General features: G+C 38.7%; 4 protein-coding genes and 1 long non-coding RNA gene across 12 annotated transcripts; 4 read left to right on the top strand and 1 right to left on the bottom strand.

Annotated features, from left to right (window-relative positions):
* Positions 1–917: 917 nt before the first annotated feature.
* On the bottom strand, positions 918–24,431 carry SEPSECS (Sep (O-phosphoserine) tRNA:Sec (selenocysteine) tRNA synthase). 4 transcript variants are annotated; one of them, XM_031588436.2, is made up of 11 exons: positions 24,188–24,431; positions 23,322–23,476; positions 21,662–21,780; positions 21,419–21,577; positions 20,242–20,395; positions 16,658–16,760; positions 14,461–14,590; positions 14,239–14,330; positions 6,652–6,745; positions 5,887–5,977; positions 918–3,811 (listed from the first exon to the last, which is right to left on the bottom strand). In XM_031588436.2, exons 1-11 carry the CDS (start codon positions 24,299–24,301, stop codon positions 3,553–3,555), a joined length of 1,470 nt encoding a protein of 489 aa, XP_031444296.1. In that variant the 5' UTR covers positions 24,302–24,431; the 3' UTR covers positions 918–3,552. The 4 variants fall into 4 exon arrangements, with proteins under 4 accessions (XP_031444296.1, XP_089995717.1, XP_089995716.1 ...); XM_090139591.1 differs by lacking the exon at positions 24,188–24,431 and adding an exon at positions 23,856–24,099; XM_090139590.1 differs by lacking the exon at positions 24,188–24,431 and adding an exon at positions 23,880–24,099.
* On the top strand, positions 21,568–22,792 carry LOC149918263 (uncharacterized). The gene is made up of 3 exons (XR_016466203.1): positions 21,568–21,591; positions 21,965–22,101; positions 22,287–22,792. It is a non-coding gene; the product is annotated as an uncharacterized LOC149918263 (long non-coding RNA).
* A 238-nt stretch (positions 24,432–24,669) lies between the features above and the next one.
* Positions 24,670–43,980, top strand: PI4K2B (phosphatidylinositol 4-kinase type 2 beta). Of its 5 annotated transcripts, none has more exons than XM_090139595.1 (11): positions 24,670–24,830; positions 25,719–25,808; positions 30,016–30,173; positions 34,484–34,684; positions 35,260–35,391; positions 36,706–36,859; positions 37,769–37,836; positions 38,095–38,194; positions 39,148–39,281; positions 40,017–40,076; positions 42,261–43,979. In XM_090139595.1, the coding sequence occupies exons 2-11, from the start codon at positions 25,781–25,783 to the stop codon at positions 42,432–42,434; spliced, it is 1,209 nt and encodes a 402-aa protein (XP_089995721.1). In that variant the 5' UTR covers positions 24,670–24,830; positions 25,719–25,780; the 3' UTR covers positions 42,435–43,979. The 5 variants fall into 5 exon arrangements, with proteins under 5 accessions (XP_089995721.1, XP_089995720.1, XP_089995722.1 ...); XM_090139594.1 differs by having other exon boundaries at positions 24,670–25,173; XM_090139596.1 differs by lacking the exons at positions 24,670–24,830; positions 25,719–25,808 and adding an exon at positions 26,611–27,093 and having other exon boundaries at positions 42,261–43,978.
* Positions 43,981–44,837: 857 nt separating this feature from the next.
* Positions 44,838–55,600, top strand: ZCCHC4 (zinc finger CCHC-type containing 4). The gene is made up of 13 exons (XM_031588438.2): positions 44,838–45,115; positions 45,249–45,367; positions 46,306–46,388; positions 47,033–47,308; positions 47,724–47,804; positions 48,106–48,178; positions 49,623–49,773; positions 50,227–50,327; positions 51,471–51,592; positions 52,231–52,306; positions 52,823–52,874; positions 53,637–53,781; positions 55,371–55,600. Exons 1-13 carry the CDS (start codon positions 45,025–45,027, stop codon positions 55,513–55,515), a joined length of 1,515 nt encoding a protein of 504 aa, XP_031444298.2. The 5' UTR covers positions 44,838–45,024; the 3' UTR covers positions 55,516–55,600.
* Positions 55,601–55,677: 77 nt separating this feature from the next.
* On the top strand, positions 55,678–72,372 carry ANAPC4 (anaphase promoting complex subunit 4). The gene is made up of 28 exons (XM_031588437.2): positions 55,678–55,903; positions 57,216–57,321; positions 57,925–58,057; positions 59,207–59,281; positions 59,415–59,441; positions 59,777–59,821; positions 60,945–61,029; positions 61,416–61,526; positions 62,097–62,180; positions 62,413–62,499; positions 63,192–63,256; positions 63,353–63,395; positions 63,498–63,574; positions 63,976–64,076; positions 64,156–64,207; positions 64,475–64,530; positions 64,823–64,869; positions 65,768–65,824; positions 66,000–66,056; positions 66,680–66,773; positions 67,054–67,151; positions 67,663–67,724; positions 67,809–67,847; positions 67,942–68,043; positions 69,326–69,403; positions 70,292–70,462; positions 70,951–71,074; positions 71,483–72,372. Exons 1-28 carry the CDS (start codon positions 55,685–55,687, stop codon positions 71,696–71,698), a joined length of 2,511 nt encoding a protein of 836 aa, XP_031444297.2. The 5' UTR covers positions 55,678–55,684; the 3' UTR covers positions 71,699–72,372.
* The last annotated feature ends 28,609 nt before the right edge of the window (positions 72,373–100,981 follow it).

The raw sequence follows: 100,981 nt of genomic DNA, 5'->3' as shown, positions 1-100,981 counted from the left end.
GATGTAACATCAGAGGGAAAGAAAAGCATCTCAGAACAATTACAGGCACCTTAGGAGGCACAAGTCTTCAGTGACTCAAACTGCAGCAGTGTGAAGGATTCCTGCCCACCCACACACCCTGCTCTGGTACAAAAGGTTACGATCTTCAGAAGCAGGTATCTGCATCTGTGTGTTCTGCATAAGTACAACAGGAAACGTGCTTGCTTCTCAGGCACAGTTTTTCATACCCTTAGTGCTCACTTTAACACACCTCAGTTTCAGCAGTTGTTCCAGCACTGTATGAATTGTGGCAGTAGCCAAACAGACGAATGGCTTTGCTGCCCCTGCTACAGGGCAGTAACTTCTGGCAGAGCAACAAACCAGTAGCAAGAATAGTAACCTCCTACATTTCTGGATGTTAAATTCTTCTGGAAAATTTCACATGCTTGCTTCTTGTTTCACCGCTGATAACTACATGCTGTGACCTACAATGAGAGAGACAGGACGCTTTGCAAATAGTTGAGATGCAGCCTTAGTAACTGGGCATCACAGTGTTTTATTAAGGATTCCTGCTACATAACCCCAAGTGTTATCTAAAGCCCATGCTGTCTTCCTATATGTCTCAATAGTGCTGTGGCTGCTGGAGATGACATGTTGGCTCTGGCAGGTCCCTGAGGTTCGTAGAACCCTTCAGTGTCACGTGCATATATAGAGGCCAGGAAAAAGGATGCACAATTAATTTTTTGAGCCAAGAAACTTCTTACTTCATTGTGCAATCTCAGAAAGACCTTCACAGAAAGCAAATATCTCTAATACATTTGTTTTACTCTTCATATTTTGACAAAGCAACGCCCAAGGTATTGCCATCTTTCAGCAGTGCTGCTGTTAGTGGCTGAGATCTGCCACAGACATGAAATCTTCCTGCATCTATTACATAAAGAAAATGAAGACTCAATAGCTGTGTGTTCCAGTATTATTTTATTATCTCATTATAGACATTGGTGAATAGAGAATAAGTGGCTTATGTTCCTCCTTGAAAATACAAAGTTTATCTACTGAATCTCCTGTTTCAAGTATGTCATAAATAACCATTTCTTCTCCATTTATTTAAATTTACATATCACTATGACAACATTATATTGTGCTTCTGTCTCTAAAAACTCAGTATGCATTACAACTTAACACGCTTAAAGGAACAAAGCAAGGAAATAAAACTGTGAACTGCTACAAGAACATACCAAAGTAACATAACACTAATACTTAGTTCAAGAGATCATACTTCACAATGGGCACAATTTTCAAAGTATTTCAAACTGTGTGGCTTCAGGTGGCATCACTAAGACCTGTGAGAAGCCTTAGTGACACAAATGTAAAAAAAACCTGTAACCAAAAGTCTCATCTTAAAATGTTTTTCAATTAGAAAAATACAATGTTTAAAAGCACAGCATCAGAATGAAACACTTTAATTCTTTCCCTGGATACTTGTTCAGAGAGATGTGTTGAAATTTTTATGTTTGATTTCAAATGGAAAACATTTTGAAGACAGGAGAAACACTATCTGAGAAAGCGGTTCAATCTAGAGTGGAAGAGAGTGAATTATTTGCAGCAGACAATTTATTACAAGAACATAAAAGGTAGAGGTCTTTTCCTCTCAGAAAAGGCAATTGCTGCTTTCTTGTTTTCAGTTTCAGGATACTGCTTATCAAATCCTTATTGTAGCTACTCCCACATACCACCCTAAGCTCTCATAACAATAATTCTAATATTTGTAGTCTGTAACTAACTAATTAAATCACTAACTTATGCTCATTCAAGCATAAGACAACCATATCCCAGAACAGGAAGATAGGTATCACTAAGTCCCTGTGGTTTTCACTGGCTGCTCCAATATGCAGAGTGCAGGGTGAGCTGCCCAGCTCTGTCTCCCAAGGCTGAACGAGAGCTTCACTGACTGGAAAAACTGTGGTATAACATTATCTCAGAGCAGAACAAAACAAAATTTACATCTAGTTATGGCCACAATGACTCAGTGGTCAAGTTGCATTACCTTTCTCTTAAGACATGCTGGTACAGCAAATAACAACTGTGACTCCTGAGAGCCATCCCTTCCACAAGCTTTAATGGGCCTGAAGTATAACTGTAGCAATACAATGTAGGAGCAGCAGTTCAATTCAGGCTAAAGATACAATGAACTTCACTAAGTGATGCCACCTCGATGTGATCAGCATACAATAGTTCCACACATTAACATCACCTCTTGTATCAACTCATTTGAGTACAGCAGAGGGACAATTCTTTCAAAAGCACTATCTATACTGATAAGGCAATTTCCAGAGGGCTCTGAGGATACATGTCTCAGATCCCACAAAACAAAGTAACAAGAATGTTTCCTGACATTAAGAACTCATTAACTGCCGCGTCCCAAGGATTACTACATTACAAACAAAGCAAAATGTCTTTGAATGCTAAGCTCACTTTGAACAGTGAATGACATAAAAATCTACATACAGTGTGTTAATTGCATTTAAGAATAATTAACAAAAAATTTTGTAACCTACAGCGCTGTCATTCCAGTGATATGGAACCTTTGTTTCAGGAACAGGCTCTGAATCCATTGTTTCATTAATGAATTCAAGTCAGTAACTGCACACAGACAACAGTGCCGATGGCAGGAGAAGGTTCAGAAGTGGATGCCTATAACTTTTAAAAACACCGGGTTAAAAATGCCAGAACATCCTCTGGTCTGACTGGATCTTGAAACTGCTGCAGTCATCCCACAAAGCATTCTACCTTTTGAGTGGATCTCTGACCTGACTGCTCTATCCATGATCAACTATCAAAGAAGAGATGAAGCTTATAAAGAGAACAAATCTCACTCCACTCCACAGCCCCACATTTTCATCACTGCACTCCCTCAAAATTCCTTCAGGTTGCTGAACTATGCAAACGTTTCCAAGAGCTGAGTACTGACAGGATATTAGGTATTCTAAGTTCTTTGCCACTGAGGGCTGCTTTGTTCTAGGCAGCTCATAAGAGGTAAGAGCGCCTAAAAAGACCACTATTCCAACTCCACAATTTCTTCATTCAGTTTCAACATTTCTATATAAATCTTTGGAAATAAAAGAAAAATGGAAAGTAAGCTGAGTAAAAGCAAGACATTTTGAGAGCAGTAAAACATTTCTTGTTGGTTGTATACCTAGACCTAAAAGGAAATTCAATCACTGCTACAGAAGATCTTGTTAATCAAAATGTGCTTAAATATTCTGTGACCTGATGAACACCAGCCCCAACAGTCACCCACAGACTGACAGGTCAGCTGAAGGCTTTTATGAATGTAGAGCTTTACTTTGGCATATTAAGTACATTTACGTGGTGCAAAATGCTTATGACTGACTTTCCAGTAAGAGAGAATAGGAGGAAATCACCTATTTCCTTTAAACCTAAATTTCACCCCAAAATTTTTTGGTGGTGTTTTTTTTTTCAGATCAGGACCAAATTTTCTGCACTTCAGATTCAGTGCTAGCCCAATACAAACCTGACATACTTCAAACAGAAGTGCATCTTCCTGTGTTACTATGTCTGTACCTTCTGGTCTTCAAGTTGTTCTGTGCCTGTGTTAGAAGTACATATTTCATTCACACTTTTTTCTTTCCCTTTTCTGGAAGCCTTCAAACACTTGTCCAGTCTTTTTAGGAAGATGTCTACGTCTTGCTTTTTAATTCCAATAGCTGATGCAGCATTGAGGTAAGCACAGGAGTAGTCATTTGCATGTGACATAAAGCCTTTGAAAGTGTAGTTATTCACTGTTTGCACAGACCCACGGGGAACAACCCTGAAATAAACAGAATTGTGATTCAGTTACAAGATGCCTTAAATATTTTTATGTGATACACTACAATACACATATTTACACAAATTCCTATGCAGTGCAATACCTGCTAAATAAATTCCTGTAGGTGGGCTTGGAATGGGTATCCTCCAAGTTAGTGCTTAAGTACTGCAATGACTGACAGTAGTTAGCAGATCCTCAATTAGATAAAGTCAGTGGGCACAGGTGAATATTCACTCCCCTCCTCAGACAAATTTTCATCTTTGCTGCTGGCATTTATGAGCTCCTCAGCATGACATGAAAGACATCTGCAGCCAACTCTTCTATTCCATAACAAGACCTAACTATCAGACATACTGTCTCTCCTCAGACAGCCTCATGACCCCAAGCTCTCTGCAGACACCATGCTGGGAGCAGGCTTAGGGCACACATCTGCTCAGCATTGTGTTCTGCAGCCCAAAGCTTCTGGGTTCAAGTGCTTCACAGGGCTCAGCCTTCCAAGTAGCTGGAACTACATGTGCACCACTGTGTATCATCCTTTCATGACATATTTTCCCAAACCAGGTCAATAATCTTTACTGCCTTCTGCCTCTTCTTTCAGTCTTCTTCCTCAAATCAGGATCCCAATTTCCTCACATGCATACCTTGGTACCACAGCTCCCCTTTCCCTCATCTTATGATGATAATCTTATCTTTATTCTCTTCTCAATCGGATGGTGTTCAGCACTGCTTTTACCTCTTCCTCATAGGAAGAACCACTACCTACAACACACTATTCTTCAGCATTTCTGGTACACATTCATTCCCTGATAAACCACAACCTTAATCTACCACCTTCCTTCATAAAGGAACAATTCACCTAATGGCTACAGTTATAGCTTACACAAAGCAATTAACACCAATCAACTGATAATTTGTTATCCCTGCAGAGACAATCCCTACAGTTCATGTAAGAAACTGTATTCAGACAAATACCACTATAACTGCCATATCCTTTCTGTGCCCAAGTGCTCAAATCTCAGGTTATGGCAAAGCCTGTGTATGAGCAATGCAGAGAGCTGCTATTGCCACCACTGCCATGTAATTCAAGGCTGATGTTTAAAATCTGTTGAAGTGCCATATCAAACAGTATATGTACTGCAAAAGAATTGCTTGCATATAAAAGGAAAAATCTGAAACCTTTGTATGAGACAAAGAGTTGGAGAGCCTTAACTTTTCAAATATGGAATCTCAGCTAGTGATGACTTAAACTGCAGGACATGCCAAGGTTGGAAAAGGTGAATTAAAAAGAGCATCTAACTACAAAATATACAAATTTACTGCCATTTCTCTGTGCAGGAAGTGGAATAATCCAAGCTAATGAAGCATACCTTCCGATGTGGAAACAATCAGCATTGATACAGAAAATCACATTAAGACTATGGCAGAAGCTAGCATGGAAGCAGTAATATTCATATTAAGGAATTCTCCCAAAACAAATTTTAAATCATTCTCTTCTTCTAAAAGGTTTAAGCCAAAATCATTACAAATGATTTGGTTTATGTTTCCATGTACCAGCATCACTAAGAATAAATTCAGCTCAGACTGGCTCAAGTTGTAGAATTTTTCTTTTAAATATTGCTAGTTCCAGAAAGTAGGATTTTCTTTCATATGACAGAAAGCTAAGCAGAGTATTAAAAGCTTATTCCCCTGACATCCAGCGCAACCATATTTGTGCTGCAATAAACAAAACAAAGATCTTCTCTAAGCAGCTTACAACCTAACTGTAAGATCAGACAACAGCTGGAAACTAAATGAAACCAAGGGGTTCTAGGAAATAATGACACTAAATTAAATGGGAATAGATTATCTATTTAGTACACCAAAGCTAAAAGAGAAGGCCTTGTTGCTAACTCAGGCAGGTAGACACACTATTAGTAGATAATATTGAGGAAGAAAGGTATAATGCTTTTGGACTTGTAATTGCCAGACTGAAGTCTGTAATCATGAGACAACTGGTAGAAAGTAAATATTGTATTATATATTTTATGAAATCTTAATACAACTCCCCAGAATTTTTAAATTCATAGCATTCTCACCTCGCTCCTGAAACTTGTCTTGTAAAAAGCATAGATCCAAGCTGGGTAACAGCAGCATCATTATTTTCATCTAGATTCTTCAGTGACATGGCTGAAGTAACAAAAAGTCATATTAAAACTACTATGAAGCTTCTTTTTGCCCCCACCCTCCAAAAAAAAAAAAGAGAGAAAAAGAAAAGCATCACAGTGGATAAGGTGTCTTCCAACAATAAAAACCTGTCCAAGGATTTGTGCTCAGATACAAAAGAAAAATAAACATAAATGTTTCACCAATTCTAGTTTTCCACAAACCGGCATGGATTACTTCCTTGGTTGGGCTGCATGTAAGGCAGAGATCCTGCACAAGGGTGTAACATTACTTTGGTGTTCAGCATGGTTATTTTGATTAGAACAAATATCCTGAGTAGGAATTCCATAATCTCTTTTACAACAATATAAGACGATGCGTAAAGTAATTATATCCTAATTTATTTTAAAACCTATTTATTTATAAAGTAACATGCTAACATCTTCCGCCTGCCTTGACTACAATAATTGATTATGTTGCACAGGAGCAATTTTGCAAAAAGGGCCTGAGTCACAACCCTACTACTCTGCTTTTATAGCAGGTTATCTTATTGGGTTCAATGGTTTCATCTTGGCTTTATAATAATTTAATGGAGTGCAGTGTGCAATGCCTAATGTATAGCAAATGTATATATAAGTGCATTATGAATGCACAGCATATTAGAATTTCTTTTTAAAGATTTAAAACCCCATAATTACCTAAGGATATGGGATTATGTGGTGTATCCAGCAGTCTCTCATTGTGGATATCCGCCAACTTCTTCAACTCACTTGAAAGATAGGAAAACATTTCCTGGAAGAAAAAAAAAAAGAAAGAAAGGACACAATATTTTTGTTATTGGCTATCAAACACAGAAAATACTACCTCCTTCACAAAACTTTTAAGTCTCTATTACATCCTTTATAAGTGCACCAAATAAGTTGGACAGATACTTCTCTGAAATCCATCTATAAAGGAACAGCTCCATTTCCTTAACTTTGTTCTTCCCCTCAGGATGGTGGAGAGCTCTCTATCTGATCTAATATACGTGCCTGGGAGGTCAGCCATTCTCTCTGTGGAACTGAAACCCAGAGGAGTAAAATCTTGAAGAGATTACCACTCTACAGAAGGTCCTCTCCTATATTAGTATCCCGTTGAAGAAGTTGACCTTTACCCACTCCTGCAAGAGCTCCCCCTCACTCCAGTCCCACGAGCCAGAGAATGAACCAAGGCAAATGGCCAACTGCTGTATTATTTTCTATTAATACGTTTCAGACTAAAACAATCACTTTTTGTTACCACTTATACAATCACGGCTACCACTGGTTCATAGTCCTCTCTTTCCGTACAAGAAAGGCAGCAGGTTTTTTTTGAAGAGAAAGCTATGAGTACACATGGCTGCATTTTGTTTCATATAATATATATTCTACTGCCACTCCTCTTCCTATCACCCATCTCTCCTGTACAAGCCTCCTAAAATAACAGAGGTATCTGAATTCCTGATGCCACTTAATTAGATTCCATGCTAATTGTGAAAGTGTTGTGAAACTGGAGTTCATAAATGTTCTGGCTAAGATGCAACTCACACATTAAAGCCTGCTTCTCTTCTTCACCTCCGCTTCATTTCTGTGACAATCTATGATAGCTGCTCATAGTCCTCCTCAGTTCATTATCTTCCTCATCACGTATCAGCTCAAAATACAACACAGTACGAATAAACACCATTCTCCTTATTGTACTCTTTGGCTGCTTTTCTGTCCTTTTTAATGCTTAGTTTCTCATAAGTACTAGCAAAAAGATGCAGATACTGGGTATTCTTTTTTAAAAATACTGAACACCAGCTTTTTCCTCTTTCTGATTGTGCTGTTCATCTACTTCAATGTGACTGCCTGTTTCAGCATCCTCATCAATTTCTGGACCTGACAAGTGATTTTTCATTCCTTAAATAGAGTTGTCTCTCCTGTTTGCAGACCAGTATCCTGCTCTGACCCGCACTTTCTGACAGGTACAAATTATAGCTTGTGATCAAAATTATGCTCTTAAACAGAGCCTCCCACAGGTCTTATGAAACCAAATGAGTTAGTTTCATAGCAGCTAAGTTAGAAGAATGTTACAGCTGTTTAAGCCAGTGAGCTCAGCCTCACTTTATGAGCAAACAAATGACCACCACTCCTGACCTGTGCTTCCTAATACCTTGGGATGAATTCTGCCAGAGAGAAAAAGTAGGATGCTGCTGTACAAACAAATTAGGCTATAGATTCATCATCAACAAGAGCATACAGCTGCTGTAATACTCGGAACAACAACAACAAAAAATATGGGAGGCTTCTGTGATTCTTTATCAGAACTCAAAATGTGTGAAGAATCATTTGTATTTTGCAGAGGCATTCTGAAATGAAATGATTTAGTGGTTTCAATCCATCAGTTTATTTACAGTTCACTCGCAGAAGTTGAAAAACATTTACTCAAATATTCAAACACATCTCCCTTCCTCCTAGTCCATCACCGAATATAAACACATTACTCATGTGTTATTTGCTTTCCACAATGAGCATCATTAATATGTTTAGCCATTAGATCAGTACTTTTTGTAATCCAATTCGTAAATTAATCTGTGCTCCCTCTGCTGGCTATTTACTTTTATAGCTGAAGCAAAATATTACAAAACTATACATTAACCCTGCTTACTGTGGAGGTATTATCTATGAAACTAGTTCTGAGAAAAACTTCTCTTGGAACAGGAAGAAATTCCCAAGTAATTCATTTCTGTACATCATGTCTAAGGAATTCTCTCTTGCATCTCTTATAGTATGTATTTATTACCTAAGCACTCCAAGTTGTTACAACCAGTTACCCACTGTACAAACATATTAAATAAAATTAATACCTATGTTACTAGATCAGCCTCCACAAACACAGCAATTTGGCAGAACAGGAGAGAATAGAAAGATGGGGAAAAAAAGAATCCAAATGTACATTTTTATGTGTTTGACTGCACACATTCAAAAACTTATTTTTATGAGCTACTGCATTTTGCATTTTTCCATTGGAAGCCTTTGTGTTATTTTATGGATTGTTACAAAATAGATTAATGGCCTTTCAAAAAAAAAAAAGTATGAAATATGAAATATTCTTGTGAGGTCAAATCTATAACCAACCCCTATTACAAAACATTTCTGTTATGTGGACAATTTATAAGCACCCTAAGCAATTATATACAAATAAGCTCTTACAGAATTGCATTTCTGTGACAGCCAATGAAGTTTTCTCGTTTGGAGCTAACTATTATGCTGAAGTTGCATTGAACAACCCGAGCACTACATGTCAATTATGTTTCATTATTTAATTCTATCTTTCCCCTTTAAAACTTACCAAACAACAGAACTTCACAGCCCCTTTGTGCCCCATACACACTGACAACTCTCATACGCTGTACCTGAGTCTGATTTGGCCTCATCTTAAGATACTTTGCTGCTGTTGCAGTAGTTGTTCACGATGGAACTGTCAGAGCTCCTCTTCTGCTTTATATATCAGACAGAGTAGCTGCATCTTATGTGCAACCTGATCAGACCCTAGGCACACCATTTCAGGAACACAACAAAAGGCTGCACTGCTGAGCATGGAGCCCCATTATCAGAAGGCTTACTTCCTGAAATGCAGCCAAATAACATCAGAGAAACTGCATGTGTACATCTAGAATACTTACATATACGACATAGCCTCATATATAGATTCTCCTGCATTGCAACACCAAGAATTTTGTTCTGAATTCATAATACAGTGGAAACTTTTAAAGATGTATGAAATTGATGACAGAACGCTGAAATCTTTGTAACAACTATAATGGACAACCATTAACAGTATGAAATTCAGCAAAGGAAAATGCTGGGTTCTGAACTTGGGAGTAACACTTGTCACAAGTACAGACTGGGAAATGAATGAACAGAAGGCAGCTCTGCAAAAAGGGATCTTGGGGGTGCTGGCCAAATGGGCAAACAGCATTTGAGGGTGCATTAAGCACAGCCAGAAAAGTAAAACCAGTATTTCAACAAACAGTAAAAATTAAACAATTTCCTCCCACTAGTTGTGGTTTTAAATAATTTAGACTCAGATTCACACTCTTTAGGGACATAAGAATGACTCCAGTTAATCACTCTCAAAAGGATGCAGACAGCTGAATACAGCTATAAAAAGCTCCATCACATCTCACTTCAGAAAATCAGAATTATTTTGACCATTAGTTTGTTAAGGAAAGACTGCTGACAGATGTAATTGCTTCAAACAAAATGAAGCTATTACCTTTCCACTAATACCAGTATACTAACTAGTTAATCTGAGTTAACAGGACAGTTACCTGCACACTGGAAAACTATTAACAAATATTAAACCTGTCACAGAATGTAGGTTCCCTGCTTTCCATCAGTTCTGATGTGATCATTAACTGAAGTCTGCTGCTTATGATACTATGCAGTGCAGTCACTGTAATTGCTACATATGTCCTGGACAAAGAAACACATAATGCAAATAGAGTGTTTTAAGACCTAGCAATACAGAATATGGGACACAACATAAACAGGACTGAGAAAATCAAAGGAGTCAATTCAAAAGCTTAACTTTTACATAATAATGAGCTCTTCAAAAGCAACAGTATTAACAAATTTGAGTATAGACCTGTTGCCATTATCTGTGTTACAAGAAGACCTAGAATCCCTTACTGAAACCAGAAAAACACTTTTAAAAATATAACATATGCATTAAAAAATAATACTGAGAACCTAGCACAAGTGAGAAAAACTACCTTCAATCCTTTCTTTGTTATGCTATCACATATAGTTGCGTTTATCAGACAGTATGCGTGTGTTACTCCCTTGCTCTTCAGTCCTCAGACTCACTGCACCCTTTTTACTCTCTCATATCAGAGCATACAACCTCATACTCGATGAATGCCATCCTCTCAGAAAACATCATTCCATATACACGTTCCTCTCTCTCCTACAATCTCCTTCCTATATTAAACAGTATCCCCCTGCAGAAGAAAAATGGGACAGATGCAGCAGGGGACACAAAGAGAAACTGTCACTGTGCCACTTCAAACAGTCAACTCAGAAGGTTTTAATCTGCTCACAAGGAACTGAATCAGCAATGGAATTCACCCAGTAGAAAGCTGTGTCTTCTGCATCCCCTACAGCCTCTGCACCCATTGGAACTGACTCAGCTTCCCTGACAGAGCTGCCCAAACATCATGCAGCTACCCAGGCCTGAGGCAGCAGGGCATGTCCAAGTTTTCTGTTAGGGTCTGGGACGCCTGTGGGAGGTGCCAAAAGAGAAGAACATTCAGATTTGCTGCTCCAGTTAGGTGCACAAAAGACTATGGGGCCCAGTGGGATTCATCCCAAGGTACTGAAAAAAACTTGCAAATTATTTTTCAATATTTTTGGGAAATATTTTTTCAATATTTTTGGGAATCTAAGGAAACTGGATGCTGGCAAATATTGTTCCAATTTTCAAGAAGGGCAAGAAAGACGACCCTGGTAATTACAGGCCTGTCAGTCTCACTTCAGTGCCTGGTAAAATTATGGAGAAGATCATAATGGGAGTTATTGAAACACACACGAATGACTGCAGCCATTGGTCACAGCCAACACAAGTTCAAAAGAGGAAGGTCCTGTTTAACAAACTTAATTTCCTTTTATGACAAGGTTATCCATCCAGTTGACCAAGAAAAGCCATCTGATGTGATCTTTTTGGATTTCAGCAGAAATTTCTATTCTGTGTTTCACAGCATTCTTCTGGACAAAATGTACAGCATGCAGCTAGACAAATACATGGCACAATGAGTGAACAGCAGACTAATGGGCCGAACTCAAAGATTTAGAGTATATGGGGTTACTGAAGGCTGGAGGCCAATTACTAGTAGGGTACCTCAGAGCTCCATCTATGGGCCAGTTCAGTGTTTTTTATAAATTACCTGTGTGCAAGATTCTAATGCACACTAAGTTTACAGACAGTACTAAATTAGGAGGAGCTGTTGATGTCCCCAATTGCAGAAAGGTCTTCTGAGAGATCTTGACTGACTAGAGGGTTGGGCAATCACCAACCATACAAAATTAGTCAACAGCAAGTGCTCAATTCTGCAGCTGGAATTCTGGATACATGTACTGTCAGGGAAATATGAGGCTTGAGAGCAGCCATGTATGCCTGGAAGTTCTGGTTGACTGCAAACTGAGTATGAGTCAACAGTGTATCATGGGGTGCATCAGTTCCAGCACTGACAACTGGGAAAAGGAAGAGATTGTCCCACTCTGCTCTGCACTGGTGCAGGTTCAACATCAAGCACTGAGTGCAGGTTTGCACACCATGATACAACAAAGATGTAAAACTATCAAAGAGGGTCCAAAGGAGGGAAAAAAAGATGGTGAAAGGTATAGAGGGCAAATTATGACGAGCAGCTGAGATAATGCAGTTTGTTCAGCCTAAAGGAAACTGACAGGAGGCCTCGAGACATCCTACAGTTTCCTCATGATGGGAGTGAAGTGGCAGTACTAATCTCTCTCTGGTGACAGTGACAGGATCTAAGGGAACAGCATACAGCTGTGTCAGGGGAGGGCCAAGTTGGATATTAGGAAAAGGTTACTCATCAGAGGGTGGTGAGCATGGAACAGACTCTTCGTAGCAGTGGTAACAGCAGCTGGAATTCAAGGAATGTTTGGACAATGTTCTCAGACATAGGGCTTGAATCTGAGGTGGTCCTGTGCAGAGCCAGGAGTTGGACCCAAAGATCCTTGTGGGTCCCTTCTAATTCAGGATATTCTACGACTAGCTCTTTCCCTTGGTTGTGCGAGATTAACCTCTTCTCAGTGATATTCTGTTTTTTCTGGCCTGAACTCAAATAACCTGAAATAACACTAGTGAATAAGTGTAAAAAGAGAAAGAAATACTGGAAGTTTTTTATAGCTGACTTCGTGACTAGGTATAACTGAACCGATACAGAAAGGAGTACTCAGTGTCAACCTATAAATAGCTCCTGCTGAGAGCCTAATAGCTCTGCCTCTGCCTTCACAGAGCACAGGCAATAAACCATCATTATTACATTTTTACAATTCAGGAACAAACACATTTAAGCAAAAAAAGGTTTCTATTTCTACAGCAAATCCAATAAAAGAAACATATTTATGCCATATATAAGCCTATGTTTATAGAGTATACTCACACTTGAAATAAAACAGACCTGAAATTGTAAAAATGTAATGCTTTATTCACTTCAGAATTCTACTTCCAAGAAAATGATATGATTTAAAATATTATACAGCTATTCATTAAGACAGTTTACTTACAAATAACTTATTATTAATAATGTGGCAACATTTATACTGCTCATTACATATCTGATGCAAGTGTAAGTCTAACATCAAAATCAGCTTTGCAAAAAACATGATAAATTCACTTGAAGTTTTTCTGGAGACGAGAAGAAGATGGGAAAAATATATACATTTGTTTTAAATGAAGATACAAACGCACATATTGTGATAGTACACTGGTTCAGAACAAACCATTAGAAACTACATTCCACTATTGGTAAAAGTGCAACTGCTTTCAGTATTTCACAAGCCATGTTTTCACATATCTTGCACAGACCACAACATATCCTTTGAAAGTCAACCCTGTTGTTCTTCTCATATTCTAGCCACTCCTATGGGACCTCAATTCCAGTACAGAATTTCCGCATGCCAGTACAAGGAACTAGAAACAAGTCATGGCACACAGATTATCATCCTGCTCAGATATCAGAAGCAGCAGCAAGCTGCCAGCAGGAGACAAATGAAACATATTTCCTAAATAAATTAATGTATGTAACAAATCATGCATGATTTAAAACTATTAACTTACAGTACTTCATCTACAACTTTTCATTACCTAAAACATTCTATAAAAAGAATTCTCTCTGTTAAAGCTTATAGATAGCAAAAGCAAGCCTTTTAGTATGTCCAGAACTGAAGTTGACTCAAGATGTACAGGTTCCAATTTTAGAACACTTGAATATTTTGAAAACTCAGTTATATCCAACACAGAACATGCATGGGAGAGGCAGAGAAGAAACCTAGCTCTGTATGTAGATGGATGCCTTAAATGACAATCTTTTAATCTTTTTGTAGCCAAGAACAGTACCCATAACTTATCAGAAGCTGTGATTTTCTTGAGAACGCGTACACAGCATTTAACACTACCATAGCACACTACACGAAGCAGTTTTGCAACAACACTTTAAGAGCTGAATTCAAGAAAACGCTGCTTCCCAAAAAGCTTACCTTTCTCTCTTTCAGTAACTGTTTGTAGCCACTGGCACCTAGAGACAGAAGTGTAATGAGGACATCTAAAGAAGGAGATGCAGAAGCTCTTCCTGAAAAAGCAAAACAAAAGGTACAGATTACGTTTCTGAAACAACAAACAAAAATTATATGAAAGAAAGTTGATAATCAAGTTTTCTACACTTATTTTGCAAGGACGGAATCTATTTGTGAGCCACTTACCTGGATACATTTTGCTGATCTCCTGAATGAAGGACTCATTGAAGCCAGCAATGATAGCACCACCTACTGGAACCATAAAGTTTTTGTCCAAGCTCTGAACAAAAGCATCTATTCTGCCTACTCGAGCACCCTTTATCAAAAGGAATAAAAAAATCCACAGCACATATTAGGAAAAAACATGGGAAAGCATCTTAATTACCCGTAATCCAGCAATAAAATAAATGTAATTCCTAAAACTCTCTCAGATATTTTATTTGTGATGAATTTTAAATCACAGTATTTCCTTTGCTTACATTACTTACCATTTTTTGCTGTCTGCTAACACACTATCTTCAGCAACCTTAATTTGCTATGATTTAAAATGTTGTTTTTAGTGTCTCCAAAAGTGTAGCTCATTTGCAGCAACTATCAAAAAAATTCTCTTGGAATTGAATGGGAATTACAGAGTTAATGCTGTACAACTCAAAACGTCACAGATTCTGGCAGTAAATGGCTACAGGTTAATGTCTCATCAGAAAACAAAAATATCTTTTTTGACATATACATATAATCTGCATCAAAACAAATGGACTGTGACAGCATTCCTTCATATAATGCTGCCTGCAAAATTAAGATTCAGATAACTTCCTCAAAGACTTTCCCTCTTCCTGGAAAACAAAATGCCCCTAACATTTAGGCAATAAGATATCCTTAAAGAAAAAAAAGAAACCAACAAAAATGGTAGATTCTACAGTGCAACTTCAGTTTTCGGAATACAGTATCAATGATGAAGCAATTAAGATGCAATTAAGAAGCATGCATCATAACAGAAGCTGGAAAGTATATTAATGATCATACATATTAAAGAGTATGTACATACATAAGTACTTTGTATTAAAATCAATAAAACAGAGCTAACATCTATGGCAAAAAGAGTGAAAAAGGCAGATAAAACTAAAACACAGTAATTGCTATGTTTTAGTATGTTAGTGCATGGGGGGACAGGTATACATTTGATTTCATTAGTAACTACTTCCACTACTTCCTGCACGTTTTCTGTCAGAGAAAAGAAATTCTTGTAAATAAATGACAGCTCAAATGTATACATTCCCAGAACCAAAAAAGAGAAAACAAAACCCAAACCACTCACCAAGAAGCAAGGGAAAAACACAGAAACATGAACAAGTTCTATCTGTGGCTTTGCAGTCTGAGAAAATCATCATCAGATATGACATCATATGCAGCAAAACTCAGCAATCCCATAGCCTCTTTCATGTTAGAATTTCACTACAATTAAGCAAGCTAAATGCAGTACACATGTATCACCACAAATCAAACATATACAATGTTTTATTTCACACACCATTGCAACTTCTGTCACATTCCTTCAGTCTCTCAAGATAAATTTAGAAATGCTAACAAGATCCAGCTGTTCTTCACTTATTTAATAACAGTGTCTTCTTAATCAGAAAAAAAAAAATATCAGCATATGCATAATAGTTCAGGATTCCCTGGATCCTGTTAAAATACATAAGCAACAGGGAGAACAGAGAAATAGCAAAGAAACATTGCATGAATTTGCAATGAGCAAAAATGCAGGCATTGTACGCTTTGTGGCTGATTTTAGGTATTAAACAATTTGCTCTGCAAAAACAGCACGAAGAAACTGAACTTGTCTTGAATACAACATTGAATTCAACAGTTTTTTCAGGTGTTGTCTGTGCCAACAATACAGACAAGTGACAACATTTACAAAGTGCTGCTGTACCACCTTGTGCCTTCAAGATTGTGCCAAACATTTGATTTTGAGAATTTAGACATTGAATAGAACTTGAAAATCAGTCACTCATCCTGTTGAAGCCTTACTTCCTATTCAAGTACAACCAATTATTTAATGATTGTAGATCATTATGTTAATAATGTTATGAAATATTTTAAGAAAGATTAATAAGGATATCTTTCCATTATAAAAGACACCTGAACATAAACGAAGCCTAAACAAACTTGATTACACAAAAAGCCAGTAATAGAAACAACAAACATTTTAAGTATTACTTCCTTCTGCTCTGTATTCTCAGAAAGTAGTCCAACTATAGGATATGTGTGGGATTAATTTCCAAGCTGTGACACATGATAAAACTTGCCAGCATTATCTATGATTAGAGGTCTTCTCATGCTTGTTAAGAATATATATATATTTGAAATGCACAGTTCCTACCTGCTGGATAAGATGCATACATTTTGAAGATTGAACTCCATATGCATTGTTGACAATATGGGGAATGTCATAATTAGCACAAATTATAGCCAATTCCTCCAGCCTATGAGCATAAAATTGTAATTTAGAGAAATACTAATCACTGTAATCCATGTTATCAATCAGACCATTAAAAGACTGAAAGGTCTACAAGAAGGTCAGAATGAGAAAATAAACTTTCTTGTTTACTGCCTCGTGGCAGCAGCAATCACCTTTAGCAACAAAGGTTAAGAAGAAAATTTTATTAACTTTTATATGTTTTACAAATGGTTGAACTAGGCTGAGATTTTCCATGCTTCGCTGAAAGTTTTGCCTAGAACCCAGTACACAGATCTCAAATCATTGTTTCAGATATTTTGCTATTTCAGTGATAATTAACAGAATTGCAGCTACTCATACATTTTCCTTTTCTTTTAGCATTCAATCTGAAAAGAGTTTGATGGAAGTTTCAAGATGTGTTTGAGGAAATGAGAACTTCATAAAAGAGGAAGCCTTTACAGGTTTCTATCTTTTTTTCCCCTAAGGACCAGTACTTCAGCTCTTTGGCTGAAATCTCACTTGCATACTTCAGCTCAACTGAGCAACAGAAAAAAAATTCTTCAAAATGGATGGATACCCTTAAAACGATACCCTTGAATGGGTAGCCTTAAAATGACTGGATGTGGAGATCAAAACATTAAAACTTTCTTTAACTATTTACTCAAGAAAAAAAAAGAAAAAATTTCATCTGCCTTTAGAAATTCCTGGAATTACAGAAAGGCCAATTTGGATTATTTCTCAGTGAAACTAGGATTTAATTGAATGCAAAGGTCATCTCTATTGAGGGACTGCAGCTTTTTAAGCACATATGTAGTTAGTAATCTTTTCAAAGCACTCCAATCATGCTCTTATTTTTTAATAGCTTGATTTCTTGTGAATATCTTTTAGAAAGAAAATCTGTTTCAAAAATAAAGTAATACTTAATAATTTGAAGTGATTATAAAGATTGTTTTTAAAAAAGCACCAGAAAAATCCAAGTCTTCCAATGCATTTTTCCCCTGTCTATTTTTGTGCAGCCTCTCACTGTAATTTACTGACATCCATATAAAATGTGACAAGAGTAGGAAAACACTTCCCAAGAGGTGACATTCTTTTGTATTCTATTTCTGTTATATTGCCTTGTGTTCTTTTGTAATGCAAAACTCAGCTACAAACCTCAGATTGAATTTTCTGAACCTCAATCCCTAGGAAAACAACAACATCACAGTACTATTCCTAAAGAAATTAAATGTAAAGCACAAGTTTGGCTAGGTAACGCTCACAGTATAATGCACGCATTCATCTTCGACAGTCAAGATACTCAGCACGAACTGCATGTCCAGTAATTTTTCCCATTTACCAACATCCTGAATCCTGAGTGAACAGGAAACATTACACCAAAGTTTTTTGCCTTTTGATTTGCTGGTCTTGCTCACTCAGACTCATTCCTCACCTTCCAACAAGACTCAAATAAAATAGTTTCCATTCTTTTATGTTGTTTTTTTTTTTTTCCAAGTGCAGGTAGAGAAATTCCCAATCTAGAAACAGAGGGTTCACTACTCTGTATGGTTAATCATCCTTCTCACCTGCTGAGTCCCAGCAAAGCAATATGCTAGCTGCTACAGATCCAGAAAACAGAAAAAGCACTTTTTCTACAAGTATTTCATTGAATAATTAGATCCATGTTACAATAAAGGATGGGAGTGCTACAGTTTGAAAAGAATAAGTGATTCTGCATGGGAAGCAAACAATGAAGCACACTGCTTGTATGCTTCTAAAGCTTAAATTAAACCACTAAGAGCAGCTAGTCATATCAGAAAAATAAAGCACAAAAGCAAGTTTGGTTACTACTCAAGTTCCCAAAAGTGACAAATAGAGAAATATTTTGCCATTTATGCTATGTCCTTTCTTTCTCTCCTGCTTGTGAAAGTTCATAAAAAACAACAACTTTGGTCTTTTTTCTAATACTAATGAAAGGACGAAGTAGAGAATTCTATTAAGCTCATTAATTAACCAAAAAGTCACCTTTTGCCTTCGGTTCTCTTTTAAATACAATGCTTCTAGAGACAGCTTGTAGCAAGGGGGGTAGAAGACAGAAAACTGAAGTCTCTCTAATAAGGGCATTTATGCAGTAGTACATTATATCAATAAAGTCTCATAATACTTCAAAGGAGCGACAGGTCTTATCCTAATCATTCAACAATCCTAACTCACTTAAAATTTTAAAACATCACCATCACAACTAAACAAAGCCTTAACAATGTAAATTGTTTAAAAGACATATAAAAATTGTATCCTCCAGAAATGCTTTATTCTCCTTCCTGTAGGAAGATGGATGTTACAGCCTTCAGTAGTTGACAGTATCCTTTAAATAGAAAGTGCATTCAAATTCTCTTATATCTGTGGTATATCATAACACAGTGCCACTACCTAATATTTCATCTCTTAGTTGCAGAGAACAAAACAATTGCATGTCAAAAAGAGGAGGCAGATAAGGAGAAGATTCATTTACCAAAGCTATAAAATAGACCATTCAATTTTGATAGCTTTGATTTAAGCTAGCCAATAAATTTGGAACTCAACTTCAAACAACATTCTGACAGAATTATTTGCTTTTAGCTTCCCTCTAGCAACTGGGCTAAATCTATGATAAATACTGTTTTTCAAATATTTTAGAACTAATTTACGTGTAGAAATAATGTCTCAAATATTCTGTTTCTCATCTCTTAATTGCAGTGCTCATCTCTGCTTCAGCAAGTGCTTGAACTGATACATTTGCAGCAACTACAGAAGCTTTGTCATATGGACACAGAAAGAAAGAATGCAAGGTACTTTAGGTTTCTTTTAATGGTGATTTAACAGCTGGAAATTTTAAGTTGTAGCATCAGGCAATCAGGCTATAAGTGTAAATGTTCGAACCCAAATACATGACAGTAGAGCAAATCTTATGTTATACTCACATAGCACTGCTCTACACGCTTTCAAGGGTTTCCCTACATCAGTACATCTTTAGTAACACTACGGACATCAGCATAACACAGGAAAGAGCAACTCAAGCAATGATTTTAAATGTTGCCAATAGGTTATTTTTCTTAGCAGTTGTATTAGCCTAGGAAAATTGATCATTGGCTAGAAGAGAAGAGTAGAAAAGGTAAGATGAATATTAACATTTGGCATTAGCTATGGAACTATACTTTCTGGACCATGTTTCTGTGAGATTCTACTCTTACTACTTCCACAAAATCCCATGAGAAACCGCTGTCAAAGCGGCATTAATTTTAGCCAAAGTGACCATTATTAACCTCATTCATAAGAGAGAAAGAAGACCCTCTCAATTATTCTCATTTTCCTAACACATTTTTTGGAAACATTCGGAGCATTGTCTCACAACATGCCATCACCCTTAAACACATGGATTGAAGCATCTTCACTAGGTGCACTTCACTTAATGGCAGTAACTGAGAATTCAAAACATGTAGATTTTTTCACTGACAACAAATAATGTATTTCTTATGAAGTCTACTTACCTATCAGGTACCCTTGGAGCAAAGCAAGATGTTGTAGAATGCACACAAAGAATATTTTCAGCACCAAGAGTTTTGACTTTAGCCTCCACTGCTTCAATATCTGTCCGTAGCTCATCGCCCTCTAATACATTCTCTATCACCACAGGCTCAAAACCTAACCAACAAAAACAAGATCCAAATGTACATCAACAAATCTCCAACCAATTGCTTTTCATTTCTACCATAAACCCTAAAAATGTATATTTTTTCTTTTAACAGATGATTTCAGACTTAGTTTAATAATATAGACATATTAGCACAGAATTACCTCTGTTTAGATGTTTTTACCCAATGAATCTTTTATGCCAAAAACCAGAATCATAGTATGGCTTGGTTTGGAAGGGAACTCAAAGATCACCGAGTTCCAACACTCCTACTACAGGCAGGGCTGTCAACCACTAAATCAGAGGGCACCAGAACAGCTGGCCTTGAAATGAAATGTTTCCTAGGAACTAGGACAAGAATCTATGCCACCACTTGCCCAGGTATGATCATTTTTCAGCTAATGCACATATCCCTTACTTGCCATTTCCTTGATTCCATGGGTCTGTCTGCAAGAGGGGACAGCTTTGGAGCAGTGATGGACTTCTATCCTTAGTTTACTTACAGTGTGGTATTTCTTTTGAGAAGGAAATAAGGTTTGATCTAAGAAAGGCACCAAACTTATTTACTGACTGAGCACTGACATACCAAGATTAAAAACAAATGGGGCAGCTAACACTTGCCATGTTCCAAAATAAAACACCATGGCAGTCAGCTTGTCACCTTCTGATCCCAATTTCAAAAACACTTTTTATTTTTTGAATAAATTTTAAAGAGGGATTTGAACCATGAACCAAAGATTGACATCATTCTCAGGAAAGCAAATTAGGCATCTAACTGAAAAATGAACTCTACTTAGTATTGTGCTCTTTGCTAAGAAACCACAATACTATATACATATCCCTACTTCAGCATACTCCCACATTCTATATGGCAATAGGAAAACACATCTGATTTTGTGTTAGAAATCAAATGTGTAGAAATAAAGCACTTACAACTACTATATATTAGGCCTTTTTCGGATACGATTCCAAATATATAAATTTAACTCTGAAAGATAAAAAGCACACCATGTAACCAATCATCCCCCTGTTACCTGCAGTTATCATCGATTTAAAGCAAGATTTCTGGTCTATACGTGGCCAAATGATGTATTTTGCCTTTGGTCTCTTGTGCCGCAATGTTAAAAAACACAGAGTTAGACTCATGCCAGTTGCCATAGGAACCACAAAGCAACTGGTCACCGTCCGGACACCTGCACATGAAAAAGTAAGTCAGAAATTAACATGAAGAACACAAGACATTTTGCCATAAAAGAGATTTTCAGATGTACACCTACCAGCCTGCTTTATAATATCTAGAACAACTGAATTAGTAAGCTTGTTCAAAAGGCTAGATCCTGCAGCTTTAGGCTGGACTGCAGAAATATCTCCTGATCTTCCAATTCCATGGATCAACCTGAACGAAAAAGGTTGAAAACACACATCAAGATTTGTCATGCTGCAAAGCAATAATTCTTGCTACTGGAAAGAATTTAATTTGATAAACAATTGTGGAAAATCCAATGCACTCTCATGAACTCCACTGCAACCAACTACGTATATTAGAATGAAATTGTTTTCTTTTTTGTTTTGAACAATAGACAAACAATATTCCATAAAGCAAATAAAAAACTTGAAGACGACCCAATACAGCAACAGCTTGAGTACCTGCCAGGCTTACTTTTAAGTGTACCCCAGCAATGTGTCGATGACTATTGAATTAGCATTATAAATGCAGGTATGTCCAGACATGTAAATCCAAAGAACAAAAGTCAGTTGCCTACAGCGGAGCATAGCATAGATACTGGTTCAGAACCACCTCCTGCTACCTTCCCCAGTCCCAAAGCTACTAGGCAAAACATTTCAGCAATCAGTGCATGGATGGAAGCCTCTAAATTTTTTCTTGTTCTTGCTGACTCTCAGGTGAAGGTAAGATGCCAGGTGACAGAGCTACCTCAGATCAACAGCAGCTAAATGACAGCCCAGGCTCACTCTGGCCAGAAGCTGTGCATGCCCTCTCCAGCAACACCAGCAACTACTTGGGCACTCTACCCAGTGCAACTCTCTGCCTTCCACACCTCGCAAATCTGAGACTAGAGAGCAGAACAGAAAACAGAAAGTCCAAACTGATGTGTTATTGGTTTTCTTCATTAATTTTTCATGGTACTTAAGGCTTCTGAAAGATATTAAGCCTAAGTAGTTCATTTTTCATATGGTAAAGCTCACTAAAATTCTCGTCTCTAATATGCTTTTGTGCTATTATTTCAAGGAGAAATATCCCAACAAATTTCACTGTTTCATTCACATTGGATGAAACCGCAAAGCCACTCAGCACAGAACACTGTGCAAGAAAGAAAAAAAAAGTTTATCTTCATACTGACATTAATGCAGAGCCTCTGGAGTTATAGCTTCCAAAGTAAGGTCTTTGAGCCATTAATAGCTCCTTTTGTCTTTATAATTCAGCTCACTTCATATAAAATAAATTTTATATAGACTGAGTTTTTACACGCATATCAACTTTCCACATTGTAAACATAGCAATGAATATAAAAAATACAAATAGCCGTTCACTGGGGATGTTCAACACTTTACAACTACAATACTTGGTAGTTTTGATTGATACACTGATAAAAAACTGTACAGTATTAAAAAAAGCAAGTAATGCATGGATTATTTTAAAACTCAAAGACTTCTCCTTGCTTGCAGTCAATTTGGCATCTTAGGCTTGTACTAGTTTTACAGGACATACAGCCAGCAAAACACTTTTGTTACATTCAAGACTGCCCAATGAGTTATTAATGAAAACTTAATACAGAAAATTAGATCGCTTCAATATTGCATCATTCTTTTTTTCTCAAACGCTATCCAGGTCTCGGATAACAATTCACAATTAACATGAGCACTTCAAAATCATCAATAATAAAACAGAATAATTCAAATAGTCAATCAAACTTGTACCTATAGTGCCTTCGGGCAACAAGTCCTGATGCCACTCTGCCTTCCCTCTCTCCCACACCGCAGTTGCCCAGAAAGTTATTGCTGTCCATTATGGCAAGTTCATGAAGGAAGAGTTCAATGGTGCTTTCATCCCATCCATCTTCAGGGCACTTTCCCTTCATATATAGAATATAGAAAGATAATTTATAAACTTGGGAATTAAGAACAAACACATGACTTGTTTGACTAATGCAGCTCTTGAATGCTGAACACCAAGAGAAGTTAAATAATGATTTTGCCATACATCCAATGCAATTCCGCTGGCGTACCTTGACATTAAGTCAGAGTACTTCTCACTTTCAAGAGTTCTGTAAGGCATACTCCAAGCCACTGCAGCACGCAGGAGTTGTTCACAACATGTGACACTGTGGATTACACGATGCATTCTCAACACACAAGTGTAATGCTACAGAAACTCAGCGGGTAAAACTGGGTGCAGAGAACCGGGATATTACAGAATCCAAAACATTCTGAGTAGGAACAGCTGCAACACACCTTCACACCTGCACGTTTTATTACCCGATACGTCAGGAAGCTGCGGGCAGATTCATCAGCAACCGCAACAGACGCGCTCCTTCGTGCGCTCTGCCCCACGAACCGTGCTCAGCTCCGCCCACCGCGAAGCAGATCCCCGACGAAAGCCGCCCGAAGCGCACACAGCACCGCCACTGCCGCTCGGCGGGTCAGAGGTTGCTTAACTCGTGACAACAGAAGGAACCCGACCGCAGCGGGGTACGAAGGGCGGCACCGAGCAGAGCAGCGGAGATCCCGCAGGGAGGGAGGAGCCGCCGCCCCGCTCTCCGAGCCGCCCCCGCGGGGCCCGTTACCTGCTCCAGCAGCGCCCGGAGGAGCAGCTCGTGCCCGCGGCGGCCCTGCGCCCCCTGGCGCACGTAGGCGGCGGTCACCAGCCGCTCGCTGGACCCGAAGTTCTCCGCGTTCATGGCCGAGGGGCGGCGAGCGCGCCGCGGGCCGCTCTCCTCAGCAAGGGGCCGTGCGTGCGGTACCGCCGTCCGCTTCCCGCCGCGGCCGCGCGGGGCAGGTGCTGCGCGTGCGCCCCGCGGAGTCCCGCCTGCCCGCCCTCACGGAGGCTGCGCGCGGCCTCCGCCCGCCGCCGCGCGGGCCGGGTGAGGGGGCGGCGGGGGGCGGAGGCGGGGCGGCGGGGGGCGGAGGCGGGGCGGCGGGGGGCGGAGGCGGGGCGGCGGGGGGCGGAGGCGGGGCGGCGGGGGGCGGAGGCGGGGCGGCGGGGGGCGGAGGCGGGGCGGCGGGGGGCGGAGGCGGGGCGGTGGTGGCGAGCCCGCCTGTGGCTGCACTGCGGGGACGGCGGGCTAAGCGTGAGCGACGTGTGCCCCCGTTCCGCTGCTCGCTGCTAACGCCTGGTCGGATTTGGCTCTGAGATCTTATCCGATCTTTCTCTCGCGCAGTTTTAAGGCTGAGTAACGTGAGAGCAGCGCACGGCGGCCGGCTCGTTCCGTACGTGTCGCTGGCCTGATGGGATCTGACGGGTGATTTGGCGGAGCAGTCCTGCGCAGCGGCTAGAGCTGTTAGCAAACAGACTGCGGTTAACCCAGTTTTCCACCGCTGTTAACATAAAGGAGCTTTGCAAATCGCTGCGTCCGGGCATCCATCGCTGCCTTTGGGGAAGGCAGAACCGCTCAGCTCGTTACTTCGACGCATCACGAGAGGGCGCTCAGGGGGAGCTGAAAGCGCGCCCTGCTGGGCGGGTTCGGTTCTCTGCCGCGCGTCCGTGATTGGGGGCAGTGCGAGCGTGGGTGTGAGCGGGGGGGGCGCAGTACGGAGAGAATGAGAGACTGAGGTGGGAAACGGATCAAAAGATTGAAAGGTTGAGGGAAATGGGCTTGTTTAGCTTGGAGAAAGCTCCGGGGAGACCTCACTGTGGCCTTCCAGTACTTGAAGAGAGCATACAAACGGGAGGGGGAACGGCTGTTTACGAGGGTGGAAGTGATAGGACAAGGGGGAATGGTTTTAAACTGAGACAGAGGAGGTTTAGGTTAGATATTAGGAGGAAGTTTTTCACACAGAGGGTGGTTGACGCACTGGAACAGGCTGCCCAAGGAGGCTGTGGATGCCCCATCCCTACAGGCATTGAAGGCCAGGCTGGATGTGGCTCTGGGCAGCCTGGTCTGCTGGTTGGCGACCCTGCACACAGCAGGGGGGTTGAAACTCGATGATCGTTGAGGTCCTTTTCAACCCAGGCCATTCTATGAGTCTATAATCAGACTTACTTGCATGCTTTCGTAACTTCAGACCAGGCAGCTAATGGAGAGCATCAGCTACTTGGAATTAAAGTTAATCATTTGCTAGTAACTGTTCTGCGATGTGCATTTTGTTTAATTACAGGCTGAACTGCTTAAAGACTGAAGCAGTGTGAAGGCTTCTGGGGATCAAACCAGGAGCAAGCTATGGAGTTCTTACTGCAGAACACCAAAAGTAAGAACTGATGGTGATCACACACACCACAGCTCACGTGAATGGCTCCCTGAGGCAGAACAAATAGCTCATGTGTTTCTTGTTTTACTTTTTTGGAAGAATTAATGTTCAAATCCTTGAAAAGCCCAAAGACAAACTGCATAGCAGTGTTTTCAGCTCCCAACTAGTGCTAAAGGGAAAGGCACTCAGTGATCTGCTGGGCAAAACGTGAGCCTTCTCCCCTTGAATTCTGACCCATGTGGTTGCTTCAGACAGCAGCTAATCGGTGGTATTGTCTGCACTGAAAATTATATTCTCTGCTATAGCCTTTCTGTAGCTGTTGACTAGGCATAAAAGGCTACTCATTTGGAATCACAATTGTTTGTTCACTTTTTATTAAAAGAAATGGAAACAGAAGTGCACTGTGAGTGGATTTTTATCAGATGTGGCAGATATCAATAGTTACATAAGTAGATGGCATTGGGTTCCAAAGTCCACTGCTGAGAGGTAACCTGAGACAAAGCAAACATACTGCTGCACGGTTTTACTTTGTTAGAAACCAAGCAAAGTCATTTTCTTTCCATGATGCAGGCAGTGTACATAATGAATCATTGTGGTGCGAATAATTATGAGAATAATGAATAATAAAGACACGCAATTACTGTGTGAGCTGAGAACTGACCCTCTCCCAGCACGATCCAGAACCTCAGTTCTGTACACGTGCTCCATGTCTTTCTTCTGTATTTCACCAACGCCTCTGAGCTCTGTGCCAACAAAACCTGTCCCCAGAGAGAGAAATATGGGAGGATGCTTTCTAGTCACGGTGTGATGCACTGTGTTGGGGTTTGGTTGCGTTTCCCTTATTTCTGTTGACTCAAGGATGGCTGTGGGAACATGGAAGTAGTTAGTTTCGGACTGGTTTTATTTGCTATTTTTCTGCTTGCTTGCTTTTGGAAATGACAGTGTGCTGCATAGAACAACATTTCATTAAGTGCAGGGTGGGAGGGAAGCCGGAAAGCGGCCAGGAGACAAACCAGCCTCAGACTTAGAAACTCAGGGTGTTACGGGGATGCTTTGTTTAGTCCCAGCAACGAGAATACTGCGAGCATTGATGTCTGACCGCCCGGAGGAGCAGGGAGCAGTCACGCTGCACGCACGCTGCCCTGCACGGTGTGTGCGCGCAGCACTGACGCAACCGCAGCCTCCCGCCGACAGCCTTCTTCCCCTCCGAAGGACGCAGGGCGGGAGCCGGACCGGGCGAACGGACAGGGCGGCAGCGCGGCGCCCGGAACGCGGCTCCTTTAAGGCAGGTAGCAGCGCAGGGCGGGCCGCCGGCGCCCGGCGCATGCGCGGAGCCGCGACGGGCCCGCCGCCGTAGCGCTGGCACCGAGAGCGCCATGGGCTGCCGCGGGGGCGCCTGAGTCCGCGTTCGCCCGGCGGCGCCTCCTCGCCCCGCGCTCGGCTCCCGGCCGCGGCCGCCTATGGAGTCGGGTTCCGAGGAGCCCGACGAGCAGCTGCTGCTCCTGTCGGAGCCGGCGCTTCAGGCGGGGCCGCCCGCGGGGAGAGCCGCCCCCGGCGGGGCCGTGAGGCTGTGCGGGGAGCCGGGGCCCGAGGAGGAAGAGGAGGGTGAGGAGGACTCGGGGCCCGAGGGGGATGGAGAGGAAGAGCCTCTCCTACGGGCGTCGGGCCGCGGGCGCCGAGCGGGCGCCGCCCGGGATAAGGAGCCCCGCGTCGGCGCAGGTACGGCCGCGGCCGCTGGGCTGGCGCGAGGGGAGCGGCGCGGGGCGCCCGGCGTGTGCCCGGAGGGATGGATGGACGGATGGATGGGCGGACGGACGGACGGATGGATGGACGGCCCCGGCCCGGCCCCGCGCGATGGGTGGGCCGTACCTGGTGGGCCGTACCTGCCGGGCGGGGTGCGCGCGGCTCGCAATGCCCGCTGCTTCCGCCGGCCGCCCGTCCCGCGGGGCGCGCCAGCGGGCGGCGCGGGACGTGCGGGGCTGCCCGAGCTCGTGCGCGTCTCCGTGAGCCTGAGCTGCTGCTCAGCATTGTCCTCGCCGTTCGGTTCTGCTGCGACTTTTTTGGGGTTCGTCGCTTTACACCGTAAAAGTTCTGACTGCACGGCTGCGGGCTGCCGCTGCTTCTTCAGGATTTGGAGCTTTTTTTCGTACGACTTTGAAAGCGGAGTAGGGTTTGCCGATGGAAATCCACGGATTTGTGTCACCAATAAGCGTGTGCTGTTGTAACTATACTTTTTGTCCGAGATGGGCTTTAAAGGAGTCTTTTAAAAAGGCTTTTTTTTTTTTTTCTTCAAGCTTTAAAAAAAGTTCATTTTGCAGGAATAGCTGATTTTACAAACAAACCAAAAACCCACCAATTTGAACAAAACAGGCTATGCGAGTAACTCTCCTTAAGTAGCCATAGGGAGTTTAACCATAGGATACAAATGCAGTCTTGTTTTTTAACCAGTAAATCAGGTGTGTGATGTGAGAGTGCCAATAGGATGTTAGGGTTCTTCTGCTTTATTCCCATGGAGATTGAATGTATTGAGATGGTGCTTTTAGCAAAGCATCATCCTTAATGTTTCTGAGAGGAGACTGGAGCCATGGGTCTCATCTTGCAGGGCAGTAAGAGAGGTGAATGCAGAGACGTCTTTGACATCTGCCCTGAGATTATGTAAGAAAACTTCAGAATTCATCAAGACTCCCCCTACTAATGCTGGCATTAAAATAGGGAAAGTCTTGGGTGAAAGGAGTTAGAGTGCTACACTTACACACAGAATACACCAGTTTAGCTGATGTGATTGTTAACTTGATGGAAGAACAAGTAGAGGTGTGTATTTGGATGACAGTGCTCATGTCCTTGGAGGGACGGTCTCACTGTTGAAGGCTGTGAAGTACTTGGACCCTGTGCAACTTCATTTGGAAAATGCTGACTGTGTGGCTGAGCCCTGATCTCCTGAATGGGAACTTCTGAGGAGAATAGCTCTTAGAGCAGCTGCAGGAAAAACCTTGAACAGTTGTAATTGTACATTCAGAGATGGTACTGAAAATAAGCTGTGTTATGTTTTCACAGAAGAAGAAACCAACTTGGAAAACCCTGCAGTGTTCAACAGATGCTAGTTACAAGTAAAGTGGCTTTCTTTTTTCATGTGGAAGCTGTTGAGAAACTGAAAGGAAACTTCTTACAACTGCTTCTGTCCTTGTTTGCGTCCTGTGTGTTCTTATACACCCACATCATTGCAGTAATAGAAGCCTTTCTGGTAGCTCAGTAGCAACAATCAATAAACCCTACGTTTAAAAAAAAAAAAATTCTCTCGAGCATACAGTATAATGTATTTTTAAAATATAACTGCAAGAGAAATGTACTCAATTACATTCATGTTAGGGAGATGTGATAGAAGATTCCTAAAGGCAGTAAGAATTCTAATGGATTTCGGTCCTGGAGTGAATGCACAGAAGTAAAAGCTGACCTCTGAGAAAGCCAGAATTCTCCAGTTTAAAAACTTACGCCAAGAAATAATGTAAAGTTTTGAAGAGCAATAGAAGTACTAATTCCTGCCAACTGTTTAGCTGCTTTTTTTTTTCATTATTGTTTATTATCTACATAGAACTGATCTCTTGGTCAGTGTGCAGAGAAGTTCTACAGGAGATTTACAGTGCTTTAGTGCATGGCTGATGGCATGCCATACTTGGTTGAGATGTTGATGCTACTTCTCAGGTCTACTTGTAAGACTGAGTTGTGAACAGCATGATTGTGTCTTAGGGACAGGTAATGAATGTGCTAGCCAAGCTGTTAGCAGAATAATGTGGTACCATTCTAATACTCTGTGGGTGATGGACAGTTTGCTTTCAGTTAGCTTTCTCTACTAAGAGGAGCAAAGCCTTAATGGAAGGTATATCTGGATGTTCAATGTACATGTGCATTTTTTTAGTTCTTTTTTCTCCTTTAGGCTTTGTGATGTAAATATTAAAACAATCATTGTAAGATATAAACATTTTGCAGTGCTAGTCCCAAAGTAGTTGTAGGATGTTTTACTTTAAATACATTTTATTAGGTGTGGGTATATCAGTGTGCAAAGTTGCACTGATTCAACAGAGTAGATTCTCCTGCTTGCTGGTAAGTAGGTATTGTCAGGGAGAACTTTTCACTTTTCTATGTATTTACTTATGCTTTTATTCATTCTTACTACAAATTGTGCTTGTTTGCTTATTTTCTTATTTTTCAGGACATACGGGACACACTATTGATATGAATACATTTTTAGATGATCCAGAATTTGCAGAAATTATTATGAGAGCAGAACAAGCTATAGAGTGTGGAGTTTTGCCGGAAAGAATCTCTCAAGGATCCAGTGGGAGTTACTTTGTGAAGGACAGTAAGGGGGTGAGCGAAATGTTTCAAATGCAGAATCTCTAACAATAGCTGGTTTAAAATGAGAATTTCTAATTCTGTTTAAAAAACTTTTAAGCATGCCAAAATCTAAGCAACGCAAGTAAGTATTTAAATTTCTAATGTCCTGTAGCATAAGAGAAGTCCAACTAACTGTTGTTTCTCTATTGCAGTTTTAGCATGTTTTGAATATTCTGCATCAGATAAATATGGAGGAAATAAAAGTATCTGTTTGACAGCTGAGGGAATCTTTTGTGCAGAATCTACCATTTTGTTTTTTGTATGTTTTAACTGATTTCCTTGAAAGAACTCAGCTTCTTGTTTAGTACTGTACTAAAGTGTTCTTTAGCAAGCCGTTTTATTTATTTTTTCTTTCCTTTGTTTATTGTGTTTTATCTACGTTTGGTCTACATGCTCCTGTGGGCAGGCAAGGAGAGTGATACAACCAACCAACCTTTTTGCTTGTACTCAGCTACTGAATCTTAACATGGTTTAAGTTTTAGTTTGTCTTCCTTTTAAAAGTTCCATTTACCATTAATAGAAGAGAAGGGCAACTATTGGTGATCATCAGAGTTTTCTTAAGTCTATTGTGAGAGAGAGAACTTAGTTACAACTTGCTTGAAAAGTAGCACTGGGTTACCGTTTTTATTAAAGGAGACTTTAGGCATAGTTCCTCTTTTTTCTTTAAATCAGAAATACTTTGCTTATGGATCTGTTCCAAAAAGCAGACTCCAGAGCATTTTTAACAAGTGTCAAGAAGATCATTCCCTGTACCTTTTGATTTGTTATATGCAATTTTATTTTAAGCTCAGCCAGCAGTCTTTAACCTTAGGTAGATGTAGGTGTTTGTTAGTTCTGAAGATGCCATTTGAGTTACACTTGGAAACTGTAACACCTAAGTGCCTAGGTTTTCACAATGCGTAAGATGGCTTTTTCCTGCATCTTCAGAAAAGTTATTTCCTCCTTGTTTAGGATTTAATCTTCTTTTTATTTAACCTCTATTTGTATTAGTGGTTGTTACGGAGTATATTCCTGTCTTGCCACTTTTCATAGATATCCAGTTAGTTTTAATGGCAATTTTCTGGTGATAGTGTTTATGCTTTTGAATGAGTGATTTTTCACAATAATTGCCTGCCTTGAATTATGTTGTGATTCTGAACTTATTTTGAAGATGTAAGGTGGCAGAATTACCCATACAAAATCTTCTTAGAACTGCATATGTGGTTCATGCTCCTGTGTTTCAGGAACATTTGCTAGTAGTGAGCTCCTTCATCCTGTTGGAGTAGAGCCAAAGTAGATGGGGAAGGAAGGGAGGGGGATGTCTTTTTTAAACTGGAAGAAAAAAATGTTTTTTTCACTAATCAGTTTGTGTGATTCTTGCTCATACATATAATGCTGTTTACAGAGAGACCCATCTCGAGTTTCATCAGTAATTTTTTACTTTCAAGTCACTTCACTACTTTAGTAGTTTTGTTCTGTGCAGGCTTTCAGCTTGTATGCTTACATGTACATATTCAAACTGAATACAATTTTTAAAGAGATTCTGAAGAAGTAAGGATTATTTCTTTCCGTATGTGCAAAAGGAAAAATTCAGAGCAGCTTTGTGACTTGCTTTCTCCTCCCTGTGTTGGCATACTTAGCATTCTAACTGGTCAGCTTCTGGAATATTTCCTCATGCTAATACCAACCTCTAACGGTAACAAGTCATTTTAGCTAGGTTGTTCTAATCGTTGATTTGATTCTCCCAGGAATTCAAACCTGTCACCTTTGTGCGTTTTATTGATGTAGTTGTTTACTGATACAAAGCAGTTCAGTATGTCAGCATTCTTGATGAAGTGACAAATATTTCTTCATTTACCTACATGCTGTGTAACCAAGGAAGAGTTTATATGCTTCAAATGCAGTCTTCTGCAAGGTGTTTTTGCTACTGGCTAATTGGTCATGTCATTGCAGCCAGTCTAGAAATTAATTTTGATTGGCCTTCTTGGTTGTGTACATATTGAGCCATCTGGTTCTACTCAACATGAGTGGCTCTGCAAAGTTTATCAAGGTTTGAACTTAGGGAAAACTTGAAATTTGTACCTTGACTTGATATTATAGCACAGAAAGGTTCAGGCAAGCAATGGAATGAGCTAAGCTCCTTTTAAAAATGTTGGGTTTGTGGGAAATACCACCTAAAATGTGACTCAGAATGGATAATTAATGACTTGGAATATAAATGTAATGCATCATTACATTTCTGGGAAATGAAAAGCTCGTAACTCTGTTTTGAGGAGGTAGATACATGTGATTCAACAGGAGTAACAATAACTTTTTAAGAATGCTAATATTGTTGGTTGAAGTAGCATGCCAAGCAAATTCCGTTTCCAAAGGGTTTTTTTTCTTTTGTTCTTTAGGAGGCCAATTCCTAATGTGTTCTGTGCGGAGAACATAGTTTTGAATTCCAGACTTTCATGTTACAGAGAATGTTTGTTGTAGGAATAAGGACCTCTTGTGTAGGTCTAAATAGAATTGTAAATGCAATGCACAGTTGCACAGAACTTGCTTGTGATTTGAGCACACCATTAGGACTGGAGATAACAGCGTGCTGAAAACATGGGATAATTTTTGCAACTTCACATCCTATTCCTGTTGATAGTAAACTTGTAGAATGAATGCAAGTAGTAATGTTTTAACTTATTTCTTCTGGTAGTTGGTGTGAGTGAATCAAAGTGGATAGATAAGAGAGGTGTTGTTACTAAAATCTAGTGTGTTGTGTATTGTATTTCCAAATTTAACAGAGTAAGCTCACTGTAATTAGTTTTATCCAAAACAAGACTGAAAGCAGCTAAAAATTCTATCAAACTTAGATCAACTAGTTAGTTCATCTCCATAGACTAGCTGAATTAGCAGTTCCTGGGATGCTGGTAACTAACTACCAGCAAACTGTGTTCTTAGTTTGAAGTGCAAATCATCTATAAGAATTGGAGTGCAACTACAAGCAATTCTTGGCTTATTGAGAGATTACCTTTTTTTTTTTTTTTTTAGTAATGAGTATGAGAAAATATTTTTAAATGATTATGTTCGTTATATATTACATAAGAATTTGATTTACTTAGTTTGGTCATGAGAAAAGGAATAGAAATACTGCATTTCTACAGTATTTTGCTTGAGCTATACAAGAGTCATTACAGGGACCTTGTACATTAGGCTAAATTTTATCACAAACAATGGGAAGGGTATATAATTCAGTGTAACGAAAGTTGTGCAGTTTGAGGTTAACAAATAATAGAATCCTGTTGTAGGAGGCACCTTAAGAAATTATCTCTTTAATCCCTATGTTGTAGAGCAGGATTGTCTTAAAGGATTTGTCATGCTCCTGTGACTAACCTGTTCTTAGCAGCATCCTATTTTGGAAACTGTGCAGCCCAGAAATTTGTTCTGGTCTTAAGCCTACTCTTAAGGTTTAAGAGTTTTTCTTCTCACTTCTTACCTGCTGGGATTTAAGCCTATCATTTCTTGGTTGGTTAACACTAAATCTGTTGTTCCGTGTTTCTTTATAACAACTTATTTAGTTGATTTTGTGCCCTATTTTTTCTTCTTTAGGCTAAACAATCCATGGTTATACCATCTGGGATCTGTGAATTAATAAGGAATATTTACCTTTTTTGCATATTCTCATTTTTTTCCAATTTTCTCTAGTTATTGCACAGATTTCTTGAAGCATAATGTCCAAAAATGGAATAGTACTCTCAGTAATTTTAAGCTTTGGTACAATTATTTATGTGTGTCAGATAGCATCAACTGCTGCTATCAGCTTCATGTCACGGAATCTTCAGTGATAGTGGTGCCATTCATTGCAACTGCCAAGTGCAAGTTTTCATGTTTTCTAACTGAAAGTAATAAAATAGATACAAAAGATAAAATGTAACGCTTGATCATCAGCATTCTGTATATTTTTTCTTTCCTGGAACCATTATGTCTCTATCTGGAATGTCTAGATCAGTAAGTTAACTAGTAGGCTGAAAGTTCTTCTTAAAGTTACTTTTAAAACTACCTGTATTCTAAAATAGTTGCTTCCATTTTGTAGAAGTAATAAGTGTTGGCTGGTTCTGACGTTTTTGTTATGAAGAGAGGTTATTTTGAATTTGTGCCTCTTCTAGAAAAGCATTATATAGCGCGTTTATTTCAAGTGCTATTTTGTTAGGTCTAGATTTATTATATTTTATAGAAAGGGAAATGGTGTAATGCATTAGGATTTAAAATTATTTTGAATATTATTTATTGAAAGTATCCATGCTTTAACTGTATATTATTTATCCTAGAAAACTATTGGAGTGTTCAAACCAAAATCTGAAGAACCTTATGGACATCTAAATCCCAAATGGACCAAATATTTTCACAAGATATGTTGTCCTTGCTGCTTTGGCAGAGGCTGCCTTGTTCCAAATCAGGGCTATCTCTCTGAAGCTGGTGCCTATCTTGTAGATGACAAGCTGGGGCTAGGAGTTGTACCCAAAACTAAGGTAAAAGTTAAAAATTCATGAATTATCAAATGCAAAAAGTACACAGTTACTGATATATCAGAATCTGGCCTGTAATTGTGCTCGCTTTAGCTTTAAATCATTTGCAAACTATATCAAGTCTTAGTGCCTAGTGGTGTAGTGTAGAAACAGTGACTCTGTGGTTCTTTGTTTTAAAGGATGAGTTTGAGAGCTGAATTAAATCTTCGGTGTGTTCTCCATTTAAAATAAATAAAATTTAACCACTTCAGTGTTTAGTATTTTGTACTGTTTTTCTGCATCTAATTTAGCAAGAAGCATAAGAATTGCAAATTCTGATATATTCTATATAGCAGCATGTAAAGATTCTAGTTTGCAAGTATTTCATCACATTTCTCTTTGAGATATCTGAGATAGCAAATATTCATGCTTTCCTGATTTTTTTTCATATTTTTTTTTTCCCCTACTGGAGTTGCCTGATGCTTCATTTTTGCTTTCTTGGCAACTGAGCATAAAACTTACTGTAAATAGATAAATAAATGATGCAGAATGGAGTTGTGCTTTTAACATTTTTAATGATGACATTTTCTTACTTGAAGGTTGTCTGGCTTGTCAGTGAGACTTTTAATTACAGTGCAATAGATCGTGCAAAGTCAAGAGGAAAAAAATATGCTTTAGAGAAAGTGCCAAAAGTTGCTAAAAAATTTAATCGAATTGGACTACCTCCTAAGGTAAGATTGAAGAGAAGATCAATGCATTTCCTTACTCTGGCACAAAAACTTTAATAATAAAAATGTTTTAGATGACTCTAGCAGAAGAAAGACCTTGCTGTTTATTTACAAGTGATCTCTGAATGATGGAAGGTTGATTAAATATAATTGTTTTTAAGCAAAACCTGACCATTCTGTTGCATCTTTCTTTCTCTTAAACTACAGTTACAATGTAGCCACTTTCAGTTTGCAGCTTAGGTTTCTTCTTGAAGAAAATCACATAAAAATTGTATACTTCTTTCTGTTTTTCTCCTTTTCTTAACTATTGTATTCCCTTCATTGCTTGCTGGTTTTTTTTTGTTTGTTTCATGATTGCTTCTCCCTTGCTGTTTTTCTAGTTCTTTCAGATTTTCTAAATCTTTCTCCCTTCTATTTCTTTGTTTTCTTTTTTCAGGTATCTTATTGTCATGCTCATCATCCTACCTTCTTGTGTGCAGTATTCCTCTGTCTGCAACCTCACATCTTTCTTGTTGTAACTGCAGAATCTCATCCATTCTAGTCTTACACTTTTAAAACACAACTTTAGTAATCTACTTCTCAATTCCAGCCATTTAGTTTGATACAATATATGTTATGCAAGCTTGTATCACATATTACATGTTTATTATGTACACCTAAAAGTTCATCTGTATCTCAACATGTGTGCATCTACATACATTTTAATTCTCAAATATAATCTCTCGTTTGAATTTTAATCTTGAGTAACTTTTCTGTTGTCCGCACATACGGAGCCTATTTCATCTGTGTTTTCCTTCCTTGGAGTCTTTTGGGAAATGTATTTCAGTCATTTTCATGCAAAAAGTGTCTTGAAAAAATGACCAGAGATGCTGGTCTCATCAGTGAAACATACAAGCTTTTCAGAGGGGAAGACTTTTTTTTCCTGCTGTAATTTTTGGTGAGTTTTCTATGAACTAATGAACCAAGTATTTCCAACGGAAATAGATGCTATTTCTTCATATCAGATATTGCTCTAACACTGAAGGTTCATTTGTGCTAGTCTGTCTGCCTACTTTTAGTTCTTGGTAAATTCAATGAGTGCTTCAACACACTGAAAATCAGAGCAAAACCAAAAATCCAAATGATATATGAGACTTCTTAGAATTTTCTTAGAGTTCAGACAAACCACTAGAGAAAGAGAAACTACTTAGTCTTGTTTTTATATTTTCTGTTTTTTGCTGGGTGGTTCACAGTATTGCTTTCAGTGTTCTGACCCTTGAAAGGATGTTAGCTAAAGATGTGTGGGTGTATTTGTCGTATGGTTTCTTAATGTTTCAGGTTGGCTCCTTCCAGCTGTTTGTTGAAGGATATAAGGAAGCTGACTACTGGCTCAGGAAGTTTGAAACTGATCCTTTACCTGAGAACACAAGGAAAGAATTTCAGTCACAGTTTGAAAGATTGGTTATCTTAGATTATGTCATCAGAAATACAGGTATCTCGTAGCGTCCTGAAGTATCAGTTAACTTGTGGGAAAAATTGTAAATAACTCTGACTGAAAGTTGCTAGTGAAAACTTTAATGCATTTCAAGTGTTTTACTCACAAATGAAGGCCAGAATGTTGCATTTTAAAGGTTTTAAAGACTGTATATCTCTAGATTCAAACACTAAATATTAGAGAATTACAAAATCCAAGCAATTTTTATTGACGGTTACTTGATATTTTAAAATGACTTGAGAATTTAAAATAAAATACTTATGCCTTAGCTGTGTTAGTAGGCGATTAGTTGTCTCTTCTGCAAAATTAGAAGAAAAGATTGTGAGGTTACAGGAAACATAAAAGCAACTACAACTACCATTCCTTTTATGCTGAGCTGGAGACCAATAACAGCACAGTTTCACCTTGGTGCAAAATACCTTGTATTGATGGTGATCAGGCACTGAACAGTAAGCTGTGAAAAGTCTGTTCTCCTGTGTTCCTCTTTCTTTCACTCGGAGATTGAGATTTTTGTTCTAACTTCTTGTAGGTGATTTGTTTTCTGTAGAATGCAAAGGCAGTTTTATCTAATTGGTTCCTTTGCTGCTTCATCTGAAGTGGGCATTTTTGTTTACTACATTCTATTAGAATGCCACTGCATGAAGATACTTTTTTCTTGATTTTTTTTTTTTCTGTATATACTGTGTATTCAGTCAATAAAGCAGTGGTATATACGGCTTAGTAAAATTTAGTGTTTCCAATAAATCAGTTATCTTAAAGGTTTCATAAAAGGTGTTTTGATTGGCGGGGGAAAGACTGAATGGTTTTGCCTGATATCTTTGGTAAATTCCCAACTTACAGTATTACTTTCTGATTAATTTTGAGTGATACTTTCTTTGTGACATGCATTTTTTTCTTTACTTAAAGACAGAGGTAACGATAACTGGTTAGTGAGGTATGAAAAGCAAGATGATGGACTTAATCTGTCAGATAAGGTAAGAAAATAATATTCTGAAAATGTTCTGATTTCTACAGCCGTTTCTGTGCTCTGTTTATTTTGTATTTTTGGAAGAGCTCCTTTGTTATGGTGGTAGCTTTAAGAATTCTGTGAGCTGCAGTTTCTTTGATAGTCCTTCATGAAATTTAAATTTACTTTAATTAGTGAAACTAAAACCCATATTTAGTATTTCAATGTATGTTATATTTTTGTAAGCACACGGGTGTCGCTAAACTTTGAAATATTCCTTCCATAGGATATTCAATGGACTGTAACTGAAGAATCTACTATTAAAATTGCTGCAATTGACAATGGCTTAGCATTTCCCTTTAAGCATCCTGATGAGTGGAGGGCATGTATGTATTGTATTATTAAATCGTCTTACTTCTGGACAAGTGATTTCTAAATAAGTATTTGCAGTTTGGGTGATAATAAAGTGTAAAACCATCAAGCTAGCACCAAATTCTTTTCTTTTTGCAGTGGCATGTGTGATATAGTCCTTCACTTTTTTTTTTTTTTAACTTAGGACAGTATTAATACATATTCACAAAGAATGATTCTTGCATTTTTTTCTAATCAGTGTTGTCAAAGTGACTTGAGTGCAAGGATATGCAAACTGTTTCAAAACTGTTCTAAGGGCACTGTTGTAAATAAGTAGACAGCCTACATATTATTTTTCCTTGTTTTCAACCTTAGCTTATTTTGTAGAATTTAATATTATGTCCAAGAGGATAAAAAAAAAATTTACATTCCTAATAAATCTAAATTGCTTCTGAGAATCTCTCTGACTACTTATGGTGTGAGGGAAGTGCCTGAAAATTATGTCTGTGAACTGTTAGCCAATTGGGTAATTGTTACAGTTAAGTGTGGGCTAGTTAATAAAAAGCTATTTAATTACCTGCTTATAGCTCTGTGCAGTCCCAAACATCTTGCTACTTGATAGCTACTGTCCCACGTATCTCTTCTGCACTCAGTTCTAGTTCTGTAGCTGTTATTTTATTCCAAAGGAAATTAAATTACTACACAAGGAGTAAGCTGCTTTTGTTTACAGTACTTACTGATTAAACTAAATACTCAAAATATTAAATTCTTAAAATATATGTTGTCACTGATGGAGTTAAAAAAAAAAAACAAAAAAACAAGAAAAAAACATAGCTGTTCTTGTAGCTGCAGTCAGGTGAGTTACATTGAGGTAACACAGTGCTGTGGAAATGCATGCTACTGACTACCTGCAGGAAGGAGCATGCTACTACAACAGTTGTAAACACTTGAAAATTTAATTTTTGCCTGTTGTTTTTTCCTATGTTAGATCCCTTTCATTGGGCTTGGCTTTCTCAAGCACAAGTTCCCTTCTCTCAGGAGACTAGAGACTTGGTTCTTCCTCGCATCTCTGACATGAACTTTGTACAGGATCTTTGTGAAGATCTTTATGAATTATTTAAGGTGAGAGGAATGCTTCTTTGAATTCGGCATTTCTGATATACCTAACTGTTCCATTACAAGTAAAAACTAGTTCTTGTTTTTGATTTTGTACCCTTTTCTATCAAATATTATATATACGTAATTACAGGAAGCTATGTTACTGTTGTGACTAAGTAATCAGCTTATCTGAAAACCTGATTACCTTTATGTATAGTGAAGTTTCACATACTTGGTTAAGTCTAGTTAATTTTTATAAAACAAATCTCTAAATTCTCCATTTAACATGCCTCTGCAGTGTGTATACACTTAAACTGAAGTAGCCCAATGAATCTGGCACTAATAATTGCATCTTTGACTCAGCTGCATTCAAAGTGACTCTGGATTTTCAAATTCTGCAAAAGGACTTAATAAATCTGGAGTGGAAGAATTTCTTTGGCAGAGAAAAAATGAGGGCCCAGTAGTATAACATGATGGTGGTGTTAAGGCTGCCTACCAAGGGTTGAAGTGTTACTTATTGATACGTTCTGCTTTTACCATGTGATGAATTTTGATATTTATGTTGACATAGCTAAATTGTTTGCAGTGACTAGATTTCTTTAAGTCCTTCTGTGACTATGAAAGCTTCCTAGTTTTATTATGATGTTGATAAATATGACCATATTGTGAACTTGATTAATGTGCATACCGAATGCACAGTTGATAACAAAGGGATCATTTCTTATAATAACTTTAATGTTTTATGTTTTCTTAATAAAGACTGATAAAGGATTTGACAAAGCTACTTTTGAAAACCAAATGTCTGTTATGAGGGGGCAGGTAAGACTGCATTTTAATATTATTTGTCACAACTTCTCAGGTGTTTGTGTTTGTATCTGGAAAAAAACAAAGCTCCTATTCAGCTGAAAGATACTTGAAGGCCTTTCCATCTGGGAACACTAAATTGAATTTTAATGGAGGCTTTTTTGAGAGAGATGAGATATACATGATACCTGTATATTCTTTGATATATTAAACAAAATGTTAGAAAATAGTCATAAACTTGGATGGGAAATTTGGTGGGTAATCTAATTATGTTATTAAAATAAATGCAAAATAAAGTTGTATTGATTTTAGAAGGTTAACTTCTTGGAAATACTTCTCACAATAAAGAAATTGGGTAGTAGAATTCCTTTATCCTAGCAGATGTCAGTACCAATGATTAGCAGCGTAATCCAGGCATTTTCAGATTAGGATTTCAGTGATAAATTTAAGTCCTTTCATAGTATTAGAACAAGAGAGGAAATGGTGTCTCTCTCCTTGCTGCTTCAAAATTGGTCTGATATATTGGAAAACATAACTATAAAAATAGATTTAGTTCATTGTATGTAAGCTGGGCATAAACCAGTGATTTGTGAAAACATAAGGGAATTGGGCTAGAGGAAGTAAGACTCCCTTCTGAATACACTGAAACTGACTTGTCTGGCTTTAAACTACCCATGCTGAATTTACAAACGCAGACATCGGCAATTCCTAGCGTGGCTTAGTCTGTTTTTTTTTCCCTGTAACAAGAAGTGCTTTGCGCATGCCTGCAGTTCTGGTTAGTCAAACATAATTCCAGTTACCATTAATTGTTTGCTGGCTAAAAGCCAGAGAACCTTATTCTTTATGAGTTTAAGAGTTTAGTTTTAAGAGCTATTTCTGAAATAGATCTTTGGAGAAGTTTGTGAAGTCACTGGAAATATTCTGAAATATTCATCTATCTTAACAGAGTTAAGTAGTTTAAGTTGTTTTTGTTTGTGCTGAATCAGTCAGCTACAGGGAAACTATTGTTTAACAAAAGAAGATACAGGAAAAATCTAATCTGCATAGCTGAGAGAGACTTAGACACAGATGTCTAATTTAGTGTGATACTAAAAAGGCAGAGTCCAGACCCTCTCGTTCAACTTTTTCTTTGAGGTGGATTTCAGCAGAGGATTTTATTTTTGTCTGTCCCTTTGGAACCATGTAATTACAACAAATGTAATTTTTTTCTCAGGCTTGGATGTGGATAAAAGAAGTATAACAGAGTTATTCCTCAATGTTTGGAAATCCAGGAGCAAGGGATTCTCTTAGCATTGATTTTTAGAGTTGCTTTTGATGTAAAAACTGAAGTATGTTTGAAGGGGATTGTAAAAGAGTGGGAAAACCAGATTGATTACAGAAGATTTTTTTGCAGGATAGCAGAAAAACCCACCACTCTGTAGACGTGTTGTTAAAAATGGATAATCTAGTTGATAAAGATAAGAAATACCAAGAACAACGTATCTTGCATGTGAGGGTATTTATGAGGCTTTAAATCTGAGGCACTGAAAGTATTTAGAAATATATTTTTGTGAAACAGGAAAAAATACCAGAAAGAGTTTTGAGCCCAACATGAACAGTTCTTGAGAGTATAGAGAGTAAAGCAAATGGTTAACGCAGACCTCTGAACTTGGACAATGTCAAGTGGAGTTCCTGTAAGAACCAGTTTGCGGGGAAACCGTGCAACAGTCTTAATCTGCAGGGTTCTTCACCTGGGAAAGCATGCAGCATGAAAGTGTGAAACCCACTGATCTGCTGTTCATTCCACTAGGAAGGAAGGGGTTGTGCAGTAGGGGGGAAAGGGGTTGAGATTACAGCAAATGCAAGTATGTCAGCTAAACTGCATTTGAAAACTTCCCTTAGTTTTCAGTAAAGGAAACATTGAACATAATGCAAGTTATCAGGGTAGGTAAAGAGCACTGAAATCTTGGAAGGAGAACAGCAGACTGTTGGCAGATTTGAGGGCTGAATTTGAATCTTAGCACTGGATTTGGCAATCAAATAGCAGTAGAATGTCATAATGTTATCACGTAAGGTACTTCTACCTTTAGAAGTAGGTTCTTCAACAAATTTTGTAGAAGACTGCCTTATCAAATAAATGGAATGATAGGTATATTTACAATCCTGTTAAGCACAATTTAACTTGTATGCCTGCACCTTACCTGCTTTCTGCTCTTTTAGATACTAAACCTTACTCAGGCGTTAAAGGATGGAAAAAGCCCCATGCAGCTTGTTCAGATGCCACGTGTAATTGTGGAGCGAAGTAGCACTGGAAGTCAGGGCCGAATTGTTCATCTGAGTAACGCATTCACACAGACCTTTCATAGCAGGAAGCCTTTCTTTTCCTCCTGGTAGCAACAAAAATATGTGGGGAAGAGTAAGCTTCTCTAACTTTGGTAAGCTACTTCTGTGTAAAGGCTCTGCAATAACGTACTTCTGCTGTATACCAAGAGCTCCAACTGCCATCACCTCAGAACTTAAATTCTAAAGACTTAAGAAATGTATTTTGAATGTAATAAAAGTTTACAATTTTTGTGTCAAAATCATGAATTCATATGTCAGGGAATGAGAAGAACTTGTCCATACTGTATTTTTATAGGCTGAATTAATGTATTCTGAATAAAACTAAAGGGAAGATGCACAGTTTGCATATGCTGAGAAACTACTTTTGAATACAACAGAAATTGTTTTTGTTTAATATGAATGTGAAAAGCTATAATCTATCGATTTCTTTTTATATGTTCTTAAAAAAAAAAAAGTGGAATGTTTTATTTGATTGTGAAAATGCTTTTCCTTGAAATTTCTGCCTCATGTTTTAAGCTATCAATAGGTTTTCATAGGCTATTTACTTGGGGGGAAAAAAGTCATGCACTTGAGAAAATAAAAATAATAATAATTAAAAAATCCTTGACACACATGTTAATGGAGGGAAGGAAAGATACGCTCGAAGTAGATTTTTGTTGTTGTTATTGCATGTTGGGACCAAAAATAACTAAATAGCTTTTAGTTGAATTACAGCAAAATTCATCCCCAGTAAGTACACACAGTTTCTACTGTCACAAAATGAACTGAGTGTACATTTTGGAGGGTGAAACTTTACCTGTAGCTTTTAGAACTTTTGTATTGAAGTACATGTATGGATAAATGTGGTATTTCTTTGTAGATAGGTTACAACAAAAGAATTGCACAATGGTACAGGTTGGGTTTTTCCTTATAACTGTGTTAATTTGTAGTCACCGAAGTGGTTCTTCACAATTAATGACAGAAGCACTATTAATCACAAAGCTAGTCTGCCTCCTGAATTTCTAACCAAACACACTGTTATTTTTTTGACCGGAAAAAAAAACTTACTGTAATATATAGAGTACAGAGATATATAATTGGACCTTTAACAATGTCATGCTCATTTGCCAATTTTCATTTATGTTTAAGTAATGTGACTTAAGACTTGATAGTCATGCTTCTAGATTTGTAGCTTATGTTATATGATAAATGTTTATTTTCATAACTTTTCAGACAGTGAAGACCAGGAATGGGAGAAAAATTGCTGCTTTTATGAGAGAAACTTTCAGTATTTCAGATATTGCTGTATTTTGTAATTCTAAGCAATACTGCTGAACTCAAATGCTTGTATTTTATATAATTTTGGATGTAAATATTGTTGTAGCATGTCAGCAATTCACATGATTAACTGAAGTGTTTAAGCCTTAAATGTTGAAAAATAAAAGAAATACAGTGCGATGGAGTTCAAAATAAGACTGAAATGACCACCTTTATAAATCTTCCATTATTTGTTTTTATCCAAACAGTTTATTAAAATTTAAAGAAGGTATTTATGTACCAGACCTCCTAATGAAGAAAATAAATGTTAAAGTCTGAAACGCACAGGATTTTGGCTCCAGTATTGTGTTTGTCCTACAGAGAGACTCCTTAATTGTCTTGTTTCATCTGCATAACTCTTTGATACTAAGTGTACTCTCTGTACCTGTTACATGGTGTAACTTTCTTGAAACTGTGAGTACTGAGAAGATGTAACTGGAATGGCACTGCATAGTAAGATTTAATAACGTTGTCTGTTGTTGAGTATGCTTTACCTTCTGTGCTGAAGAGAAATATTTCCGCTTTCCTGGCTGTAGCATCTCACTGCTTTTTCATGGCGAGCATCATGGAGGAAGCTCAGAAGAGAGCTTATTGCTCTACAGCTCCCTGAAAGGTTGTGGTGAGTTGGTGGTCAGCCTCTTCTCCCAGGTAGCAGTGATAGGACAAGAGGAAACGGCCCTCAAGTTGCATCTGGGGCGGTTCAGGTTGGATATTAGGAAAAATTTCTTCTCAGAAGGAGTGGGCAGGCACTGGAGCAGGCTGCCCAGGGAGAGGGTGGAGTTACCGTTGTTGGAAGCCTTGAAGAAAAAGGTTTAGATGTGGGACTTAGGGACATGGGTTAGTGGCAGTATCTGTGGTAGGTGGATGGTTGGACTACCAGATGATCTTAGAGATCTTTTTGAACCTTAATGATTCCATTTGAATTACTATGCCTTAGTGACCAGAATGCTTCTATATGCTCCCTAAACCCTGACAGACTTCTTCAGAGTACTGGTGGTGGTTGGAGAAAACTGAATGTAAAGTAGTACAGGGCTCTTCGAAACACTTTGTAGGCTTTGAAAAACCTCACGTGCAATTTATTCCTTCCTCACAACCATCTCTTCCAATGCCCAGTTTGTAGCAGAAGGTTACAAATTGTATCCTTGTAGCAGAAGGCGTTGGGCAGGTGGTGTGTGCAACCTGTGAGACCTTGGTTAAGGTAAGGAGGAACCATAGTTTATGTGGTGGCAGGAGCACCAGGCAGAGGACAGCTGCAGCGCGTATTCAAGGGAGGAGGTCGTGCCACGGCGCTTGTCCCGTTCCCGCCCCCCTGTGCTTGCGGTGCTGCTGGGAAGGCGGTACCAACATGGCGGCCGGCGCTGAAGGGGCAGCGGGCGCGGGGTCGGGCGGGCTGGCTCTGCTCGGCGCTGTGCCCGGCGCTCCCTGCTGCCCGCACGGTGAGCAGCGCTCGGGCGGGATGGAGGAGCGGGGCCGGCCGGGAGCTCTGAGGGCCGCGAGGGGGGGTGGCCGCGGATCCTGAGGAAGCCCGGGAGGCATGAAGCAGATCTTTAGTGGGCCTCCTGTCGATAGGTCCTGCTCTCCTGTTCGTGAAGACCAGCCAAGGAAAAGAGGAGGGGAGAAGATTCTATGCTTGTTCGGCTTGTAGGGACAGAAAGGATTGTAAATTCTTCCAGTGGGAGGATGAGAAGGTAAGAGAGGGCTGCTTCATGCTGAGGGGGGTGCTAGGGTTTTTTTTTTTTTTTTTTGCTTTTTTTGCTTTTTTTCTTTTACTCTTTAACAGAAAACTGAGAAAGTGTAAATGTTGTTCTGGAAATCTGTGGTAATTGTTCTGTAAGTGCTTTTCTAACTATTCAGGTGGCAGAATGCTTTCTGTGAGGAGAGGATGTTTCAGGTACACCTTTCAAAGTGGGCTGTCTGCACGTTGAGAGAAGTGGTGTTTGTTACTGTGTTACCAAGACACCGCTGAGTTGGGGTTGTGAGTTTTGCCACTATGGTGCAATGCTGAGCAACGGATAGTTTGAGCCTGGGAGGTCATCATCTTCTGCAGTCCAGGCAGAGAAAATTGGGTGGATGTAGCAGACATTGTGCAGTGCCCAGAGAGGGCGGTGGGGGTCAGATCTGTAAGTTTTGTGCCGATGTCTTCTTACTCCTGGCTATGAGACGAGTTTGTTTTGTGGGAGCGAGGACACAGACTCAATAAAGGGCTGGTGTGCATTTAAATAATGGTACATAAGAGTCTTGGGCAATGTTTCTGTCAGTCACGTGGGATAGTTTTTCAGAGGGAATTCTAACAATTGTAGGATCATGTTATCATGCAGTATATCCATTTCTTTGTTTATTGTAAGCGTGTTTTGAGATTTTTTCCTTCTATGTTACATGTGGTAAAGGAACTGAATTCTTACATTTATTTATTTGTTGCTGCATGGTTTGAATTTAGAAAGAGACTTCTGTATAGCTTGCCACTAAACTGCAGTCATGCTTGTTACTCTCAGCCAGGAACCCCAGGAATGTGACAGTTTTCCTGAGCAGAAGCACAAAACCTTTGATGCACTCATTTTGCTTAATCCTGAGATTTGCAACACAGTGATTCCTGCTTTTTAACTTCTTACATGCATAAATTTTACAGGTATCACAAACTAGACTTGCAGCACGTGAAGAATATAATAGAAGTCATCAGCCGCCTTGTACTCACAAACAGAATGTGGAAAGGTATTGTTGCTAAGTGCATTTTCATTAGTAAAAGTCAGTCCTATGTAAGTTCAGAGACTTTGTATGAAGGCACAATGTTTCCGGATTCTTTGGAAAACGAAAGCATGGCAGAGGCATATGGAAAAATAAGAAAAGATTGTCTGTAAAGTGTAAATAGTATTGAACATCTGATTGGAGCATGATGCTTTCAACTCAGGAGCTGTGCCTTTTTATTTTCATAGCCACAGTTTTCCTTATGTTAGTGCTCTTAATGTGTTAACAACAGGACTGTAGCAGTGCAAGTTCAGAAAGTTATTCCTGACTTGCACAGATAGTACAGTAACACTAATTTGTGAGTTGTGTACAAGCAAGCAGTCCTGTATGTTTATAGTTCATATGTTCTTCACTCTGTAATCTAGTTATTTTACAAACTCTCAATGTCCTTGACCATTGCATTACTTAATTGCTTTTAGGGGAGATTTTGAAAGTGTCCTATGAACGTTTTTTAAAAATATTACTTCATTGACATGTAGTTAGTAGGGTTTTGCAAAAGTAGCTTAAACTACTTTGTACTGTGTAAATTTCTTGAAAACATGAAACTCATTTTGTACCTCATTCCATTTCTTTTATAAAAACTTTTTCAAAATTGCCTCTTATATTTATAGGTACAAGAATTTTGTTCTGTTGCCTTTATCAAAGAGGAGGTTTTGTCAGGAATGCCAGCAATTGCTATTGCCAGATGAATGGGAAAAACACTTGAGTCATCAGTTCCTGTGTGATATCTCCACTGCCCAGTTAAGAAGTCCCAGTCAACTTTTGTATCCACTAGAAAATAAAAAAACAAATGCACAGTATTTATTTGCAGACAGAAGTTGCCAGTTTCTACTGGATCTTATTATTTCACTAGGATTCAGACGAGTGCTATCTGTTGGAACACCTAGGTACGTATAATAAGAGGTTCACTATGCTTTAATTGGTTGGCAGTATCCAGGCACTTAGTGGGAACATGCTTTGAGCTCACAAGACACACAAGAAGACTGTAGCTGCACTGTAGTTAAATTCCCTCTCACCCACCTATCTGGTTTTTAAATGTCATACTAATGCTGCTTACCAAAGTGACACTGAGTTACTTAGCTTATGTTTTGGGGTTTTTATTGTGGTGATTCTCTAGTCTCTGCTGACTTACCATCTTTTAAGGCCATCATATTTTTCTAACTTTACATATTGGCCAAATTGCTCCATTTTCTTTATCTGTTTGGTTTTAGGCATAATAAAATATCAGATATTCAGTCTTGCAGAATATTTTCTGAAGATGGTGGTTATATCTTACATTTCTTTGTTCTGATTATGCTTCAGGCTTCATGAAATGATCCAGTCAAAAGCTTTACAAGAAGAAAACTTCAGGGTTAGAAGCCTTCTGCTAGATATTGACTTCAGGTAGGTTTTGATAAATGTTATGTGTCTCGAGTATGTGCAAAGATTTGTTTTCTTATTACTTTAAAAGATAAATTGATAGTTATTCTTCATTTCTTGTCTCTCCGTTTTCACTTCTGCACTCTAACAGTGGTGACAGCTAATTTATGAGGAAAAATAGTTGTACTTAATTGTTTCCATTATCATGTTTTCAGTAATTGGAACTCAAAAATGTTGTCTATATATAGGCCTTAGTTTCAATGCCCCTTAGGGCAAGGAAGAAGTAACTCATATTTTTCTATTACTGTTAAAACTTGTTTTACAGGTATTCACAATTTTACACAGAGGATGAGTTCTGCCACTACAACATGTTTAATCATTATTTTTTTGGTGGAGAGGTAAGGACAAGTATTTCTTAAATGCTTTGTGAAGCAATACGTGTTGTTGATACAGAATTTAGTGAGAAAGTATTGGCTAGTCTAGATGGTTAGTTAGAAGACAGCTGTCGTGAGATAAAAATGGTCAGCAGTACTGCAAATTTAAAAACAAAACAAAACAATGCATCTTCATTAACTCTTTCCACTTGATTCAAAGATGAAGTCATGGGACTTTAGGAACATGCTAACTAATGTTACTTAAACAGTTTAATGTTTCTTTTATTAAAATGACAGTTTGGTGTGAGTTATTGCCTATTATTAGTATAGGCTAGCCCTGTTTCTGTGTTGCTACCACAGAATTGTTTTATTCCCAGCCTTCATGAGCCAAGCAGATGCCACAGCACTCATTCACTGATACTTCAGAGGGAGGGCTTTCCTGGTTTACTCCAGGCAAAAAAAGTCAAAAGGTCAAAACCCTTTTTTTTTTTTTTAAGTAGAGGATCATAGTTTAATCTAATTCTAAACACTCTTCTCAAAAAACTTATCCCAATATAACTCACTGTTTAGTCTTCCCCTGCCATAATTTAGTAAACCACGACTGAGTTGCATAAACATTCTTACTGCAGTACCTTTCATACTACATAGGTCAGTTTTTTTTTTCTTTTTTTCTCATTCTAAAGCATAATTTTAGCAAGCTCTTGAAAATAAAAAGAATCTAGCATGAAATGGAAAGCTAGTGTAAAAGCCTTACCTTTGAATTTCTTTGATTTGTTAGTGTATTCAAGTTTTGTATTTTTCAATTAAAAGACTGTTTACCTGCATTACTGCATGACTGAAGTGTTTTTGCCAAGCTGTGAAAAGCTGACACCTGTAATGACATGCATCATTTCAAGGTCTGAATTGCACTTCTGAATGTAGATTAATATTATAATTCTGCCTTTGGAATTCAACAGAATCCAGGCAGTAGAAGAGGACACTGCACAATGGCAGTGAATACGTAGCTTTTTCCATTTTCTTTGATAATAGAGTCCTAGCTGGATTGTTTTTTATAACCAGTATGGATTGAATCAGTTTTCAGTGGGCTGAAATTTCTCCTATTAATAATGCCTTACAGAATAAAATAAAAGGGCATTAATTACATGTATTCTGAGCCTAAACTCTGCTCTCTTGCATAACAACCTGTTTTTTCCAAGTCATATTTACTACCCTTAAGAAAAAGAGTATTTTAGACAGCTTTAACTGCATCTGTCCATTGTAATGTCATATATAACTGAATGAGGCATTGTTTTCAGTTCTTCAGATCCAGAATTTTTTTGAAATGCTACATTCACCTACACAAGAAGTAATCTACATTGTTAACGTTCAAACTTGTAAAACAATAATTATAGTGCTAAATAAAATCTTTGCAGATCTTAAAAGTTTATTTTACAGTTCTTAAATCTGTATTCCTCCCTGTTTCTTACAGGCTGCACATGAAACTTGTAGGAAATTCTTACATGAAGAGAAAGATGAAAGAGTAATTATGGTGGCTGATCCCCCATTTGGAGGTTTAGTGGAAGCACTGGCTTCTAGTTTTAAAAAACTGATGGCAACATGGAAGGATACAGAAAAAGGAGGCATGTATTACAAATAGGTGAATTAAGCTGCAAAGTTATTGCAAGAAAAAGTACCTGTTCAAGCCTGTAATTATTGCTACTTGAGTGAATGTTAACATATGCATAATTTCAAAGATGAAGTGCCATATATCTAAGTCTCTCTTAAATGTGGATTTGTAAAAATAAACTTCACAATTAAAGTGGACTTTAAGGGTAGAGAAGAATAACCAATTAAAACACAATACCACTTCTTAGCAACCGAGGCAGGTGACAAGACTTGTTTGGGTTAAGTGGAACTTACAACCCAGTGTATATAAATATGTCAAAAACTTCCTTTCCCCTAAAGGAACTAGTTATTATGTTTAGTGTAGTGTACCTATGCATGCGTATGGATTCAGAACACTTACTGTCAATTTTTCATGCTTCACATACATTGTTTTTCTTTAATGTCCATCCAAGCCTTTTTATCACTAGGTAATAAGAACCAAGAGATGCCCATGTTCTGGATATTTCCATACTTCTTTGAATCCCGTATTCTTGAATTTTTCCCAAGCTTCAGTATGATGGATTATCAGGTATGACCAAGCCCAGCGACTTTGCTGAATTTTGGTTGTTTGCAGTGTGGGCAGGAATATAAATGGAAGTGGATATAATGGCAGTACTTATCTTTGGATGGGCCTTTTTGCATTTCTCACTGTCTTGGAGGTACTGGAAACTATGTGATGCTCATTTGGTGAAGTCATGCCTTTGATAACATTATCACACACTCCTATGCTTCATTATATACCTTCTGTCACCAGTCCATTATCTCACTTCTTTTGAAATGTTTTCAGGAAGATAGATTTTGCACTAATTTAAGCACATGCATAGTGCAGAAGTGAGAGGTAGCTTAAAGAATGTTCTGTTTTGTGCAGATGTTGAAATGTCGGAAGCTTGGTGGGTAATGCCCAGCTCTGATAAAAGAAAGTTTAAGGTCTTCAGAACTGCTAGAGAATAAGCAACAACAATGGAAATTGTTGGAAAGTGTGATAGATGAAGTTGTCAGTAATAAAGCAATAGTCTGGCATCCATTCTATAGGTTGAATATTTACATAAGTGACTTTTGAGAGATCAGTTATGCTAAGTTTTATTTTCTCATATAACATCTTGGCATAAAGTTTGACATGGGCGTTCAAGACAATGTATCTTGTAGAATGAAAATTAATAGAAGAAAATTGCAAACCGATGCTAGTTCAGGCTGTATTCCTGCTAGTATTCAGAGATGAGAATTTTGGGAGCAAGTCTTTGGAAGCAATGCTGGAAACAATCATTGTTGATTGAGTTTGCAGCTTTGTAATTGTTTTGAGGTAGTTTGAGATGCACATCAACTCTTGTTCTGTCAGACAAGACAAACCGTATAGTTTTGTTTACTTTATAACGGATTGCTTTCTTGTTAAACAACCCCTCTTTAGTGTCAAACAGCTGAAATATTATCTCAGATACCCCATACAGAAGAGTAAAAAGGAAGAAGTAAAGTAGGATAGTTGAAGTGTATTATGGCTTCAAAAATTTAAAAGGAATCGAGACAAAATACTTGGTGTAGAATTTGTAGTCTAATTCAGGGTTAGCATCTTCCAGATATAAAGAACAATTTCATAAGACACATACAAAGAGAACAAACATGCAAATAGTTCTGGTTTTGCTTAATACTTTTTTATAAAAACTGTTCTTTTTTCTAGGTAGATTATGATAATCATGCTCTATATAAACATGGTAAAACAGGTCGCAGACAGTCCCCTGTCCGTATCTTCACGAATCTCTCCCCAAGTGTGATTGTACTTCCTGCAGAAGAGGGCTATAGGTAAGTTGTCTTAAAAGTCAAGGGAGTGACTGAAAGAGTGCCTTTGTTCTTAGGGCATGAAGGCTTCAAAGGACTTTGGGATGTGCTGCTTAGTATTGTTTGCCTAACTTTTGGATACCAGGTTCAAGAGCACGTTTCACTGTTGTAGTTTAAGGTCACGTGTTCTATAAGCAATGCAAAGGGGAGTTGAGCATTTATAAGGAGCTACATTTCTGTTGAGGAATGGTAGGGATCCTCAGCTAAGCTGTATGAACTATGCATGTCCATGGGAGATAGAGATTTACAGCTATCCAAAATTATCAGCTTGGTTGAGACACTAGTTAATAACATGAACACTAAGAAGCATCAGGGACAAATGGATTTTACTGATAAAACTCATGTAGCAGAGTCTGGTTTGTTTGTTTTTGTTGTTGCTGCTATTTTGAATTCATGCACCTGGATTTTTACTATTTGTGTGTATCGTGTCTAAATGATTATGAAGCTGTGGGCCAAAGTGGAAGTTAATGAATCAAAAACATATTTAATTTAGTGAAGTGATTTTTCAATCCCTGTATTTATTGTAGAACTTGTATAAATTTCATTCATATTCTTCTTGAGCAAATATTGGACCAAAACACTTAGGATTTTATTTTTTCCAGGTTTTGCTCTATCTGTCAGCGCTATGTTAGTTCTGGCAACCACCACTGTGAAATATGCAATTCATGTACATCAAAAGTAAGTACTTTGCCTTCTTCCTGGGTCACAATATCAGCAGCAATCTTCTTTCAGGTGACAGTAGTCTTAATAAGTTTTATGATATTTGCTCTGATAAAAAAAGCTATTTTGATACTGATTTCTTTGGGAAACCCCAGACAATTCAATTTGGTTGTCTTCTTCACTGGACATCATAACTTAATGGGAATTAATTTCTTTCTCCTGATTCCTTTGCACTAGAAAGAGGACTGGAAAAGTTACCTACTTGTCACTTCGACCATTCCTTGTGCATCACTGGTCTGTTTACACATTCATTTCTCCTTATGTGTTGGAAGTTGCAGAACACACTAACTTCCAAATGTAGCTGTTTTACTGTGATTGATGCAGGTTCTCAGCACTACTGTTTTTAAGTGTGGTCCTTTCTCCATGGGAACTGTTTCTGTAAATAGTGGGTGACATACATGAGTAGTTTGGTTTTAGGAGATAATCAGCATTTTTTAAAAACAAAAAGTGCATTTATTCATCTATTAATTGTAGGATGGCAGACGGTGGAAGCATTGTGTTCTTTGCAAGAAATGTGTGAAACCCTGTAAGTACAGAAAAATACGTACCTAAATAAAAGGACATTTAAATGGTAGTCTGAAGATACTGAGATGACAGACCAGATAAGTAAATATTCTGGAAAATAAATGAAATGGGATCATGCAGAAGACGTGGAGTAAAGGAAAAATCTCAGTTTCACACAAGTTGTTATCTTAGTTATCATATTTATATAACTAAGTTGTTAACTCAGTTATCGTATTTGCACACAGTGTAAATATATGTAAGTTCTTGTCAAGGCTAAATCTTACTTATATTTTTAAAGGGAAAATCTATTTAATATTTTGATTTGCCATATAAACGTTTCCTAATTTTGTAAAGCTTTGTGTAAGAACTTTATAAACACAGAGACAATTGTGAAAATGTTTCTAAGAGCATTATTAAGTTATGTTTCATACACAAATGCAATTGTATTTACAGCTGTGTTTAAACAGCTGGAGCAATCAATCTTGTTGTTGATATAGAAATTGCATCTTTGTAAATTCATTTTAACATATGGGCTATTTTTCATGTTAAGATCCCATGCAGGATAATAGTTCTAATAGCAAAATAATTCAATTATATTTAAATAGAATCTCTAATCGATATTTATCAAATAAGATAAAGGACCAGAAACTGAATACACACATCTCTGAAAATGTAAAAAGAAAAAAAAAAAAATCCTGGTAAAACAGCCTGTATTTAGAATTCAACTTCAGGATGATAATTCTGAACCTTCTGAAGATCATAAACCATGTTGCTTATTTTGCAGCTTGGTTTCACTGTAACAAATGCAACTGTTGTGCTCTGGAAAATCACACATGTGAGAAGATTGATGTGGGCTGCTTTGTTTGTGGCAAGGCAGGTCACAAACGCAGCACCTGTCCCAGCCTCTCCTGCACCAGAACATCTCGCCAGTAAGTGTGATACTGTGTTATTGTAATGAAAGAGGTTTCAGATGAGAAGTGATTTTATTTCATGGAGATGCTTTAGGAAGAGATAATTTAAGGTTTTGTGTGCTGTCATCTTAAACTGTTGTCCACTTGCTGTGTTGCTGGAGAGTGCATACAAAAGGAGGATATGATAAAACCTAGCATCGCTGAGGAGGGTATCTTCCTCTGGTTCCCTGTTCCTTAAATGTGTTTTTTTTCCAAATGGATTCACACAGATCTCACAGAACTTTCTGAGTGGTGCACTGATAGCACTGTCAAGATGCAAAATTAATCTAAAGTAGTATAATATTTTAATCCCCTTCAGATTCATCACAGAAGAGCAGAGTATATAGTTGCTACACTGTTTTCATCACTTCTTGTCTCCTTTGCTTTGTTTTCAAATCTTTTTCTTTTTTTTCATCTGGTATTTCAGGTGTTCTCTGCAATAGTGTCTAAATCTGCACCATATGACAACTTTATTAATGAGAGCATTTTAAATACACTTATGCAGCCATGACAATAATTCTTTAACATACACAAGCACATACTTGACTTTACCAAAAGACAAAAAGTGCATGTGGTGGTCTTCAGATAAAACTATCTGAAAAAAAGGGGTTGCTGAAGATGGTTCAGTGAGAGAGTCAGTCTTGGCAGTTTAGCATAGCTGGCCCACGCTTCTAATAGCCCCTGCAGAGCATGTTTTGGTTTTGTTTGTGATTCTCACCTTAAATGGATGTAACACTGGAAATGCAGATCTTCCCTCCCAAAAGATGCACTGTGTTGCACAGTGACACTCAGTGGGTCTCTCAGGTCAGCAGCAAGCTCAATGGCAGTGGACTACAGGAGTGTTACTTCACGCCCTGCTATGACACTCATCCAAATTTTGCTTATGGAGTATTGGAGCTGAAGTGTAGCTGTACTTTATATTTAGTATATTTATATGTTGCAGAACTTTATTTTCTTGAAAAAGTGAAAATGATACTAAAAGACATTCAAGCAACCTCATCTGTTTCTTCAGTCAGGTACACATTGTGCTGCGATGGTTCAGTCCTTTCATGCCATCGGTATGATGCTGATGAACTACTGAAAATAACTTAGGCTTATTTTCCTACTAAAAATATATAGAAACGTTTTCCTTATTGAAATTATTCCATGCTTTGTACTATTAAATACATTCTTTGTTGGAGGCAAAAAAAAAAAGAAAAAGAAAAAAGAAAGAAAAGCCACTTGCTAACTCTGTTTGGGTCCTGTGTTTATATTTCATCATGTTGTTAAGTCTTATCTACTTTCTTCTAAGCCCATCTTCAATATATTCATGTAGAACACATTCAGCACAAAAGTCCGCATGTGCTGTTTTGCACTTGGGGGTGTGCAAAGGTAAATGCTGAGTAATAACTGAAAAATAAAAAATGGCTGTGAAGTGGGCGATTTTAGGAACAGTCAATGTCAGAACATCCTAAGATGGCAACTCCTGGGACAGTACTTTAAGGTATATGCACAACTCGTATGAAATACCAGCAAACACAGAAGTCCAGTCACCATTTTATTATAATCTTTATGTTCTTTCTTTACAGAGCTGGCAAAGGCAGAAAACAAAAGCAGAAAACCTTAAAAACTCTAAAGAGGGCAAAGGTGGGGGTCTGTAAAAGATGGGCCATGAAGCACGCCGTGTTCTCCAGGAGGAAAATGAAGAAGAAGAAAAAAGACGAGACTACTTGATACAAGATTATTCAAGATATTTTTTTTACGGCCAGCCTTTCTAAAAATGCTAATACCAACGGAATAAAGCCTGATCTAATTGAAAGCGACAGTCCTTTATATTAAGCATCGTTGCAGGAACGAACGTGCAAACGCCTTGCCGCCTATTCGCACAACACGACTGTCCCGCATGACGCCCCGTTCGGCTCCGCCCCGGAGCAGGAAGCGCCCCTCCGGAAGCCGGCAGCGGAGGGCGGGAGGCGGCGCGGCGGAGGTGCCCTGCGAGCGGGAGGCCGCCGCCATGCCCGCCTTCCGGCAGGTCGGGGAGAAGCAGCTGCCGCAGGAGGTCGTCGTCATGGCGTGGTCCCCCAAGAGGGACCTCATCGCTCTGGCCAACAGGGCGGGAGAGGTGAGCGCGGCGCGGGGAGGCGGGCAGCCTCCTCCCTGCCGTGGGCCGCGGTGAGGGCTCAGCGCTGCGCTGCCCGCGGGGCCGGCAGGGACGGCTGAAGGCGGGAGCAGCGCGGGCTGCGGCGTCGTTCGGTTCGAGTCGCCGTGCGTGCAGGAGCAGCAGTGTTTTATCGAGCTTTCTAATGGTTGTCACTCGCTCCAGTTTTAGTTTCCGTACCGATTCGTGGCATCGTGAAATGATTCAGGTTGCAAGGCAACTTAAAATCCGTCCAGTTCCACAGGCTTCTGCCCCACCAGCTCGGGCTGCCCGGGGCACATCCAGCCTGGCCTTGAACACCTCCAAGGGTTGGGCACCCACAGCTTCTCTGGCATCCCAAGCCGGTGCCTCAGCACCTCTGAGGGAAACATTTCTGCCTAAAATCTGACCGAAATCTCCCGTTTTACTTTAAAGCCGTTACCCCTGTCTTATCACTACGCTCACTGAGTCCCTCCCCGTCTTTCTGTTGGCCAGTACAGGTCAGATTCAGTGAGGTTTCCCCAGAGCCTTCTCCAGGCTGAACATGCAGAGTTCCTTCAGCCTTTCTTCACAGGAGAAGATGTGTTCCAGCCCTCTGGTCATCTCTGGCCCTGCTCTGGACCTACTCCAGCAGCTCTGCACCTTTCTTGTGCTTGGGCTCCGTGGGGTTGAGCAGAGAGGGATAAGCCCCTCCTTCTCCCTGCTGCCAACCCTCTGTTAATGCAGCTTGGGATACAGTTGGCATTCTGGGCTGCAAGTGCATGCTGGCTCATGTCCAGTTTTTCATCCACTATCACCCAGATCCTTCTCTGCAGGGTTGCTCTCAAGTTCTTTCAGTCTGTACAAATATCTGGGGTTGTTGTGACCCAGGTGCAGCACCCTGCATTTGGCCTTGTTGAGTTCACTAATTATATTCTCATTGCCTATATCAGTGATATTCTAAAATTTCATCGTTTTTTTCCTTCCCAGAACTGCTGCATGTGATCATACATGCTGAAAGACTTGTGCTTTCGGACTGTCTTTGCTGGAGAAGTGTGGGTAGCCCCTGTTGGTTACAGGCATCTAGGTTTATACAAAGTACAGTTTGTTCCTCTGTATTGCTCTGCAGTAAACAATGTGGTGGTCTCTTAAACCATGTGGGAGTGGAATGTCTGCTAGGAGAAGGAGTTATTAAATAATAGTAGGAGTTACTAAAAAATTGTGAGAGATTGCATCTTGAATTGATTTACAATGATTTTAATGGTTTTATTTAAAACGCTGTTTTTATTTTTCTGTCTTAAATGTGTCTGCTTTATAGGTTTTACTTCATCGGCTTGCAAACTTTCAACGAGTCTGGAGTTTGCCTCCAAATGAAAATACAGGAAAAGAAGTGACTGCTCTTGCTTGGAGGCCAGATGGCAAAAGTAATGTCAAGTATATGCTATGACTTACTGCAAAGCAATCCTACTGGAAGTCAGTGAAGGTTGTGGTGATGATACCTTTTGTATGGGAAGGAAACTTTAAGAAGACTGTGTTTGAATAAAAGGATGGGTTAATTATATGTATGTTTATTAAAAATATTTGGGAAAGTTGCACTGTTGAAAGCAATTGCAAGAAATAATTGCAAGGTGAACTTACACCCAAAATATTGCTTTTCAAGGTGTAGCAAGGTTTCCTGTTCTTAACTAAGCAGAATATTTTCATGTGAAATACAGAATTTACTTGAAGAATAGAAAGAAGTTCTCTGAGCAGGACTGTGTTAGAAGTGCTTGTGTTCGATTCAGCATGTAAATACACAACTGTGGGATTGGGCTTTTGACTTAAATATGTCACTTAAAACTATGATGGGACCAACAACCCTCATTCTAATATGCAGGTTTCAAGTGATTATTGGGAAAGTAGTGTAAATGGGCAGAGGGAAAATACAGTGTAGTGATTGACTATGAAGGTGCATTGTTTTCTAGTTCAGTATAAAGTACAAAGTTTTGCATGTTGGTTATTTATATATTTTACTCATCTTTTTGTAGTTTTGGCTTTTGGCCTTAGTGATACCAAGCGGATTATTCTGTGTGATGTAGAAAAGCCTGAAAGCTTGCACTCCTTCTCAGTGAACTTGTCTATTACTTATATGCATTGGATGGAAGTAACTGCAGAGAGCAGGTGGGTCTGAAAAACAGAAGGTAAATTATGGACTATGTAGCACTAACATATTTATTATGTATGTTTTGCATGTAATAGGAAGTAAAAATAATATTTTGTAATTATGTTGTCTTACTGCTTGATCTTAACCAAAAGGAAAATTTTAACAGACGCTTCTCATGTGCTTCTTTTCAGTGCTGAAATCTTAGTCTTGTGGTTCTTTAGGTTATGCACAATATTTCAGCATTTAAATGTTAACTTGTGCATCCTATCTTCTGATCCACCTAACTTTGATACCAAGTAATTGTAATAATGTTATTATCATCTGTTTTGTTAGAAAAAGTTTTATAGTTAAATCTTTCTTCACTCGTGCTTTCAAGACCTTCAGTTTGGCATTAATATTTTTTCTTAGCCTTAATTTGATATGGCACCTGAATGTGCTGACACTTCTGCCATGGGAGTGCTTGCATTAGGAAGTCAGATTGCTTGTAGAGACTGTGAGCTTTGTCAAAGAATTCTCAGTTGCGTTTTTGAGGCTGGGGGATGTTGTGGTCCCTCCTTCTGTGGTCTTACAAAACCTCTGATAGGCAGTCCAAGATAATAACTAAAACATTTATTTAAAAATGAGAGTTTGGGTAAGTATTTCCCACTATGTTTCCCAAAAGTGGAAATCTTAAAATATCAAGAAAACCACTGTATTAAAATATCAAGAAAACCACTAGCATTCCTCTGATGGGGACAGACATGTAGGGAATCTAGCCTCCAGACACGTGTAAAGTGTGCTATTAAGGACTGTAGTTGGCTATTCTTTGTACTGTAACACATATCTTTGTAAGAAGCTTTGCTGAGGTGCAGGTAGGTTAGCTGCAGGGTTGTATAGGTTTTCAAGAGAGAGCCTCCATTCGTGACTGCACCACAGATAATGGGTGATTCAGTAGCAAGGTACTGGGCCAGCAAATACAAACTTTACTTGGTGGAAATCATTTTAAACATTATCAAGTTTCTTTTATTAATCTAGTTTTTAGATATATTTAGGATTACTATCTGATATTCGTATCTATTTAATATACGTGACATGTTGAGTGTATGCTGGTAACTTCAAAGTCAGTAATTCTCTTTTCCTCTATTTTAACAGTTCGAGTAGCTAAGACAATGTCATTTCTTTTTCAGCATTCTCACTTCCTTTTACAATGCAGAGGATGAGGCAAATCTCATTTTGCCTAAATTACCAGCACTACCAAAAAAGTAAGCCTTAAACTAGAAAGCCTGGGAAGACAATAAGTTCACTTGTTGTTTTTGTTATATCTGCACTACTCTACTGGTGCATTGAGTTAGATGCCTGCCTAATTCACCTTTTTTTTTTTTTTTCCTTTTTCAGTTATAGTACCACTGCGAAAATTTTCAGGTAAGAAACTGACTTTTTTTTTAGTTTTTTTTAGGGGTTTATGTGTTTTGGTTTTTTTTAGGGGGTTTCATAGAATCATAGAATGGCCTGGGTTGAAAAGAACCACAATGATTATGTAGTTTCAAACCCCCTGCCACAGGCAGGGTCACCAACCACAAGACCAGGCTGCCCAGAGCCACATCGAGCCTGGCCTTGAATGCCTCCAGGGATGTGGCATCCACAACCTCCTTGGGCAACCTGTTCCAGTGCGTCACCACCCTCTTAAGTTTCCTTGTTTGTTTTCTGCTATTGAGACAAAGTACCTAAAAAAACATCCATATCTTTTATATTTTCAGTGAAGAGAAGTCAGATGAGATTATGAAGCTTCTGGGTGATGTGAGGTAAATTCTGTTTGTGTGTTCTTTTCTTTATTTTTTGGCTTTAAAATAACAAAGAAGCTTACTTTAAAGTTATTGATAATCTGTTTTAAGGGTTCTGGAGAAAAAGTGTGGAATGTTTCATTTTTTCGTATATGAAGAAGTTGTTTACGGAATATACTAAAAAACATTTAAAGTTTCAATCAGTTTACATCTTTTCTCCTTGGCTTAAAGGGATTGTCAGGCAGCTTATGATCAACTGCTGTTGGTGCTATATCTTCTTTTCCTTGGAAGATTTCTTGAGGCACACTTAAAGGCTATCTTGTATGGATTATTTAAGCTGGTCTTGGAGACACCATGAGTGCTTTAAAATAAACATCTCATATAAGGAAACACTAGGAGCACCTGGAGGATGTATAGTCTAGTAGACTGAGACTGTAGAGTGCTTGTGACACAGCAGGCAATCTCCCTGTGCAAAGTGTGATGTTTCAAATGTAGACAAAAAGTGAGAGGTCATAGAAAAGTATTTTTTCAAGTCATTGTGTAGCAAGTTGATTTTGGTAAGTGATCAGAAGAACACAAATCTATTTGTCCCAATCCTATTTTTTAAACTAGGTTTCTGTCTCTTTTGCTGTTTTTGTCTCTGGCTGTTCTTTGCTGCTGTATCTTTTCTATGTTTTTATTTCTGCTGAGGTTTTACTGAGCAGGCCCACCGTATGACAGTGACAGACTTACAGGGGAAATGAAAAAGTAGCTTTATAAGAATGCTTTGCAGCCTGTACTGGTAGGTGGGCTGTAAACTGCTAGTTTTTTTCCACAAGTCTCCAGTTAGTGAACTAACTTTGTGTTAATTTTTTTTTCCTTCATTCAGCAATTTGCTATATGATTTTGTTTCCTGCAAGTTTAGACCCAGTTCTCGTCAATCAAATCCACGCTAGTAATATTTTTCATTTAGTTTTTAAATTTCTTGGATTGTAGACAACAGCACAGTATTTGTTTTAGTGGTTTTCTAGAGAATCTTTTAGTAAAAGCAATGAAAATTAAATATTAAGAATTATTTTTGTTTGCATTAAAAAATGACTTCAGATAGTTTAGAAAAAAAAGTTGTTTATTTTCATATGCTCATCAGATTCTTCTGTTTTTATAGGCTTAATGCTCTTGTCCTTGGTGGCAGCTCAGGGTTTATTGAAATTTATGCTTATGGAATGTTCAAGATTGCTACAGTAACTGGGGTATGTTTATTTCTATATATTTTTTCTTCAGTATATACCAAACTACAGCTGAATTGAATGAAATAATGCATCTGTGGGTTTACATGTAACTGAAACTGGATTGCTGAAATTTTACAGAAAGGAATAATTATTTCTTTGGATAGGGTTGTGTGGTTATTGCTGAAAAGACATTCCACTCTAACTGGTGATTTTAACATCTTGTTTGAAAAGAAACTAAGCTCAACACTAATCCATGTTAAAAGGGGTAAATTTTTTCTTGAACAAAATTCCCCTTTGTTTTTAAATGTCATTGAACATAGCTTGCTTTGTATGTGAATGTGTTACAGCAGTAAATACATATGGAAAAAATTTAATATTTCATTAACATTTAAACTGGAATCCTTCAGGTGGCAGGTTCTTGTCGTGGACTCTGTTTATCTAGTGATCTGAAATCACTATCGGTTATTACAGAAATTCAAGACTCTCCTGACAGTGAAGCAGAGATAACTTATTTTCAGGCAAGTAAAGTAATTTTAAAATGTAAAATTCTTTTACTTCTTTTACTAAAAAGTAAAATTCTTTTACTTACTGTCACTAACTTTATTGCTTCCTGTTATTTGCAGGAAAAACCTGCAACAATTGTTTTCAGCCTCTCTGAAATGCACCCTGAATTAGCTTTTGGATTTATTGCATTGGCTTGCAGTCTCACAGATGAGACTGACTGTAATGCACTGAGACGTTCTGATAAAATATTACTTCAAGTATAACATTCATTTATTCAATTACAGTTACTTCATTTTTCTTCATTCTGAAAAAAAAAGTGTAGCTGCCGTACTGTTCATCATCTCTTCTATCCAGAACAGTCATCCTTAAAATTATTACTGTTAGAACTCCAAAATTAGAACCATTCTAAAGAGCTTTTATAGATAGATTAAAATACTCATTGCCCTGTTTTCTTCTTAAAATCAACTTAAAGAAAATAAGAAATAGTAAGTTTCTCTGTGGGTCCTCTCCATCTGTGTTTTTATTTCAGTAACCCAAAATTGTTTAAAAAACAAATGATCTGTTAACTGTTCTATTTGTTATAGCTGGACACCAGTCTATTATCAAGTTATTTACCTGAGGTAACTCGAATGGCCCGAAAGTTTACTCACATTTCAACACTGTTACAGGTATGGTTTCAAGTCTTAGAAGCTTCAATATTCTTACAGGAAGTAAAATTTTTCTAGTAGGAAACTTCTGTTGGCTTTAAGTAAATGTGGAGCTCTAGCTTGAAAAGTTGATTAGAAATTTCATATGATGTCTGTAATATATATCTTCCATTTGTGTTACAACATCCAGTTATTTAATATGTACTGAAGGAGAAAAAAGGGAGTAAGGCTAATTTTAGTGTCTGTATTGCAGTATATAAACTTGTCATTGACGTGCATGTGTGAAGCGTGGGAAGAAATATTGATGCAGATGGACTCACGGCTAACAAAATTTGTACAGGTATTGTAGTATGAACTGATCTTTTGGAAAACTGTTTCTGTAGTAGATCTGCTGTTCATGTTAACTACATAGTACATTATCTTAGTGCTGTTTGTGTAAGGCCTCCAGAAAACAGTCTCTAAGTTCAGAGGCAAACTGCTGTGATGCTGCAGATGTCTGAGAACAGTGAAGTGTGATTGCATTGTGATACTCCTTTATTTTGTTTATTCTTTGTTATTTAAAAGCAGTATTTTTTAGCTTGCACAGCTATTAACAATTGCTTTTTGTTTAAGGTTGTGTTCTTTCTACTTCAGTCACTAATAAACTGTGTATTGTAAATGTTGAGCAGCAGCCAATCACCATTTTCAGCTTAACTCAGTGGAGCATATGTATCAGATAATATATTTACATATGGTTTGTGTGCATGGCTAGCACTTAATTGAATCAAGTAATTAATGTATTTATTTTTAACATAGATTCTTGATGATGGAAACTGCTTAGAATTTTTACTGAGTATTACAACTGAAAATAATTGAAAATACTGAACTTGAATCATTGAATTGAATTGAATTTCAAAAGATCCATAGTCTGATTTCAGCATTCAAGAGTAAGGGTGGGTTTTATAATGTACTTTATTTGAGGTGTCTGTGACGTTATTTGGTAGGCTGAATGTAATCTCTTTACCAATCTATTTCAATCATTTTGGCTGACAGGAAAAGAATACAACCACTTCTGTTCAGGATGAGTTTATGCAGCTGTTGTTATGGGGCAAAGCAAGGTAGCTACTGTTGTTTTATCTGAATATGCATTTGCATCTGATACTAAAATACAAAATGAAAGCATATTTGGTTTTCTCTTCTCTGTCCCTTTTTAGTCTGGAACTGCAGGCATTATTAATGAACCAACTGACAGTAAAGGTATGTTAATATTATTTAATGTCTTAGAACTATACATTTCAGTATCTGTTAATCACTGTTCATTTACATTAAGAAAACATTATTATTTTTCTTTTTTAACAGGGTTTAAAAAAGCTCGGTCAGTCCATAGAGTCCTCCTATTCCAGTATACAAAAATTGGTTATAAGTCATTTGCAGAGGTACGTCACTAAATATCCAATAAATTTTAGATTAAGTGGCATTTTATGTTCTTTGCTAAAAGACAGGGTGCAGTATCAGTAGTTCTTATATGATACATGGTAATACACCATGTGCTAATTTAGTTGTGGATGATTCAGAGCTCGTATTTTGGACAGTCTCCGTGGAATATAAGCTATATATCACTGCTTGGTATTTTTATAGGAAATGTTCCCCAATAATGTGTGGTGGTCAAAGCTATAAAGACAATGCTTGCTTTTCTGCAAATACTTTCTTAGCTCTTACATTCCAGGTGATTTTATAAAGTTCTCCACTTTGCCCATTAAAAGTTAAAAAGTTGGTGCACAGTGAAGCAGTTATCAAACCATGACTAAAAGATTGGTTCTTTGCTTTACTTTCCTAGTGGCTCAGAAGCACTCTTATACTATTTGAGTGAGTTGAAAGGAATGGCTTTATGGAAACAAAAATACGAGTCTCTGGGATTAGATGCATCTGGAATTGAAGGTACAGTAGTGTGTGTCCTACTTAACTACACTTATTTGACTTTTGTAAGCATAATGTCAATGGCTTGCTCTCTTCACAGAGGCTACTACTGCTGTCGGTTCTTTCATCCTAAAAGCAAATGAGCTGCTTCAGTAAGTATAAAGTCTGAAGAATTTTAATAACTTGGCTACTGTGGCTTGGGATTAGAGAAAGATGGCAGGTATGGCTCCTCTGTTGGTGATGAGCTCTTGTCTTGCTGCATCTCGTTGGCTTGTATGCCGACAAGAGTCTTACAGGGAGAGATGCATTTGGCATTTTTAAGAAGTTGATAATAGTTACGTATCTGTCTGTAAGAGATACAGAACTTAAACCTGCAACAGCTTGTGACATCTGGTAACTTGTTATTGTTTCTTCTGCAGAGTTATTGACAGTAGTATGAAAAACTTCAAAGCATTTTTTCGATGGCTGTATGTTGGTAAGCTTGATGATGTAGTAAATATTTGGTATCTATTTTGTAAATACCAAAATGCCAACAGTTAATTATGCCAGTCTTAGCTATATCCATCTGTTTATTACTACCATAGATGTTTTCTGCAATTTAGTAGGGTAAGTAAAGCTTAATTTCAGTCCCAATTCACAATTGTTCTTTTCAGACTCTTTAGCTTCTGACAAATTAATCCTTCGTATATTATCAACACTGTCATATTATATAGCAATGAAAAATTAAGAATATTAAGAAAAAAAACATATCTTTTTTTTCTCCTCAGCTATGTTGAGGATGTCAGAAGATCATGTGCTTCCAGAGCTGAACAAGGTAGTACTAACATTTTCTCATTAATAGTGGTATATTTTGTTTTCTGCTTGACTTATAGAGCAAGATTAAAAATGTATTTTTTGTTCCAAAACTTAAAGGATGTGCCTGTGACATTTCTTTGAGAAAGCTGATGCCTGCACATTCACGCTAACACATTAATGTACTGTCTTGCATATATAACTGTTACTGTTTTCTTTTAATAGTGCAGCATATATGACCCTAGTCCTCTGTGAAATACGTGTATGGTGACTCTTTATATGCCCTAAATGATGAAGTTAACAGGAATCAGATTTTAACATCTTTATCTGAGAGAAGAAACAGATAACACCTGCATCTGATCTGCAGTCACTACCATAGTGGGTGTATCAGCTGATGTGCTTAAGGGCAGATGGAGACGTCCAAAGGGAAATAGGCTGCAGGAATGAACTGATAAGGACCTCCTGAGTTTCAACAAGAACAAATACAAAATTACTCCCAGGGAAGAATCTGCAGCAGCACAGCCCTGGTTAGCTGGGAAGGAGGTCAGCCATGTTGGTGGAGGCAAGCTTGGCATGAGCCAGCAATGGGCTCGGGCAACAAAGGGCAGTATAGAGGAGCCAGGGTTGTTCTAACAGCATTATGGCCAAGAGAAATAATAACCTTCCTTATTTAGCACTAGTCAGATCATATTTGGAATACTTTCTCCAGTTTGAGGCCCTTCTGTACAAGACAAATGTGAATAAAAAGGAGAGATTTCAAAAGAGGGTTTACAAGCTGGCGAGGGTCTTCAGTGCTTGCCCTGTGAGCAGCAATGTATTGGCCTTGTTCAGGCTATAGAACATGCATTCTGTGCTCATTTATATGTAATTCTCAAACTTTGTTTCCCTTTGCTCCATTTTTTGTTTCTTTTTTATTTTAGATGACTCAAAAAGATATCACGTTTGTTGCGGATTTTCTTACTGAGCATTTCAATGAGGTAAGTAATCCTAATTTATTGACAGCAGTGGTACTTGATTACTCTGTTTTTGCTGCTAGTAATTGAATAGGAACAATTTTAAGTAAAATAATTCCATCATCTTTTTGTGCCTTATTTCTTAGTCACTTTGGGTTTCAATTTTGGTTTTGTTTGCATTATTATTTTTTTTTTTCAGGCTCCGGAACTTTACAATCGCAAAGGAAAATACTTCAATGTGGAGAGGGTTGGCCAGGTAAAGAACTAGAGAATACATGGAAGGAGGGAAGAAGAGAGAAAATCATTAGATGAAAAAGCTTTTAAAGTTGTGCCCATTTTTCTTCTCTGTCCCCTCTGCTATGTATTGTGCATTCCAGTCATAGTAAACAGAGGTTATTGTCAATATTTTCTTTGTTATTAGATAAAGAAAAAATTATAACATTTTATAGTTTTTCCTTACATACGCAGTATTTTAGGAAAAGGGTGAAATCTCTTTGCAGCCAGCAATAGTAGTGTACAATTAAAGTCTACTCATTGTCTTTATGTTGTTAGTCACTGGATTTCTAAATGTTTGTGTTCAAGTATTGTTTGAGAATCAGTTGCACATGAAAGTGCTACTGTATGATATTAAACAATAGTTGATTTCTTATTTATTTCTAGGAGGAGTGGAATATTATATTTTAAATATAGACATGTTATATTTAGAAGGAATGTTTAACTTGTGGGAGACAGTATGGGGCTTGGACTAGATAATCTCCAGAAGTCCATTCCACTCCTTACAATTCTGTGATTATGTATTGTTGGAAGTGAATTCTAATATTGCTTTTTTAATTTTTAATTTTTAACTTGCAGACTTATAAATGTCTGTTTCTTTTCTAGTACTTGAAAGATGAAGACGAAGATCTTGTATCTCCACCTAATACAGAAGGAAACCAGTGGTTTCACTTTCTTAAAAGTAGTACTCATGTTAAAGGTAATGTGTGCTTGAGTAAAACAGTGAATTGAAGGTATGTGGAGAACTTAACATAAGAGTAATCCTTTTTTTTTTTTTGTGCTTAGGAGTTAGTTTCATATTGCTCGTCTAGGTGGAATGAAATACAGGTCCCTTAACTTCTCCTCTAAACCATGTGCTCTAGGCTTGTTAGCAGCTTACTGGCCCTTCCGGAGACTCACTCCACTGTCACTTTAGTAGCAGTATAGTATATTTTTATAGAGTTATAAACATTTTTTTAATGAGCTTTATCTGTTTGCAGAAAGTCCACTTTTGTTTCCCTACTATCCTGATAAATCACTGCATTTTGTCAAAAGGCAGATGGAAGAAGTCATTGATCAGTGTTTACAAAAGCCAGCTGTAAGTGCAATTTATATAAATTATAACTTTCTTCTAGGGGTAACAGTCAATTGAAGATGGTGATCATGCTTAGCAAGGCCTGAAATTTTAATTTTTACCTTTGAGTGCCTACAACGTAACTGGCAGAATGCATTCCAGCTTAACCACTACTGAATGTCTTAAATTCAGTGGAGGATTTTTTTTTTGTTTTGTGTTTTCTTTGCATTCTGTTTACCTTCTGCATTGATGAGAGCTATTTTAATATTAAATAATTTGATATACAAATTACAGATTAGATAGCTGATTAGTTGACAGTACATCAGTCTGTATCTTCTGAAGAAATATGAAATAGGTGTGTTAAGTGACAGTGTTTGTATTAGTGATAGTTATTTCAGTGTAAATATTTGTGGACTTTTCTTTCAAATACACTTGGATTTTATTCTTTTTATGTATTTATTGATTTAGTTTTCTTAAGAAGGGATATATCATGAATGACTTGCTTTTTCTTTGCTCTTTTTATTATATTTGTTAGGATGTGATTGGAAAGTCAGTGCATCAAGCATTCTGTGTGTCTCTCTACAAAACTTCCCGAAGGTATGTTTTTAACATTATTTCTGAAGTTCAGCTGCACAAAATTATAATATTATTTTGTACACTTGTTTTGTTTTTCCTTTTCAGTGAAGATTCCTCACCTCAGTTATTTAAACTACCATTTCTGTAAGTATGCTGTTATTTCTTGTTGTGTGTCATTTACCTGTTCTTAAAATATGGTTTAACTTCTCATTTCCTCTTTCCTCACCTAACATTACAGGTGGAATGACAAAACATCCAACATACATTATGTTCTCTTTACCATATTAGAAAGTTCTATTTCTAAAATACACATTTTAAGGAGACATACAGATACTTCCAGGTAAGAAAAAGGGAGGGAAGGGGAATGGTTTGTGAGACTTATCATATGTATAGAGACAGTTGCAACTTGAATTTTTTCTGCAAAAAGAGAGATTGAAGGACTATGAGCACAGTCCTTCTAGGGTACTAGAGAATTCACCAAAGTGGAAGGTGTTGAGATGTGCAGTGGGAAACTACAGTAGGAATTCGTATTTTATTAAACTCAGAAAATCTGATCAAAACATCCAGGATGTTTGTGGGCTCAGGAGGAAAAGGTCAGGTTCCCTTTGTTTTGCTTCTCACGGAATTACTCTTTGTGAACTAAGAAAACTTGTAGAGAATCAGGCTTACCATGTTCATTTGTCTTGCTGAAAATACTGTGAACTCCTTATAGCCTGTGATTTAAAACACTAGGGAAAATGGGGTGGGTGGACATGTAGGTTCAACAAATATATCTCTTTGGGATATCATTTTTGCACCTTCAGGAATTTCTCTACCTAAGGTGCAGTGCACTGACATGACCTGGGTATGGAAAACAACAAAAACTACTCCATAAAATAGCGATTTTTATAATGTATGTTGTTTAACTTGAGGAGATGATGAGCTATGACAGGGTGAGAATTTTTAGAACATTTTTACTGCTGAAGGAACACATGATGGAAATACCTCCTGTTTCTGGTTGAGAGCTTCTGAAGACAAAATTATAGCCTTGCGGTGTAGTTTCTTTTGTATTTCCTTCCTCACTGGTATCTTCATAGAATCATAGAATGGCCTGGGTTGAAAAGAACCACAATGATTATGTAGTTTCAACCCCCCTGCCACAGGCAGGGTCACCAACCACAAGACCAGGCTGCCCAGAGCCACATCCAGCCTGGCCTTAAATGCCTTCAGGGATGTGGCATCCACAACCTCCTTGGGCAGCCAGTTCCAGTGAATCACCACCCTTTTTGTGAAAATTTTCCTTGTAAATCTTAGGTAGTATTAACTCATGTTCTATAGATGCAAATAAGAGGTAACTTAATGGACTTGAAACTAGGACAATTGGGCTGAGAGTTCAATGAAGAACTGTATCCTACAACCCAGAAGGACTTTCCCATTTGGCTCTTTTAGTCACATTTTGCTTGAGAGGCAAGAGAAATCAAAAAGTTTCCATCCACTTGTTACATCATCTGGAGATGTAGTCATATGCTTTGTAAAACAGATGGGATTGCACCATTTTGTACTGCAGTTGCACTTTAAGATTTTGGATTTTCTACAGATGGAAATAAAATGTCACCAAGATAATGGTCTGTTGGTACCTTTAGGTCTGTCGGTAACGGAATTGTTGCAGTGGAGTTTGGAAACTTCTTGAACAACACTATAAATGAGAGCTCAGACTCCAGGTCAGTATGTTTAATTGATTCTTCTTCCAGGGATGCAGACTGTGGTATCGAAGACCGTGTTTTTGAGTGTTCATTTTACTTGAAGTTAACTTCTCTAGCATTATGGTTTGGCTTTTATATTCCAAATTAGCACTTCACATTCTGCAAGAGCTTGTAGTTCCCAAGTGAGTCGGGCCATAAGACATGGTACAGGTGCGTGAAGGTGTAGGATGGTAAGAATCTTACCACACAGCCATTTAGGCTTGAAAAGACCTTCAATATCACAAAGCAATCATCAACCGGACATACCAGGTCCCATCACTAAAACCTGTCCCTTAGTGCCATGACTGCACATCTCCTAAATCATCACATGATACAGACTCCACCACTTCACCATTGCAATGCTTCACCACCCTCTCCATGAAGAAATTTTTCCCAGTATCCATTTTAACCTCCCTGGTGCAGCTTGAGACTACTGAGTTATCTTGCACGTAAGGTCAAGTAAGCATTTTAGTTTTCTAATCAAGAAGTTGAACCTTGGTACATGTGCAGAGTTAGTTGGGAACAACTTTTTCTTATATCAGTAATCTTAAAATAAGATAGAGACTTCATATTCCTGAAGGAAGGAATCTCAGAAGTCATGGCAGAGTAAGTTCATGCTTTTAATTTAGAAAGGCCTGGTGATGGCCCTCACCATCACCAACTGTTTCCTAATTTTCCTTGCTATTTGCGTTAACTGCAGTGTGTTAGTTGCACAACTGATCTTTTCATTGTTTACAGTAAGGCTCACTGTTAACTAATGAATACTACTTAACTTGAGTGCTGTGCAGCATAAAAATATTTTTGTTCTATGATCACTTTTATTCCTTGTTGCTTCCTAATATGTAGGTATTATTTTATTTCGTATAGGTGCTACAGTTGTTTAGATGCACATTTTTATGATGATGAAACTGTAACTGTAGTTCTGAAGGAGAGTGTGGAACAAGAGGGGAAGGAGAGAATCTTGGCCCAGCTGCCTTTATCTTCGGTATACACAAATGAGGATCAAGAAGTGGAATTCATCTGGGATTCTAGTAAAAGGTGGGAACAGGCAGTATTAAAAACAAGTTCAAACCAGTCTTGGCCACTGTAATAGGGAATCGCATACAGCTCTTGTAAGTGGTAGTGAAGAGATATGTTGATCAAAGGTCACAGAGGTCACTTCTGTGTAAGTGCAGACATTGCCTCCAGAACTTTGTTCTTGTAGAGGAGAGATTTGAAGGAAAGTCAGCATCATCTTCCTGCCATAGTTGTTACCTGGGACAAGACAGGACTGATACAACTCCATTCTGTCCTGTTGTGATCTCTTGCAGCACTCAAAACATGCTGTGTCTGCACAGTTTTATCCTCCCTTCTAAAGTATCTGGAGCATATGGAATTATGATTTTAAATGCTTGTCTATTTGTTGCATATGGTATAGTAAAATCTAGACACAAAAAAAAAACCAACCCAAACCCGGGGCTGACTGGGGTTTATGTTTTTGTTTTAGTACTGAAATTTTCTTATGTTTTGTGCATCTCTTCTTGCAGTTTGGCTGAGCAAAGTGATGAGATAGCAACACGTACTGTCTTCTTGGACAACCAGTGGAGAGTGCTGGAGAACATGAAAGCTCAGTATGTTGCTGTAAATGGTATTAGAAAAGTTTCCTGTGTGGTAAGTACATATCTGTGAACAAGTCTGGATGGGAGGGAAAGGAAATGCTCTATAGCTAGAGAGAAGGATAGTCTGTAAACCTCATAAAGTTAACAGAAACAAAAGTCTTGATAATCATCATTTCATTTCTTACAAATTAATTATTCTCTCAGAATCTATTATCAATTTGTCAGAACAAAGCCATGCCTGTGAGACAGGCATTACATAACTTGGAAAAAAATTAATAGCAATTAATAGATAGACTTGCTTTACTTTACAGTTTGCAGAGCCATAAAACAATTGCTAATTTCTATGGTACCTTCATTTCGAAGATAAAGGCTATTTTCAGAGCTATTGGGCAATACATAAATTGGTATCTGTGTTCTTTTTAAATTACTTATTAATCAAGATTTCTTAATATTTCCATAGCTAAGTTCAAATCTTCGTCATGTGAGAGTGTTTGAGATGGATGTAGAGGATGATGGAGAAGTTGAAGAAGAGGAAGAAGAAGAAACAACTCAGATTGCAGCTGGGGAACCTGAAGAGCTGAATCGCTCTGTGGATAACGAAGACAACGTGTGTGGTGCATCAGCTGAAGAACTACCTGATGAAACTGAAGAAAATGAATCAAACCTGGGTCTTTGACACAGGTTTTCCCTGGTAAAGGGAAAAGACTGAAATCCAGCTTCTGGTTACTGAGATGATGTTTGCCATACCTACCCTGCAGCGTTAATATGTTGTGTGTTCTGTATTACTTCTTAACAAAGACCAACTATGTTCTAGAATATACAAGCTTGACTTTTTTTTCTTGGCACAGTGATTTGGTAGGAACTGTTTCTTGCAGAGGTTTTCTATTTGCAGTTTTTTGTAGGTGTAGGAAAAATACTAACTGAAGTTTTTATGGTTAACCTAATCAGTTCTGAATACTGTTCTGAAGATAAAATGAGCGTGTATGTGAAAACAACAAAACCCTAATTTTTGAAGACCAAAACCACCTCCCCTTGTTAGACTTTGTGTTCTACTAAGGGGTACAGAAACTTCTTTTATAGCTACACTTCAAGTGTAGCTATAGAGAACAACAGGCTTGCAGATCAGCATAAAACTAGCTGGACACGAAAAGTTAGCAGCTGTTACTTAAATACTTTTAAAAAGCTATTCTGATAAAAATCTGTGTCCTCAGTAATACAGTATTTGTTCAATCTGTGCAGTTCTTTAGTTCTGAGTACAATGTGTGTGTTTTGTCAGAAACCTCAGCCTGCCTAGTTTGTGTAAAATTGCTCCTGTATTTTTCCTTCTGCTGTTTTGGTTTTTTTTTTTTTTTGTAACAAGAAGTTAAAAGAGAATATTTTTTTAATTTGATGTGGCATTGTGTGTCTTGTCAGGCTTCAGCAGGACTATGTTGCTTGCTAATTTATATATTGTTGTAGGAGTGGTGCAGTGCTAGCACTAAAAGCTGGAGGTGGCATCTGGAAATCTGACATCTTTTCTTGTTGCCTAGTGGCTGGCTTGAGCCCTTAACTATATCATCTCTTTTAATGAACAATGCTGCTAAATGCACAATCTTCCTTTTGGAACAGCATGTATTTTTTATTTCTAAAAAGATCCAGGTCTTATACATGTGCTCCGTTCTATATTTCAAAAACAGATCAGTCTTCTCAAACTGCTGTTTGGCACTGCAGAAGTCAGGTGTTAGATTCATCCTCTTGTTTTGAAATATGCCATTTTTAAGTCACTTTTTTTTTTTGAGTGCACTTTTTGAGATTTTTAGTTTGTTTGTTTGAGAGAGACTTGTTGTTCGTAACTGTCCTAGAAAGCTGCTGGCTGTTCAGTGCTCTCATCTTACAAATGGTTGAAGGCACAAGGAAGGTGTGGAACAGGAGGGGCAGGAATGCCTATTCACGTGTGCCGTGCATTTTCCACGTAGATCAGTTGTTCTTGATGAGAAATTGCTGCAACTACCGAACCAATTCAAGTCAAGCTTGGCCTTAAAGTTCTCCTGGAAATTTTTGCCTTTGAATTTGCTTTAAGAATTGTCACGCTGGAGTGCTTGGAAACAATTGTTTTGCTGTGTTTTCTGCTAAGTAGCATTGGTCTACCAGCATATGAAAATGTGATCTGCCCTGCCCACAATTTCTAAATTTGTGTTAATAATAACTGTGTCCTATTTCACAGGGATGTGTTCTTTAGAAATCTCTCTGGGCTTAGTCTGTGGGCCATTCTAGTCATTGAGTGAATGATAACTTTGTTTCTGGCTTGAAAAAGTACATACACACTTTCTGCTTTTCCCAGCAACGTGGTACAAATGTACAGTTTGAGTCAGTGCTTCTGAATGTCTTGCTGTTTCCTTCTGTCTTAGTTTTGCTATCTTATTTCTATAATAGTAAATGCATCAGCAATATGCTTATGTATCTTTTCAAAGGAAAACATTTGATCTAGTTTTTGAGGATTTTGATGGTGTCTGGACCTGCTGGGACTCGCTTCTCACTCCTCATCTTTTTTTTTTTTTTTTTTAATGCTAACGGAATGGTCTTTCAGCCTTTTTCTGCTGCAAATGAGTTCTTATTCTTTCTTGATAGCATAGCAGTATGTATATATTTTATATATATATATATATATTTTTTTTTTCTCAGCCATGCACCCATAGTTTGCTCTTTGTAATACTAATCTTTAGATCCATTAAGAGTCAGCTACAGCTGCTGCTTTTAAGTCTGCTTCTTTTTCATGTGTGGTGTTTCTAACTATTTTGAAGATTTCTTGCATCTTCTATTCTTCCGCCATTTGGTTTGTGTAGTCCCCTTTCTGGACCTTTGGTCTGTGCTTTTTCTGCCTGATCTCTGCCTAATGTGCAACCTTTTGCACTGCCAAGTTTCTCTTGCACTCTCAGCAGTTAGTGTTGCTTTGCTTCACAATCTGTGCGTGCCATGATCTGTTTGTGGCACTGTTGCCTCCCACTTCTGTGGATTTGATTGCTCAGTCACATCTGGCTTCATATGTGACCACTTGAGCTGTTCACACAGACAGGAAGTATGTAGAGAAATACTGAACATAGACTTGATTTAGTTAACTAATTCTTTTAAGCAGACCAGGAAAGAGAGTGTATTTCTGTAGCATTATCTGCACTTGTTCCTATTGTTTCTTATTCTGAAAAAACAAGGGGTTTGCTTGTTTAAGACAGTATGTAAGCTTCAACAAAATGGAAAAGCCATGTCGGTAAGCATTTAAGTTCTACGTTAAGTTTCTGTAGTCAGAGTTGGCTCGTGTTGTTGCATTCTGCAGTAATAGGTACCTTAAATGAGCAATTGCTTTTGCAGGTGACTCTCATTTCTTGCTTTAGGTGAAGAGCCAGCTTAACTTGTGTCATGAAGCAAAGGCACAAGGTCTAAACAGTCGAAGAATGACATTTTGGAGAGGGGAAGAAAGACTTCAGCAATCCATTCATAAGGAGATGCATATGAATGAAGAGAGCGTTTGAATTTTCATAGTGTGAGCTTCAAGGAAGGAGATGCAAAGTGACCTAATGATCTCTAAGGAGAATGCTGCCATGGAAGAAGGGGGAAAAAAAAAGAAAAACAAACAAACAAAAAAAAACCCCAAACCACTAGGAAACTCTGGAATAAAAAGAAATGAAATGCCCCTTGTAGGTGAATAAAGTGCATTCAGCTGTACCTTCAGGTTGAATAATAGAGCTGCTAGCAAATCAGTCGGTAAACGATTGGTGCCAGCAAAGCCCACGGTTGAAGTTACAATGGGATATAAATATGTGGGTGTTCTGGCATTCTTCCCCCAGGGGGTATTGTACAGCTACTGCTACCTGGCTGTCTTACAACTGTGTGCAAATGATGTAATCATGCCTACTACTGTGAATCAGAAGACCTTGGGTGGTTTTTTTTGTTTGTTTTTGTTTTTGCAGTTCCCACAATTAACTTAGTAGATAAAGAATCCTATCAGTTTTCCTTCTTACATATCTCACTAAGAACCCTACCTCCTAGGGTGAATTTATCCTAGCAAAGAGAAAAAAACTACTTAGGACCTACTCTAGGAAGTAGAAGACCCTATTTTAAAGTCTGTATTATCACCATATACAAGAAATTCAAACACGCCCCAGCAGAGCTCTTGTGTGTTGGGTCAAGTGTTGGAGTTCTTTTAGTACATCACTGAGTCTGTTCTGCCTTGAACAATCCAATTTGCTTCACTGAAAAATCTTTTGTTTTTCGGCAGCCTGGAGAGCTGCACACGTGAGAAGGTGAGAGGTACAAAGTATTCCCTGAACGGACCAGTAAAGCATCACAATACCAAAAATGAAAAGCCCACTCTACCTTTCTCACTTCAGTGATTCTTCTACAGATTTAGAGCCACGTCTGTGGCTCTGTTTTGCCCTATGTCTCTCTTAAATGAGTCACTACAACAGCCTGATCTTGCTCTTTTTGGTTGCCAAGAGAGTTCACATATAAATTTTGTACTGAAGATGAACGCTTGCCCTGAGGTGCAGTGAAAATCATTCTCTTAAACAACCACTACTGATAAGAATCAGAGGGGCAAAGGTAAGGAATTTGTTCATCTGGTCACATATTTATTTTAGACTGCTGAAGTAACCTGCGGTTTCCTGAGGATAGCAAAAGGCTTTCAAACGCTGCAGACATCTGAAGAAAATAAGTTCTGCTTTTCCAATCGTTGAATTAACCATGTTCCCTTTATAATGCAATCCTACTAGACTGGAAGCAAATGGATAATATCTGCACTTAGTCTTTTATAAAGGCATTACATTTCTTATGTCCCCTCTCTTGCAGCTTATCAGTTTACAGCAGGTTCAGCGCTCCAACTGTTCAGACAGCGTTCAGAAGATGGAAATGCAGGAGGGGGTGGAGGAGAGGCACTGTGATTTCCAGGCAGCGTGTTTTAATTTTGATTTCTTTTCATCAGTTGCAAGAAAAAAAAAAAAACAACGGACTGTTTGCATAATGCCTGCTTCTTTTGTTTCTAAAAAATGTTAGGCCGGGAAGATGAAGTGGTGAGTAAGGAAGAGGAGAGTTCTGTTTTGTTTGGTTATTTAATGCTTTTATTGTTGTACCTAGAAATAAATCTATTCTAAATTGTGTTACTTTGTAAAGCATTTTTCAACATCACGTAATCCCTTGAGAAAGGGAACACAGCATACATACGACCTTATTTAACGAAACCGGTATCAAAGCCCACCAGTTCATAAGCTATGGCCACTGTCAGTTCAGTTCTTGCCTTACGATACCGTGCAGTTCTGTTGTGCGGGTGAATCCTTTCTGTGCTTCGTTGCACAGGGGAATACTATTTCTCGAGTTCTCCTGGTAGTCACTGAAACGGTGCAGGATCTTAGTAGTTAAGATAGGTATGAATGGGAATGTCAGGGTGTGGGGGAACAAACTGCAACAGACGGGCTGTGAGAGCGGTATGTGCTGAAGGCACCGAGATTAGCGGGTCTTCAAAGTCCTGCAATACGCGTCCATGCGGGTCGTCAGGAAACAAAGGACCTGAGCAGTGAGCGGATGGCTCTGAGAGGCAGGGCGGGACGGCGATTAGGGATACAAAGAGGCCTGTCCGCAATCAGCACACGACTGCCAATCTAAGAAGAGTCCGAAGTCGGAACGAGTCGGTAGCTGCTGCTCCTCGTCCTGAGCGTTGTCACAAGCGGTCCTGGGCCGAGCTGGGTTCTGTAATCTTGCCGCTTGGATGCTGCTTCTCGAACGCATGAGTCCAGGTACTTGTGAGTTTGAGAGCATGAGTGCAGATGAATTAAATCAGTTTGGCTTTAAAATTAAATCCTCTTCCCTTCTGATAGCGGATGGCTTTAGGGCTTGCGGTGTTGCCGCTACAGCGTCGGCTGCTTGAGAAGTGCAGGCGGGGAGGCTGCTGGTATCCGGGCGGCTCTCAGCGTGGACCCGCTCCGAGGAGAGCAAGAGCTGGGTGCAAGGCTTTCTTAGCAGTGTATCTTTTGACATCGTTTTGGAAAACTAAATCAGCGTACCAGCCCGGAGTTCAGGAGTATTTAGATTTTTCGGTGATATCTATTCATCATCTTGATGTTTGAATGCAACTTAAAAGCAGATTGCTCTGGGCCGGGTGCCACCTTTCCTTTCTCCCTGTAAAAGGTCACTGCAGGTTCCTGGTCACAAATGAAAGAAAACTCTGTCCTTAAAATCTGTAGGGTGACGGTGAACGACTCAGTTTTACTAGGTTTGGCCTGCTTCTTGGCCTGGTGTCCCACAGAAGTTTAGTACGGAGATTGGAGGTGTTGTGGTCATGCGGAGTTAGTGATAGCATGGCTTAGCAGCCAGACAACGGTGAGAAAACAGACAAAACCCCAAACAGAAACAACGGACCTGTGTGCTCCGCTTGAAATGGAACAGATACTGATGTTCTTAAGGCAAGGCCTTCAAATAACAACTGACGAAGGCTTCTGCTTTCTCACCTGCTGGTTTCACTTCTGCCCGTGTCCTTCGCTGCAGCTCCCTGCTCGCTAGACAAGTCCCAGGGCTGCTCTCTGCTCTCTAACAGTAACAGCCGCTAATCTGAAATTAGAAGTGATTGTATCTCTGGGTTCTCACTTACACTTCATTCACATTCAGATGATTTTCTATCTTCGAAAAACTGATCATTATTTCAGTCTGCAGTGTACTAGGAGTGCCGTGCTCCCAAATAAGAAGCAGTTTGTACCCGGGAGACCAGCAGTTTAGTGTGAGTATATAAAGACGGTTCCCATTGTGTTCTCACTCGAGTAGGTAAATTCACTGCAGAAATTGATGGTGTTTTTGTCAGTGGATGCAGATACTGTTGTATGATGTGTGTGTTTGCACGCTGAGAGTAATTGCAGGTGACTAGTGTACATTATAACGTTTGTGGGCAGTTTTTTTGCTCTGGTTCACAGTAACTCTGTTCAGCCTCTTTGTTCACAAAATACACCTTTATATTTAGACAGATCACAGGAAACCACGTTTTCGGGGTGATAGTATATCAAAGGTGAAACCGAAGCGAGAGAGTGAATCCAAATGTGCTACGGACATATTTCGATGAGAAGTCGAGAGAATAATTCTTTGTTTTTCTACCCCTTCCTTTTTGACTTTTTTTCTCCTTTTCTTTGCCTTTGATCCTCTATCTGATCTTAAAAATATCCAAGACTTACTCTTATCTGGGTGCAGAGGCCTATCTCTTGAGTTCTTAGCACATTTTTACCCACCCAGTGTGTTACCGTTTACCTTCTAACTGCATTCCTTTTGTATACTGCCTTTTCAGTTTCTAATTACAAACAAGCCTCAGGGGGAATCTCTAAAAGTCTGAAGTCAGTATGGATTTGCTACAAACTGCTCCAGTGGCCCAGCCCTTTGCTTGAAGGAACAGCCTTCTGCCTTTTTACGTTTGGTAGCTGTTAAAAGGAAGAACAGGAGAAAGGTCTGTGTCCCTCTGCGAACTCTACGGCTGGGCCAAAGCCAAGATTTGCTATACGTGTGTATCTTAACAATGTTTGTTTAAAACAGCAATACATCTGCTGCAATACTGATCCTAGACATTCAGAATTGATTTGTTACTGTCGCATATTGGGACCTGATGCATTTGGTTGCTTTTGCACCTGCCACAGCTCAGGATAACCCTCTTGTAAAATCCCTTGCAAGTGAAAAATATCCTGGTATCTGAGAACAAGATGGCCTTGCCAATGAGGTGTGAATCACTCCTGGTTCACTCGATGCATCGCTTATCTTACTGGGAGGATGTTCCCCTGCATACGCAATGAGGGCCTGGCTGCTCGACTTGTTCTGAAACCTAGGAGTGAAAACGTGCAGTTTCCTGATGCAGAGAAATCATAATTGTCTCAGGATTTACATTCAAGGACTGTTGCCACTGTTCCATAAATATAAGGCTAATTATGCTGTCTTGGTTTTCTCTCTCCTGTTTATTAATTTTTAAAATAATTTTAAAAATATGTAATTGGCAGAAGCTTTGAAATGACCAATTGTCAGATTATAGATGTGATGCACATCTCACAAAGATGCAGTTTCTGTTTTGGAGAAGTTAGGAAAGACAGAGAAAGAAGTCTTATATATATATATATAAAGAAGTCTTAAATGAAGGGATCTAATGGCTCGCTCCGGAAGATGGCACTTCAGAGAGAGTTGCTTTGAACTGTGATGGCCTAAGTGTAAGGGATTTTAAACAGGCTGCAGTTGGAGAGAGAGATTTTCTGTCCCTGCAGTGGAATAACTGATGGACAGCTGAGCTCTGCTGTGCTGCTCTCACTGCCCCTCCTCAGAAGGACAAGAGGAGATAATATGATGAAATTCATCTTTCGCTCACAGGATATGTTTTGGTCATGAGCTCTGGTTCATGGGTGGGACTTGGTAGCTACAGCTCAACAGCTGTCCTCTGGCCTACAGCTTCAAAGCTGTTAGCAGCAGGCTGAATTCACGGGGAAACTTCAGACTATTCCTGAATGTAGTACTGGGATCACAGGAGAAGCTGCAGGTTACTGTTAGTGAATTAACCACCCCACTGCACGCTTCTCCAAATGCTTTTACAGAAGCCTGTCTTCACCTTTCCTAATTCTCAGACTGAGAACGTGAACATCACTGGAGAACTCAAAGCAAGTCTTTCCACAACACAGGCTTCTTTCTCTTCACCCTTTGTGCCTTGGGGATATAGCCCAAGTTGGTATTCAAGTGATGATATTTTAAAGCAAGGCATTGAAATGAGATCAGAGAGAAGTATAAATCTGGCTATTATGTTTGGCTCTTTCACAGCACTTCGAGGAGACCATGCCTCTCAGACCGTATCAGCATGACCTGCAAAATCAGCTCTTGGTGTTCTGCAAGCTCCGAACTCACACCCTCATTGGAGTGCTTCCAGCTATGATGATATGACATCCAAAGGCAAGATAAAATCTGATTTTGAACTTCTTAGGATACTTAAAGTACAAAATGATAGCAAACTTCTATAGCTGTTCTGCTAATATTGTTTTCTGTTTTGTTTTTTTTTTTCTTTTTTGTTTCCCTCAAATCACTTTCGAAGTCACTATAGCTGTTTGTGATCAAGTTCTAAGAATACATGTGTGTTTTATCAGGTAATTTCATGACTTTGTTTTCAAATGTAATTTATGATTTTGCTAATTTACAGCAAACTGCTGTGATTATCTTGGATCTCAGAAATTAAGTATGAGTGGGTGAAGGCAGGAGTCCAACAAGAGACTTTAGGTGCTACATTGAATACCACTGGTGTTTTAAGAAGTTAGTAGTTTATCTTGATCTCTCAATGAAGGTTGAACATCTGATTGCTTTGGTGACTGTATTCTCTCTCCAAGCTTTTCATTATTGTTCCCCTGTTCATTAGCATAATGTCTTGCATGTATTTTGTCTGATCAGTTTTGATTATTTGATCAGTTGTGAAGCCAGTGCTGCTTATATCATGTAAGCTGGCCCAGATGACTTTGTTCCCAAGAGCTTTGCTGCTTTTGCCTTTGCTTGAACAGTGGTAGTAAGCAGGCATGTTTATGACAATGATGACATCTTTTCTCAATTTACGTTCTTAAGAAGCCAGATTTGGTAGTAAAATATCATGTCACTACATATCAGCATTTGGAAGCAATGCCAGTTGTGATAGTTTCCTAAAACTCCTCCTCCCAGGACAGAGATTTGTCTTAAATTTAGTGTCCTTGCTGAATGCATTTTGCATTACTACTGTTGTGTGTCAGCGCTTCAGCAGCATCTGAAAACATTGCTGCTTTGTGACACCTTGAGGTTAGAAAGTATTATCAGCATCTGCTTTGCAGGATGAGAAACAACAGTTTTCTCATAGAAATATGATTTCACTTATCTTATATTGTTCTAGCTGCTGCTTTGATATAACAGGCTTCCATAGCGCAGGTCTGCCCCTCCTGCCAGCTCTTGGTAAGTGGTTTGCCTGAGGTGAGCAGCTGGTGGAGAAACAGCACTGCTGGAAATCTGGTTTCTGCAGTCGGGGCACTGGGTTGCTATTTTCTGGCCCCGTTTTTGCTTTCCACTTCCCACTTTTTCTAATATAACTTTATTTAACTCCAATGCAGACTTAATCACTTACAATAATTTTTGTTAATACCATACATAATTACTGTTAACGTTCAGATCATGGCCTGTAATTTTGCTGTTTGTTTTACAAAAGGAAGACCTTAGACCTTATGTTCTTTGAAAATCTCAGTACTCCTCCTAAATATCTAGAAGCCCTTTGAAAACCTGGGGCAAATTCAAGGTGCTGTTTTCCTGTAGTTGAATGTCTGTTTTGAGAGGTAAGGGAATGTATGAATTATAGGTAGCCAGAAAAATTTCAGGCACTGGCTTTGAAAAAATGTTCACAATGTGGCAGATGACTGTGTATGCTGCCCAGATGACATTCGTTTTTCACCTTTGTTCACTATTTCTGTAGAAAATGCAGAAAATTTCATACTACAAAGTAAATAGTATTTTTGTAAACTAGTAGTTCTTTTGATTACAGGTAAAACTGACTTTGTCCACATCTTCTCTCCAATTTTAACCTGTGCAGTAGTAAGGATACTCTTATTATAAGCATATCCTTATTTTAATGCTTCATTTTTGACTTCAATTTTAAAAATTGAAATTTTATAATAATTGATTTTGAAAGAACTGGTTAATATTGAGGGAAATTACATTTGTGCTTTTAAGGGAATTATTATTCAGTCAGAATTGTGGATTAAGTATAATCATGGGTGTCCAGCCTTTTGGCTTACCTGGGCTGTGCTGAGTGAAGAGGAACTGGGGCCACATTTCCAAAGGCTGCTCTGAAAGTAATGCCTCCTAGTTATTTCTGTGAAGGCCACAACCAATACAAGGAGAAAATTAACATCATTTGATAGAGGAAATTCTCAGCTACTGAACAGTCTTTTTCAACAGAGTTGCCACCATTAGCTATGCATTTTCACCTGTGATGAACAGTAGCCTGCATGCTGCACACGTAGCAGTCTGCAGCAGCAGAAGTGACCCACTGTCACCACTGCTGAAAGGCACCACCACCACCTCACTGTATTCACATCCACTGTTTGGTTTCCATAAATGTTCAGCAAGCATCAAGGAATGTTGGTGGGTGCCAGTTTTTCTGCATGGAGGAATTCAATGACACGCCTTTGCTTCATCTGCTCTTCCATATCAGATGCCATTTGGTCAGACTGCCCCTCTGCTGCCATCTGTCACACAGCAACAAAATCTGATGGGATACTGTTGGGAAGGTTCAACCTCTGCTGCCATACCAACTCTCTGGTATTGTGGACTGATATCATAAAACAGGCATAACTTTTGAAGCAGACCTCACAAAATATATACTTAACATATACAAGTAACAAAACTTGTTTTACTTTTTTAATGTTTCTTAATTTTTTAACACATTAAAAAAGGGCAACAAAAATATAAAACTAGTGGAGTATGTAACCCTTTTTTTGGTGTAACTAATGCATCAGGCTGGTTTGATGCAGTTCTTAGTGAACTCAGATTTTTGACAAAATTTTATGCTTCCTGTACTCCATCCTTGGAAATGGTTGTTCATATTGCTCAGAATTGTACATGCTGCCAGAAAGTGGCACGTGAATGAGGCATGACTGTGAAGGGAGATCATGAAAAGCCTGGCAAAGAGATGTGATCAGATTTTGGATTGCAATTCTATGCATTCCATTTGAAAGCTCACAAGTAACATATTTATGTCAACTGAAAATGGAGTCGCAAATAAACAAGAATTGATTTTTTTCTTCTTGAAACCTATTCTCAAATACCTTTATCAAACCGGAAAGCACGGCTGCATATTTCCCCTGACCACAGGGCTGCGTTTAGCCAATGTATCCAAAGGCATGACCTCATTTACCCCCACTTGAGTTAGCTCTGCTCTGTGCCCTCCTGGTGTTCCAGCCCAGAAGGGGTTCATAGTGCCTCACTGTTGTTGCTGAGGGGCCGGGCTGGGCTGCAGGCAGGGCAGAGCCACCTCCAGGGTGGCACGGGGCAGGGGACGGGCTGCACGCGGGCTGTATGGTAGAAGAGCCTGATTATAATTATATCCAGTATCTTTTTTTTTTTTTTTTTCTTTCCAGTTTATGGCAGTGTTTTAAATCAAACTGGGAATAGTGCCAGTTAGACTGAGGAGGAGGAAAAGTAAGGGTGGTTTTTATTTGCTTTTTTATTTCATTCTAGTAGGTTTTCCAGGTGTTATTTTTTTTTTTTTTCCAGAGTTGATAAATTTTTCTAAAAATAGTTTTATCAGAGCAGAAAGTAAATGTGGAAACATTCAGAAGAATAGATAAGTGATAACACCCATAAGACATGCAGGGGAGTGCAAAGTCTTTCTTCCCATGTGGACATTATCTTAATTATGGTGAAAGAGTTTGTGTTCCAAATGTTGCAATTGTGCCAGTCTTTTTCATTTGTCTTTCCAGTCTGTGAGTATGGAGTTGCTTTTAGACATTTACTGAAGTAAATGTGTGAGGGAGGAGGAGTTTCTGTAACAAACTGCTTGAAGTTGCTTCACTGTTTGGATGGAGTCTGCCCAAAATTATCTCAGTAATGTAAACATTTGGGCAAACACTCGTAGTTTCAAATAACTCAGAATTATTTGGCTAACAAAATAAATTTTTTTTCCTGCTTGATTCTTTCCCAGAAGCTTGGGACAAATGGTGTTACGGATCCCTGAAATGTCATTTCTGAGCTGTATGATCTTTGCTGTGATGCTGTGTTACAGAAACCTTCTGGAAAATGAAATTGATAAATTTTTTATTTGTATTTCCACATTTTGGATAAGAAACTGTTTGATTTCAGGGAGAGCGGTAAATACCTGTTCCTCTTTTCCACGTATTCTTGTAATCTTTAGCAGTAGAGTGTTTTTCAGCAGTTTTCTGGGAGTTCTTGATGAAGGGCCAGAATTGCATAGATACTGGCTGAGAGGTTGCATCTACTAGCAGGGGTGGGATATCAGAAGTTCCAGGGTAGGGAGTGGACAAAAACTCCAAACAGGACAGTCATCTGGGCAGAGCATGGAGAGTGGGAGGTAAGTGTGGGAGGAAATGGGAGAGACATAGGTGGAGACGTGATGACACGAGACCTTGTGTCTTGAAAATGGGAGCCAAGAAAGCGTTCTAGAGTGACTCCGATTTGACTGATGTAAAAGGATGTTCTGCCTCAGAGCAATTGGGTTCAAGTATGGAGTGTGGAGAGTCGCTTTTTTTTTTTTTTTCTGATTTATTCTCACATATGAAAATGACCACAAATACAAAGTTATTTTCTTTAACATGCTTCCATCAGGTAGGAGGTCCAAAACATTGCCATTCTTATCAAGCTTGAATTTTGTCAGCAGTTTTGCCTTTTATCTAATGGAATGTGTCAGCCAGTGCTTGCTAAGGTGTACCATTTGCTGTATAGGAGTGGTAGGTGTATTAAAGGAGTATAAAAGTTGCCCTACACCTAAAAATAAAAGATTCTGGCAGAAAGCAAATGGAAATCTGCGTCATATGTTTTAATTTGAAAGAAATTGACTGCAAATCAGATCTGTGTAAGAAAGGGTTTGTCTTAAAACTAACTGTGCTTCTATTTGAAGGAGTATCAGTAAACTGTCTGGACATAACGAAAGATTTATTTTCAAAGTGTCATAGACAAAATCTGAGAATAACAGTGCAATGCCAGAAACTTCGTGCTTTTACTTATTTATTTTAATCTAAATGAAGTTTCTCACATATGCAGAAATATGTGAATTAAAAAGGAGTATGTTTTTTCAGTGTCTCCCAGTACCTCCACAGTACAGATTCTGCATGTTGAAAGGGCTGTTTGTCAATAGCTTAGCACTGGGTAACTCAAATGGGATAACCATGGGATAGGTGGAGCTGTGCTTTGAAATGACCTGCGCCGCATGTTTTAGTTAAACTGAAGAAATGGGTTGCCCTTGTTGTAGTGTGTGTAGTGACTTAGCGTTTTCTTGTTTTGTGCCAGCTTATCAAATGCCTGAATCCCCTTAAAAATCTGCACCAGCAGATTTTAGCAGGGGGGTTGGGTAGACTTTCAAACCCATACAAGTCTGTATGATCTGTGTATATATGGATCCTCAAACAAGATACTGGATAGTAACTGAAGTATTTATACAAAGGATTTGTACAGAGAAGCTACTGGCCAGTGGCTGCCTGAGAATATGCTCTCATTTGATAGTGCAAGCAAGGCAGCTGCCCTGAAGTGAGAGTGGAGTAACATTAAGGGCATGCTTAAGAGCAATTTTTCTGGAATGCCTAGTGTGCCATAAATCCACACCCTACCTCAGTTTATAGCAGCTCTTTTAGATATACGGGCTCATATCTTTATATGAAGTAAAATTGGTAAAATAACAACTTGGAAGTGTTGTAGTACCATTCTAATGAGCATGAGAAGAATATGGACAAAAGTAATCTCCAATGTTTGTTGGATGAAGTAAATCTACGTTGGTCCTAGTTATTCCAGGGCTCGCCAGGACATTGCATGCGACTGTGAGGACTTCTGTGTACCAGGCAGGCATCTGTAAATCAGGATTTAGTCAGAAATTTTCTTCAGAGTTGGGACTGTTGTATGTGAGTGCATGATCCTACTGCTAAGAGCACATCTGAAATATCCGTGGATCTGATGCAAGTTCTCAACAGATCTTTCACTTTAGTGAAAATTTTGCTGAAAGGCATCATTGGTATGAAAATATCTGGCCTTCAGCCAGTGTGTACAAACTGGGAGAACTCACTGAGAGCAGCCCTGCAGAGAAGGACTTGGGGGTTCTGGTGAACAAAAAGCTGGATGTGGGTCAGCAGCATGCACTTGCAGCCTGGAAGGCCAGCATGGGCTGCATCAACAGAAGGGTAACAACAGGGAAAGGGAGGGGATTGTCCCCCTCTGATTTGTCCTTGAGATCTTATCTGGAGTACTGTATCCATGCATCAGACCCCCAGCATGAGAAAGGCATGGAGCTGTTAGAGCAGGTCCAAAGGAAGGCCACAAAGATGGCCAGAGGGCTGGAGCAGCCCTCCCATGAAGAAAGGCTGTGGGAGTTGGGCTTGTTCAGCCTGGAGAAGAGGAGGCTCTGGGAAGACCTCATTGCAGCCTTCCAATACTTGAAGAGAGTTAAGAGGGGGCACAACTTTTTACATGATCTGATACTGATGGGACAAGAGGAGATGGCTTTAAGTTAAAATAGGGGAGATTTGGGTTAGGTGTTAGGCTGGAATGTTTAAATCAGAGGGTGGTGAGGCACTGGCTGCCCAGAGAAATCAGGGGTGCCCCAACACTGGAGGTGCTCAAAGCCAGCTGGATGGGCCCTGGGCAACCTAATCTGGTGGGTGGCAACCCTGTCCATGGAAGGGGGTTTGGAACTAGATGATCTTTGTGGTTCCTTCCAATCTAATCCATTTTATGATTCCTTCTTTTTTGTGTCCTGCATGTGATGGACTTGCTGTAAGTGTGCAGCTCATGCACTGTGTGCCTGGGAGGTCTGAGTTGTCTTGACTGCAATTGGCACACACACACTGTGGGACTGGTCTGTGTGTGCCAAGTGGTCATTTATCAAGCGTTTTTAGGCACTTGATAGCACAGTTGGAGCGGCAGTTACCTAACATCCAGAAAACACTGAGAAACAGCCAAATGAAATTTTTACAGTAAAGAAGAGGATCAATGTGAGAAGAAAAAGGGGACCTACAAGACAGAATTGCACAGCTTCTTTAGCAGGACATAGTGCAGTGGTTTCAGACTCAAAGAGGGGAGATCTAGATTGGATATAAGAAATTTATTTATTTATTTTTAATGATGAGGGTAATAGTAGCACTGGAACAGGTTGCCCAGAGAGGTGGTGATGCCCTATCCCTGGAGATACTCAAGGTCAGGCTGGATGGGGCTCTTGAGCAACTTGATGTAGCTGCAGGTGTCCCTGTTCAGTGCAGGGGAGGTAGAGTAGATGACCTTTAAAGTGCCTTCTAACACAAAATGATTTTACATTTCCTTTACTGGTGGCTAATGTACGTGTTTTACTACATAAAGCTCTACTATTATTTTGTAGTTTTGGATGTTTGGTATATTCATTACTTGCTCTAGGCTGGGCTTTAACTTTGTACCATGGAAGAAACCTTGGAAGAGTTTTGCTATTGTCTTTTCCTCTTTATGTCATTTCTGTTACTGTGGAATATTTCCACGCAACTGTCCATATTTGTGACTCAGGATTTCCATTTGAACCTGTGCTTTTCCATTTCTTGCTCTTCGTGTTGTGATGCTGAACAAGTATCATTATGCCACCTTTACTGGTCCTTATTGACTGATAATGGCTTGAAAAAAAAGGGAATTACGATAGGGAGTTTGAGTCAGAAACCTCCCTTGGGTTCATTGGGCTAACTGGGAGCTGGGGAACATGGCTGGAGCGAATAGACTCTGTCCATCACTTTTATTACATATTTTGACTGTCCAGATTTACTTTTTTTCTCTGTGCTTGTTTATGTTACCCTCAACCAGTCTGCCTTCAGTATATATTTTTACTGCTGTAAGTTTGAGATCTCTTTGTAGTAACTGCTAAAGTCAGTTTGTAAGAGTATTCCATCTAGTTCAATTTTTTTTTGCAATAATAAGAACTGAAAGCAGATACAGAAAATGAGAACATAAAAAACCAAATTCACCTAATCTAAATTAAATAAGTGAAAAATGTTTACAGGTTCCATTGTTCTCTGGCTGCAAAGGCTACTATTGAATTTTTGTTTGTTTTCATCTTAGTAAACACTTATTTCTGGGAGCCACTGTTGTCCAAAATCTGGGAAGAAAACTCTCTAACTCCAGTGTGGCGTTAGAAACCAATCTGTATCACTCTCCTGTAATGTTTTTGTTATGTCACATGGACACTTCAAATGCCAGCATCCTCTGCTGGATGGCCTACAAGCATTTGTTACACTTTCTCTAATGGTTACATCTGGGAGCCTTCTGACATGAAGATGTGCAGGTGAGCCGGTGTCAGTAATCTTGTTCCATGTGCTGACTATTAGGAACTCATCCTGGAAGTGCTTTGGGGAAATGCTTGTCACTGCACTGATTGGTTGGAAAAAACACAAAACCCCCAAATATTACTTCTCTCTAAAAACTTATTTCAAAAACTTATTTTGAAAAAAATGATAATTCTCCAAGCTTTTTATCCTGTGCTCTTTCACTTGAGCTGCTGAAACTGTAAACGGGGTTTAAGCTCACAAAATCAAGAAGGGAGAACATTACCTCTGTGGGTTCAGATGAAATGACAGCTGCTGCAAATGTTTAATTAGCATCACATTCCCTAAATTTATGTCTGATCTGGTTGTTGGGTTGTTGCCTCAAGATGTTTTTTTAGAATATGCTTCAAGGTACTTGAAAAATAGTGTACTGAGTGTTGGTACAATAAACCTCAGCTGGTGGGCTGTTTGAATTACCAGGTGAGAGCAGAGATCTGACTTCTCCTTTCTGTTTTTTCACTTGCAGAAGTCTTTATCTTCTGAAGCATAGCGTGAGGTCTGCTCTTTTCATCCTGAATAACTGCAGTGTCTCTGCAGCCTGTGTGAGCAGAGTCAGGTGCAAACAAGCAGAGACAAGATAGCCTTTCTGCTGCAGAAATCCCACCAAATTGCTGCTCTGTCTCTTCATCTGATTCACCCTTCATCTAAACACCCTTCATCCACATAACCTTTACTGCTTTCTCACAGAGCACTTGTTTCCTGCCTCAAGAGGAAAGACTGGAAAGTAGTGCGCTCAGTCTGCCCTCCTTTCCTGCCATGATTAATGACTAGCTGGGTTATGATGGCTTTAGCTATTGCGAATAACTTAAATCTGTCTTAATTATATTGTAAGCATTTTAGATTACTGTATTTATACATTTGATCATCTTCTGTGTAAATATATATTTTAAATAGGTTGATTAAAGAAGCTTTTCATTCTTTCCTGATAGAAACAATAGGGAACCCGAGCCTCCTTGCAATGCTTGTTTTGAAAAAGTCTAATAATTACAGAATGAATGAGTGATTTGTATTGCTTATTTGGGATGCCTCATCTGGGTCTGCCTTTGCCTGTGAAGCTTCCCTTGGACCTAAATTAATTAATTAACTCTCATTAAAGGAAGGCCTTTGATTTGAGAGCAGGGAAACGTGTTTGCGCAGAGGCTACACCCACTTCTTTATCTGGGAGCATCCTTGACTGATAACACTGTGTCATAATTAGGCACGTCAAACAAGTTATAAGTTGATTCATTGTCTTTATGTGGTCCCAGAGGAAGAGGTGAAGGATGACTGTTCTCCAGAGGAGGTTGCAGAGAGCAGTATGCATAGTGTTTCTTAAGTGGTTGGTATCCTCAACTCCTTAGTCTTCCTTAAGAATATAATGCTAATATTTAACTTCTGGAACTCTGAAACATCCTTGAAGTGCAGAGGTGGAGGAAGCAAATGTTGCTAAAATAAAAGGAGAGTGAGCATAAGCATAGTGTGTGTGGAAGTAATCTAGTTGTTTTGGATAAGGAGACCAATATAATTCACTTTATAGAGATAAACTAAAATCTTCAGAATGCCAGTCAGCATCGTGCTTGCATACCTTCTGCCTGTTTCATACAGTTTAATGTGCACATTTCAGGTTCCATCTGAACACTAGGCTCTGGTGTCACAGCTAGAGCAGGTGTGGGACCAGAGGGACACAGAGGTTACTTCCTACCTTATCCATTTTGCAATTATGTGAAAATGATGCTTTTTTAAATGGCTTATTATGCAAATTTTTACAATATCGTAGGGGAATGCTTCTAATGCTTCTAATCACTATAAGAAGAAAGTTAAAAATGGAGAAAAAAAAAATTTACAGATGTTTCAAATTTGTAGCTGCCATGAGATGAGAAAATGGTATAGGATAAACTTGTGTATCTAGGATTTGGGGATTTGGGAATTCCTGACATTAAATGAGAAGATCAGACCCATAGAACAAAAATGGAATCCAATTAATGTCTTCTAGATGAGGTCAGGGGTCAGTCTTCAGATAATACATTGTGATGATAAAGCATAGGAATTAGTTAACAGTCATAAAGTAGATACAGGTTGTCATATGGTGAGTTTCTTCTTCTCACAAGGAAAATCAGCAACTTATTTATGTTCTAAGATGTTAATTCTAAACACAGTAAGGGAACAGTGAAAGCTGGTCTGTTACAAAAAATTAATAAACAAGCCTTTTCAGTGTTAAAGCCATTTATGCTGAGAAGAAAATGGAAACTATAATTGTAATGCTAATTTTAAAAGTGATGGAGGAAGAAGATGGATTTTCCATCCTCCTCCAAAGTGCATTAGAAAATTTCAGAATTTGATGAATGCCTGGAAGACATGTTGGTGCTGTAGAACCTGTGTTCCCAGCTCCAGCTCTTGGGATATTTCTGGAGAACTGGGTAAAGGGAGGCAAAAGCATCTGGACAGTATTCAGCTAAATATCAGGTGGGTTGTGTTCTGTATTGGTGATACTTTGGTTTTCAGTCTTCTGTGATCTGAAATCTTCCTAAAGAAGCTTTTGTTTGTTTTGTCACTAAGACCATTTGGCACCAGAGGGGACACGGTCTCTCAGGATGATATCTGCACACTTGGGAGTTTACCGATGTGAAAAATAGAGATATTCAAGCATCTCCGTGAGAGGTCAATGGTCAGGTGAGCATGGGGAACACAAAATGTGTGGTTTTTTATAACACTGGTAAGGTAAAAAAAAAAAAAAAACCAAAACCCAAAGACTCTTCTGCAAAGGACAGACAGGGAAGTCTTGCTCCATTACTTTGGGGAAATGTTAAACTGCTTGAGGTTTTTTGCACAAGGAACGGCATTCTAAACACCGGAGTAGGGAAGGAAGCAGGGAAGTACATGAAGATGGAATAGGAAATAGAACTTTTAGTTTTACAGAGCACTCTGAAATAAAGAATGCATGACCCACATCTGGTTTTGGCTCAAGCATATCAGTGCAGGTTAGTGAGTAGATATTTAATGACTGTTGTAACTTCAGTTTATTTCTGTTCTTCCTGAAAGATAGCAACCTCAAAGTGCAGCTATCGTGCTGTCTTTTGCAAAGAACTTGCACACACAAACGTGAGCGTTTGCATAGCAAAAAGGACTGCAGTTCATATCTGAGAAAATGGGTGCTTGCCAGATATAAGTTATACGGAATAACAAGAACAGCAGCTAAGCTGGGTGTCAGATGGTCATTGAGAGGTCTTAAAAAAGGCTATTTTTTTCCCTACATGCAAGTGTGATGGTTACTTTTGCAAGTGAAATGGCAAATAAGAGTTATTAGAATACAGGTCATGGCCTGTTGAAGGCGTCAGTATTCATTGCTGATATGATCTGATCCAAAACCTGGTTGTCAGCAAGTGCCCAGTCCTCCTCCTGCAACAGCTCTGTGTTCTTGCAGTTCAGCTGTAGTTAGCTGCTGCTGGCCAGATCAGAAAAACAACAAATGCATTGAACTTACTGTCCAATTGTCTGATTTCAGATGGTCTCTTCTGAACTTGACTTATTCTTTCTTGATAAACAGTGGTTTAGGAAGTGTTTTCCCACTCTTATAATTATATGCAATTCATTACTGTACTAAAATCAATAAACAAGTTTGGTTAATTATACTTTTTGTATAATTCCAACAGTTTTCTAACATTAAAATAATGCCAGATGGCTGACTTCTGCAAGGAACAGTTTTTCCTCATTATCTCATAATAAAACAACTCCCAAAATACAGTTAATGAGTTATACAGCTTCCTCAACCGGGTTAGATTAATCAGTAGATTGATTACTTCTTTTTTTTTTTTTTTTTTTTCTTTGCTACAATAAGCACTGACATAATAAACAGCTTTATAGCTAGGTTAAAAACCTCAATTCAAGCTCAAAGATCAGAAAGTAATATACAAATAACCCCAAGTTTCTTACAGAAGATCTGTATCTGTTTCTGGGCGAGGTGGTGGTTAATAACACGACCTGAACTCCTAATTCCTGCAGGCACTCCCATTGCTGCTTAAAATAGAAAGCGGCTCTGTAGTTCACACAGAGGGAGAGGCTAAAGAGAAGCAAGTTCCTGGTGGCACAGACCCTTCTCCTTCACCTCCCTCTCTCCAAGCTGGCTGCTTCTGACCCTAATCTCACTATCTGAACCAGACCTGTCTCTATGAACCCTGACAGCTTTGCCATCTCCTCTGCTTGTTTTGGTATCCTGTACCAACCTCCTCCTCCAGCCCCACCGTGTTCCTCTGCGCTCACCGTGTAAAGCAATGCCCAAGCTTTTTGAGCCTCCAACCTGCAAACCTCTCTCCCTCCCCAGACATCATTCTCATTTCTGGGCTGCACTTACCCTGACCCCATCGGTGCCTCAATAGCTTTTCCCCATTTTGCTTGCTTAGCTGGTTCCTATCACACCTAACTGCCCTTTTCCTAATTTTTAGAATCTTAGAATCATTAAGGTTGGAAAAGAACTCTAAGATCATCAAGTCTAATTGATGAATCGTCACCATCAGAGCTTTGGTAGTCCCTGGCTCTCTCACATTCTCTACTAGAGTCACTGGTACTCCTCCTCAGATTCATCTCCTTTCTTACTCATCCCAAACCATGCATTAGTTGCTAGACCCTCATCTCACTATCTAGCCAATCCTGGTGACTATATCCCCTTACTATTAGATAATCACTTCTTATCAGACTCTAATCTGTTTCCTTCTCCAGTCTTTTGTTTCTACGTGCCTTTATTTGGGTTAAATGCCTCTCCCTGCTGTGGCAGTGAGCAGTGTCACCCAGCAGCCTCCCTGGCCCTATCCCTGTGCAGGCCTCACCTGGCTCACCTTGCTGCTTTGGGCTTGTGTGTGCTTTGCAGACTGTGCATACTCTGTCAGGCTTCCTTTGGTCTTCAGAAGCAGACTATGTTGATTTTAAACATGAAGATGATAGGAGAGTTGGTGTTGTCAGTAGAGGTTTTTCTGTCTACTTCAGAAGGACCAGGATTTGTCTTATGATGGTCTTTGCTTTTTATTTCCATGCTCGTAGTGTCTCTGTAGGTTACCTGTGCATGGGTTTATTCAGGAATGAATTGGAAACACAAAAAAAATCCATAGGCTAAGCACTCAGAAATCCAAAGACACCCATATACGTTCTTTGTCTACAAAACATGCTTCTTGTTTATTGTATGAGTCTTTGTTATATAATGTATCCCTCAAACAATTTTCTATCTGGGCAAGTTTTGCCCCAAATTGAAGCACATCTTATAAGACTGAGCATGAGTACATTCTGCTCTGTGGTAGTGCTGGCTTTTTTGTTTTCTTTTTTTTTTTTTTTTTTTTTTCCCTTGCATATAAAGTTTATAGGGAAGTTGTATACAAAACCAATCACCCCATCACAGCATTTGGGAAGCTCTCTAACGCAGTATGTTATTTCTATCTTGCTAGTGAGTGTATCTGTTAATAATTCATAAGACCTTTTCTATATTTAACACTTGTGTATAATATATATATATATAAGTAGTGGCCTTACATTATGTTTGCACTTGAGATTCTAGGAATTTTTGAAAGTGATTTTTTTTTTAAGCGGATTTTAAGGACATTCACTCCACTAATGGAAAGTGGAGGAGATTGGAAGAGGGCTCGGAAGGGCCAACACCTCTTTCAAAACCGTGGGAGAATTAAATTAAAAACAGAAGGATATCAGTGAAGGAAGCAGGGGAATTCAAGCACCTGTATGAAAAATAGGAAGGTGAGGATGCAGCACCCAGGCTGAGGTCATTGTAAACTTTGGCAAGGCAGGTTTCTTAAAATTAAAGATTGCGTTATGTCTGAATGTCACTTAATACAAAAAAGGGTGCGGTCCAGTGTCCTTTTGTTTAGTAAGTGTAGATATAATAGCAACAAGTTTGAGAAATCCAGCTTTTAGAGCAGCAGCCTTTCAAGAAGCCAGGCTGGTGGGACCTTCCTTTGCCGGCTCACCTAACCCAGGGATCTGCAATGTCTGGCTGCTCCACTGTGTGCGGTGGTCTTCTGTTCTCACCCACAGCAACCCTTAAAGATGCATGGGCAGATGCTGTGCATGGCAGCCTGGTTGCTTGCCAGGCTGTAGGCTTCTGTGGATCTCCAGGCACACCACCTTCTTGCCCAAAGGCAAGAAAAGTGGGCTCTTGTATCCTTTGGGTCGCCTGGAACATCTGAGCATAACCTGAAGCTCATTTCTGCTAAGCTCAACTTTGTTTTTATTCCCATGAATACTATATATAAAGGAAAACAAAGATAGCAAAAAAGATGGATATAGTAGTGAAAAAAAGATGCTGATTGTCATTTATGGTTTTACAGAAATCTTACTTCTTGGCTGCAGTGTTGATTTGCTACCTCTGGAAGAAGCTGTTTTTTTGGGAAAGGAATAATGCAGACATTCAATACATCCTTGGTGACATTGTAATTGAGGGATAGTAGACAGAACTGAAAGTGGATAAGGTTTGGGTGATTTGGCTGCTTGCTTTTCTTGCTACAGAAGTGTGTTGGTACACATACAGATCTTCAGCCATTGCTGTCATAGTCTTTAATGTAAATACATGACCAATATAAATTAGAATTTTACTTGATATGGAAAAAATTCTGGCAGAGAATAGACAAAAACCAAATAGACATAGATTTTTTTTTTTTCTTTTTGCAATAGTTTTTCTTCCATATTATGGCCTAATTTATATTTCTTATCTGTGAATGTCTATTTACCATTTTAAATCCATCTAATTTTATCTTTAAATTATAAATATTTTGAGATGAATCCAGAAAATAAATTGAGCAAAATTGCTTGGAAAAAGTACTTGCTCTGTCCTTAAAATCCCCTTTAAATATATATATATTTTGTGGCACTGATTCAGTTTGGCATGTTGGCAGTCTGCTCAAGCTAGAACTTGAATACTACCAGGTGTTTAATATCATTACTTTAAGAAAAATATGAAAGATATTCAAGGATAGACAGAGTGATACTTGGAACATAGTCCACATTTTTTAACTTTGAGGATCATTTACACTGGAAACAGTTGAGTTGTGTTGACTTTCCCACCATTTGGTCCATTTAAACCAAGACTAAGTATTTTCAGTAAGGTCAATGCTTTAGCAGAATGAAATTGTGGATTTGATGTAAAGCTACTTGTTCAAATTCCCAAACTGCAGTTACATAAATCAGAGGAGATGATAAATAATAAACCTCCCAGCTGTGTATACAAATTTTTTTCCTGAATTTTTGCTTTTGTAGAGCTCTATTTTCTCAAATGTTCTTCAGGGATACAGTGCAAATTCTCAGGTACTGAAACAATTAAGCATCACAGTTAAACCACAAGATGTGACAGCTGCATTCTCTCTGGCTTGCAAGAGAAAGCAGAGAGAATGGCAGTTTCCAGCCTATTAGTAAACTTGTTCCTTTCTTTAGCCAAATCACCTATAAATGTTTTGCTTGTTCTTCATCTGAGTCATTAGGAGAATCTTTCTTTTGGTCTTTTTGAATGGAAAAATGTAAACCAGGTTAGAACCTGGTATTTACACTGAGAAAGCTTTTCTGTAGACCAGCTGATTGAAGTAAGACTGAGAAAGGTGCTACCTTGAGGTGAGTGAGGACCAGAAACAAGCCTCTTGCCTGCCTCTCTTACCTGCAAGGTGTGTTATACAAACCACTGTTGACTGGTTTGTGGTCACTCGGATTTCAGAGGTAGTATCTCCAAAATAAGGCCTTCGTTGCTCTTTCTGAGCCTATACAGGAAAACTGGCCAGCATTGTAGATACCTGAGTATCATGTAGGTTTAAAACTTGACCTTTGTTAGTGTTCCATAAGAAGTCTCTTAAAGGCAGTTTTATGCAGAGCCACTTCTCTGGATATTGTTTTCTTGCTGGTTGCAAATGCGGAAGGTTCAGCTCTTCCCTGAGAAGTCAGTGGGTGGTAAACCTGCACTGCATGTTGAGAAACACCTTTTAATCACTGGCCCAGAAATAAAGATAGCTGGGTCCTATCGTATCCAGCTTGTGCCTGCACATGTCTGGTCAAAGCACAGTACTTTCAGCTTGCAGGCTTCACAGAGGGTATTATTTGTTTATTTGGATTTACTTTTTTCATAGTGCATAGTCTTCCTGCAGCTAGGTTAGTGTGCTCTATTGTCTATTTGTCTTTGATTCTGGGAATGTGACTCTGCTGGTTTTGTTAATGCTAAGAGAAGCTGATGCTAAAAATAGTAATGAATAATCACGAGTACAAAACAAAGAGAAAATCTGGGAACTGTGAGTATGTGTCTTGAGGTCTGGTTGGTGTTCAGCTTTGTTTTTGGATTTGTTATTTGTAATCAAATGAAACGTTGATAGATGTGTTCATAGTTAATCTGACTTTATCTGAAAGGCTAAAGAGCTTTGCAAGCAAACCACCTGACTTCTTTTTTATTGGATCATAAAGCTGTTTTCCCTGGTACTTCATGGAAATTAAGCAATGTTAAATGTTTAAGAGAGGCTTAGCCTGCAGAATTTTCCATTTTCAAACAACAGAAAAATCTACACTTCTCAGCTTCCTTGTCTGCCTGCATCTGCAGATCTTGCTGTCCTAGTCAGGGACATTTAGTCATTTAAATGCTGCAGAACATAAGAGAAATAGAATGTGTTTTAAAAAAAAAAAAAAGCTCTGGCAGATCTCTTTCGTGGTCTACCATTCTTGGAAATTGGGAACTCCATTAATATAACTTTTCTAACTATGTGCATCCACCTGCTTTGTTCAATACTGGGCTTTAGTCACTGAGGATAAAGTACAAGAAAAAGCAAAAAGAGTAGCTCTTAGTAGAATCCTCAGAACACAGGTATTGTACGTAGGTCTCTCTGAAAATAATAGCTCCTATTTATTCCCATGGAAACTACAAAAACAGATACAAATTGCACAGTAACACTATTTGACAGAGCAAATTCTCAGCTACAAAGCACTATTTTTCAACATGGTCACACCACTAGCTATATATTTTACCAGTGATGAATAAGAGCCTGCATGCCACACATGTGAAAGTCTGAACCAGTGACCCACTGTTGCTGTCACCACTGCTGAAATGTACCACCACTGCCTCACTGTGCTCATATCCACTGTTGGATCTCCATAAACATTCAGCAAGCATTGATGAATGTCAATGGGTTCAATTTTTTCCACATGGAGGAATTCAGTTACACACCTTTGCTTCATCTGTGTCTGGTGAAAAACCCAACAAGTGAATATATGAGGGCTATGGGGCTGTAGAAAAGCAGAAGGATCTGTAGGGGTTTTCTGCTGAAGTGTAATCAAATGCATTACTTTGAACTAACAAAGGTGATAAATGTTTTGTAGAATGTTTCTTCACCTGTCTGGTTATAGCACAAAGTATGTGTTCCTCTGAGAACAGAGGATATCTTCCTGCAGGATGAGTGCAGTGCTGAGAGAGGGCTGTAAAGCCAACAGCACTGAGCCTAGGCTTTAGTCTTTAACGTCACCAGTTGCACAAAGATTAAGCTTTATGTCAGGAAAACCCACCTAGCAATGAACATCCAGGTGTGACTCTGGAAGCCTCCTGCCTGTGAAGTAGAGGCAATGGGCTGTGGCATAGGGAGTGGTATCTCACAATTTGCAGTCACATGCCTACCTTTTGTTATAAGGCTAGCTTCTTTTTCTTCTCAACTTCTTTAAGAAAATCCTGAAATAGTCTAAAATCCAACCTACAGGTTTGAGCTGGTGGAAATGGTGAAGCTGGATGATTCTTAATACTGAGACTTCTATGTCATGAGTCTGATATATCTATTACATTTTTAACCTTAAAATTCCAGCTGCTGAGGGAAGTTGAAAACAATGAAGTTACAGAAGAACGGGCAGTTTACAATGTCTTTATTTTAAACTTAATCTTATTATTTGTTTAATGTCATTCAACATTGCTGAGGTTCGGCTTGGTTTGGCATCTTACCTCTAGCAGAGTGTAATCCCTAGTTACTTAATGAAGATCCTCTTTCCCTTTTAATACTGCTACTACATCACAAGTTTTATGGACTTACACTTGTCTTTCAGCACATCCCTTTGTAAATAGGCAACGTCTTTTTGTTGGTTTGCAACTAGAGTGCATTGGCTTGTAATCGCACGCATTGCAAGCTCTTTGTTACCAGAGGCAAAGCTGAGGTTTCTCTAATGTGTACAATCACATGTTGAGCAACAGGGAACATCTCCTCTGTCATACTTTGCATGCCATCAGGTTTGGAGCACTGTTATTTGTTTCCCTACTGTGAGATGGACGTAAATTGGAGTTTTTGTGTATTTACTATGTTTAAATATCCCATGACATTTATTTCATGAACTGTGAAATTTGAAAGTCAACACCCAATCTTTCTTCATGTCTGTGACAACTGCTGATATTTGCAAAGCATTGTGCATCATCATAGCTGTGAACTCTGAGTTAGGTGAGTGTGGTTCAGAACACTAGTGTGGCTGTAGCACAGATGCCATTGAAGGTTATTGTTGCTTTAGGACAGCAGATCTCTGGACTAGTTAAAGTGTGCTCTGCTGCACTACTTTGGTTGTACAATTACACTATTTCAGTTCTGGAGCTGATTTGGCAGTAGGTCATCAAATTTAATACCGACTCCATTGATCACACAAATGTATCACAGACCTCTGCAAAAGTCATTGATAGGCAGCAAGCTCAGACAATGGTCTAGCTTGTGGTACATCATAAAAGGAAATGTGGTGATTTTTTTCCTCCACTTTTCTTGAAGGGACTGTTCCTTACTATTCATAGTGCTTTACTACTCTTGTCTTCTAGCTTTACCTGTTGCCATAAGTGTGGGTTTGACACAGGGCATCGACCACCTCTGTAGGAAGCCTGTCCCAGTGTCTGACCACCCATATCATAAATAAATTATTCCTAATGTCCACTCTGAACCTCCTTTGGTGCAGCTTTGTGCTGTTTCCTAGTGTCCTGTCATTTGTGGGCTTCTGAGCTGCTTCTAGCACCGCTGAGTAATGTGGATGCCAATAGGAATATTGGAAGCACCAGCTGAAAGTTTGTCCTCTTTTTCTCTTCAGCTCAATACTTATCAAATTTTCAGGAATTGATTTAACTTTGTTTCACCGCCTAACATTTGAATGAATACTGGATTCAGAAATATCTATTTTTCTTTTTCTCTAGTGGGAATAAAGGATTTACAGAGAAGCTGTATTTTTCTGAACAGAGAAAACTAACCTCAGCAGCATCAAGACCGTGTCAGTCTAGTTCTCCAGAAATGTCAGTTTGTAACAATGTCATTATCTCTACACATATCTTTCTGAGTTCTTTGATGATATTAATTACATACATAAGTACTTTTTAACTCTTCTTGGCAATTCCTGGTATTTTTTAAACAGCTACATTTAGATGTATTGATTTAAACATCTGCATCAAATAAAAGGAAAGGAAGTAGTGTTGAGAAGGAGGACTTCTGATGTGAATTAATGATCAAAGAATGGTGGAATTATAGTTTGTTAAGTAGGCATTGTCCTCAAATTGCTCTTATGAGTTGATGTAAGAGATGCTTATGGAAATAATCAAAATTGGAAATTGTTTAGCACATTTCTTATTAAACATGTTCTATTATGATTCTGGCGTAGCTTCGTATTTAAATACATGGTACTTTGGTTATTTTCTTTATCTGCTAGCTTTCCCTTTTTTGAACTTCTAAGTCGTAAACTTCCATATATGATGACCTTCATGGTTTTTTGCCTAAAAATGATACATATATATATATGTATTTTCCTGAGCTTCAGTGTGGCTTGGTGTTATTAGGATGCAAAATTACTTTCACACGCTTTTCTGCATCAGAGAGCAATACAAGTCTGATATGGACTACAAAAAAAAAAAGAAAGAAAGAAAAGGCAGTTTCTTTATTGTGTGACTGTTAGGTGAAACATACACATAAGATTATGTTTCATTTGTAGTCTTCCTCATCAAGACAACTGGTGATAAACATCCAAAGTTTATCTGCTGATTCCTATTGAAATTTTTGATGGTTTCCCTCTGTATGAAGGGGAAGTCTGTAGGCTAAATGAGGTACACCTTCAGTCCCTGGCAGGTGGCTGTCTCTGCTCCAAAGGTAGCTCTGTTAACTGAGTTGCTCAGATTATCAACTCATAATCTTTTCATGTGAAAATGAGCTCAAGTAGCTCTTGATTCCAGCAATTTCTATTCAAATGACACTGCCCACAGATGTTTGCATGGAATTGTTGTGGTTAGAAGAGGATGTACAGTCAAGCCTTACTGGGAGTTAGTCATGAACTAAACCTTCTGGGTTTGCGTCCCACAAACCTTTCCTCTTGTTTGAGCAGCAATACAATTTCCCGTCCAATAAATCTTTCCTTCAGAAGATTTATCATTAAAAAATGCATGAATCACAAAGAGTTTTGACAAATCAGCGTTCCCTAAGAATTAAAATATCTTAAATTCCTCCAACTCTCACCTTTCCTGACTAATTGGGGTTTTAGGCAGCACTTCAGAAAAGGCAGCTTAGGTGATCTGCTCCAGTTTCTCTTTAAATGCTCAAATGACAAAGGCCCAAATATATGACCAATGAGACACTGGAGTAGTGTGTTGTTCCACTGAGTTGCATTGAGGTTCTTAACTCATCCAGTTTTTCTTCCAAGTTCCTCATTATTCTTACATAAAATATTGATGGATAAAACTCAGTGCTTACTGTGCCTTCTGCAAAATAAAAGAAATATAGAAATAACTTTGAATCAATTGTAATAGAAACAGAATTAATTGAAAGCGCTTAAAGGTGTAGTGTGGTGGAGTCCCTGGTCTATGGGATCCTGGTTCTCATATGCAGTGTTTTCTGTATTGGGCAAGACTCAAATTGCACCAGCAAGCCTGACTGAGTTCCCAGGAAAGCCAGGAGACATTTCCTGATTTTTTTCTAGGTTCTGTTTTAGTACTCAAAGACTATGAA

This window comes from Phasianus colchicus, chromosome 4, assembly GCF_987193195.1.
Source record: "Phasianus colchicus chromosome 4, bPhaCol1.hap1.1, whole genome shotgun sequence".
NCBI lineage: Eukaryota > Metazoa > Chordata > Aves > Galliformes > Phasianidae > Phasianus > Phasianus colchicus.
This window is presented reverse-complemented; position numbering and strand designations above follow the sequence as displayed.

What these genes read in the sequence shown, in the direction of transcription:
- SEPSECS (XM_031588436.2), bottom strand. Translation starts at nt 24,301, where the DNA reads ATGAACGCGGAGAACTTCGGGTCCAGCGAGCGGCTGGTGACCGCCGCC. An exon ending in GATCAGCAAAATGTATCCAG is followed by an intron (nt 14,331 to 14,460) that starts GTAAGTGGCTCA and finishes TTGCTTTTTCAG; the next exon opens with GAAGAGCTTCTGCATCTCCT. An exon ending in AGACAAGTTTCAGGAGCGAG is followed by an intron (nt 3,812 to 5,886) that starts GTGAGAATGCTA and finishes TGTTTATTTCAG; the next exon opens with GGTTGTTCCCCGTGGGTCTG.
- PI4K2B (XM_031588439.2), top strand. Translation starts at nt 27,269, where the DNA reads ATGGAGTCGGGTTCCGAGGAGCCCGACGAGCAGCTGCTGCTCCTGTCG. An exon ending in GGAGCCCCGCGTCGGCGCAG is followed by an intron (nt 27,528 to 30,015) that starts GTACGGCCGCGG and finishes CTTATTTTTCAG; the next exon opens with GACATACGGGACACACTATT. An exon ending in TTGTGAAGGACAGTAAGGGG is followed by an intron (nt 30,174 to 34,483) that starts GTGAGCGAAATG and finishes TATTTATCCTAG; the next exon opens with AAAACTATTGGAGTGTTCAA.
- ZCCHC4 (XM_031588438.2), top strand. Translation starts at nt 45,025, where the DNA reads ATGGCGGCCGGCGCTGAAGGGGCAGCGGGCGCGGGGTCGGGCGGGCTG. An exon ending in CTATCTGTTGGAACACCTAG is followed by an intron (nt 47,309 to 47,723) that starts GTACGTATAATA and finishes ATTATGCTTCAG; the next exon opens with GCTTCATGAAATGATCCAGT. An exon ending in CCTGCAGAAGAGGGCTATAG is followed by an intron (nt 51,593 to 52,230) that starts GTAAGTTGTCTT and finishes TATTTTTTCCAG; the next exon opens with GTTTTGCTCTATCTGTCAGC.
- ANAPC4 (XM_031588437.2), top strand. Translation starts at nt 55,685, where the DNA reads ATGACGCCCCGTTCGGCTCCGCCCCGGAGCAGGAAGCGCCCCTCCGGA. An exon ending in TTGTTATGGGGCAAAGCAAG is followed by an intron (nt 63,257 to 63,352) that starts GTAGCTACTGTT and finishes GTCCCTTTTTAG; the next exon opens with TCTGGAACTGCAGGCATTAT. An exon ending in AGACATACAGATACTTCCAG is followed by an intron (nt 68,044 to 69,325) that starts GTAAGAAAAAGG and finishes TGGTACCTTTAG; the next exon opens with GTCTGTCGGTAACGGAATTG.